Consider the following 121,896-nt stretch of genomic DNA (forward strand, 5'->3'; position numbering starts at 1 on the left):
TCGAAGAAGTTAAATGCCAAAATATCAACTCAAATCAAGTCAACCTTATCTGAATCACCACAGTTTCAAAGAGCTTCACAGGTAAAAAAAAAAAGAAAAGAAAAAAAAAAGTCATACAGAACATCACAAATACACAACGGCATCCCCTGAACAACAGTCCCAGAAGGGGAAAGAAACTTACAAACTCTATCTGGGGAAAATGAGAAACCTTCAGAAGGGACCGCAGGTGGGAGGAGCCCCTTTCCAGCCTCAACAGGTTGCACAAGATGCAGTGAGCTAAAAATAACACATTGCGCTATATTAAGCACTAAGTGTCCAATGCAAAGATGCCTTGACGGCGGGCGATGCCATCGGGTAAGATCCCCCTCACAAGTCAAAATATGGCGGTATAAAAAGATATCATGAGAAAGCGGATATACTGAGAATGTGGTTGTTGTTTTGCAGGTGTCAGGCGGGCACAGGCATGTGTCCAGTGGACAAAGCTCATCGCAACCAGTGCCAGGCGTGCCGGCTGAAGAAGTGCCTGCAGGCGGGCATGAACAAAGACGGTAAATGAGTGGGGAACTGGCACTTAAGGGCGAACGAAATTTCTGACGACTTTTGTTGTGATCCCAGCTGTGCAAAATGAGCGGCAGCCCCGCAGCACAGCTCAGGTGCGTCTGGACGCCATCGACGTGGACCATGAGAAGGAGCACCTGGCCACCACGCGGGAGCCGACCTCTTCCTCGTCATCTTCCTCGTCTTCCTCGTCCAGTGGCTCGGTCATCACGTGGCCCCACATCACCTCGTCCGTAGCCATCACCTCGTCCGCGCCCCCCCAGCGCTGCGTGAGCCCCCAGAACAACCACCGCTTCATGGCGAGCCTCATGACGGCCGAGACCTGCGCCAAGCTGGAGCCTGAGGATGGTGAGGAGAATTTTGTCCCCAACCCGTATTGATATCAACCCGGTATCAGCCAAAAATACAAAATGTCATATTAACCCCTGGATTTTTAACTCGTTATCACCCAATTTGGGCTGATTTTGTAAGGGGCATAACATTGTCAAATATAAATATATATTGACGTTCAACCCCTCAAATGTTCAGTGGCATCAACCCTATCAATGCATATACACGTTTGGGGGGGGACCCCCATGATGTACAAAAATTGTAAAAATGCAATAATAGCAAAAGTAACTATGTTGTATTTTTACGAAATTGAAATCGGAATATTTATTTTGTCATAATTAGAGTATTATGACTTTTGAATACTTTTGCATTATGGGAGTGCAGGCTAAGCCAACCATTGAAGTCAATGAAAGGCTTGCAAATGTTGTTGGCCGCTAGCGCCACCCGGTGGTCTTGGGAGTGTCAACACAAAACTTTCTTTTGCCCCCCGTTCGCGAGTTGCCGTTGAAAGGATTCATCGGGAGAAATGCATGCTAAAACATCGGGTTTTTACAGACACAAAAAATTTAAAGGAGGTATCATTCCTGCTGATATCATATCAGTTCGATACCGGTATCAGACAGTACTCCAGGCTGCAATATTGGTATCATTTCAGGAGTGAAACAGTCATATTGACACACCCCCACGTCATGCACCGAAACCTATGTCGACAGCCGTTCGGGGAACTCCCAAATGACCCGATTGCCACCGCAGCCTTGAATGCGAGTCCATAACCATGTACCAAAACGTGTGTTCCAGTTGACGAAAACATCGACGTGACCGGCAACGAGCCGGAGCGAGCGTCTTCGGAATACCACATGGCACTTTACCCGTCCGCCTCGGAAAACGTGTACGAGACCTCGGCCAGGCTCCTCTTTATGTCGGTCAAGTGGGCCAAGAACTTGCCGGTATTTTCCAATCTGCCCTTCAGGGACCAGGTAACACTTCCTCCTGCTCAGTGACACATTGTGTAAATATTTGATGTTTGGGGATGCATCACCGTGTGTGTCTTTTTTTTTATTGGCGTACCCGCAGGTGATTCTTCTGGAGGAGGCATGGAGCGAACTTTTCCTCTTGTGCGCCATCCAGTGGTCACTCCCGTTGGACAGCTGCCCGCTGCTCTCCCTGCCGGATCTGTGCCCGGGCATGCAGGGCAAGACCAGCTACACCAGCTTGGACCTGAGACTCCTTCAGGAGGTCTTCAGCCGATTTAAGGCTCTCGCCGTAGACCCCACTGAGTTCGCCTGCCTCAAGGCCATCGTGCTGTTTAAACCCGGTGAGCAGACGAGGCCCTTTATATGTTTATACTTTTATAAAATAAATAAAATAAAAGTACTTTATAAAATGATAATTTTTTACTGTGGCTTGTTGTTGTTAGAGACCCGAGGTCTAAAAGATCCCGATCAAGTGGAGAACCTTCAGGATCAGTCACATGTGATGCTGGGACAACATATCCGCTCGCACTACCCCAGTCAGGCGGCCAGGTCTCGTCATCGTTCCTTATGAGAGACATAACATGTTAGGAAAATGAAGCGTCACGAAGCACGTGATATTATTTTAATCCTCTAGATCACAGGTGTCGAACTCCGGGCCTCGAGGGCCGATATCCTACATGTTTTCGAACCTTTTCCCTCAAAAACACCTGATTCAAATGATTGGGATCATTTTGAAGCTCCTGCAGAGTTTGCTAATGAGCTAATCATTTGAATCAGGTGTGTTGGGGAAAGAAAACCGGAAAACATGCAGGATGCCGGCCCTCCAGGACTGGAGTTCCACACCTATGCTCTAGATGGTGCTCATGGTGCATCTTAAAACAAAGTGTCATCTAGAGGGGTAAAATAATGTCACAAGTGCTTCACGAGGCTTCATTTTCCCATCACTAATTTTTGGATGTTTTTATATTTTACGGTGGGTTTTTAAAATGAATGATTTCTTTGTTCACCACTAGATGTCACTAAATCTTACACAACGTGCTTTCAAAATTGGCTTACTAAATCCACATCCAAATACACAGATGTATCAATAACATCGCTTTGTTTTGTTTGTTTGTTTTTTATTTTTTTTTTAGGTTTGGAAAGCTGCTGCTGCTTTTGCCGTCATTACGTTTCGTGAACTCCGAACGCATCGAGCTGCTGTTCTTCCACAGAACCATCGGAAACACTCCCATGGAGAAACTACTGTGCGACATGTTTAAGAACTGACTCCGCTACTTCAAAACTCTTCAGTCTAAAATTTATGGAGGAAGGGCCGCTGCTTCGTTAACTCTTATGGTTAATGGTAAAGTCACTTTTTTCGTTTGCCACACAGCTAATTCTGTATATTGCTTATGCTTGTATATTATTCTTGATTAGATTTTTTTTTTTAAATCAGCTCAGTATTACGGTTGTCTGCAAGTGTTTCTCTGGTGTCTTCGTCTTCTGAATATTAAATTGTACGCGGCTTGATGGGATGTACTGTCTTCGGGGTGATTGTGTATTGATGTTGTCATGTCTTAATAAAGAAATACATTTTCGATTTGGTTCCTCATTTTTTGGGTTTGTGATATTGGCACAGGCTGTCATCGTGAGTTCGATACATTGAAATAAGACTGAGTATCGGCCCAGTACTGGTAACAAAATGTAGCAGTGAGTAACGTCTTGTTCCAATTCATTTGTCCTTAAATTGAAAAGTAAAGTAACGTCACCGAAAGTAAAGTAAAAGTAAATTGCTAAATGAATGCATGAAATCAATATTTTTTTTGTCTGGTCCAACTCAGAAGGAGGAAGTAAAACATAAAATAAAATTAAGAAATAAGGTAAACCTACAATAAAATAAATAAATAAATAAATAAATAAATATATATATATATATATATATATATATATATATATATATATATATATGCAGTTTTAGGTAGACAAAGGACTTTTTCACAAAAAATAATACCATGGGAAATGTTGTTTTTTCTTCATGGCAGCTGCAAACAAAAGTTTCCCTTGTTTCGACCCGAGATTTTCATCTCATTATGAGATTAGTCTTTTCAAGTAACAGGCAGAGCGAGGCATGAAGGTTCATTCCACATTGCAGCATGAAAATGACATTTTCCCTCCAAATAGCTTAGGGCGTATTTCAAGGTATTTTATTGAATGTATGTGTGCTGTCATTGTATAATATGGAACGGTTTTATAGCAATATGGACACTGTTGGAATAGTAATCAGAAAGGTTATATTTAAAAAAGGAATGAACATCATGAGTAATTGTCCAGAAAATGCCAGCAAAATGCAACATGAAGCTTTTTAACTCACTTCTACACAGTTCCTTGGCGCTGGGATAGTACAATTTTTTATTTTTTTTGTGTGAATTTAAGTGTGATTTCATGAAATAACATTCAGAAAGTGTTTATAAATCAACAAAACAATATATTTTAAGATTTGTGGTCGCAATTTGATTCAAGATTTAAAGTTTAACATTTAATTGAATCACTAAATTCTTTTGAACTTTTGTTTCGTCTTGGCATCAATCTGAACAGTCTTTTAATGTGATCAAGAGGTATTTTTCCCCCCATTCTTCAGATTTCCACAGATCATCTTTATTCTTCATGTTTGACTGACTTATCTGAATGTTTTGTTGACATTCCCATTAGCGCAGCTCCATCTAGTGGAAGTGGAACGCAAATGTATTGAATTTCCAAAGCATCTTTAAACCAAGAGTGGAATCTCGCGGCGCAAAAACAATATCAAAAGTGCTTCATGAGGCTTCATTTTCCCATCAATACTGTCCAGCATTCCGCCACTTTTGCAAAACATCCATTTCACGATTTAGCTCATTTTCACATTTTTGATTTTAAAAATTAAGCACAAAAACAGCCGAGGGGGGTTTTCAAACAATAAAGGAAAATAAGAATCAGAGGACAAAGATGGTCTATGTGAACTCGCTAATTCCAATGACTAGCCTAGCTTAGCAATTCGCAAATTGGAGCATGAGTACCCCAGTGAGACTGTAACAGGATCTCTGCAGGTATCAGCAAATCTGATTTCATGCTTTGAATGCCGTGACGGGAGCGGTACTTTTTTTCTTTTCAAATTAAGAGCAAATTAATTGGAACATGAGTCAACTCATTTGCGAATTGACATATACAGATAGCGCTAGTCTTTTTTTTCATCCCAAAAATGTGCTGGCACTTGTCTGAAAAATACAAATTTACATCACTATAAAAAAAGTTGGGAGGCACTGGTCCAGTTAATCTTCACCGGGGTTCACCTTAGGTCAAAATGTTCTACCACGCCCCCATGCGCAACAGCTAATCTACTGCGTTTAATTCTTAACGCCGACTGGAATGCATTGTGCGCTTTGGTCCCAACATCGGACCGGCACCGACGGATCTGACTCCCGCTAACGGAATTGAACGCGTCCCGCTCGGCAGACACGATGAACCACAGCAAGGATGAATTTGAACCTTCTGAATATTCCTACTATGATTATTCAGACTGGTACTCCAATAATCCGGAACCGACCAAACCCCCCAAAGAGTGAGTATTCTGTCTGCCTCGAGCGGAAAGTCAGGAAGAATAATCGAGTTTGATCTATTTACGATTTTGGATGATTGATTTGGATTTCTTCTGCAGAGTCATTTTACCGTGTGAGCCGACTGCCAGTGATGCAATCTTTCACATATGCATACTGTCTATATCTGTAAGTACACATTGAGAAAGAAAGAATCGTTTTCGATTCGTGTCAAAAGTCTGTTCATGCGTCCACGCTAGTGGACGATTGATTTTTTTTGTCTTCGATCTAGCCTGCTAAGTCCTGATGTGCTCAGTGGAGGACAGTCTGGCGTTTCTGATAATGTATCATTTTTTTAGAGCTGTTAAAATTAATCGATTGATCGTCAGGTAATCGATGATCAGATTAACGAGAATTTTAATAAACGAGTAATAGTTTAGAGCAGGGGTGGCAAACTCGTTTTTGGGATGCATGAGGGGAAATCTATTACCAAGCGGGCCGGACCAATCGAATCATAGTATAGATTTAATGTCATATATAATATAATAATATAACTTTAAAACAACAGTTGCAAATTTACTATTCTTTTTTTTTTAATACTATCTAATATTGTACGAGTACAAAAATCACTATTAATCATAAAACATTGAATTTAATCATTTAACATTTCAAGTTTTTCATTTATTGATAACAATTTAGCAATTTTTTATACTTCACGTTACATAATAATCTCGTGGGTTCCACTAAACCTGTTTGCGGAGCAGAACCATAATAATGCGGATTCAAACGTGCTGTTTGAACTGGCAAATTTAAATTTAGATTTATGGGGAGGGGTTTTCCAATTATGTATATAATATTTCTAGTGTGGATATTTGTGTGCTGGTAAGCACAGTCATAATGAAAAGATTAAAAAAAAGAAAATTAAAAAAAAAAAAAAAGGTAATTCATAATCAAATGGAAAGATTTTATTAGGTCTTTTGCGTATATAACATTTTTTTCACCAAGCAATATCTAAACTTACCCTTTCTCTCGAAATATTCCTCAAAACTCCACAAATCAACGCATTCTTGAAGTTCCTCACATGCCTCCATTTTTTTTCTTCCTGCTTATTCTTCTTTGAGTACTTGCGTTGTGCCTTGTTTGATCCCTGCTTAAGTGCACTTCTGCCACCCAGTGGTCGTTTTTTAATAGCATGGACTGACTTTTAAACCCCCTGCTTTGCGAACCCTCGATAACCCTTGTGCAAAAAACAAAAAACAAAAACAACAACAACAAAAAGGTTTTGGGGATTTTAAACACAGAAATTTCAAAGAAACTTTACGACGTTTTGGTAAACAATGAGTTCATATGTCCCACTAACTCTAAATTGAAGTGAGCAGAAGACTTTGTTTTTTTGTTCTAGATGGTGTTTTTGCTAATTCTAGCAGCTCTGAGCAGGAGAAATAAACTCTGCCAAGGATTTGCCCGAAGTTCTTCCAGTATTTTTAGGTGGGTTCCAGAGTCTATCGGCACTTGATTTCCGTTTACCGTTTATGTGTGTATGCGCCCTGTAGTCCAACCAACTTCCTGGATCAGACACAAAGCAAAGGTGTGTCCATGGCCGTGTTTGGTCTGCTGTTCAGCAAATTGGCCACGCTGGTGATTGCGCCGGATCCCCTGCCTTTCTCCAAGGACACTCCAGCTGAAATCAAAGGTGCACATTTGGAGTGCAAATAGTTTCAACACATACTCTATGGAAGTGTTTTTCAAACTTTTTGGAAGCAAGGCAGACTTTGTCTTTGTAAAATGTCAAAATTTGAAACTCTTTAGCCGATGTTAACCATATAAAGTCATTCTAATTATACGAAACGATGTCCAAAGAAATTTTTGACCCATAATATGAAAAAAATACATACATTTCATCCATCAACATCTCATTCTTTCACCGAACGCCATCCCATTCTCTATCCCGAACTTAAAGAAGCTAGAAGAATATATAAAAAAAAAGAATATAGCAACATTTTCTGTGTTTCAATTCAAATCGTTTTCTTCTGTTTGCTCTTCTATCCTTTGTTAATCCTTCCAGATGTTAACTCACTCCAAAGGTAACGTTTCACATTTTTGTACTTGTTTTTTTGGCATGAATTCGATCGAGCGAGATATGAAAAAAACTCTCAATTAAAAAAAAAAAAAAGCCATCCTGGAACGATAGCAGCGATGTACCTCAAGCCACCACAATAAACAACGCTCCTCAAGAGCTTGTCTCAAAGTAATGTGCTGCCACCTATTGGCGAAGTCTATTTATTACATGATTAAGCTGTGACACGCTACTCTCAGAGCTGGCAATGGCACATTGTTTCCAAAAATTGCCCCCAAAAAAGTAAAATTTGATGATTTTCCACCCCACACTTGACTATATCTCATGGAACACTAATGATTTATTCCATCTCTCTATATATCTCCATATTTGTTTAGAGTTCATGAAGATAACGGCCATTTTCTACTATCCAGTTCTCTACTACCCTTTGATGGTTTGTAGCACGTTGCAGCACAAGGTCGGCTATGTTTTGGGCACGCTGCTCTCCGTCAGTCATTTTGGGGTGCAGCTGTGGCAGAAGGTGGACTGTCCAAAAACTCCCGAGGTAATTTAATGCTTATTGGCTTTTCCGATTATATTCAGGATCTTAACTTAGCACGTCTGTTCTTTGATTTCACAGCTGTACAAGTTCTACTCTTTGCTCGCAAGTTTGCCGCAGCTGGCCTGCCTGGCGTATCTTTGCGTCCAGTTTGCTTTGTTGTTTTTCAGGGGAACAAAGAATGAAGAGGTGAGCAACGTTCTTCGCTGACGTTGTTTTCTGTTTGCGTGATAGAAAATAGTGGTTTTCGAATGGGGGTATGTGAAGGCACCTCATTTTAGAAGGGTTCAAATCAGTTTCCAATGCCTAAATAGTCACAGTGCGGGGTTCTTTTCAAACTAAGAGCAAATTAATTGGAACACGAAGCAGCTTTTTTATGCCTTTGCAAAACATTTGCCTTTACTGTATTTTGTTCATTTTTACACAGATATGCATTGTCATTAATGATAATCGAGTCTTACGGAATTGCTGAATAAAGAGATACCACGACAACAATATTTCCCAAGTTGAATAAATGAAACATGGATAGCACAACTATCGATTTTAAGCCTTTTTTTTCTTTTAAATCTTCTTTTCAAAATGCTTCTTCGTTTAATCGCCTGACTGAAGAAGTCCAGTTTTATTTTCAAATTAAGAGCAAATTAATTGCAACATGAAGGAGCTCATGATTATAATAAAGAGCTTTTTGAAAGCAGAGTTGACATAACAGCGTCTTTAAGAGGATTATTTAGGACCAGCGACATTTTTTTTTCTACTTCACATGTACTAAGGATACAAATACAAGATTTTGTTACAACATCCAATCCCTGTAAGACATAATAGTGGGAACAATTTTAGAAAACAGAATGCTTTGTCCGTATTTCTTTGCAAAACATTTGGCTAAAGTTTGAATGATTTGTCTCCCAGGATGTGGACAGCTCCTACTACAGCGACTATGTAAAATGTCTCCTCAAAAAGAAGAGTCCTCCAGCAGTCAGGTGACTTTGCTAGTTTGGTATTTTAGTACGGTGGTTCAGAATACCCCTGGGGGTACGTGATGGCATTTCACGTTAGTGATGGGAAAATGAAGCCTCATGAAACACTTGTGAAATGATGTCGCTTCTCTAGATGCTGCTTGTGGTTTGAAGATAAAATCTACTATCATGGGAATGTTTTAAATTTCAATCTTTGAACAAACACTGCCATGTAGAGAAAAAAAAATCCTAAGTGCTTCACGAGGCTTCATTTCCTCATTAATACGTCAGGGTAAATGAGATTCTGTTTTGTTTTTTACACATTTTTGCAGCTCTTCTTCATCTGACAAAGCAACGCTTGGGGAGAGACTACGAGAAGTGGCTAAGGGTTATATCTATATTCCAGAAAAAGGTGTGTGCATTTGACTTAAAAAAAAAAAAAAAATATATATATATATATATATATATATATATATATATATATATATATCAATAATTGTAAACTCTCTCTTTTTTCTTTCAGTGTTTCGTTTCCCTTTAAAATTGGCCGTATCAGTATTTGTGGCTTTGGTGGCTATTTTCCATGTAAGTGAGCTTCAACGCCACATCATGACACGTCATTTATTTTACTGACGGTGGATTAGAAAAATAAAGCCTAGCAGATGATGGTCAGTTATTTTTTTAATTGATTAACTGCGGCTTGTATTTATGGGCGGTATTTACCTCTTTCGGGGCACAAAGTTCATATTCTTTTACAACACACAACATACAGCGCATCACAGCGTGGCCGCTAACTCTCCCTGCGCCCGGGAGCACCCCTCCTGAACTACAACTCCCATTTTCTTCAGTGAAACGTTTTTGGAAAGGACAGTCTTGGCATGCGTTGTCCATTCCTGTTCCTGTCCCCGACCAGAATCGGGAGACGAAGGGACAAAGTTGCCCTTGGTGTAGCGGCCGTCGCACGTTGACCAAACCTGACCCCATAGTGTAAATTTGCGACTGAGCAAGATCGAATATTAACAGGCTGTTAGACTGCTTCAGACTCTACGTTAGAGCGAGCGTGGGAGGGTTCTTGCAGTACATCGGGTAGACGCTGCCATAAAGCGGTGACGTAAAGTGTGGTAAACACTGCATCTACGGTAGTATCATTATACGACGGTCGGCGTATATATTTTTGAAAATTCTGCGATTTAGTGAAGCAGTGAAACTTGGAACGCGATATAGCGAGGGATCACTGTACTTCGGTTTTATCCTTTTGACTCGCAGTTTAGTGAACATTTATTTTCGGAGCAATAACAGTTCTTCTCTCGTGAAGACAAAATTGGGAATGCGACGAAACGTGTTTTTTTAAAATATATTATTTATTATATTTATTGATTAGTTTCCATTTTGTCTTTCAGACAGCCCTATTGTTAGTTGTCTTGGTCGTACCGACTCTCCATATTGTCCGTGCCGGTATTGATGAGAACATCGCCTTTCTCCTACTGGGATTCGGGATCGTCCTCTCCGATGATAGAATGGAGGTTGTCAAAATTGTCACTTTCTACACTTGGCTGCTGGAAGGTTTGTGACAGTCTAATAAAGATACATTATAATTGATCGAGATATTATGTTTTGGACACCTTCCTTTTTTTTTTTAGTCTGCTACCTCTGCGCTATGACTTTATCCTGTTTGATCAGTCTGCTCATGCTCATGAGGACCATGGTACTTCACAGGTACTGAAACCGCCGTATTTTTCGTAATATAAGCCGCGACTTTTTTCTCGTGATTTGAGCCCTGCAGCTCATAGTCTAGTTCAGTTTATCTGCAGTTTCTTCGACTAGCCACCAGGGGGCAATCCATCGATTTGCCTTGTGCTTCAGGTCAAATTTGAAGAGGTTGTACAAGGGAGAAATTTATAATCTCTACAACAGCCAGAAGAGCCTTCGTCCTTCTAAATCTGGCGTTGTGTGTTGGATGGGCTTGACTGGATATCAAGCTGCAATCGTCTGTCTGGGTAAAGTTCAAGCCGGCTATGATTTTGGGACGTGTAGTGTAATTGCACATGTATGTCACCAGGCGGTGCTGTGATGCTCTCACAATCAAAGTGTGAGGGGTTTAGAAAATGGCATTTTTTTTCATGAATGATTAATGTGATTTGGAAAATAATCAGCACGATGTTTTATAACTTTTTCTTCCGGTTAAAATATTTAAGATATGTTGTTGTCAACGTTTGACATTAAGTCAGTACAGTTCGATACAAACAGTTCAGTTGGGTCAAAAATGTTTCTAGTTTGAATAAGGATTGACCAATATTTTTATTTCAGGCACTTTGATGCAATTTAAGATGTTTTTTTCAGATTCAGATTAAGCTGTAAACCTTTTTGGGTTAAAATTAGCTGAAAGTTGATTTAAAAGTCTTTTCTTTTGGTAATGTTATAAAGGAAACCATTTTAATAGATAATTATCTCATTTATAGTCACTGCAACGAGTGGGGGGGGCGAAATACTTTTTCTTTCTATGGGGGGGCTTTGCAAAAAATAATTGAGAAGCACCGCTTTATACTCAAACGTGCTTTACATTAGCGATGAAAAAAAATGAAGCCTCATGAAGCATGTGATATTATTTTATTCCTCTAGATGGTGCTCTTGTTTTAAAGAGAAAGTGCAGTGGAGATGCATTAGGTTTCCGATGCATCGGTAAGCAAAGAGTGCCATCTAGTGGAGAAAAAGGGTTCTTCGTGAAGCTTCATGTTCCTCTCACTACTTTTCGTACTTAAGTTACAACATTAAAACATTTTTTTTTTCTGCGGTATCTTGACAGGTATGGTGATCCAGACTGTGGTGTTTTTCATCTGCTTCTTGTTTCTGGTCTTCCTTATCATCATCCCTATTTTTCACGGCCGTAATCTCATGGTTTTTGAAATTGCTGGCAAGGCTTGGTAGGTCTGCAAATTCTTTTGAGTTATTTTAATTCTCATTGGACGAACATTGAACATGTTTTCATTTGTGTGTGTGACGCCTCAGGCCCGCGTGGGTTACCGTGATCCTCATCACGGCGCTTCAGCATGTTGCTGCCAAATTTGCCTTTGTCAAAAAAGACGCTGGCACCAGAGACTTGAAGAACAGGTACAACAATGTGTCATTAGTGCTCTATATAGGCTGGCGAGATTGATATAAATGACTCCTAGTGGTTTTGCTTATTATTAGATATTTCTAGTTCACAGGCCCAAATTGGTCCAAATAGACACCAAGGGTGGAAAAAAAGTCTCCTAGTATTTTTGCTTCTTTTTTTAGATGTGTTTAGTTCACCGGCCCAAATTGGTCGAAATTGACACAGAGGGTGGAAAAAAAAAATCCTCAAAACTTTATAAAAGTTGGACATTCATATAATTAAGTGGCAATGTGTTATTTGGTCTTCTGTGTTGATGTTCATCAAGCAATTTTTAAAAAAAATTTGAATGCTCGATATTTGTTTTGGATTTTCTGTACTTGTTAGCTGCCGCCACTGCTAGGGTTACCGGATGTAACGTTATTAAAGCTAGAAAACTGACAACACCACAGAGATACTACACAATTTCATGTGCGCTACACGGAATACCCAATGTCCTGTATTTGAATTCCAAATTATGACAAACCTTCACCAACAGAGGCCGCTAACACGCTGCGAAACAACCGTGAAATCACCGCGGTTCGGAAATACCCAAAGACGCGACAGCGCATGATTCAAAACGCACAATACCTCTTCGGAATCGGATTACGTGATTAAACCGCTGTATAGCAACTCTATAATCACTTTTTAATGACTATTCTAAAGGGTGTCACGAAAAATATTTCAATATTCAACCCCTAACTTTTAAGTTTATAATAAAGGGAAAGTAGAGAAAGTTTTTAATTGTATGTCGGATTTTCAGGGAGAGTTTGTTCCTTCTGACCTATCTGCTGTTTCTCATCAACACCGCGGTGGGGGTCATAGTGGCAATATGGAGAATGCTCATCACAGCGTTGTACAATATTGTGCATCTGGGCCGAGTGGATATCAGTTTGCTGCACCGCACCGCGGAAGCCTACGACCCAGGTAGAGCCATGAATGTTCTTTGTAAAAGTTTGAAAATATTTTTGAAATATTCATTTGTGCAATTCCAGCATACCACTACTACACACACTTTTTGAAAGTGGAAGTGAGCCAGTCGCACCCGGTGATGAAAGCTTTCTGCGGGTTGCTGCTGGACGAAACGCTTGAAGGCGGACGAGTAGGTCAGAAAATTCGTGATGCGGAGGAAGGTATGAAGATAACCGCGGAAGCGCGAGGTCGCCAATGTGAAGTAAACATCTCGTTCGAGCATAATTCCACCTATGTTCAAATGTAATTACAAGTAGGTTTGAACATATTTGAAAATATTTTCTAACCTTTTTAGAAATGAGTTGCCAGCACTGTACGTCCGAATGCTAACACATAGCATTTGTTCCCATAATGCAACAGAGTATTGACAAGCATACTCCATAGATTAATGGGAAGAATTTTTTATTTTTTTTGCATTTGCTTTCAGGTACATTCTAACTTAGAACACGTTTGTATGTACTTATAGGCTAAATGCTAAAAACATTGAATTTTTCCCCACAATGCAATGGGGTGTTGACACGTATACCCAATTGTATTATGTGAAAAAAAAGCTTCTTTTTGTAACTCTTAGCTCACGATTGTTTTTTAATAAAATATGTTTGAACATATTTGCAAATACATTCCAAAGTACTTGTATGCTAAATGCTAACAACATAGCATTTGTTTCTATGATGCAAAGCATAACCTGAGCATTTAGCCCACAACTTCTTTCCAACCTATCTAAAAATACGTTTGAACGTACTTGTAGGCTAAATGCTAACAATATAGCATTTGTTTTTATGATGCCAAGGGGATGTTGACAAATATAACCTGTTGCATTATGAGAAAAAAATGCTGTTGTTAGCATTTAGCTCACAAGTACTTTCCAATGCATCTAAAAAATATGTTTGAGTGTACTTGTATGCTAAATGCTAACAATATAGCATTTGTTTTTATGATGCCAAGGGGATGTTGACAAGTATAACCTGTTGCATTATGGGAAAAAATGTTGTTCTAGCTCACAAATACGTTCAGACATGATGTTTCTATGATGCAAAGCATAACCTGCTGTATTATGGGAAAAAAATTGAGAGCATTTAGCCCACAACTTCTTTCCAATCTATCTAAAAAATATGTTTGAGTGTTCTTGTAGGCTAAATGCTAACAATATAGCATTTGTTTTTATGATGCTAAGGGGATGTTGACAAGTATAACCTGTTGCATTATGGGAAAAAAACGCTGTTGTTAGCATTTAGCTCACAAGTACTTTCCAATCTATCTAAAATAAATGTTTGAGTGTACTTGTATGCTAAATGCTAACAATATAGCATTTGTTTTTATGATGCTAAGGGGATGTTGACAAGTATAACCTGTTGCATTATGGGAAAAAAACGCTGTTGTTAGCATTTAGCTCACAAGTACTTTCCAATGCATCTAAAAAATATGTTTGAGTGTACTTGTATGCTAGATGCTAACAATATAGCATTTGTTTTTATGATGCCAAGGGGATGATGACAAGTATAACCTGTTGCATTATGGGAAAAAATGTTGTTCTAGATCACGAATACGTTCAGACATCTAAAAATATGTTTGATTGTACTTGCATGCTAAATGCTAACAAGATAGCATTTATTCTTATAATGCAATGGGTTGTCGGGAAGCATACACCATAGCATTATGTGGAAAAATGTTTTAGCGTTTACCTCACAAGTACATTCAAATATACTTTCAAATATGTTCAAACAAGTCAAAAATGTTTACCGCACATTGGCATGTATATAAATACACACACACCTGCATTCTTTAGTTTTATCGCTAAATATTTTTCCTCAAGAATTTTTTGTTTACTTTTAGGAGGAAATTGATCATTTTTCCTACAATATATTTTTAAGCAAGTATCTGTATGAGTTTCTTCATGTTCCAATGAATTTTCCTTTAATTTGAAAAGAAAGCAGTACTATTTCCTACAACCAACATATGCATCTGCTGTCAGACTCGGGAATGAAATCAATTTTAAGTTGCATCCTAAAAAGCATTGAAATCCATTTGCATTTACCTGCATAAACCCGTCTTAAAACGCTGAGTCATGTTTGCAGGGATCCAGGAGGGCTCGCGGAGCAGATCCGCCGGCGGTCGTAGGATCCGCTCTCGCTGGCGGCTGCTATACACGCTGGTCAACAACCCCACCCTCCTGGGATGCAGGAAGCACTTCCAGACGTCGCAGAGCTTGGAGAGCATCCTCAACGGCAGCCAAAAACGCAGCAAGCGGGAAGCGGGCAAGGCGCCGTCCGCTGAGCCTGCGCCGTCCACCGAGAGCCAAGATAAAAGCGATTGACAACATAAGCTTACGGACTGGAAAATGAAGCCTCATGAAGCATTTGACAACAAGTTTTACTCCTCTAGATGGTGTTCTTTGTTCAAAGAAAATAGGCTAGTGCAATGGAAATATAGTAGAGTTACGATGCATCGTTAATTGTAGTGTGAGGAGCAAAAAAAAAAAAAAATCAAAAGTGCTTCATGAGGCTTCATTTTCCCCATCACCATGATTGTACCTTATCAACTTTTAAAGGGGCAGTCAACCCGAAAGTATTCTGTTCAATATGTTGTATTCCAGTGGATTTCAATCTTTTATAGTGACGTCCCCCCCGATTAAATATTTTTTCAGCCGGTTTACATTAATGGCAATTTGTATCTGTATAAAGCAAAAATAAAGTCATACAATGTTTTGCAAAGACGCCACTATAAAAGCAATCGAGCAATAAGTTTGTTCGTATTCCAATTAATTTGCTCTTAATCTGAAAAGAACAAATCTTGTTCCTTTTACATTAAAAAAAAAAAAAAATATATATATATTTCTAAATGGGTTGACTTCCCCTTTAACACACACAAATATGTTCTTGAGCCAATATTAAATAATTTAGATGAAATGTATTGATGTACAGCACTCGGTGTTTGTTGTCTGTCAATCTAAACAGTAAAATATTGCTGTCAAATTCGTATTCTGTTTCTCTTGCACTAATGCACTAATACGTCAAGATCATTCCCATTCTATTTTTAGAATTATGAAGAATTATCGACACCCGATTCAACAGCTACAATTCCGCCGATTCTATCAGCCTGATAGATTTGTTTATCAGCCCTGCAGCGCAGTTGGTTTTGTAACCGCAAAAAAAAAAAAAAAAAATCCTCTGTAAAGTGCACAAGTCATCAGTCGCTTTGTTGCTCCATTTTGATACGCACGCATATTGATCCGGACTGATCAATTGCAGCACGACAACAGGACGGATGAGGTCAGAATTCCACTTTGGCATGAAAAAATAAGTGGTTCAAAGTACAGTAGAACAACCGTTCCATTCCGTACATTATTTGAGCAACACAATTGCTCGTTGAGTCAAGTTATTATTGTTATATTTATGGGTCGTTGAGTATAAACGACAACGAAAAATAATGCCAGGAAAAAAATCTTCTTGGCCTGGAATACACGATTTTTAGTATTTTCATAAAATCTAAGTGTGGTAAAAACAATTGCACCAAATGAGCCACTTTTTTCCATATGTAAGGGATCATAATTTGAACAGCCACTGAGTTCAACAAAGTACAATATAGAAACTCGACATTGAGGTCACGGTACATTTCGTCACAATGAAAAAAAAAATACAGTTGAGGATAATCACAGTGTGTCAAAATGTAACTTAACCCTCCTGTTATGTCTGTTTGCAAGGAACAGCAATAAAGTCACTGGGTCACTTTGACCCGGCCGTGTTTATGTCTCAAAATGAGGCAGAAATGCAAGAAATCGAAATTTTATATTTTGTTTTAATCGGTGTGTTCTGTTAATTCTTCAGAAACAACAATAATGTATCTGGGTCAATTTGACCCGGAGGTGTTTTTAATTGTCAGAAATTTGGGAGGGGAGTGTGTGTGTGTGTGTGTAAATCCTACTAACAAAACTTATGAATCATTTTTTTCCCTCAGGAAAAGAAACAATATTTCCGGGTCATTTTGACCCGTGTTCAGCTTAGTTAAGAAATTAAAATGCACTGACAAAAACGTGCATTTTTATTGGATATGTTAATTGTACATAGAAAGCAGAGGTCTTGTATTAAAATTTAAAAAAAAAACAAACATACATTCCACATTCACTGTCACATTTAAATGGGTCAATGTGACCCACAACATAAGAGGAGGGTTCAAGCTTTTCTATTTGATGGCACAGTATGCAAGTTATTGATTTTTATGGTCCTGAAAAAAAACATAAAAAGCTATTTGAAGGATCTTCCTCCATATTTTAAACTCTTTTAACACCAGCCTTTTTTTTAAATAAAAAAAACATTCTAACTGACCAGTGTTTGTTTTTTTTTTCATAATTTTTTCCCTTCTTCCTAATAAAAAAAAAAAAATCAACGTAGCTGACGTCAAATGACGTCGATGGCGCTCCTCGTCAGGGTTCCCGTTGACGTCTTTTCACGTCTCCGGCGCACAAAGTGTTCAGCGCGCACATGACTATGTTTTTGAAGCCACACACAAACAATGCGCCACGATGGTATGCGCAGTAGAAGACGTGTACCCTGATATGAGCATACATAAATTACTTGTAGTATCCTTTACTGTTATCTAATTATTTGCTACATTCACTGAACACGTGATTGTCTAATTAGCGAGTTTGTTTGTTAGCTAGTTTCTACGGACGGGGGGCTGTCATCGTGGTTTTAACATTTTAGGCAAACTTACGTTCGAATGTACGTGCAAAAGCATTTAAATATATTTGCGATTATAGTTTGGAATGTATTTGGAAGCTGAATGCTAAAAATGTAGCATTTTTTTTAGCATTAGGCCAACATTATACAACGGCGTATAAGGGTCACCTAGAGGAAAAAAAAAATAAAAGATGACAAGGTTTACGAACGATGACGAGATGAAGTCGTGCAGTATTTTGATCGTTTTTGGGTCATTTTCTTCCAAATCATTCACGTAAGTGTTTTAGCCAATGATAGCGCACTTCTGGTGGTTGCGTTATGTTGAACTTTGACAAGTTGTCACCATATGGGTGAAATTTCAGCTCCCTGATGTCTTATCTCAATGCCTTCCCTTTGATGTGAAATATATAGGGGAATAAAACGAAAAATTAATCTAATTGGTCGATGTTTGACGGGCCACAATTGTAAGATTAATTGTTATCGGTCTAGCCTCAATTAAAAGGTGTTTACGAATACGTTCGAACGTTTGCCAGCAAAAAAAGTTTCGCCCACATTAGCAGCTCCATATTTGCATAAATTGCTTGGTACGTTTACGAGTGTCTTGGTCCCTTCGATGAAACTTGAGCACATTCAGATATCACAATGCACGAACATGGTGATGGGGAAAATGAAGCCTCATGAAGCTCTTGCGAATTTTTTTTACTCCTCTAGATGGTGCTATTGGTTTAAAGATAAAGGCTCGTGCAGTGGAAACATCAAATTTTCAATGCATCTTTCAGTGCCATCTAAAGCAGCAAAAACGGTCGAAAGTGCTTTATGATGCTTCATTTAACCTTCGCTAGATTAGTGATGGGAAAATGAAGCCCCATGAAACACTTGTGGTATTATTTTACGACACCCTTGATTTAAAGCCCATTGCAATGGAAATGCATTGTATTTTCGTATTAAACTTCCAACGGATCAAAAAAATATGACAAGTGCTACACGGGGCTTCATTTTCCCATCCCACACCAACATGGCTAACATCACTGGCACGACGTGAAACTACAGCAGCATTTTAATTGACCAAGTGCACTTTTTATAAACAGCCCGCTAAGCTGTTAGTTGTTCTTCGCTGTCGGGATGGGAAAAATGAAGCCTCATGAAGCACTTGTGATATTTTACTCCTCAAGATGGTTCTCTCGGTTTAAAGATAAAGGCTAGTGTAACGGAAATGTATGCGATTTCCAGAGCGCCATCTAGAGGAGGGAAAAAAGTATCGACGGGGCTTCGTGAGGCTTCGTTTCGCCACCGCGGCTTCTAAGTGTTTCTAATTGCTTGCGATGAGGTTGACAGCTTCGGCCCCCAACGGAAGCTTATCGCTGAGGTCCGATCCGAGCTCGCAGTCAACCAAATTCCCCCTCGACTGAGACAAAGTGAGGGTCTCCGTCATGACACTTTCTTCCGTATCCGCCTCCTTCTCTCCGTCCAGACTATCTGCAGCCCCGTCGTCTTCATCTAGCCGATCCGCGTTGATGTTCCTCTGAGACTCAGCTTGCGGTGTGACGTTGGTTCCCCGGCTCCTCTCCATTTGGTACTGGTCTCTGGCCTTCAGGATCAACTTGTAGGTCTTGCTTTGGTATTTGTAAACCAAGTGGAAGCACATGGCTCCTAGAAGAGGAACGGTGGACACGGTCAGAAGACAGATGCTGACTGAGATGATGACGATCAGATTAGGGACCTTCTTTTTGGTGGTGAAGAGAACTTGAACCTCACAGTCTTCGCCCTTGTAGGTCAAACACAAGGAGTAGTTGGTACCTGGGCGCAAATCACTCAGTAGGTAAGTGCTGAGACCTTCTTTGACCTGAGACCACAGCACCGGCGAATGTTTGCGATCAGTGGTCACACACAGATAGAGTCTTCGTGAAGTCATTTCCCCAACGTGATTTTCGGTGGCGTTGCGCGAGTTTTCCAAAGTCCGGTTTGCCTGCTTGTTTCTGGGTATGAGAAGCGGGTTGAGTCGTATGGTGGCCTCCGTTTCGGAAACCCAAAGGGCGATTACGCCGAAGTCGAAGATGTAGTGGTTGGTGTCATCCATGCTCTGGTTTAAGACCTTGCTTGAGATGTGTATTTTTTTAGCGTTCAGCCCGCATTTAGAGGCTCCTTTTAATTCTTCAAAGAACTGAGGGGTGGTCGTCGTGGGCGCGTCCGGGTCGGATACGGAATCCAGAACGGATATTCCGCTTCTTGGCCCGATTGGTCGTTTTGTGGGACCGCCGAGAGCCGTCGTGATCTCGTCCTCTGCGGACGTTTCTTCTGATAACGGGACCACGTTGACAAAAAGCCAGTCCGCCGCCGAGCCAAATTCGTTGGAGGCGGAGCAGCTGTAGTTGCCTACGAGTTCCGAACCGAGCCGGCGGATCATAAGGGTTCCGTTATTAAAGATCCGGAAAGACTTTTCACTCCATTGAGCGGACCCGTCCTCCGTCAAAGTCACGTTCAGTTCTTGCGCTCGATTGCGAACGCTCCATGTGACCGTCGGCTTGGGATTTCCTTCAAACTCGCAATTTAAGACCAAAGCGTCGCCCTCGTACAAAGCGGTGTCACCCAGATTGGGTTCGGACCAGATTATGACATTTGGGCGAGTGCATTTGATCTCAGGTAAATCCCGAATCGTTTCTCCTCGAAGGCTCACCGGAGTAGCGCAGGTGATCAAGTTCTGTTCCGGGACGGAGACGGTTGTGCTCGATAGCCAATCTCGAAACCAGTTCGTGGAACAAGTACAAGCAAAAGGATTGCTGAAGATCTGTAAATGGGACAAGGAGACCAGAGCATCAAACGTCCCCTCAGATAAAGTTAAGAACTTGTTATTGTTAAGACGGAGGGATCTCAGGTTTTTGAGATTCCTCAAGGCGTCTCGGGGCAGACCGAGCAACTCGTTGTGGTTCATCTTCAGCATCTGCAGCTCAGTGAGATTCTGCAGATCCTCCCATGGAAAGTCAACTAGTTTATTATGACTGACGTCCAAGTTTCGCAGGAGAACCAACGGCGCGAGGCTCCCCGGCTCGACGGAGACGATTTCATTGTGGGCCATCCATAGAGAAATCATCTGGGTGATGTTGCTGAAAACGCCTGGCGGGACCAAACTGATCTTGTTTCCCGAGAAACTCACAACGTTAAGATTACCGAGCAAGCCCGTGGGGATTGCGGCCAAGTTTCTGTAGGTGCATTCCGCAAAACGATGTCCGTATTTGATTGAGCAGGTACAAACTGTCGGACATCCAAGTAAGGCACTGAAGAGCGAGGAGAGCAGCAAAACGAGGTACAACAATCTGGCAGCCATTTTTAGCTCCTGTAAAAGAATGATAAGATTTCAGTTCAGATTCTGTAGTTTAACATTAAAAAGTGCCTCATTGCCAGCTTTCATTTCATGTGATTAAAAAAAAAAAAAGGTAAATTTGTTCAAGCTTTAGCATAAGAGGAAGCCGTCTTTAACACTTTAATTTGTCGACGTAATCATTTGTCGAAATAACACCAGCAATCGTATAGATTTGAAAATATTTACCTGTCTATAAAATTCACCAAAATGTGCTAATCAATAACGTGAAAAGCAATGGGGAAAGAAACCGAAATAACTGCTTTATTCAATCCCAAAACATTTGTTTTAATCTAGATTTTTAATCCTGGCAGTGTATTTTATTCTAGATTTACAATCCAAGCAATTTTTGTTTATTCAACATTTTGCTGTAAAATGAGAACGAAGGTTTTCTGTTGGAAGGAACTGTCAGAAACATCTCAATACATTTTTTTTTTGTTCCGAGAACAGCCCTATTTCTCAATCTATGGCACACGAAAATTATCCCTAAAACAAGAAAGTGCCCTAAAAATCTGCCCTAAAATGATTGATTGTGGGGTTGTTTTATTGCATGCTTGAAAAAGTGTCATCGGTTCCTCAGTTAAGGAATCACCAATTTAGGTTTTGAGGACGAGTTGAATAGCCCGTGACGTCACTCTAATAAGACTAAAAGGATAACCGCACAGCGACTGGTGTCCCTGTCGTCCGCGGGTATATATAGAACAGCTGATTCTGTCCATAGAAGGTTTTGAAGGACATCCAACAAAGCTTCCGATGTATGCAGAATAGTCAACATTGTGGCGTGTCCGTCAAACACAAGAAAAGTCCAAAATAGTCTCACTGGACAACAATATGGAACTACTGTATTAGGAAGGGGTGTCAGATATTTCTACTGCGGCCATGCGTGCTACATGCGTCGTTGTTATGTCCACAACAACGACGCGGCGGCAGCCTGCGTGTCCTTGGTGCAGGACCAGCTGCACGCCAGATGTTTTTGCAAACAAGCCACATAGCATCAACGTCCGCTAGCTTTGCATCTTCAAAACCTCGGCATTCCGACACGCTCGCGGGGATAATGACGGTGATTTATTCTAAAAGATTGACGATGGCGTCAGGGAAGGCGAGTTCGCACGCGTTCTTACCTGCTTTCGCTTGTTGAGGACGTGAGAGGACGTTTTTTTTTTTTTTTTTTTTTTAAATCAAGTCCAAATAGCACCTGGCGATTGCGAATTGGGAAGCTGACGAGCAAAACGCGTCTTGTCCCCCAACCCCCGAGACTTATGCATTGACGTATGCCCCCCCCCCCCCTCACTCCCCCATCGAAAAAAAAAAAAAAACTTCTTAAAGAGAAATCGGTCCCATCACCAAAAGCACTTTTTAATTCGGTAACAATGAGCTCGAAAAGTAGTTCGGTATTTCTTAAAATAATATTGGTAATAATATTTAACACCGTTTAGGTCGCAGTGTTCCCTCGTTTTTCGCGGGAGTTACGGTCCTAAAAATAACCGCAGTAATCGAAATCCGCAGTGTTTTTCGGTGGGCTTTTGTCCGCCTCCCTGCCATTTATTGTTTTCTTCTTTTGTTCAAAAATAAATATATAAGATCCATATTATTTTATTTTTTGTCTAGTTCGACTTAGAAAAATATAAAATAAATATAGTTTTTGCTTTCACCCCCGCTCCTTTGTTTCTTTTGTTAAAAAAAAAACATATACATATATATATATATATATAATAAAATTAAAATACATCTTTTTTTTATCTGGTCCGACATGGGAGCAGGCAAAATATCAAGAAAGATATTGCAATAAATTTAAGGTCGTAAATGAAAATTTGCAAGATCTTCTTTTTTACTGTTTATTTATTTATTTATTTTTGCTTTTGTTCCTTGTTTTAAGTTCGTTTCTTTTATTGAAAAAATAAATACAAAAAATCTGTATTTTTGTGTCTGGTTCGACAGGAGGAAAATATCATAATACATAGTGAGGAGAACCTGCAATAAAGTTATGATCAGAAATGAAAATTCAAGAAAAGGAGTAGGAATTTGCCTTTTTTTTTGTTTTGTTCCTTTTGTTGAAAAGATAAATCTAAAAAATCAATAATCAAAGTCAACTGATCAAAGTAAAGCTTTAATAAAGTTATGGTTTATAAATAAAAATCCCCCCAAAATGATTTTGAATTGTTTTTGTGTCTGATATGATTTCTATAGTTTGTGTCTATAGTTGGGGGAAAAAAGAATACATTCAACTTCTGTTTAAAAAATGTTGGAATTAAATTGTGTTCAAATGTACAAAATGTTTAAATTGATCTTGCCCTGTTGGAATCTCAGCACGCCTAAACTTTTAATCCTAGAACCACAAGTGGTGTAAACAGACAACGCTTGCTGATAAATATTACAAATACCACATTTATTTTAAGAATAAAAAAACCTCATATTCTTTTCTGTTAAAAATACGTTTCTTTTTCATTGCAATTGTTTAGTATTTTTTAGAATGAAAGTTGATAAATGGATACTTCGCTCCTACATGGCCAATAGTGACCTCCATAGACAACAATAAGTATTACAGCTTCTTCTGCCTTCAAATGTAATGAGCATAAATTTCCACTAGATGTCAGTAAAATCGTTGTCTTCAAGATAAGTTGATTTAGAAAACCTTATTCATAATTCTGCGTTGATCTCGCACCTTTTTGTTAGCTCATTTGGAGTCTTCTACAAAATGTTGTTTTACTCACTGCCAATACATTTTCAAGATTTGATATTTGATCTATTTGAGGCAGTATGCCACCTAGAGAAGCAAAATAAAAGAAAGAAAGAAAAAACGAAAATCCAAACGTGCTTCATTTTTCTAAAATACTTTAATGTATTGTTACAGCAAAATAACACTTAAGACCACTAATGTTAAGTTAGTGTGGTTGAGAGAGCATTATTGTTTTAAGTGATGGGTTCAATTTCCAGATGACAAATAACAATTTAAAACGCATAAATATAGCACTTTATTTTTACTTATGCAGTATTTGCAAAAATAAATATGGGAAAATGAATCCTGATGAAGCACATTTGACATTTTGTTGTCCTCTAGATGGCACGCTATTGAGATTACACAACCCTTTAACTTCAAATCTAGACGAGTAAAATAATATTACAAGTGCTTCACGAAGCTTCATTTTCCCATTATCTGCAAACTGGAAATTTAATGCATTTAGATTGCACCAGCCTTGATATTTAAACCAAGGGCTCCATCTAGGGGAGTAAAATAATTTTACAAGTGCTTCACAAAGCTTATTTTGCCATAGTGTAAAAACGAAGCTTTGTGAAGCACCTTCGATATTATTTTTCTCCTCCAGATGCCACTCTTTGTTTAAGAATCATTGGAAATGATCGCACAAGCCTTTTGTATGTTTAACCAGAGTCCCACTTCGAGGAGCAAGACGATATCCCAAATGCTTCATGAGGCTTCATGTTCTCATCACTAGTTACACTTATCGCTTCATTTCATTCTGTGTATTTTACTGCTTGGCCTTTCTGACCACTTGATGGCAGCATCGAGCAAATGAAGCAACATGAAGCCTTGAGCGCTGCAAAGATTCAGCACATGAAGCTTCATGACGCTTCATAAAGCTTAACGAGACCGACATGAAACAACAAAAAGCAGGATTAAGATAAAAACACAAATCATGACAGTGAGTTGGCAATCTTACCAAATCGTCAGGGGATGAAATAATTATTTCCCCCGCTGGCAGTCAAAAGAGTGATGTCATGTCGGCGCTGATGAAAGCTGGCTTCTTCTGACACGGGCCCTGCGTGACACAACACTGAATGATTGATGAGCTACAGCGCTTTTGCGGGATCTAAGGAGGACTTTCCCTCTTTTTACACTTGCGACAAAAGCATCTCAAAAGTGCAGTCATGTGCCACTTTGCATCAGAATCCGGCCGTGGAGCAATTTAATCAAGTCATCTTCCATTTTTCAACCATCTGGAAAATTAAAGAGCTCACGTGTGTCAATGGAAATTGCAAGGAGGCGTCTCCGTATTCCCAGCAGCTCGCCTCCCGTGTGCTCCGTCCATTTCCCCGGTAACTTACACCCCTCGCTGGAGGACCGCAATGTGATTTTGGCGGCTCTATTGCTACTCCTGCGATGCCCTGCGGTATCGCTGACTATCGCCGTGCATTATGGAGAGCTCGGAGGGCTTTGGAGAGCCTCATTTACCTCCGTAATCTCCCCCAGTCATTGACAGTGCTGGCATATCGGAACACACTCACGAACGCGACGTACGGCGACGGAAACAGGACCCGTCCAAACAGTCCTCGCAGACGGCCGAGTGCAGGCGGAATTAACATAGTGAAGACACTGCATTATGCAAATGTGCGATGGCCAAGATGGTAAATTGGATGATGCTTTACGATGAAGCGCGGGAGAGTTAAAGCTCGGCGGATCAGTGCTTTTAATACCTCTCTGATAGACGCCCCCCTCTTGGAATACGGCTCGGCCCGCATACTCAACTCCTTAGCTTGCGTTCCACGTGTCAGGTTGATTGTCATCATTCGGGCCGGGAGACAATAGGACTCTCAAACGGCGTCGGATTAGCCAATTACGATGGCGAGGCGAAATAAAAATGGTCTACTTGTCCATTTTGCTTTCTACCTGCCTATCTGGCTGTCCGCTTGCCGATCTGGCTGTCCACCCCACTATCTGGCTCTCCATTTGCCGATCTGGCTGTCCACCTGCCTATCTGGCTGTCCATTTGCCGATCTGGCTGTCCATTTGCCGATCTGGCTGTCCACCTGCCTATCTGGCTTTCCATTAGCCGATCTGCCTGTCCATTTGCCGATCTGCCTGTCCACCTGCCTATCTGGCTGTCCATTTGTCGATCTGGCTGTCCACCTGCCTATCTGGCTGTCTATTTGCCGATCTGCCTGTCCATTTGTCGATATGGCCGTCCACCTGCATATCTGGCTATCCATTTGCCGATCTGGCTGTCCACCTGCCTATCTGGCTTTCCATTAGCCGATCTGCCAGTCCATTTGCCGATCTGGCTGCCCACCTGCCTATCTGGCTGTCCATTTGCCGATCTGCCTGTCCATTTGTCGATTTGGCTGTCCGCCTGCATATCTGGCTATCCATTTGCCGATCTGGCTGTCCACCTGCCTATCTGGTTTTCCATTAGCCGATCTGGCTGTCCATTTGTCGATCTGGCTGTCCACCTGCCTATCTGGCTTTCCATTTGCCGATCTGCCTGTCCATTTGCCGATCTGGCTGTCCACCTGACTGACTATCGAGCTGTCCAGGTACCGATCTGGCTTTCCACTTGTTTATCTGGCTATCCACTTGCCTATCTGGCATTCCACCTACCTATCTCGCTAACTAGCGGTCCGCCTACCTATCCCAGTACCTAGCTGTGTTCCCCCATCCATCCATCCATGGATCAGTGCTTTTAATACCTCTCTGATAGGTGCCCCCTCTTGAAATATGGTTTAGCCCGGATGCTCAACTCCTTAGCTTGCGTTCCACATATCAGGACGATTTTCATCATTCAGGCCGGGAGACAATAGGACACCCAAACGACGTCGGATTAGCCAATTACGAAGGGGAAGCGAAATAAAAATTGGCCAAGTGCCCGTTGAGTGGTTCCCCCTGCTAAAGAATTTCATTTCGAATCAAAAGTGATCTTTTTGAGGAGGTCCGTCTTCTTGCGGGGAAATAACGAGCGTCAGCAAGGTCGGATGTTGGAAATCAACAAGAATAAATCCTGTTACGTGGGATGAGGTTGACTGAAATAGGGCTGTCTAGCGATAACGCACACGCACACACACAGTCACACACAAAACAACGGCCTTGGCTTTGTTCTAAAGCTTTTTTTTAAGAGTTACACAGGCTCCATTTACTCCTGATTGCCTGTGACTGGTGACCTATGAACCCAATCCACACAGGTACAGCGGGAGGACCCATCAATGCCTGGCAGCAGTTTTTTTTTTTTTTTTTTAATACCTTAGCCTGCTGGATAAATGATGCCCTTGGTGGACACACAAGTGCAAAGTGAAACACAAACACTCGAGACAAGACAGAGCGAGACCAAATTCAATCTTTTTTTACGGGCCCATTCGTGACCAACTGATTACACTTTTGAAATGATCTTTTTGCCTTTGTGTTTTAGTCCAACTAAAAGCGTAGTTTGGAGACCTACATCCATGCCATGTTTGCCATGATTATGGAATTCATTAGGACGATAAAAGTAGGTCGCTAGCAAGCCGTCTTTCTACCCATCTAGCAATTCATCTATCTACCTATTTAGCTAGCAAGCTGTCTATCTGTTGGGAAAGCTAGTCAGGTGTCTATTCTGGATGGCCTATCTATTTTGCTAATTATCTGTGCGCCTATCCAGCTAGCTTGCTGTCCACCTGCATATCTTGCTATCTATCTACCCATTTAGCTAGGAAGCTGTCTATTTGTTGCGATATCTATCCAACTCTCTATCCTAGCTAGCCTACCTATCTTGTTAGCTAGCTGTACATCTACCTAGCTGGCTAGCTAGCTGTCCAGCTGTCTATCTGGTTAGCCTGCTGCGTACCTATCTATCTGGCTAGCCTGCTGTCCAGTTCGCTATCTGACTAGCCTGCTGTCCAGCTACTAATCTGGCTAGCCTGCTGTCCAGTTTGCTATCTGACTAGCCTGCTGTCCAGCTACCAATCTGGCTAGCCTGCTGTCCAGTTCGCTATCTGACTAGCCTGCTGTTCAGCTACCAATCTGACTAGCCTGCTGTCCAGCTACCAATCTGGCTAGCTAGCTGTACATCTACCTAGCTGGCTAGCTAGCTGTCCAGCTGTCTATCTGGTTAGCCTGCTGCGTACCTATCTATCTGGCTAGCCTGCTGTCCAGTTTGCTATCTGACTAGCCTGCTGTCCAGCTACCAATCTGGCTAGCCTGCTGTCCAGTTCGCTATCTGACTAGCCTGCTGTCCAGCTACCAATCTGGCTAGCTTGCTGTCCAGCTGCCTGGCTAGCTAGCTAGCTGTCCATCTGGTTAGCCTGCTGCGTACCTATCTATCTGGCTAGCCTGCTGTCCAGTTTGCTATCTGACTAGCCTGCTGTCCAGCTACCAATCTGGCTAGTCTGCTGTCCAGTTCGCTATCTGACTAGCCTGCTGTCCAGCTACCAATCTGGCTAGCTTGCTGTCCAGCTGCCTGGCTAGCTTGCTATCCACCTAACTATCTAGCTGTCCACTTGCCTATCTGGCCGTCCACTTAGCTTTCTGGCTTGCTAGCTGTCCATCCATCCATCCATCCATCCATCCATCCATCCATCCATCCATCCATCCATCCATCCATCCATCCATCCATCAATACCCAGCTGATGAGGCTAAATGAGTTACATTATGCGCACTGCAACCCTACTTATAATGATGTCTTAGCTGTTTGATTCTTTAGCATAAATGTTTGCAAAAACTCTTGCATTGGAGTTGAATACACAGAGTAAACGTACCTGTTAAAGGTCAGTGGCCTACACTATATCCATCGTATTTATTCAGTATGAAGTAATTACGCATCTTGGCTTTCATGTTGAAAATGTTCCTTTTATCCACCTCATCTCTTGTTAGAGATACAGGCGGTTTGGCTGAGCTTTCCAGCACCTGGGACAGCACCGGCTGACCCCCGGCACAACCTCCCGTCTCACATAAATGCATTCATCTCATCCTCTCCGGCCAGAGAGGTCATAGCCTTATCGTGTCCTGTGCTGTTGCTGTCAGCTCAGCAGCCACAAACCATAACTTGTAAGCGCTAGCAGGAGCGCAGAGCGGTCAGAGGACGAGGGAACAAGAGAACAGAGGGGAAGATGAAAGAGGATGGGTGTCAAGGGGGAATGGAGAAGGTTAGATGGGTGGAAAGGTGAAAAGAATGGCGCAGAAGCTGCAGGAAGATTCTGCAAGAGGCAATCGAAGAACTTAATTCTTCATAAATCCATTACAAATTCAATGATTGTTCGGTAGATTTAACATTTTAGCCTCATTTTAAGGTATCGAGTAACGCGAAGGCTGCCAATACAACTCGCCGATACTTGAGGGAATATTTATTGATTTAGTCGTGCCGTGATGCGTTTTCACAAAAGCAGACTCGTGTCGTGGAGGCTATTTTTGAGTTATTGAGGGAAACAAGAATTTTTAACAATGATGTTCATTTTGGGGCGTCTCCAAAAATCAACCTCTTTAAAGTCTTGACTTTCGTTCGAATTGTAATCAAAGTGTATGAAAATAAGCAATGATGAATGTGGCAAAACTTTAACAAGAGATTTCAACTTCAACACATTTTTGGAGCTAAAGTTCCAAAACACCCCAATTTTTTCATGAGCCCCCTGCAGTCAGACCCTTCAGAGGGTCCCCAGCACCTACGTTGAAAACCACCTGTAATTTCCTGCAGTTCACACTAGATGTAAACAAAGAACCTACAGGAAATGGAATAACGCCACATTTGCCAGAAAATCACAAAACATGTAACGACAAAATAGATTTACTTTGTCCCGGAATGGAAAGGCGCTTATGAAATATGAAAATGGGGGTGGGAGGGGGGTGCAATATAACGGCTTTTCCTGCCACGGGAAGTGTTTTACATTGCGTCCGTCGCATGCTTGCACCGGAGTCCGCTTAATTAAGCACATCAGTTTCTTAATGCGATCACTTTTAATTAAAAGGGAATTTAATAGGGAGCGGTAACAGGAGGCTAGTCGCCATATCAGTCGGGGGAGGGATGTGAGGAGGTCACGCCACAGCAGGCAGGTGTGTGTGTGTGTGTGCGTGTGTGTGTGTACACGCCCCAAGCTGTAGCAGCCCGGTTTCCCTCACTTCAGATTTGTGGGTGCGTCTAATTAATATGGATGAAGCATTAAGCCTTTTGGACTTTGGTGCCTCTCATTTCATGACTATTAATGATTTTAATGAACTGGGCTAATAAGGCCGTTTTTCTTGGTCGAGCCGGAGACGGGCTGTCCAACGCGCGCCAGGGTCACGAGGACGGGCTCTCCCCGCCTTCGCTTGGGAAATTAAAAGAGCGCTCACAAAGCCATTAACGTCATTGTGTCTCATCGGCTGGGAGCGCCGCGCGCTGGTGTTCGGAATGCAACGCTGGCTATTCCGGGCCGCGACTCACGTGGGCTCGCGGGGACCGGAATAGACGTTTTTAATGTGAATCTAAAGCCCCGCCCGCCATTTAATTCTGGGTTAAGCGATGCGATTTGAGGTTATTGATTTTTTTTTAGGCCGTGGCGATTGCTTACGCTTGCTAACATTTGATGGGGACAAATTATGGACACATTTTTGGGACGATTTAGAGCATAGGTGTGGAACTCCAGTCCTCGAGGGCCGGCATCCTGCATGTTTTCCGGTTTTCTTTCCCCAACACACCTGATTCACATAATTAGCTCATTAGCAAGCTTTGCGGGAGCTTCGAAATGATCCCAATCATTTGAATCAGGTGTTTTTGAGAGAAAAGGTTTGAAAACATGTAGGATACCGGCCCTCGAGGACTGGAGTTCCACACCTGTGATTTAGAGAATGCCCACCCGTCAAGCGCGGCATTAAACCGCAATGTATTTTTTCTTTAATTCTTTTAAGTTATAAAATTTTGGAACGACATTGCACTGCATCGGCGAACAAATCGCGTTATAAGAGCTGCCCCCTCTGCGTTAAAAATTTTTTTTTACATAAGAGCGAACCATGATAAACCAATCAGAGAACAACACGCGATACGTACAGTACGTACGCTGGGAGAGATTAACCAATCAGAGAACATTACATATTAGGTGCAATAAGTACACTGGAAGTGATAAACCAATCAGCTAACATTACATATTTCGTATAGTACGTACACTGGGAGCGGTAAACCAATTAGAGAGCCTTAATACGTGCAGTATACGTGGAGGTGATAAACCAATCAGAGAACATTTCATATTACGTACAGAACATACGCTGGAAGCGATAAACCAATGAGTAAACATAACATATGACGTAAAGTGCGTATGTTGGAAGCGATAAACCAATAAACCGATAAACCAATCAGAGAACATTTCGTATTACGTACAGAACATACGCTGGAAGCGATAAACCAATGAGTAAACATAATATATGACGTAAAATGCGTATGCTGGAAGCGATAAACCAATATGAGAACCTTTCGTAATACGTACAGTACGTACGCTGGAACCGATAAACCGTTCAAAGAACATTATGTTACGCGTGCAGCACGTATGCTGCCTGCGATAAACCAATCAGAGAAAATTACATTATACATACCGTATGTTTGCTAGGAGAGATGAACCAATCCGAGAACGTTATGTAATATGTACAGTACATACGCTGGCAGCAATAAACTGATCAGGGAACAGTACGTATTTCGTACAATACGTACGCTGGAAGTGAAAAACCAATCAGAGAACATTACATGAAATGTACAGTACATATGCCGGTAGCAATAAATAACCCACAGAACATTACGTATTATGTAGAGTGCGTACGCAGGGAGCGATAAATCATTCAGAGGAAATTACGTACGTTCCCTTGTATTTCCAACCTTATATTTTAATACGGTGAACCCATAGGGTAAAATATGGGTAAATATGGGTAAAATACAGAAATAGACCCCATCATTGAAAGTGCGCTTAATAATATGGTGTGTCGTATCGCGGAGAAAATACGGGAAGTTTAAAAGAATAAAAAAGAAAATATTTAACTCCGATGTAAACATTGTTTGTTTTAACGCCGGGCGGCCAGCTGGTGTATTGCAATTAGGTCCCTCAATGCAATACAATATAATTCCAAAGATTAATAAATCAGATAGAGCATCCCATCTTAAATCGTTTATCTTACCCCAAAATACTTAGCCTTGGTTAGGCAGTACTTGGCTGAAAAAAATATCTCACAGGGGGTATATTGTTAAAAAAAAATAATGTTTAGAACCACTGCGTTGAATGACCTCGGACATGAGACATCACATCCGTCGATTGTCATCTTCAAAGTTTTGCTCTTATTGATTGCGAAGCAACTCTCATAGAGTGAAGCCTGTGACCTTTGCCGCCATTTCAAACTGAAGGCAGCAGCAGTGAGGGATGGTGTTGATCCCCACGGGAGGCTTCTGTATACTCCGCCTCACACCGATAGGAAGGCATTGATTATGACTAACGCGCGGCGACAAATAAGTCCGCCGAAGCCCGCCGATCCACCTATCGCAGATCCACGCTCATCCTTGACTCTCATATCATCCCTCTCTATTTTCCTGACCGGCCGGGTCACACGGTAGCAGAGTTGGCGGCCTCGAGTGTGGGAGATTTACAACGGCGTGCGGCCATCTGTTATGCGGCGAGAGACTATGTCACCTTCTTCGTCTTGTTGCTTTGTATTGTAAATGTGCCATTTGCATTCATGAAGGTATTTACATGCATTGGCAAGCTAGCGACTCTGTATGCTACTCGCGTCGCATTGTACACGCGGCCGCGACTTTCATTTAACTCGTTCAATCCCGAAGACATCGTTTTTCATCGAGTTTCAGATATTCAATCCCGTTTTTTCAAGTTTACTTCCTTTAGGTAATTACTGACTTTAGAAGCTAAAGCAAGGGTCAGCAATCTTAAACATTCAAAGAGCCATTTTGACCGAGTTTTCATGGAAAATACAACGTTTTTTTATTTTTATTCATCTAAAATTAAAACAAGTATACCACATTATTTTCATCAAAAGAAGCAAGCAGTCCGAACCAACGTCCGAATCCATCCGTGTTCGCAACCGCGGGCATTAAGATGAGATTACTTCTGTGTTAAGAATTCTTCAAGTGCTCCAGTTCGTAGCTACGTTATCTTATTTTGAAATATCAGCTTTTAATCTGGAAGATTAGTATTTCCTGTTTACGCTCTTCGTTCGTCATTTAGCTCTTAGCGGTTTTCGTGTTCAGAAAGGTTGGTGCTTTTTTGCTTTCAAGAAAAGAACTTGCATACTGGCCCAACGTTTGAGTCCATCCTTGCTCACAAGCAGGGGCTTTAAGATGACATTTATTTCGTGTAAAGAATTCTTCAAGCGCTTTAGTTTTTAATGTTTTATCTTACTCTGGAAATGTGTGCTTTTAATGTGGAAGGCTGTCCTATATTTCCATTTCCTGTTTTTACCTCCCTGAAACTGACTGGCTGTCTCGCGCCGACATATTTTCAACGTAAAACTGATACCCTCGGATTGTTAGAATACTGCACCAACACAACAATAACAGTCCTGTTTGGGTCTACTAGTTGAGAGTGTCCCCTAGTGGCAAGTAAAAAAAAACAAAAAAATGTTGATAGTCTTCCCAGATATTGCCCTCTGGTGGCTGCTAAAAAGACTGCGGATAAATCACATGGGACTATAAGACACCGTATTCAAAGCAAAAAAAAACAAAACAAAACGTAAAAATATATCTTTGGAGTTGAATGAGTTAAGCCAGAGCTCACCTCAAAACCCTTTTTTTGTTTTTCATCCATAACTCACGTTAACTGTCTTTGTTTTGTCATGAAAGCTTGACAGAAAAGAATGACTACCTGAACTGAAAACCGAACTCAAAAAGTTGATGCCTTTTTTTCCTACTTTCAGGAAATCTAAATTAATACAGCGGAACCTGTGGGTGAAGAGGATAAATCGAGTAGATATCGTAAATAATTCAACAGAGGGGATCGTAAGGCTGCCTAGAAGCGGAGTAGCCACTTGTAAAAGAGACAGACTGGGAAGCGACCATTCATCATCAGGTCTGTGAAAGACACTTCCTCACAGGTTTGTCTCGGAACGCTCCGACTTTCGACTTGCCCCAACGAGCTTTGACACAAGTCTTCGAAAAATTCTGTTATACTGTAAATGAAACCTTCTTAACCGTTGTGTGTGTGTGTTTTTTTTTTATCCGATTCTTGGATCTTTACATCAAAGGTATTTCACATCAATGGGAAAGCAATGAAAGAAGGCACTAGGGAGCTGAAATTTCACCCAGATGGTGACAACATGGCAACGTTCAACATCGCATGACCACTTAGTTATCGCACTACCAGGAGTACGCCATCATTTGGCTAAAATTTTGCCAGACAGATGTTGGAGAAAATGACCCAAAAATCGAAATCCTGCGCAAGGGTTTTAAAATCCGGCAACCTTGTGCTGCGTTGACACTTGTTTCAGTCTGGTGACTTGTTGCCTACACACTCACAAACACTTCCCGCTTTTCACACCGCAGTTTCACAAGCTAACTATCATAGCATAACAGCTACGTCTCAAAGTTATTAGGCTATTAAGACGTACAGGACCGGCACCTTTTCGAACACATACTTGTAGATTAAATTCTAAAAACATAGCAATTGTTTCCACAGGTGTGAGCTTACCCCATAACAATTTTTTAGCATGCATACAAGTGTGTTCAAACTTGATTTGGAAGCGCATTAGATCCTATTTTCAAAACCACAGCACGGTGTTGACATCCTCCCGAGACGAGACGGTTTGACACTCCGACTGAGTGAGATTAGAGTCCATTCAAAGTCAGTCATTAAAATATCTTTTCTAAGGCCTTTTAAATGTCTTGTCAGCTTTAGAGGAGCCGAGGTTAAATGTTTGGCAATTAGCATCAAAAATTTCAACACTTAACGCTGTTAAGCGCACCTGACACCGCTGAAACGGCAGCTCTGCACTTCGCAGTCAGGGAATGAGCGTAATAGCGCCGTTGAAACATTACGGGGGGATAAATGTCTGCGGCCCGCTGGCATTTAGCGGCGGGCTCCTCTGTATGCCGGAGACGCGTCGGCTCTCCTCGGGATTTTCGGCTGCTCGTACTCTTCGTTTTAACGCCTGGAACGGTTAAGCCGATACGGGGCAGCTAGCTTTTTACGGCTATGTTCTTTACAGCGACTAACAGCGATAGGACGAGCGCTTGACTTGTTTCCTGGAAGAATTTCAAAATAAGGGTTTCTGTGTCCAAATGTTATGCTAGGTTTTATTTAGAAAAACTGGGGGCCTTCACACCACATTAAGCAGCATGTTTTACTGTCATGAAGCGCATTCTGTTTCGGTAAATGTCTCCGGTTTGCCCTAACTGCAATTTGTGCTGTTTTTTTTTTCCTCATGAAAACCAAAGGTCTCAAAAACTCAAAACTCAAAAATCGCATTTCCGTGTAGCAAGCATAAACCGGAGATTTATGTCACCACTCGACTCTTTTGCCCGCCAAAGACGCTGACGCTGGTGACGGTAAGAGACGAAAGTGCTTGCGACGCTACTGCCACCTAGTGGCTTGGCATGCTTGTAAATAAATAAAACCGCACTATGCGGATTCATGTAGCAGCGATTTTTTTCAATAAAAAAAAGCTATGTGGATGGATTTTGTTTTTGCACATAAAGGGGTGAGGTATATGCTAGTTTAAATAGGCCACTTAAGGACTTAAACTTACTTATCCAATCCTTAGTTACTAATTTGTCCTTCGGACCCCATGAAAATATGTGAGCAACTCAGGTGTCCGCAGGTCTACTGGGGACAGAACGGCTCCAGTATTTTATTTGGACTTTATTGGCTTCCGCAGTGACACACTCATTATTTTTCTATGCTTGTGAAGACTGATTGCCGCTTTTTTAATTAAGCAAGATTGTTAATTAGGTTTTGGGTGTACAAACAGCCTGTCGAGGTAATAAAGTAAAGGAATTGGTTTGAGGAGAAAATGTGTGTGTGTGTGTGTGTGCTTCTGCCGCAGAGCGATGGTATTTGTTAGCCTATTGTTACTCAGCTCAAGACGAATAGAACGGAAAGGAAAAGCTTTGCCGCGAGGCAAATACTTTGTTCATATTAGTCACCGCTGACATCCTATTTTGGCGTTGTCGCCACTGTCGGACTGTCAAACATTAGCCTCATCTCTGCATCCAATCGCACGGCGCCTCACAACGAGGACGTGCCCTGAACGGCAACAGAGTGCCGTCAAGCAAATGGAAGGACAGAAGCTATCCATTTCGGCGTGATGCTTTGTGCGCTTGCATCTTTTAGCAGGGTAATTTGCAGCCCGCGCGTCAATACATCATAGGCCCCTCTAAATTGAGCTTTGAAGCACAAAAGGAAGGGCAAACAAGATGGACACAGAAATCAATCTCCCCGCTGATAACGCAAAGTGAACGCACACGCCGCCACTCGGGGAATTGACGAGGAGACGGCAAGGGGCGATGTCTGCCTATCTGCCTGCCATGTGAAAACAATCATCTCTGACGTGTCGTACATAAGGTAGCGGGCGCGCGCAGATAAGGCTACTTAGTTCTGACCCGCCTCCAAAAAGTCCACGAAAATGAAAGCGCAAATGCAAAATGTGACAATCAATGAGACTATGCGAGTAAAAAGGCTCCCATATATATATATATATATATATATATATATATATATATATATATATATATATATATATATATATATATATATATATATATATATAGAGAGAGAGAGAGAGAGAGAGAGAGAGAGAGAGAGAGAGAGAGAGAGAACTAGCTAGCTACTCGCTATCTAGCAAACTATATATCCAGCTAGCTAGCTAAATGAGATAGATAGATAGATAGATAGATAGATAGATAGATAGATAGATAGATAGATAGATAGATAGATAGATAGATAGATAGATAGATAGATAGATAGATAGATAGATAACTAGCTAGCTATTCGCTATCTAGCAAACTATCTATCCAGCTGGCTAGCTAGCTAAATGGCATAGATAGATAGATAGATAGATAGATAGATAGATAGATAGATAGATAGATAGATAGATAGATAGATAGATAGATAGATAGATAGATAGATAGATAGATAGATAGATAGATAGATAGATAGATAGATAGATAGATAGATAGATAGATAGAAAGAAAGATAGACAGATAGATAGATAGATAGATCGAGAACTAGCTAGCTACTTGCTATCTAGCAAACTACCTATCCAGCTAGCTAGCTAGCTAGCTAAATGAGATAGATAGATAGATAGATAGATAGATAGATAGATAGATAGATAGATAGATAGATAGATAGACAGACAGACAGACAGACAGACAGACAGACAGACAGACAGACAGACAGACAGACAGACAGACAGACAGACGGATTGATTTTGCCCAAAGTCATACCTAATGGGGACAAGGGCTATAGAAAATGGAAGAATGCATTTTGAACATTGTCATTGCATGAGGAATTGGAGTCACTTAAGAGTGAAAGTACTGTACTTTTCCCAGTATGAAGCTCACCTAAGTGGCTCGTGCCCCACTTCTTTTTTTTTTTTTTCCATTTGAAATTGGCACAGTGAGGATGAGTGGTTGAGAATGCACTCTGCGACCCGATGCGTCCAATGTTTGATTCCCTTTGCAAAGGTAAAGGGTGAGATGCCCTTGAGCAAGCCGCTGTGTGCAACTCATGGGACATCGCAATGTGTATGTTGGCGATGACATTTTTTTTCAAAAACTATCATAGTTAATTGGATGTACATTGATCTTAAATTGATAATTATTTTTGATTGTATATCTATCTATCTATCTATCTATCTATCTATCTATCTATCTATCTATCTATCTAGCTATCTAGCTATCTAGCTATCTATCTCAGTGCATGTACTGTATGTCTGAACAATAATAGGAGGAGCTTAACTTAACTTTGTGGAGAAAAGTGAAGCTAAAATTGATGTCAGAAAAAGAGCAGAGCAGCCACATTTCTCTTGTTGTTGCGCACATATCAGCCCTGCCTGTGAGCTATATTGATCTGAAGCACATTAGTTCCGCACTGGGGGATTGAACACGGAGTTCTGCCACACTCATACAGCTGGTTAAAGATGAACATTTGACCAATGACCTCAGCAGAAATGACAAAGAATGTTGACTTTTTTTTCGGTTCTTTAAAGAACGTATTGTATTGATATTTTGTATCATTCTTCGCTGGATGCTGTTGTGCAGAAGGCAAAGGTTTATATAGGTGAGGACAATCAATATTCAAATCAAGGGTACACAAACTTTTTTGGCCCAGGTTTGACCAAAAATAAAATTACAATAAGGAAACGTGCTTTGCTTTATCACTGTGTAGTGTAGTTGCATATATACGGCACCAGGTGGTGCTGTAGCACTCTCTTTTTAAAAGTCTGTGCAGGCAGGGGTTGAAAACGTTTTAAATTACATTTTTAAATTGCTGTCAACATTGTTTTGTAAATCACATTAATGATTGGTGTTATTCAGGGAAAAAATCAGGAAAGTTTTCTTCTGGTTGAAATGTTTAAGATAATTGGTGTTAATGCTCCAGATCAATGTACATTTGTTATTATTTATTCATTCTATTTTTGTCAGCATCAAATGGTTCAGTTGGTCAAAAACGTTTCTAGTCGGAAAAGGATTGACCTTTTTTTTAATTTCAGGTACTTTGATCCGTTTTAAGGTTTTTTTTTTCAGATTCGGAATAAACTGTAACCTGTACAAGGTCGACATTTGCGAAGTTTATTTCAATGGCTTTTATTTTTGTTAAGGTTAAAAGGATACACATTTTGGTATTCTCATGCAAATTTTCTAGAAATTGATCTCATTTACAGTCACCGCAGCGAGTGGGAGGGGCCTGAAAATTTTCTTTGGGGTCTACAGTATTTGCCACATCCTCTTTTATGGGCTGTGGACTAAATATAAGCGCAGCTGTTTCAGGTTGGATGCTCAAAACTCTGTTTTTCAGCGTACGCACGCCTCCCCGAGCCACACAGCCCGTCCCCGGAGAGAGACCTGACAGAGAACAGCCATAAGACAAGCTTCAAAGGACACACACAGATTGCCTGCCGCGTCTTCCTCATTCCCTCGGCCCCTCCCCCTTCCTCTATCCACCGCAAGCGGCAAACTACTCGGCTTCACGGGTGCATGAGATGGATGCGCACCGGTAGTGAGGAGAGAGCGGGTTTACATTTGCAAAACATTCCCTGGAGGAGTTGGGAGATTGCCTTCATTTGGATGGACTGTAATTGGCCGGAGGGGGGGGGGGCTCTTCTCCAGACAGCCCCGACACCACGCGCGCATCTCTCTGATATGGCGCAGAGGCTCGAGCCCGGGGCCTCCAGCCTCACTAGGTGCCATCTGTGCCCACAACAAGCACGGGCTGCAGCTTTGCCTCTTTGAGGAAGCTCTTGCTGGAGCTCCTTTTGATCAGCGTCGATACACCATCCCGCGGTAGAAACCCCTTCCATTTCAAAAGTCGGCAACTACACACCACGTCTCATTTTGGGGGAAATGGGAGACATCAATCTTTCATAGCAGATGTCATTTGCCTGCCATAAAAAGTCAACTTTTTGGAGCTTATTGATTTCTCACCCTAAGCATCCCCAAAGTGTGATTTTCATTCACTCGAGCATTTCTACGTACAGTGGAAACCCGGGTTACGGCGTCAATGGCTTACGTTTTTTTCACGTTACAAATTGGAATACTAAATTTTTTCGTCCCCTCTTTACGGCATTTTTCCCACTTTACGGCATCGACAACACTTGTCCTGTGTTGCCAAGTCCATATACACCAGTGCTTCTCAAATAGTGGGGCGGGTCCCCCTGGGGGGGCGCATGATCCCCGGAAAAAGGCTTTGTTTTTGTCCTGTGGAATATATTTGCAATAATGTAATAATTTTCATCATTTCCTTTTAGTTTCAGGCACTTTGGTGCACTTGCTTCATTTTTTTCCGTTTTAGACTAAGCTATAACCCGTATAAACACGATCAAAATAATTAACAGTTGTTGAAAGTTGATTTATATTGCGTTTTTCTGTTGTTAATGTTAATAAGGATACATGTGTAGGTATACTTAAAACAATTTTCATCAATAATAATCTTATTTATATTCAGTGCATCGACTGGGGGGGGGGGGGGGGGGGGGGGGTCTCTTTTCTAGGGCGGCAAAATATAGTTGAGAAACACTGTCCCATCTTCTCGTTATAATTAATTTTCCAAAACCTCCGCTGCTTATGGGGCATCATTCATACGTATACAATTAGATGACAAACAATGGCCTTTTTATTATTATTATTATTATTATTATTATTTTAATCTTTATTTATCTTGGTCGGATGGGACCAATCGACAGCTCCTGACCAGCTGGTGAACATTTGTGTTTGAGGAGAAAGCAAAATTTCAACAAAGATTCAGCAAAAGGTCCACAGAGAAGAATCTTTTGAACGGATCGATGAATCCAACAAGTGAATGCTCAGTAGGCGCCAAGACCACCTGGAGTCTGTTGAGGCTTAAGATTTGGGGTTCGATAAATCAGTCTATTATTGTCACATATTTTCGTGAAGATTTTAACCTTGTTTTTCCAGTATCAGTCTTACATTGATTTTTTTTAAAATGGATTTGTCTATTGCAATTTTTCGCTCCAAGACTCAAACTTTAAAACAGTCCCTTTTTCTTCCCTCTGTGATTTTTTTTTTTCAATCAAGTACCTCGTACCCATCACAACTATTTTTTGGTCGGGAAGAAAAAGACTTAAAACAAAGAGCCGCAATTACCGCAATTTCCCAAATATAGGATGCACTTGGGTATTTATATTATTTTTGGGGTACTTTCTTTGTCAGATCATAGAAAACATAACATTACAAGAAAACAAAAACAAAACATTTCAATTTTTTATCAAATATTGAAAGAAAAATCAGCTCAATTTTATACTTTCCAAAATCATCTTGCAGGCCTGATCAAACTCACTTGCGGGCCAGAATCAGCCCGCCGGCCATATGTTTGACACCCCTGATTTACGCATTATTTTTGCTATTTTGAATTCAACCAAGTCAAACAAAAATAAAGCCCCAACGCTAACTTTTTTCTACTTTTCTACTACAGGACCAATACCGACTTTGTTGCTATCAAGTGAGGACCAACCGCAACGTTTTTGGAGAACACAATTCACCGCTATTCGGGTTCTACTGCCAAGCAGCGCCACGGCGAGCTCCCTCCAATCACTGCGATGAGATGATAATAAAGCGCAAACTAAATTGAATAATCGGCTATTAGTCCGACATTCATTTGTTTTGATGCGTTTCTCCCTTCCCTCGATAAATGCAATGATCATAACTCTCCTTTGTGTTCTGTCAGCGGACAGCAAACCGATGTATTCTCCCGCAACCTCCACGCGTTCTGCTCCGTACCGTTTTCTTTCATAATATTTGGGTGAATGCTCAGCCAAATAAACAGGCTCATATTTACACTCAGCAACTATACTTCCTCTTGTCTGCCGACTTGTCTCTCTAGCCCTCGGCTCTCTTTCCAAGGAGGGCTTAATGAATATTTCCCTTTGAGAGGCAGAGTGTAAAACAAACACAAGCCCGCGTCCCTTTCCCCCCTCAGCCCCGGTTCCTCGGAGGGAAGATGCGAGACACATGAAAGGCTTGAGATACCAGAGAGCAAATACAGTATTTTGGCATCTGCACCGAATGCGTTCCCGCCACAAAATCATCTCCGGTCCTCTGATCATCTCCTCCGTATTCGGCAAACAGTGATGGTAAAGGCTACTAGGCAGGCATGCTGTGTGAGAGAGGCTATAAAATCGGGTTGAAAATATTAGAAAATAAAAATAACACTGTACAATCGCATTAGCTTCCTGATCACAAGCGTTAGCGCATGCACGCCGCAGTTACCGATATTGCACGCCAAATTATGCTAAAAAAACAGGTAACCTCGTGCAGTCGCTACGTGATTATTGATTATCAGTAAAGAAAATGTGTTGTTTTTTAATTATCGTATTTTTCGGACTGTGAGACGCATCGGTTCACGAGCTGCAGCATCAAAAATTGAGCAAAAAACAATTTTGTTCGCTTTTTTTTACATTACTTGCTTACCGCAATATCATATCTTCAACAGACTGAAAGTGCTTGCATGTTAAATGGACAGATGGATGAATATTTTCAACATAACAGACAGAATATTGCAGAGGTAAACATTTATATTTCAATAGCATCCTTTTCTGTCTCCCTTTGTTTATCTTTTATCTTAGTGAACATATAAACACAATGTGCATAATTCACCTGATTTGTGCAATAATCTAATCTAATCTACGGTAATCTAATCTAATTATGTCAACAAACAGAACATTCTTTGTTGACTCGTGTTTCACTTCATGACACTAGGTGGCGGTAGGGACCAGTTAATGGCTATGTCTTGGCATCATCACTACGTCACAGAGTATAAAGATAGACCATACCATTTTTCCATTTTTTGTGGGTGTTAATAAATTCAATTTACTGGTGAGAACTGATGCCACGGAACAATTTGAGTGGTTGAAAATCATTTTAATGCTTATAAAGCATTTTCAAAATTAGCGAAAATAAATGCAATGGGTATAGCTTGCAAAGTATGCGCACAAGGGTTAAGCATCCTTAATTAGCATAATTAGCAAATGAAACTTGATTTCAGGACAACATAGCGTTGTCTACCTCGCACCGCACTGCAGGTATTTGCTGTAAAATTCAAGTGTACCAAGGCATGGATGTCTATGCGGTATTTGGGAAGCTAAAGATTATTTTAAAATTGGCCTTCACAAGGTACTCAATTACTCAAAGGCTCATTTCAGTCCTGAACATAAGATCTTTTGTCTTACTTCTTGAGGAACAAACGCAACGCTTTCAGATTGGATCGGTCATGACAGAAAATGACACTGTTCATTCCTCTGATAAAGTCAGACTGCCATGACCCCCAAAAGTCTCAGGAGACAACTTGGCCGCCTCTGGGATTTGCTCGTAATTCTGTTTGGGCTCCAAGCTGTCGTCCCCCGTCTCTGAGATCCCTCCCACGTCATCCTTCAATCTTCATCCTCGTGCTCTTGCGGAATATCGATTTTCCATTTTCTCTTTTGTCCCCTCCCTTTTCGGACTCTGTGACAAAGTTCTCATGGTCTCCCTCTCTCATCCTTCCTCTCGCTGGTCGGAGTTTCTCCTCTTTGACAAGGTCGAGGGCCTAACCATGCTCGGAGCTGCTTAAGGTTGGTAAATGGAGACGTAATGTAATAGAGTGCGGGGTAATAGAATCTATGAGGGCTTGGTCTGATCTCGTTAGAATGGGTCGGGCTGGATTGGCTCAGTTGGGATCTCCAGGTATCCACGGTGTGGATGGAGGCCCTGTTTAATATTGTTAGCATGCTCGAAAAACAGCTGGGTAAAAAAAACTCAATTACGGGCCCAAAAAGAACCAACCTAATATTTGGGTCAATCTTGACTAACTTTCTGCATTGTTTTGCACACCAAAAAATGAGTCAAGGAACTAGATGACCTTAAAAATTGGTTATGAATGGTAAATGAAGCTTCATGAACCAGCTTTGATATTTTTAAGTTAACGTTTATAGGATGCACACATACTTTTGTTTTTTGGTCATTTTGGGGAAAAAAGTGTGTCTTAGATTCGTTGGATATTAAATAAATAATAAATGTAAGTTGATCTGGAACATCAACGCGGTTGCATCAATATTTTTAACCCTTTAAATGGAGGAAAGTGGTATAATTTTTTGAATGACATTAATCATGAATGTCATCTAGAATAAAACATATTAAAAATTTTCTGTATTTGTATTTTGTACACTCAGCATCCACTTCAACCTGCTGCGCCTGGAAGGGGGCTCCTCCCACCTGTGGTCCCTTGTGAAGGTTTCTTATTTTCCCCAAATTGAGGTTTTTGAATTTTTCCTTCCCCTTCTGGAAGCTTTGATCAGGGGATGCTGCTGTGTATTTATGATGAAAAGAAGTTTCTGTATGACTTCTTTTCACCTGTGAAGCCCTTTGAGACTTTGTGATTCAGGGCTATACAAATAAACTTGATTTATAAAGTTCAAGTTCAAGGCTTGGACTGAAAAGTCAGTTCCTTCTGTCCAAAGTCAATTTAAGCTGCGGGTTCCTTACGGTTGAGCCATCCCCAAACCTGTTAAGTGGTTGTCCCGCCGCTGGATGGATCGCCGCTGGTTCCTTCGTCCCATCAGCGATGACCTTCAGAGAGATTCTGATGCAGTAGGATGTCACCCGGGCTTGGCAGCAGCAGACGGACGGCTGCAAAGGCAAGGACGAGAAAATGACAAATACATCAGTGCCGATGTCAAATGGGAATACATCAAATGCTCGGTGATCCCTTGCACATGGACCACTGCTATTTTCGTTAAATTTAGATGCTGATGAGCGTATGTACAGAAAGTCATCCCAAATGCGTGGAAGAAAGAAGAAAATCTGTGCAATCGTGTGAAATGTAATGGCCGTTCTCAAGAGAAGTGTAATCGGGAAGCAATAAAGGAAAGCTACCAATGAGGCTTTACGACTTCTATCGCAGCCCCGAATTAACGTTTTGAAGTTTCACCGCCTCACAAACTATTTCCTCACTTTGCATCACGGGATTTTCTTTCAATGTTTTGACACATTCGGTACCACTACCAGCCATTCTTAGAACACATTTGAAAAAAAAAAAAAAAATACAAGTGCAGTGGGCCGCCAATTTACGAGGATAATCCGTACCGTGGTTGGGCTCAAAAGGGGAATTGACGGTATGGAGGGTAATCCAAACCTATGTTAAATAGATAATGCGTTTAAAACCCCAGGTAAAAACATCAACATTGTATACACATAATAAAAATTGGTATCAAAATAGTATAGTAGGTGATGCCGACCAATAGCAGAGCACTATTGTAGTGACGTAAAAGGTGACGTGTGTGTAGACGTATGAGCGCAGACACATCCAACATGGCGGTCACGCACGCACACTAGCCGCCATGTTGGATGTGTCGCAAGATGAAAGAAATGGCATAAAGAGGGGACAAAAAAAATGTTGCGTAAGTTGAAACAACCATAAGGCAGGGACGTTGTAGACCGGGGGTCCACTGTACGTGTGATTTATTGTCCGGATTCTTAAGTGAGTTAATGACGATGATCAACCAAACAGAATTCATTTTTAAAAGGCGGCTGACTGAAAAGAAGTAAGCAAGTACGGTAAATAAGCTCTTCAAAAGAAATATAAGGCGGCCCCTCCCCTACGCCCTCCCTGCCATGCCGAGTAATTACTTGCCCCGGCCCACTGTAATAATTCCTATTACAAGCAGAACGGAAGAGTCAGTAATTCAGCGTTCGGGACAAGGTGAAGGCAAGGCCACGGAAGTCTGGATCAATATTTCATTTACTCAACCTGCTTCACCATCCCGGGCCAGGATCAAATTCACCAACAGGAGGCAGAAAAAGGCAGAAAAAAAAGTCCACTAAAAACAATGGCGCAAGCCCCTTTAATTTCCTTTGGGTTTAGTGGGGAGCAACGTTTGAAGCTCGCGCTCTGAAGATGGGGCTTGTGGAGGTCAAATGTGAGCGTAAACGTTAGATGAAATACTTTAAATTCATTCTCTTCAAATCTCGCATAGGTTCCGGTATACAAAAGCTTTGGCCCATTAGCTTTTTTGTGACCCCTTGTGCGGTATTTTGACCATTTTTGGCTCATTTTCTTCCACATCATTCTGGCGGTATTTTAGAAAAGTACTGGTACATTCCTGCTAGTGTGATAAATCAGTGATCACGTCATGTTGAAAATTGACATGTTGTCTCCCTCTGGGTTAAATTTCAGCTCCCTACTGTCTTCTTTCAGTGTTTCCCTTTAGATTACCGTATTTAGTAATTATTGATCTAGACCAGGGGTGTCAAGCTCATTTTTATAGTGGGCCACATTGTAGTTATAGTTTCTGTCAGAATGACTGTAAATAATTGACATTTTTATTTAATAATTAATACACCGGTATGTCACCGGTATGTGCATTTTTTTTAAAGGTTTAATGCCCAATTATATTGACTACCGTATTTTCCGCACTATAAGGCGCACCTAAAAGCCTTAACTTTAAAACAAAAAAGCTGATGGTGCGCCTTATAATCAGGTGCGCCTTATATATGGATCAAAATTGAGATTGGGATTCGTAGATGGGAAATGAACTCATAAAGGAAGCTTTACTTGTTTACAGTTAAACAAGGTCAGTTATTATGCTATTGAGAGTTTAGAGTTATTATTTGAGTTATTATTATCACTTTGAGTATTGCTATATTGTGACTGAAAAAGTTTTAAAATATGTCATTAATTGAGGGTGCGCCTTATCATCCGGTGCGCCTTATATATGGAAAAAGTTTTAGAATATGCCATTAATTGAGGGTGCGCCTTATCATCCGGTGCGCCTTATATATGGAAAAAGTTTTAGAATATGCCATTAATCGAGGGTGCGCCTTATAATCTGGTGTGCCTTATAGTGCGGAAAATACATGTAAATGTGCTTTTTTTATATAGCGCTTTACAATTACCTATAGGTGGACCAAAGTGCTTCACAGGAGAACACAGAGAATAACACATACAATTTAAGACACAGAATATGCAATTCATTAGACAAAGCATTAAAAAAAAACTAACTAACTATAGTTATGTACCTCAATAAATGTTCTTTGTGCTCATCTTCAAAATGACACAACACTGAAAGCTCCCCGAGATAGAGGGCATCTAAACCTCATGACAATGGATTGTCTCTTCTCATTTCTATGATGTTAGTTCAATAAATGCATCTATGGTATGCATTTTCCCATATGTAGTGACCCCAGACCTTTGCACAGTAACGTTTACCTGTTAAACTTCTTTCCCGCCCGCAGTGAAATCAAGCTCAGTTTTTTTTCTACCTGCGGCAGCGCAGCATCAATAATGCTAAGCATCGCCATGGCAGCCTGTTTGCAGACTTCAATTCAGAGTCAGGGAGCGTATTTTCGCTACTACTGGAGCAGCTCTTTGGACCGCATTGATTATTACTATGCGAAGGAGTGAGGGGTCACTCTCGACAAATCTTTTTAGTGCGTCAGATTAACCTGCTGTTAAACCTTAAACAAGCTGGAGCCCACAGCTGACAAATGAAAAAATTTGGACGCATTCCATTTCGTGGAAATTTGGAAGCAGGGCAGTAGTATGACAGGTTTATTTTTTACCTCAAAACGAGGTTTTCAATCCCAACCAATCTTGACCACTTGTGCAGTATTTGAAATTTGGTTGAAATTTCAGCTCCCTAGTGTCTTCTTTAAATGCTTTACCTTTAAGATGGTTGAATTTTGTTTCGCTTCACAAACTTACAAGCAAACCATCCATATATTTCCCATGCACAATCCTTATCTTTTACCCACTGCTTATGCGCACACATGGTAGTAATAAATCTAATTATCTAGAATCAAATTATTCCGTCCTTGACCTGAACAGGCGCCGTTTGCACTATTGAGTAGCACTCTATGTCTGATAGCAAATTTTGGCCAGAATGCAGGATCATTTTCAAGTGGGGAGCACTGATTAATTTGACTGTTAAACTGTTGAGTAGGTGTTGAAGTCGCACTAAATCTTCATCACGCTCGTCGCTGGAGTTGCTTCCTCGCCAGTTCATCACTGTCTTAACCCTTTAAGTGCCAAAACAAACAAAAAAATGCCTCAAGCATTATTTAAACAGAATGTCCTTTTCGCTAATCATTATGAAGATAAAACGTTTTCAAATTGAGATCGAAAAAAAAAGTATTTTCTGGACTATGAGCTAAAACTTTTTTCTCGCATTGCAGGTTATAGTCTGATGCGGCTTATTGATTAAATAAATAAATACCACAAGTTGCGCACCATCCATATTCCACCAAGTTTATGATTGTGTGTATATGGCAAAAGACCGCAATTAAGAAATGAGTCAAATAAAATACCTTTCCGTGTTCTCAAAACGATGTACTCTTAATAGAATCTTCTAAAGACATCATAACCTTTACATGATCCTCTCCGTTTTAGTAATATGTGTGTGAACAAGGATGGACTTGGATGTTGGTTCAGTCTGCTCGCTTCTTTTATTGAAACTGATGGCGTAACAACCTCAGCTCACACGAGCTGCTGTCAGCTGCAACATGCACTGGCTGCTAACAGCCAACTGACGTTCAACCTTTAGCTCGTCCCGTTACGGTAATGATTGTAAATAAGAAACCGGCCGATATGTCAAAACTCGGCGGATGTGGCTGACGGATCAATCTTCTTTGAGTGGTGTCAAATGAAACATAAAAAATCAAATCTTTAAGTTACCGTTATAAGACATACCCATACTTTTGGCGTTTGTTTTCGTGGAAAAAAAATATTGTGTCTTCTATTTGGGAAATAACGCTAATTAGTCGACTTCGATTACCGTGTTTTCCGCACTATAAGGCGCAGCGGATTATAAGGCGCACTCTCAATTAATGACATATTTTAAAATTTTGTCCATGTATAAGGCGCACCGGCTTATAAGGCGCACCCTCAATTAATGACATATTTGAAAACTTTTTCAATCACAATATAGTAATACTCAAAGTAATAACAATAATCAATCAAATAATAACTCTAAACTCTCAATAGCACAATAACTCAATGTCAATATGACCAACCTTGTTCAACTGTAAACAGGTAAAGATTACTTTATCAGTTTATTCCCCTTCTACGAATCCCAATCTCAGTATTGATCCATATATAAGGCGTACCTGATTATAAGGCGCACCATCAGCTTTTAAAAAAAAAATCAAGGCTTTTAGGTGCGCCTTACAGTGCGGATAAGTACGGTAGTCTGTTATTTTTGACATCTCTCGCACTACCACGTCCAGCGCAAATTCATCTTTTGAAGTCGTGTTTCAACACATCCAAGGTCGACGAGAATACTTCAGGAACTGGCAGGCTTATGAACGCGGACCGGCTGAGAAGTGACTGACCTTTTCTTTCAGACAACCAGCACTTGTATTGCCTAGGTGCCAGGTCTCAGATCAATAGGTGAGAACATCGGCGACTTCCTCGGTCGGCTCTCTCATCGGCTGTGGCCTTCCCTGAGCCACGGAGGTCATATCACTTGAAAAGAGGGCAGCGGAGAAAGAGAGCGAGAGAAAGCACATGCATTAAAAGTGACACAAGTTACAAGGTTTGAGGCAGAGGAGGAGTGAATTTAATAAATAACAAATTCTCTTCAAATCCACCGCAGCAGGATTTGTTTTTAATTGCGCAATATTGATTTTTTTCCCTGCTTCTATCTTTTTATTCTTGAGCATTGCTCCCATTTAGGAACAATCAGGTTACCGAGATGGGGCACCAAGTCTGATGGCATTTATTCCCTTTCCTCTTCATCCTCCTACGTCCCTACTCTCCTCTTTTTACTTTATGTGCCTCGCATCGTATTTGGTGCTTTTTTTCTGGCTTCTTAGCTGTCAAGGTTATCTTCACATGACTTTGACGACTTCCCATCTGTTCGTCAGGGAGATTGATAAATAGAAAAGATAGGGCATACGGCGGTAAATGCTCTTTTTTTTTTTTGCTAACAAGCATCTCATGTTACAGATGCGAGGACTTGAATCCACGTAATTCAAAATGCAAAGCTTGCAGACTTTCAGTTGCGTGAAGATTGTGTGAGGTTCTACTGTTTGCTAGCTAATTTTTCAAAAAAATTAAGGCTTTTAGGTGCGCCTTATAGTGCGGAAAATACGGTACTCCCTTTAAAAGCATTTACAAAATTAGGGAAAAAATTTGCAAAGTGCGTGCGCAAGTGTTATAGGAAAGTATTGAATTCGAAATGCAGCTTTAAAAATAATGCTTCATGAGGCTTCATTTTCTCATCATTATACTCAGGAAATCATATCTCAGGAAAAGATGTCTCGTGTGTTTGGGTAGCAAGTAATTAACTTTGTTTGCAGAACAAAATGGACACAGCAGTGGAAACAAATGGATTTCCCAGGAGGATACGTCATCAACATCTGCGTCCGCCATATTTAATAAAAGGTTGCCAAGTTTGCCAAAGTTTTCTACCGGCATCTTTTCTCCCAGAGGGAGTGTGAGGGCAATGATGTGTGTTTTGAGGCGCTGCGAGTTCACGTTAAATGTCACGGACAATGCAACAGTAGCTTAACCTCATCAGGTTTCAAATCATACATGTCAACAGTGGCGGCACATTGCTCACAGCCGCGTCTCGGGACGCAGGTGTATATTTTCATGGAAAAAGCAAAGCAATTTGGAGGGATCCTCCCCTTTAAATGCCGACTTGACATTTGCTGCCATTATGAGCACACTGTGCTCTTTTGCACGACGAATAGCAATTAGCACACAGGGAAATGTCAGGTGAATTAGAGCCGGCTGCACCGAGTGATGTGGTCAACTCTTCGCCATATAATCACATCCTAAACTATCTGAGAAAGTAAACTTTCGGTACCAAAAGTGGTTTACCGTACATTTGTGCATCCACCTGTGACCCAGCTTATTCGTTTTTTTCACAAGTAGGAGGTGCAGGGATGGTAATGCAACAAAACCGGTTTGCCATTCGGCAAAAGCAAGTAGAAAAATTGCAGGGGAGCGGTATCGTTCCTATTTTCACGCTGTCTCCACTATAATGAGACACAAAGAAAAGAAAATACATTCTGGACATAAACTAACAGCCCCATGGTAGGGTTTAAGTCTCCAAAATAAAATTGTGACTTTAATATGTTTCCGTGAAAAGTGACAACACGAGCGTTTCCTTCTAAATTTAAATTTGAGAGTGCGGACATCATGTACAGTATATCAATGAGCAAATGTGACACCATTTGCTATCAACCCCTATAGAGGTTTTTTTTTTAAAATCAATAAGGCTCATTTGCATAGAGGACGTCAATTTTTCCGCTAAATATATGCTTGGCATCTCAGTTGGTGACGCATTTCACCATCTGCGTGCTTTGTGCCTTTGACGCTCTCTGCTCCATTTTTACTGGTTAGCGCCAACCTATTCCTTAATGAATTTGGCCCTGTATTTACTTTAAATAAGTGCGCTCCGTGTATCAAAGGGTTTTCACTATTGAATATCTTTAATATACATTATCCTTTTATTTCACTGAATAATCGAGTAACTGCCCTCCTATTACCTATTTTATATATATATATATATATATATATATATATATATATATATATATATATATATATATGACTCAATATCCTATTATATTTCTTCTTCTTGACAAACTTTGGGTATATTTTGTGCTTGACTGCCCCCTACTGGTTATAGGTCGAAGCTCCACTTGCTAATATTGTACACAAATTACATCAGCTATTCGGCCACAAGGTGGTGCATCAAGAAAAGCAATGGAACAGTACTGTATGTCAAGATGGTCTTTGCATATGTTTTTTTTTTTATAATAAAAAATGGTATAAATCTTACACACTATCCCTTTAAATTGGTAAATTACAGGTATTCATTGGTATTGTCTTGTGTATACGTATATCTCTATCTATCTATCTATCTATCTATCTATCTATCTATCTATCTATCTATATATATATATATACATATGTGTGTGTGCGTGTGTGTGTGTATATAGAGCACATGTGTGTAGCAGAGGAACTAGACAATAAATATATTCATACTTGAGGCAAAATCATTGCTTTCTGTCATCAATAGAGAATATGCTCGATATGCCCCGAGGCTGATATAACGAGAGTAAGAGGTGACAAAACTACAGGAGTGCGAAGAAGCTGAGGTAACAACATGCATGAATGGAATATAGTAATTTTCTACAGATGGCAAGGGGGTGAGCAAAAATGTTTCAAGCCAGGCTTACACAAAATATTAAGACTAAATGGAATTTCAGAGTCCTTGCACACACAGGAACAAGCGACTACATGGACGAGAAGTGTAGAAATGATTAAAGACGATGAACAGAATAAGGATTTCATTGTGTAGTATTACTACGCATATGACAATAAAACTCTTGAATCCCGACTCTTAATTCATTTGAGCAAGTCAATGGCAAAGAGTCCAAAATTTACGGGGCAAACAGTGATACATTTTGCTTATTTTGAGCCTCGCATTCAAACAAACAAACAAAAACAAAACATTGACGATAACGTCTAAGTATTACGAAGCAATCGCGCATTCCAAATATACGTAAATTGAGCCCTGTTGAAAATAATAAATGCCTTCATGGATGCCCTCTTACCTAAAACCAACTTCCTAATCATCAATGACACATTTCCAATCCAATCTTCCCGAGGTCACAACTCTTTAATTATCCAAACAGGTCAGAGGTCGCAGACACTTATCATGCGGCGTGGGTCAAAGGCCAGCCGGCGAGGTCAAGGCAGTAGCAGGGCATACGGGTAATACGGTTGCAGATTTTACCGCTCGCTAACCAGACGTGATTAGCGTCAGCCGTCGGGGAGTTGATCACAAGCAGACACGAGACGCGCAATTAAAGGCGGGTGCAGAGTGTACAGTAGAAAACTTAAGAAATGCTCAATGAAATGGAATCCTCATTTCTTAGGACATGTTTAAATTCATGCATCCCCTATATGCATACAATGAATAATAATGGAAGAATAATGCATGTCAAATCAGAGCGGTTTCCCATATCATCGTTTCGTTCAATTCCTCTGATCCTCATTTTTACATTGACTGCTTTTGGACATTTTTATGGCTGTGCAGATTTCAAATGTTGCCATTTTGTATTTCTTATTAGAGATAGATTAGGGCTGATACCAAGAGGCCGGTAACATATTCATATTTGTATTTTATATAGGTAATACATTATAGTAGGAGTAGATATTCATTTTTGGTCAAAGAAAACAGGCATGGAAAAAACAACTGTTAACTTTTAAAAATGCTTTTAAGCATATATATATAACTTTTTGGGGTTATATTTTATTTTATTTTATTATTTATTTATTTACTTTTTGAAAGTATCTTTGTTGTAAAATTCTCACAAGTTCATGAGCGTGTCTTAAAAAGTAAAAAGTAAACTGAACCCGGTATGGTGTCCAATCTTATGATCTTTACATCATGGTAGGCATTTAAGCAATTTGTTGAAACTGTTAACGCTGTAGTAACATAGCAGTTAAAAAAAACAAAAAAACAACAACATCCATTTATCCATATTCTCTTACGCTCTGTTCAACTTGAATGCCCGCTATGCTAATAGTAACGACCAGAAGAGCGGGTGATCGTCATTGAACTACAAATTTAGAAAGACCACGAACCCAGCTGTGAAGCCTTATTCTGCCAGATGCGGAAGAAGATCTCATCTCTCAGAAGACCTACTTTTACTCTGCCTCGTTCAGATTAACATATTAAATGCGATGAACTAACTAGTCGTAGTCAAAACATTTTTTAATCTCTAACTTTTTGCTTTCTGTATGCTAATTACTTCTCGTGCTTGATTTGTTAAGGGTTGGAAAACAAGGGTAAATCCCACCCTAAATTGGGCACTGCGTTTGACGTGACCTAATAGGCTCCCATTGTGGCCAGTCGGAAGTCGTGAAAACGGACGAGCATTTGAGATTTGTGAATGGTAGATTCAACTTAAAAAAAAGTGACAAAACGACTGAAAATTCTGAATGTGAATCACTAACACAGTTTGCCCCCTAGGGTGAACAGAGAAAACTGAAACACGCACACACACATGCACACACTGGGAGCTCTAATGATTACCAAAGCATTTAATAGTATCTGAGCAGCGGGACTGTTTAACAAAGCAGATATGTGTAGGATGTGGCCTTTGTACAATAGCTTGACTCCCCTGGGTAATGAGGACCCCATCTTTGCTCCGACTCACATTAATTCCATTATTCCCGTAGTCTCTCGGATGGCAGGCAGAACAGAGAAACAATAATAATTGCCTGATTACATTTGGGCCCCTTTGGTCCTGTTGACTCCAAATGAGTGAGTGAACGAGCCAATCTTTTCTACTCTGACTGAAAAAATATACTTTTTTCTATAAAGCGTACCTCTGTGTGTGTGTATATGTCTTTTTCACACACACACACACATTATGTCCTAATGCGTGCAGCCACCAAGGTCACCGCCGCTATTTCGCACATGTTTATGCAGGCACGACTTGCTTTCCAATCAGGCTGGACATGCTCCTACAATGATGTTATGAATACAATCTCCAACCACTAAACATTGCAAATATTGTGTAAACATCCTTTCGAATCAGGCATAATTCTGTTGCACCGATTCAATACCGAGCACGGGTGACAAGAAGATCTCACCACCGCGTGCGAACCTTATTTTTTAATTGAGAAAAGCTACATTCTGCAACTGTACTAATCAAAGAAATGCGCAGAACACAAAGATTCCTTGCAGCTCAGGATATCCATCTCCCAGAGCGCAGATATAAATGATGGGAGCGGCGCTGTCCAGTGTGATCCCGGCTCTGCTGACTGGGCTGCCAGCGGCTCAGCAGCTGCAAGCAGGCAGCCTGCCTCCGACTACATGGACAATTTATCTTTGTGGCTTGGATTACTGTGCTACATTTCCTGTTCTTTGATAGTGCTACGCTTTCAGCACATATCTCGGGCCAAGGGATGCCACAATAGGCAACTTAAGAGCCTCACGGGTAAGAATGAGAATGTCCTAACAAAGCCCAACTGGTTTCGGAGCAAGGGGCCTCCGTGCATGGTGGTTTTAGTTCAAGGTAAAATAGCTTAGACTGCTTTTTCCAGGGGACGATTGAATTTGTGATCCTTTATTCGGGACTTTGTGACTCTTCTTAGGACTTCTTTTGTCTTTTATTTATAAATGAGGGTGGAATGTTTAGACCTGATTTATCCGTGATTAGAAATATTTCATGAATGCAATCCCTACTTGTCAGACATTTCATGTATTTTCTTGTGTGATTGATCACTTAAATGCTCACTTTTTCCTTCTTTCTTAATAAAACCTTAACCCTAACCCTAACCTTAACCCTAATCCTAACCACATATGGATTGCTTCAAAAAAGGAGATATATAGAGAATCAGAAATAGGGTGTTATAAAAAATTTTTTAAAAAATATAACAATAACTTAAATGCAGAGGTAAAACTTCAAGAATTTACATGGCAAGTAGACTATTTTATTTTTCATTATATATATATATATATATATATATATATATATATATATATATATATATATATATATATATATATATATATATATATATATATATATATATACATACACACATACATATATATTTTTTTTTTATGGTGCAAAATTAAAGGGTTTTAGGAGCGGAAAATACAGTAGTGCTACTGCATCTTTCAAAAATACCGCAACAGAGTATCCACAGTATGACAATAACCTCCAAATGTCACCGTGTATACATTAACTAATCACGTTTTGTGTTTTCCCCAGGTCAAAGGTCGGCAGTATAGTGAAGTCCACTTAAAATAGTTGCCTCTTTACAATACATTGACATGTCTTGGTGATGTCATCTGGCCTAGCGCTGACCTTTTGACCTGCTCTGTGTTTTAGAGCTCTAATGGGCCATTGACCTCATCTCCTCCCACATCACCCTTTACACCCAGTTTGACCTCGCCTGACCCCTCTGGTGAGGTCACAAGCCTGTTGAAGTCCAATCACTGTTTTTTTTTCTAATTTGTGCGTCTATGATTTGCTAACACAAGTATTGACACCTATTTAGAAAAATCATTGGAAGTTCTTTGAAGATTGCTCCAGTTTATTAGTGCCACTAAAATTAGGCTAATTGCAAAAGCAAGGATGCACTTTTTGAAAACAGCTATAGATCAGAGGCTCACTTACTTTAAGTACATTGCAGGAACCTTCTGCATGATATTTTGAAAACAAATATGACTATGACATTTACATTGTTAAAAAAAAATCTAGAAATCAATACTAAATGAATTAAATCAATTGTGAATAACAGTAGATGAGTGAAGAGTTATTTTTGGGAGCTGGAATAAGAAGAGAGATGCCTCATGCATTAATATAATTCTCACGTAAAGAAAAGTTGAAAAGGATAAAGGATCAAGAGTGGAAAGGATAAATATTCTTGTTATCTAAGAGGCATTCATACCATGACAACATCTTGCAGGGCTTTGTCACAGATGGACTGACCCAGTGGGTCATAAGGTATCACTGTTGAAACCACAGAAGCAATAACAGATGTGTACTGCACATTCCCCTCCTTTCCCTCTGTCACTCTTTTTGTCCTTTTGACAACAATGAAACACATTCAGTATAGATGTCCAGGAAACTGGATGGATGGATGGATGATTACAATAATTGATAACTACTACACAATTGGATTGATGGATGGATGGATGCTAGTTATCTTAGCATGCTTGTTTGTTGAATAGATGCTAGTTAGCTCAGCTAGCTAGATGGATGGATGGATTGATGGGAGGATGGATGATGGATGATAGATGATGGATTGATGGGAGGATGGATGGATGATAGTTAGCCAAGCATGCTGGATAGATGGATGGATGGATGCTAGTTATCTTAGCATGCTTGCTTGTTGAATGCATGCTAGTTAGCTCAGCTTGCTAGGTGATTGGCTGGATGGATGGATGCTAGTTATCTTGGCATGCTTGCTGGTTGGATGGATGGTAGATAGCTCAGCATACTAGCTATTGGATAGATGTATGGATGGATGGATGGATGCCAGTTAGGTCAGCATGCTAGCTGGATGGATGCTAGTTATCCTAGCATGCTTGCTTATTGAATGTATGCCAGTTAGCTCAGCTTGCTAGGAGATTTGCTGGATGGATAGATGGATGGATGCTAGTTCGGTCAGCATACTAGCTGGTTGGATGGATGGATGCTAGTTATCTTAGCATACTTGCTGGTTGGATAGATGCTAGATAGCGCAGATTACTAGCTGTTGGATTGATGGATGGCTTTTGATGGGTTTTCAATTTGAGTGATGAGGCATGGATGGTTGGATGAATGGACGCACAGATGTTTTGTAGATAACATTTCTATTTGGTCTAAGGGTGTCTGTGACTATATTTTAGTGAATTTACATCAGAAGAGTATAAATACAGTTATGCATCTTAGCATAACATGTTGTGCAATTACACACCACCATGGAAACACAAGAATAAACAAATTATTTTTGTTGGATTTTAATAAAAAATGCCCACATACCGGTATTATCTCTGCAGATGCGTCAAATAATGTAAACATCATTGATATTAGCGATTTGTTTAAGTATTTCAAATCGTGCTTTATGAGCAAAAAATATGCAAGCAAATCCAATAAATTCAGTCGTGACTGAGTCAAATTTGATGAACACCATGACAGCGGTGGTGCCAGCTTGTGCCTCATCATCATACAGGTTATGCACACAAATTGGGTCCAACATTTGGCAAAATCTACATTTTCAAAAGGAATAATAAATTGAAACTGCACAGTATTGTGTTTTGCTGGCAGATTTTTGTTTGTTTGTTCAAATAGCTCTTCTATTGTCAAATTAGATCAGTGGTTTTCAGTTTTGTTTTTTTCAATGGTCTACCCCGATTGAAACTTTTTTTTTCAGCCAAGTACCACCTAACATGGGTGCACCAGTTTTGGATGAAAAAAAAAAAAAGACTTAAAACAGGATTGTGCAGTGTGTGGCCGGTTTAATAAACCTTGCAAATTCCATTTGTAGCCTTATTTACCAGCCACATTTCTTGGACCGGCTTTTTCAGTAACTCCAAAAGACAGATCATGAATCATCAAATATATATCGCTGAAAACTGTACATAATTGTACACAACAGTACATTAGTAAAAAAAATTAACAAAATAAAAACATTCAATGTTGTGTAAAGGACTCACTCAAACATAAGTTGTTTCATGTTCCAATTCATTTGCTCTCAAAAGAAAAATGTAATGTTCCCCAGAATTGAAAAGCATTAGAAGGATCTTCACGTACCCCCAGGGAGCCCCAGTTTCGGAACCACTGCATTAGATTATTAGGAGAGTGGTTCTAATGTGGTGAGCAATGGCATAAGGCCAGGTACGTAACAAGTGGCTGGCAACCAGACCATGTTGTGCCCCACCCACCTCTTAGCCAATTTCATCTTGGACAGACTCCATCTAATCTGCAACCTTAATGAGGAAAACTGCTATGAAGTTAAATGAAATAGAAAATACACAATTACAATATAGGGTACCAATATTGATGCAAAACCACTCTGCAATGAAATCGCTTGGGCCCATGGGCGTAAGCGTGTGTGTGTTTGTTGGAACAGGGGGTTCGCTGAGCTTTACTATCAGGGTCACCTCTGCAATGTCTGCCGAACACCCCGTACAATGCGCCACCTTGAGGAAACAATGGCTCTATTGTTAATCCAGACAATGCTGTCTGAAGGGTAGGGTTAAGCGCGGTGAAAAGGAGAAGAGGGTTGGAGGAGTTTCGGGGGGGGGGCAGCATGGCTTCAGCACCTGGTAGCACTGTATGGACCAGAGGTGGACGTGGGAGGATTGGGGGTCACAGTCCATCAGTTGCCAATGGCATCTGATTATCTGAGAAGGAAAATCACTGACCTGAGGAAGCATTTCTCACATAGTCCAAGAAACAGCAGGTGTCCTTGGGGGCGCACTTCCTGTGTATAAAAAAAAAAAAAGTCAGTCTAAAATAAGTGATGAGTCTCTTTCAACTCGCTTAAGTCCTTGATATGGAATGTCTGGCAGCCCGACCTTGCAATTTCATAGAGAAATGTTCTTCTATTTTGGCCTATCAAGAGTTCTGTTCCAAATGTGAGCTGGTGATTTTGTGGGAAAATAATCAATGACAAAACCGTCTAAAACAGTGGAACTGTACTTTGTTTGAGGCACGGATCGATTGAGACAGGGTACATTCTTTGTTGGGGGGGGGGTTGAACATGGCACAATCAACTACATATTATTGCTTAAACTGTCAGGTTTAATGTGCTAGTACTGCAAAAAAAACAACATTTTAATAACAATGTATGTGATGTGTTTTCACAAAACCAGGTTTTTGTCGATGGAAATAAAAATATTTTGAAATAAGAAATTTACACTTAATTCTCTTTTAAAATATATATAAATATATACCGTATTTTCAGCACTATAAGGTGCACCGGATTATAAGGTGCACCCTCAATTCATTACATATTTTAAAACCTTTTCCATATATAAGGCGCACCCGATTATAAGGCGCATCCTCAATTAATGACATATTTTAAAACTTTTTCAATCACAATATAGTGATACTCAAAGTATTAACAATAATAACTCAAATAATAACTCTAAACTTAGCATAATAAATCAACGTCAATATGAACAACTTTGTTCAACTGTAAACACACAAAAGAAACAGGCAAAACTTACTTTATCACTTCATTCCCACTCTACGAATCCCAATCTCAATATCGATCCATATATAAGACGCACCTGATTATAAGGCGCACCATCAGCTTTTTAAAAAAATTAAGGCTTTCAGGTGCGCCTTATACTCCGGAAAATACGGTGCAACACATGGAGACAGCTCAAAAATTGACACAGTTCAAGCAAATTTTATGTTGCCATGTTGACATGCCTATTTTGGGTTTAAAGTTTAAAAATCAAACCAAACAAAAGATTATAGCTACTACATGGACAGTGACACAACAAGAAACAAACCAGTCACCACAAGTTACAATATATAAAGTACATTAATGTGTGTTTTCATAAATATTAGTAATATTTATAACATATAAGTTGTATTTTTTTAGGTCACTGATCATGTAGGTAGTATCCTATCTTTTTTCATCATTTTCCACAGATAAACATACAACTGAAGTTAGAGAGAAACTTAATACGTAAAACTGCATCAGGAAAAAGTCAACCTGTTACTATTCAGTGGTCATGGATTGATTTTTCAACCAATTTACATTGTGAGGGCGCACCGCGTATCCTCGGTGTTCGGGTTGCAGTGAAGGCCATATAGGAGATAAAATGAGCTCAAATATGTTGCTGCTTTTATCCCCAGATAAAGAACTTCCACTTGTACACACACTCGGTATCTCACCATTTGAACACAAAAGCACACAATGCCTTTTTTTTTTTCCACTGAACACAAGTCCGAGTGCTTAAAAGCTGGCGCTAAACATAAACCCAAGGCCAAACAACGAGCGCTTCTTTCCTCAGTGGAGTTTCTCTTGTCAGTTCTGTTATCAGAAAAATTCTGGCATTCCAGATTTTTGCATCACTCTATTGGTTGGGGGGGGCAAGGTAAGATCTATGTGAATGTGAGGATTACTACAGATGTCAGGATCTCTCACTTTCTCTCGCTCCCTTCGACTTGTCAGCGCACTTGTAAAAAAAAAAAAAAAAAAAAAGGGGGGAAAAAAAGCCCTTTGTTGTGCACTGCAGTATAAATCATTTACAGGCTTTGCATAAATTTGTGTAATCTTCTCGGGGGCTGGGCTGCCTATCTGATTCAGTGGACACCAGGGAGGAAGAGTTGCCTTTGTATGCCAAACATAGGTTGATATCGTGTGTGGGTGAGAGGAAACCTGGACGCGGTTATACATCATCATCATCATCATCATCTTCATCATCACAAGCTGGATTTGCATTCGGTGTGCAGTAGTCATACGGGAGGTATATCTTTAATGTAAGAAGATTTAAAATGTTTGAGCAAGCATTTTCTAAAATGTTCCATTTTAGGGTTGACCGTTTGAATGTGATGATTCAATTTACTTGTACCTCAAGCATAAAGACTAGTGGGGTTGTCGCAAATAAATCTTTGAAAAATTGATTATCCTATAGATTATTCGAATGAGTAATTGGCTCCCTATTCCCCAGATTTTTTTTCCTTTTGATAATCTACAAGGATTGAAGCTGATTTGAAGTGAGTGGCTATACCGTAATTCCCCAAATAGAAGAAACACTTGTTTTTCCCCAAAATGAAGGCCAAATCCATCCTATAAATGGTAATTTAAGAATTGCATGTTTTTTTGTTTTTTTTTTTTTACCCTAGTTTTGAGTTTTGACGCACAGATGTGCATTTTCATATCGGCCGTACTTCAAATACTTATAATAATTACTGTAACGGGACGAGCTAGAGGGCAAACGCCAGTTGGCTGTTAGCAGCAAGTTCCTGTTGCAGCTAACAGCAACTCGTGTTAGTTGAGGCTGTTACGGCAATATATTAGATAAAAGAAGCAAGCAGGCTGAACCGACATCCGAGTCAATCCTTGTTCACACACAGGAATATTATGAAAATGGAGAGGATCATGTAAAGGACCTGTAAAAATCCGCCTATGCTAACCGGTTAACAATCAGGACTAGTATTATTGCGCTACAGATTAAATAAAATAAACAGACCCGACTTGGTCAACTTTTTCCCAGTCCTAGTCTCACGACCGATTCCTCAAAACAGGTGAGCTGTCATTGGTCGTTATTTGAGTCCTGAACAACTGTGCTGTCATTTTCAGGCAACAGTCAGTGACAAAATGACTGCCAGCTGAGGTTGGTAAAAGTGGGTGGATTTTACCGCAAAATTCATATTCCGTAAAAGGAATATTAATCCGATGTTGCGTTTGGATGATGAGAAGCAAATAGAACATTATTATAAAGAACTTTTGACTTGACTTCCCCTTTAATGAATTCTACAGAAACACATGTTTATGTTTTGAGCTCAGAGGCCTTTTTGTCCCTTGGCACGCAAATCTTAATTTTGCGTCGACTGCGGGTTGAAGAAAATAAGACATGACGATAATGTAACCAGGCTATTTGAATAATCTGAATATTCTGAAATGTGTTGACACCACTGGCACGTTTCAACAAGCTTCGCCCTGACGAACGTCCCAATGAAGCAAAGGAATTGAAGTTGTGACCGTTGAATTTTTAATAGGAATGTTTTCCCCGCCAAACTTTAACTTTGATTACTGTGTATACAGGATGACCATGAATATTTCATGGTCGGGAAACACTTAACATTCCAAAACGGGGTTTCAGGCCCTTCCTCTTCTGCATCTATTATTTCTGCTGCGACTTTACCAACAATCAAGTGGATTAGGATAAAACTACTCTCGTTCGTCGCAATATTTCTTCACGGTGACAATATGTACAATTTTCTTTGAAACCAAATTTGTCTAGTTATCTTCCCTACAAGGGGATGAAATTGTGTTGGGGAAATTGGAAGATATTAAAATGGCTCACACTGTCAGTGAGTGAAATGGGTTCGAAGACAGTTTGGAGGCAAAACAACAGCCGCAGCGTGAGATCCTGTCGCTTGGGTTTTCAATCAGAATCACTTCCTCCCTCACCTGTTCGAGCGCTCCTGCAACACACACACACAACAGACACACAATGTCAGATCGCGCGGCCGATTCGACTTCTATTTCATACACGTACTTGCAAATCGCTTGCCAGGATCATTTGGCACGTCCTCTGTGGGAAAACCCATCAACTTTCACAGCAGGCAATAGAATAACGAAACACATCCTAGATTGTAGTTCTACCCTTGCAATCACACACACACACACACACTTATTTACTCGGAGCGGTAGTGGGTGATCATCAGCCAACATGGAAACGCACAATGGCAAATACACACTACACCACACAGTGATAGGAGGTGCATGGGGCAAAGCATTTCACACTCGTATCTTGTAGCATTTTTGTATATATAATCGGTAGACTATAGGAGTTTTAGTGAGTCTTTTTTCAGTAAGGGGAAAAAATATATATTTGGAGTACGATAGTACTACAGCTCAAAATGTCTTCATGGATGTCCAATTGGAGAAGGGAAAAAAAATGTTGTGATATCACAAAATTAATCACAGAAAAATAATTTGTATTATTCTCATTGCTCTAAAGCAGTGCTTGTTGATTATATTTTGCAAAGCCCCCCCTAGGAAAGAGAAAACTTTTCGCGGCCCCCTCCACCTAGACGCACTGACTATAAATAATATTATGATCTATAAAAATTGTATAAGGATACAAAAGCCTGTATCCTTTTTATCATTAACAAAAGAAAAAAGCAGTATAAATCAACTTTCAACAACTGTTTATTTTTTACAGCGTTTATACGGGTTACGGCTTAATGTAAAACTGAAAAAAATAACCAACTGCACAAAGTGCCTGAAACTAAAAAAAAAAAAAGGAAAATTCTTATTTTATTGTAATTACACTTCACATGACAAAAGGATTTAAAGGATAAAATAAAACACTTTTTGTTATTATGATTGTTGTAGTTGAAAGCAAACACTGGCCACTACCTACTCTATACAAAATTGTCCTCTTAGAGACGTACTGTAAGACACATTTAAATATTGATAAATTTCCTAAAATTTTCACCAAAAAACCCCCAAGAAAAATACTTTTTTTTTTTTCTATTGTGGTCATTGTAGTACAACCCAAGGATATGCCACTATTTAGTACATTAGTACATTTAGTACATTTATTATGTCTTCATATTTCTCTTACTGGAGATGTAAGACATTTAAGGGATAAAATTGTAAGAGTTAAAAAAGACAATAAGCAAAATACTTCTTTTAATCGTAATCATTTGGCAAATATGCACATAAAGCTCACATTTTTTTCATGTTCTTTTGGAGAAGTAAAGACACATTTAAGGGAATCCCCCAAAATTCACAAGGAAAGATGCAAAAATCCACACTGAAAACAACTCTTCTCCTGTGATGTCAACTTCGACTGTGCAAAAATCATATCTAGAAAACGTAGCAAAACAACTTTAATCTTCCTTAAGTCAAGTACGACAGTTGAACTTTTCTGTTTTTCCGTATTTCCCTTTTCCAACCTCCTTTGCTTTTCACTCAAAGTCTCACCGGGCCGTCTCCCTCCTCTCACGGCGCTTGTCGAGTTCATTTCTTTTGATCCTGTGTCTGCGCCCTCTTTCTGTCACTCTCTTTCCCTGAGTGTGTTTCAGTGATTGGAAGTTCACTCCTTGTTGCCCTGCCAGCTGACCTGCTGACATGCTTTTGTGCCATTGTTTTAACTTGTCTCTTGCTCTCAAGCCGCCGTCGGAGCGATACGGGCAACAACGCACGGGCCGAGTCGCCACGACTAAAAACCGACTCAATTCGAATGCAACAACTTTTATGAAAACGTCCACTGCATAATGAGTTTGGGACTGGCTGCCATGCATGTTGATTGCTATTTGAGAGGTGGGCATGTTGTTTAGTGGTTTTCAGACTTTTTGGGATGATATACATCTTTTTTTTTTTTTTTTTTAGCCAAATAACCACCACCTAAAGCGTGCAATGCATCCTGGGAAGTGGGGAAAAAATGGCCTCTGATTCGATCAACTTTGGAATGACATTTGTAATGGTATTTCTTGACATCATTCATTCAGCAAGTTAGATTTAGCGACATCATCTGTTTTGTTTTTGGCTCGGCTGCTAATGTTAAGGCGCATCCGTATAAAATGTAAAAAAAACACAGTGTAGCAATGAGGTGCTTCATGTTCCAGTTAATTTGCTCTTCATTTGAAAAGGATCGTGCACGGTTCCTGTCCTAGCAACATTAGATTTGCTGATACATGCAGAAACCCTGTTAAAATCTCACATAGCCCATGACGTGCCTTCACGTAAGGCACCTCGAATCATTAAATTTCATTAAGTTCTAATTTATTTTGCTCTTAACCCGAAAAGAAAAATGTACTGTTCCTGTCACAGTAGTAAATTACATTTGAGGATACCTGCAGAAACCCTGTTAAAGTACACCTGAGGAGCCTACATGGAAAAAAAAAATAAATGCATAGAACATTTTGCAAAGGAGTCACTAAAACTCAACTGAAAAACTGCTTGCTTTGTGTTCCAATTAATTTGCTCTTAATCTGAAACTAAAAATGTACCGTTTCCGTTACGGCACTAAAAAACATCAAATTAGGTTTGCCGTTATCTGCAGCAATCCGGTAAAAATCTCACGTGAAGTGCCTTCACATAAGCCCAGGGGTAATCGTACTTCCATTTGAAAAACCACTGCAGATCATCATTTATTTGAAATCTGGAAGAGCTCGTAATTTTTGGTGAAAAGGAGTGCTTGTGTTACAAAAATGATCCTTGCATTTTGAATAAAGTAAATCAAGTTGAATCATTGAAAACTCAAAAATAATGTAACTTAACAGGGTAACAAGAAATTAAATTAGCAATGAAGTAAAATAAGTTGATACTAACAGCAATTAAAGGGGAAAAAAATCAAGTCCAAAATGTTCTTAGTGTATATATGTGAACCCACTAGTCTAAACACAGCAACCTGATCAAAATTGAGTTTGTGAAACATGAATGAAGCAGCAAAATTCATAGTCACCTGCTATCGACTGAAAATAACATCACAGACACTCAGATGACCTATCACAACTCAGCTTGTGAGCGTCATATGATAAACACAGAAAATAGGTGAGCTTTTCCCTCACGGGAACCACCAACACATTTTAAGAACGTCACTATAAATGTACTTCAAATTCAGCACACAAATTGTGATCGCCTCTTGTTCTTCCGTGTGCCAAAATCTAATTTGTTGGGTCAAAACAATCAACCCGACCTCCGTAGGTTACAACCCATCGTTGTTTAGTGCGTATATTTTCTGAAGACAGTGCACAACAGTAATAACCAAGCGAGGAGGCGAGGTTGTCCCTAACAGCGAGGAGGAGGAGGCGCCGAACGGAGCCGCTGAGGACTCACTGCATTTCCAGTGTTGTCCTCCAGTGAACTTCAGCCAATCAATTGGTGTGATTTAATACACAGTCACTCCGCATGGAAACCGGCGAGGCTCAGTGTTGGACTAATTTATACGCTATCGATCGTTTCGCGCAAACGCACAAAGAGAGAGGGAGCAAGGCCAGGCGGATTGTTTGTAACGTTTGAGGCAAAATCTCCATCTCTTGGGTAATAAGGTGGATATATTGTTGTCTTTATACACTGCTCCATTTAAAAGGGTCGCAAAGCGTGAGGGGGGGAGAAAGTGCTTCGGAGAAGGACTTGTCTCTTGTGAGCCTTGTTCTCGCCTTTGGCATAGAAAGTGAGCCCGCATATTAGTCTGTCTATCACAACCCAGCAGGAGAATGGGAAAAGAAGGAATACTCTTGGCTATCAGAGGGCTCTCTCACTCTTCTTTTCTTTTCTTCTCTCAAATGCTCTTTTTTCTCCACTAGACAAAAACACTTTGAGTGCTAATAAAATTAACTTCTAAGCTATGTTTTTTCACCTTGCCCATTACGTGGAGTATTGACTATTGAATTTTCAGCTCATTTCTTAACCCGCGGCTAGTGCCAGGAAGCAGATTGGGGCTTTGAGTGCGGCGAAGGCACAGGAGCAAACACGGGAGAAAAGAAAAAAACAGTACCTCGCTCTGCATACCCTGAGTGGCCATCTATTCGCCTACCGTAAATCTTAATGGCATTAACATTTAAAAACCAAAACTCCTGCCCAACTATCGCAGACGGACAGGCCTCTAGTCGACTTTATACTGTATGTCTATATCGGGGATATTCGATGCGTCAAACCTGATGGACCGATTTCGTAGCTAGCATTGCAAGATTGCGTGACGTTGCAAAAAACGTACACACATTTAACAGGTTATGTATATTTAATTAGCCGATTCATGTCAATTTCGACCCGATTTGGGCCATTAATCAAGAAACATCTAACAAGAAGCATTAAAAAACATTAAGATGCTAAAAATGTGTATATATTGACAATACAAACAAAATTTCATCATAAGTTCATTCCTAAATGCTTGCAGATGTACCGTATTTTCCGCACTATAAGGCGCACTGGATTATAAGGCACCCTTAATCAATGACACATTTTAAAACTTTTTCAATCACAATATAGTAACACTCAAAGTAATAACAATAATAACCAAAATAAAAACTCTAAACTCTCAATAGCATAATAACTCAATGTCAATATGACCAACCTTGTTCGACTGTAAACACACAAAAGAATCATGTAAAACTTTATCAGTTCATTCCCCATCTACCAATCCCAATCTCAATATTGATCCATATATAAGGCGCACCTGATTACAAGGCGCACCATCTTCTTTTTAAAGAAAATTAAGGCTTTTAGATGCGCCTTATATGTATACCTTATATTAACCCAGTAAAGGGTTAATATAAATGCTCATTAGCTGGCTAAAACATGGCTAAACACTTAATCCCTGATAACAATAAACTATGATGCATTTGACTCGACTGATTCATTCCATTCGCTCATTTATCAATTCTTGAAATCTTGTTGTGCTTGGAACTCGAGCATTGATGCCCCCGTTGCTCTCAATATTGTTGCTGTGAAGAATTCTGGGTAATATACAGTATTTTCAGAAAGATTGGAGTAACTTTTTTAACTTTTACTGTCGGCGATTTACAAGTTGCATTTGAAAAACCTCGAGGACGCTTTTCTGCAAGCACTTCCGGTTCGTCTCGCTCGATAGTATACGAAAGAGAATTTCGCAGCCCTTGTTGCCGTTCAATGACATAGTGGGTTAAGTGAATCTCACCCTTCTATTTCCCACTCCCATTAAATATTTGTTCCATTCACTTGATTTGGATGGAAAGTAATCTCACCATCTTTGATAAGGTCATAAAATATATAGTGTTTTTTTTCGGCACTCGGCATAACATTTACATTTTGTATTGTATTAATGTGATCAAAGCGACAGAGGACTGAATAAAACATTCATGGCAAAAGCCATTTCTTGCGTGACATTTGGTCACCCTATCTATCATCAGTTTTCTATATGCAGGGGGTGAGGGGAGCTGGTCAAATGTTTAAATGTAGCCTCGCTACATAAAATTTCAAACCCGTTTTCACATTAACACCCGCTGGCTAGTTGATGGAAATGCTTTTTTTTGTGTGTGTGCAGATAAGAGAAAAGTCAAATGGAAATGACTAGCGGCTCCGTTGCGGCAGCGCGGAGTGTGCAGACGGGTCGGGGAAATTGAAGCTTGTCAGTAAAATTACAAAAACGCAGCTCTGCTTGAACCGGCGGACATGTAAATGTGGCAGACCCCCGAGATGAGTCCATTATGGATTGTCCTGGGCAGCCTCTTTTCATCAAAAATCCCATCAGTGTATTACAAAAAAATAGTATAGCCTCGGTACAGACAAATTAAATCTTTCATTTTTTTTCCTTGCTGATGTGAATCGCTGTTGAACCCTGTGATGGCTAGCAATTCAATTAAACTGTCCCCTTGGAAGAAAATATACAAAACAGTACATCGTTCGTTTTGACACTTCATTTTGCATCAAACATAAGTCATTATTTCGGACAAAATGATCTTCGGAGCCGATTCAATAATACATCTGACAAGCTGCCGCCCTAAAATATGCAGCATTAAAACGACATTTCATCACATTAACGCAGCTAACAATTAGCCAAGCTTCATTTAAAAAAAAAATAAGGTCAAAATGAGAGAACAAAATGAGGTCAGATCTCGAAGAATATATATATATATATATATATATATATATATATATATATATATATATATATATATATATATATATAATTGAATGATTGATAATTAACCATTTAAAGCCCGTGGAGCAGCCTTCCTGCGTCTAGCCCAATTCTAGTGGCAGTCTTCTCCCAGTCTACAGTTGGCCCATTTCATGTTATGTGAAGGACTCCCACAGGTGCTCATTAGTATTGTTTACTTGTGAACCCACTGGAGCCATGTTCTCTTCTAATCATAGATCTGATAACACCTTCTATGCTTTGGCAGAACTTTCCCACATGCGCTATCTATGATCTCATGAAGAAATCTTCCTCGTCCACGTTTGCACTGAGGGAAATGTCGAATCTCCCTGTGCCTGGTTGTCGTTGAAAAATAAACAATGTTCGGCGCCCCACAGACTCCAAAAAAAAAAGCAAAACCAAAACAAAACATTTAATTTTTTTTTTTTTTTTTACTCTAGGTGTCTTCACTGACCATGAAGCCAAAAGATCTCACCGTCCCCGCTAAGCGCAAACGTGTTTAAGCAACTAAAATAATTGAATACAGCACAAGATTAGATGTGATAAAAATCAATAGCCTGCTTAATAAGCCATGTCATAAAGTTTTACAACCTTGTGGAGGCCTATCACATTTAAACACCCCTTGTCAAGACTCACAGGAGCAGACAGGGGCAAGGGGATTGGCTATTTTCGCCATTAAAAAAAAACGTGATCAAGTAAAACAATTCAATACGTCACTGAGAAACCGATCAGAACGCATGCATCACATGGTAACAGTTTTTGTTCTCAAGCCAGCGCTCTCTTTCACAGACGATTTGCATGATCTATATCCCGATTGGCAGTTATGTGGACTTGTAATGTGGTCTGAGACCATAGTGCCCCAGGTTTGATTTCCCTGACTGGTTTGAGGGAGGAAATGTCCTTTCTCCTCCGGGATGTCCGCAATGTCACAGCTGAGGTGCCCTTGAGCAAGGCTTAACTTTTTCTGGGCCACTGAGAAAACTGCTCACAGCTTCAGTAAGTCACTCACCAATAACCTTATTAAATGGATACTAAATTTAGCCATTTCAGCGATAAAAAGTTCATATTTTGCAGAGACTTTGGGCTGATCTGATCGGATGATATTTTATGCAACATTTGCCAAGCTATCAATTATGTCATTGATCAATTCTGCAAATATATTGTCTGAATGTTTTGAGGGGCAACATTAAGCTTTTTATTTGCAGTAGTGTTCATTTTCTAAAGTTATAGGAATGTTTACAGCTGGGGGAATGTTGCATTAATTACATGGTGCTGCAAACTAATCTAATTGTAAAATAATAATTGAATTACAGTGAATAGTCACATCCATTATTTCCTCTGTTTTTTTTTTGTTTTTTTTTTAATCTGGCTGAACTTTCATTTTGTGCAAAGCCAGTTTGAATGTCTCCTACAGGCCAATCAGGAATAATGCCTTAATTCATAAATATTACAGTATAAAGTATATGCAGTAAATAAACAAATTATTTAAATGGACATTTTGCGCCATCGTGATCAGTTATCAGTTGGTTTTAAACTTGAAAAAATTGTGATCGGACTCAAAAATCTAAATAGTTTAAAATCAATTATTGTTTATAATTTGATAACTAAATTACAAGTTCACGTAAAATCAAAACCTTTGAAAACGCATGCCTTGAGCGTGTGGTTAGTCAATCTCAGTCAACAGCAAGTGGGGAACGTGTTTTATTATTCTATATATACATATAGATTATTTTTTATTATAAATAATTGAGCGTGAAAAACAATTCAGGTATAGAATATAACCATACCATGAATTCCAGACAATATTAACTATTTAATGATGAAAATGATTATTTATTCTCCCTTTAAAAATAAGTGGTGTAGAAAATTGATATTCTATCTATCTATCTATCTATCTATCTATCTATCTATCTATCTATCTATCTATCTATCTATCTATCTATCTATCTATCTGTCTGTCTGTCTGTCTATCTGATTGTCTGTCTGTCTAGCTAACCTAATCTAATCTATTTGACCAGAGAAATATAAATTCCGACTGCAAGTGAAGGCGGCACACGCGGAGCGCGGAACTCGCTCGCCCTCGTTCTCGCTCTCCCTCCCGTCCGCGCAAGTGCGGGCGTGTGCCCGCCGGTGGGGGCGCGCGCACGGGAGGTGGCTGGGGGTTGTGCTCGCTTCTGCTCTCTGACCCCAGTGGCAACTCGGATTCACTACACTCTGCGCCGTCGGTGGGAGGCTGACGCCGCTGCTCGTTCCGACTCCCTCTCCCCTCCCGCTCGTCTGTCAGCGTCTCTCGCCCGCCTCCCCCTCGCTCTCTTGTCTGGTTTCTTTGCACAGAAGCCAGCCGAGGTCCCACCGGGTCGAAGGTTCTGCCCTACCTGCCCGCAAGACTACCTCTGCCAGCCCGGACCGCCGCCGTGCTCTACCCCGCCTGCTCTCCTTCTGCTGCCGCATGGACCCTTGTCTCTCCGCCGCGTAGAGGGCGACCCCGACCCGACGCTCTTCCTCCGGCTTGACACAAAAACCCCGCACGACGAAGGTAGAGGATCCTTCCCGCTCGCCCGCGAAAGCAACCAAAGAGGGGAGGAAGGGCAGAAAGCCGAAAGAAACGACATCGTTCGCTGTTAGCGTTTACAAAGGCGTCGTTATGAGGTGGCTTGTCGTTTCCGCCGAGGAACAAGAGGTTAGCGCGGGGCTGTCTTGACACTCACCACCTTCGGGTGCTTTTTTTTTTTTTTTTCCCCGAGACCCGAGTTCGGGACTACTCGGACCTTTCTGTGTGTGTAGCGGGCGGTAGTGTGTAGCCGCGCACACTCGCACACGTCGCGATGGGTGTACCGCGCGGTGCCTGACTCAAAAGGTCAATTCATTCTTTATTTTTTTCTTTATTTTTATTTTTTAATTATTATTTCCAACCGGAAAGTTGAAGCCTATGCGGTTTGCGGTACACGGACGACAAATGTGTGCGCACCGGCGTCACAGTCAAACGGTGTGAGAGAGGAGCTCCGAGGCAACAGAATTGAGATTTTTTTTAAGGCATTGGTTTAGCACGCTAGGCTAGAGGGGTAGCTGTTTGCTATAGCAGCCTTATCATGAGAGATATTTAGAGCATCTAGGCACATGCATGAAAACAAAGACACACGTAAGACACAAATCATTTGCTTGGCTTACATTTGCAAACAAAAAAAAGTGATTTTTTTAAATTGAGGTTTTTATTATGGATAAGAATGCAAACTGAGACACATGCCTTTCTTTGTATTGCAATTACATTCTTTTGCACTTAAAAATATTTTTGAAACAATTTTGGCCACCTGCTGTGACTGAAAATGACATCACGTGCTGGAAGGCTAAGGTAATGACCAATCACAGCTCAGTTTATGAACGTCACATGACCAGCAGGTGAGCTGTAATTGGTCGTTAAGCGACCCTTGAGCGCAGGTGGTCGTTTTCAATCTGCAGCGTGTGGAAAATCGTGTTCCCATGTTGCTAATTGTTAAAGAAAATTAATTATAGGCTAAAAAAGACTTTCTTTAAATGGCTAAAGGACTTTTCTCTCAATTTCAGATGCGCTTCAGGGAATAATGCTGATGCGTTTAAAATGAAATTACGTTTACTATTTCTATTAAGTTAATTTCCACATTTTGTTTTTGGCTATGAAATTAATGCACGAAAAATCCACTGAAAAAGTTGTGATTTTTCTTTTATATTTTACAGAGCTGGGTTTTACATCAGAAACTTTAAATGTATAAAACGCATCCTCGGCTGACCCCGAATTAATAGCATGCATTGATGTTTATTGTGGACTGAGGACAGTTTTTTTGGTTGTTGAAATTGGCATGCAGTTTTTGTTAACATATTCACTTAAATCAGCTCGTTCAGCTGTTGATTTCCCTCCAAAAAGATGACAGACTATAAATTGAGGGCAGCCTTCTTTTTATATTTTCCCAACCCCTCTAATAGTGATGTGTATGCATCATTGGCTGTAGTATAAAACACGTGTCAAAGCCTGAAGCGACCGCTTTACGACCAGTCAGGGAGGTCAGATAGGAGGGAGGCTCACGGTCCAAGCAGACACAACAGTCGCGGTGAGTGAGTGCTGAAGATGCACGGACACGCTTCTTTTAGCTGATTTTCTTCGTACTCGTTAATAATTGATTTTGGCTTCTTTAGAAACGGTTTACTGTTATGCAAAAAAAAGATTTAAAAGGTTCCCACTGGGTAATATTAAAAGGAAGGGAAAACAAGTTTATTTTGTGCATCTCCTGCAAATTCGGCTGCTGTGTGGATGTTTCTTCGTTTTTATTTTTATGAACGCTTTGGCAACTGCAGTTGCTGTATCTTTTATTAAATGTCAACAGGCTGAATTCTGAACACAAGACATCTTTATATTTCCTTCCGCTTTAAAAAAAAACAGGTTTCTCATAAGCAATGATGTGTCCTTTTGTATCTTTTTACATGCTTTCACTTTGTTTTATTGTTTGAAAGTGTGTTCATTAGCTTTTCACTGTGTTTGTGTTGATGAAGAATTATTGATAATTAGATGTGGACTTTCAGAATTTTACTTTTAACTTTCTTTGAAGTTGTGTTTTCTGAAACAATACAAGAAAAAAATGCACCGATTGGTGCATATTAAAACATTAAGAACGATACATACAAAGAAAACAAAGTTGACACTAATTACTATTTCAATAATTGATTATTTTGTTGGTGAATCAGATTAAAAACAAACAGAACTTTATTTGCAATTGACAGTGCAATAACAAAGGTAAACTATGTACACTAATTAATAAGTGTGGTTCTAAACATCAGCAAAAAGGAGAGAGCATTTATACATTTGTTTGCAAAATAATTCTTCTTACATGTATGTCTACAGAAAATATTTACTAGCGAAGGATTTGGATCCTTTTGAATTAATTTGATCGCAATTATCACAAATGGTTGTCGATTAATTTGATCATCAATTACTGGTCATTTAATAGAGCGATCGTTGCGGCTCTATATTTATTTTCCTTTGCCTGTGACACGCCACTGACGTCTTTTTCTTCTTCTTGGCACAGCCGGCAGAGTGCTGGGAAGGTGAGCCGGGTGTTTTCCGTCGCTGCCGCTTCGAGTGACTTCCTGGGCTTTTTGCGAGCCGCTCCAAAGGATGTCCGCTGCACGCGTCGCTGCTGAATCCCGGTGAACGAACGGCGTCTCATGTCCACTCGTCGGAAGGATGGCTCATGGCAAAGTGACCATCACGGTGGATGAGTACAGCTCCAACCCGACGCAGGCCTTCACGCACTACAACATCAACCAGAGCCGCTTCCAACCGCCACACGTCCACATGTAAGTGCAAATGTGACACGCACACCGTGACACACTTGTCAAGACCTTAAAATAAACAAGACTTGTTTGATATTTAATAGAATAAACCCGGTCAGGTGCATTTATTAATGTGACTCTAACAGCAGCCAATTAGAGTTTCAGAAGCTTTTCTTATTTCAGATGCATCGAAAATTCAGTAAGCAAAATTTTATGATCTCGATTCCCTAGTTTTCTTTAACATTTTACACAAAAAGGTGATGCCCTTAAGATGTATTTGTTACTGTTTATGTCTCGATTCCATAGTGTCATATTTTACAAAAAAGTACATTTCAACAGCGTAGTATTTTGTTGCACTTAAGATACATTTGGAGTTCGATAGATCTGCAATGATTAATCAACTAATGGATTATCGAATTATCGACAGCCATTTTGGATATTCATAAACTTTTTTGAGATTTAGTTCCTTTAAAGTTTGTCTAAATCCTTGCAATTATAGTCTCTCTTCATTAAATATTCTCTTATTTCTATAGTCCCTCCTGCAAGCGTACCTATTATATTTGTATTGAGTCAAAATAAAAGATTTGCAAATTTTTACTTTAAAATGCTCGACATTTTTGTCTGACGTTGCGGAACAAACCAGTAATTTAATTATAATTTACGAATGTTATTGCACCGTTCTGTTTTTTGATACAAGAGGTGAAATCAAAATATTTGCTTAAAAATATTTACTTAAGTGCATTTTTTTTGTGAACAGAGCTTGAATCTATAATAGCTATTTTTTATTCATGTGATATTTATTATTCTACTTTTTAAGGCCAATGTTCACTATTCTTGAGAATATGAAATGATTTGCTTTTTAAAAAGCAGCATAAAAAAATGATATTCACAGGTCATGACCAAACAATGATTTAAATAAAGAGCTTTATGATGGCCAAATTGTGAGTTAAAAATGTATCAGTCAATATCACCCAAAAAGGCAAAACATTTGTTTTTTTTTAAAAAAAAAAGGACAGATCCTATGAAATTGTGGGATTGAATATGATACAGTAGTGCATTTGTTACATCCAAAGCAAAACAATCGGGAACAGCAGTATAAAGTCAATTTAGAGTGGTGGTGCTATATGTGAGATTTTCAGATTTTTTTTATTGTGAGTTTCAGCAGGTATAAGCACATTTAATGTACTGCTTTGAAATACCATAGTCAAAACAGTCCATTTTTCTTTTCAAATTCAGATCAAATTGATTGGAACTTGATGCGACTTATTGGTTGATGCACCTAATTAAAATACAGTATAACTTCAAAGCTTGTAAGAAATGTAAAATGGGTATCTTAGCTCGGTCTAGGTGTTTTGTTTTTTTTTTTTTTTATATATATTTTTTTAAACTTGTTGTTAGCAATGTTGACATCCCGCTCCCACTGTATTGTTTTGGAATTCCTGTGAGCTGTGAGAAGGGTCTGCGGCACAGCAAGTGTGTCTCCCTCCAATGTAAAAAAAAAAAAAAAAAAGGAGACAAGGTCACCTAGCAGTTTATGTTATGTCACTTTATTTTAATGGTTGGCACAGGCCGCAATAAATCAGGCCAAATACCTCAATTTGAATTAAGGGTAACAGTGCCGGACAGCGCAGGACACATTCTGGTGGGATGTCAGAGCTGACTCCCACAATTTATCCCCTTCGAGAGTTTAGTTTCATACCTTGGTGATTAAAAGTGACAGGGTTTGTGGCAGTTTCTTTACGGTGGCGCGCTGGGTTTCATCTCAGCCTTCTAATGGCGGTCTTGCACCAATTGACCGTACGCATTACGAGAAATACTATGGCGAACGGTAAAGACTCAAATGAAAGTGGAAAGTGCGGGTAATGTTTTCTTTGTGGATGAGAGGAAAAGACACGCTTGTTTGTTGCGTCCACTGTCCATCGCGTATTACTTTGATGCTTTTAAACGCTTTCGAAATGTGGCCCAAGCGAGCGCCGTTTGCATTAGGTGACATGTTTATCGTCCTTTTTATGTTTCGTTTTGCAAAGGGGAAGCTCGCCTTTAGGAAGGGACGTGATGAGGCAAGGGGGCCTCTCTCCTGATATGTGTTTGGATAAATGCATTAGGCTGTTTCCTGGCTTCCACAGAGCCAGTAGTGTTTTACGCTGTCATTCGAAAAACTCAGACTAGGAACCCCGGGGTTCCTCAAACACACGCAGCCCATCCCCCAGCCATGATCCAATGCTTATAGAATACGCACTCTGCTCCGGAAGAGTAAAGACTCGTTTATACGGGAGATAATGATCCGACTTTCTCGGGGTTCCTCTCTCGGCGCATCCCAAGTATTTATGGATAAAGTTGTGGCTCAAAGAAAAAAGAAACTCAAGCGAGACGATTGCTTGTCTTTTGAAATACAATCTCCTCTTATGCCCCCCGCTTTCTTTCCTAGAGGGAGTATTTTGATTTTGTGATGGGAGTACAGCAGCGCCTTTTGTTCGGTGCTCAAGGTATCACTCTACAAACTGCTTAGGAAAATGTGCATGTCACAGTGGCAAAAACGCTTTGTAATGTGACCCCGAAGTTCATGGTCATTCCTGGCATCATGGGACGTCTGTCTGCGTCTGGAAGGGAGCGAGCGACAGACTGAGTCCAGGTCTGGTTTATTTTTCTGTGCAGACTCAGTGTGTGTGTGTGCGTGCGCGCGCGCGTGTTTTCTTCTTGCTTCAGCCCCCTCGCCATCGTCTCGTGAAATGAAATGCTCAACAACTTGGAACATATGCTTCGAGTTGGGACGCTAATGGCTTCCAATCCAATTTGAGTAGAATGTGGGCCAGACTGCAAGCACAAAATACAAACAGACACCCCCAAAAACGCAAAGGAACTTAATGTGACACAAAAAGTAGCAAAGGTCTTCGTGTCTGATGTTTTTTTTTTTTTTCTTTTTCTTGGAATTTGTACAATTAACGTGTAGTCAAGTTCAATATTGTAAATTGTAAGGGACGTCCCAATACCAATCACATCATTCTCCAGCTGTTTTTTTTTTTTCTTTTTTTAAATAGTACTTCAAAGCAACAAAAACATCTTTAGGTACAAAGTATCGCTTAGAGGAAAATATATATTTGTGTTTTACACTACACAGACAGAAACAGCAAAAAACTCGCTGGGACGATTGTTTGGGTATTAATGGCAAAGGTAGCAGATATTACTCACTTGTTAGGTTTGGTTCAAGGTTGCAAATGTTCACCTGCGCTGTTCTTTTCGCAAGGAAATTTGGAATATGAACGTTTTGAACATGAAAACTTGTTGAACAGGTTCATTGCAAATAGTCGAGTGCCTTAATTGGGTGCAAAAGGGGCATTTGGAAAGGCTCGGTTTTTCACCGCTTTGTGAACAACAAAAAGTTCAAACTCTGCCATGCAAAGCAAAGTCCATCTCAACAAAACATCACATTTGCACAATGTTTTTTTTTTTCCTTTAGTGGCTCTGTTGTAACGGCAAAATCGTCCTTGTAAAAAGAGAATATTTGATACGGCTTTGATGTTAGATTGCGCAGCTGTATCTAATTTTGTGACCACTTACATGAAGGTCTCCCAGGCACAGCAATGGCCAGCCACTATGTTCTTGACCCACTTAGACATGTCTATGTTTCATTTTTTGATTTGCCCGCAAGAGAGAGAGAGAGAATGGCGCATTCTGTGATTGTTTAACTAATGGACAATCTCTCCTCGCTCACGTTTTGATTATCTACTGACAATGGAGGAGGAAAAGACAATGAAAAGGCAAAAATGGCTCTCCGTGTAAGTGATTAAGAAGACAATTATTTGTGCTCTTTTAGACCAAGTAACAGACACAGCAGAATTATAACAGGCGGCGATGCATCGCATTGATCCAATCAGCCAATCTGCGCCTCACTCGAATTAGAACAATACCGACGCAAGCTTATCAGCGCCGGTCAGCTTGTTAAAATATTTGCACGTCAACCGACATCCCGACCCTGCCGTGACGCATGGCTAAATTCTATCCTGACTTTACCTTCATCCGACACTATTTTGTCCATTTTTGCAAATCTTTGAAAGTATAACACTAGTCACTATGCGCTACTGTATTCACATTCCACGCATTTATAAAGAATAGGTGATGTTAACTTGATTCCACGCACATTTACAAAAGGGCTTAAAAGAGATGAGTTTTCGCTTGAATCTTTTCTTCTAATGGAAATATTCTTCTCTGCATGTCTATGAGAAACATACACTGTATTAAAAGTGTCATTGTTAATACCACAGCGCTCTGGCGAAACCCTTCCGAGTAAATAGGTTTGAACCAATTTCATTTTGTATTTTTCATCCTTCTGTAAAGTGATTTGCAATAATATGTTGAAACGATAGCCCTTGAATAAACTCCGCTTGTGGAAAAGTTATTTTCACTCTTCGGTTATCTATACATATCATCTTTCTTGTGCCCTCTGGCAATGAGAAATGGAAATGATGTCATCATATATTTCATAGCTTGCGTTTGATGCTTCCCTTGTGCATCCCCCTGATAAAATCCAACTCCAATGATTGCATCATTGAGGAGTGCACCTTACATCAATTCTTTCAGCAAAAAAGTTCCGCATCACCTTTTGTGTTTCTGTGTATATATATTCAGGCTAAAGATTTTGACATGCAAGCATCGCTTAGCACAAAAAAAGCTAAATAAAACAAATATTAACATAAAAAATTGACAATTTCTTGCTGAGAACCCACAATAAAAATACAGGCTATTATTAACCCATTCACTGGTTAGAATGAATTTTTGACTGTCCAACTTGTCAATGGCAACGAATGAGCGGAAGAATATGTGTCATGCAAATTCCGCTTTTTGGTCATTTTTAATCATCTTAGAGTGCCCTTTCCTCACCACAAACAGCCCTGAAGTAGGGCTGCATGGTTATGGCCGAAATAATCGCGATTATTTTGGTCACTACTGAAATCACAATTATTTATCACGATTTTTCACCATGGTCAAATGTCTATTTATTGCCCTTTTTTTTAAACAAGCAGTATAAAAACAAGGCTTCAAGGCTTGACACTTACAAATAATAATAATAACAAACTAAGATAAATAAAGTAAATAATTTAGCGAAATTCACCCAAGACATGGCAAAAACTTTGCACACAGGGCAATACAGCTAACTTACTTGCTGAATGCAAACCAATGAAAAAAATGAAGCCTACTTCGAACCAAGCACGCTATTTACTTTTGAGTCAAATGAATCAGAAGAAACGCCATCAGCACACCGTGTAGCTAGCAAGGCTTTAAGTTGCCTCAATGACGTCATTTCTGTTCGACCGTAATGGCGGGTAATATTGTCGAAGCAGAATTCAAAATCTGTGTTCATGTGGGTTGACTGGGGGGAAAAAACTGCCATGACATGATTCTGATCATTTTGATGCACCAAAATGTCAAAACATTGGGAAAGTACAGTCAGACATTTGTGTTTTATGACCGTTTGTTTATGTAGGATGTTGCTGCTTGTAGTGTCTGGACTGTGGAAGGTCTTTTGTAACCGGAGAACCCTTGATTAGGCCCCCGCCCCTACACACACACACACACACACCTGCTTCGGTAGCCCATCAAAATGGCTTTAAAATTGGAGATGATGGCGGTGGGTGAGGTTAAGTGACAGTTGACATTGTACAGATCTGGGTTTTGTGAGAGTAAAAAAAAATCCCTTTGGATATTTTCATTGGATACTGGCATTACTGGGCACCATTTCGAAATGCAGTGATGTGGTCCAAGCCAGCAACGTCTCCTCATGTAATGTCCATGGCTTTTAAGCATTTTCAAGTACAGTACTGTATTGTTCATTTGTACTCGTATAATAGCAATACATTTTAACTTAAAATACAACTTGAAATATGCTTGTATTTTACCTTCACAAATGACAAATCCTTGAGTCAAAGCGCCTGCAATTTTACTCTTTCACACATTTGTATTATTTTGACCTCCAGGATGCAATGAGCTATCACTGATTGCTCTTGCTGGCCTTAAAGGGACAGTGTGTGTCTAGTTATATGTCTAGTCATATGTCTAGTTATCATTAAATTATATTACATAGGGGTTGGCACTTCTCTGGAGGCGGCCATGTTTGTTATAGCTACAGACAATGGTAAATGCAGCACCTGCAGCCCCTCCTGCTGTCCGTAATGAAAAACCATCTAAATCTTACACACTGCCCCTTTAAAGGGCATTTGAGTGCTGCTAGCTGCCAATGCTGCTAGCATCTTGTGCCTGTAGATGCTAATGTTGCAGCTGCCATTGATTCCTGGCAACAAGTGACGTGCAATAAATTGTCAGCGTGTTATTATTTTAAGGGACCTTAATTAGCACAACTAGCAATTGTACATAATTTCAGGACAACGTAGTGCTGTTGACATCGGTGACACGCTGTCAGAATCTACTTTAGTTTATCAAGGCATTAACATCTGTATGTCATTTGAAAAGCTAAAGTTTATTTTAAAGTTGAGTTGGCGGCATGTTGCTATTATGCATAGCATGCACACTTGTTGCTGCAGGCAATTTTTTTTTAAGATTTAAGAGATGAATAAAAATGGGTGGATTTTGCTGGGTAATTCATATTCCACAACTCCCAACTTTATTATTTTGACTTTTTCATATTTTTGTTGATCAATACTGTATATCACTAGTTTCTTTTTGCTAGTCTGTATCTTGGTGCTCAACCTTGGCTTTCATGTCATGCTTGTCTTCACAACATTCCACACAGCAGCCCTGCAGACTGTCAGCAGCACAATTAAGGCCGGTGCCGTAATGAAAGGAGCATTAGCCGAAGCAATTTATTTCCCGACGTAGTGCCGCAAGGTTTTCCCATTGCCGATTTTCCAATCTGGGTTGCTTTGTGTGCCACGCTTGCTCGTAATAGCAAGAGGAACGTATTTGTGAGGACAAGACATGCTGACTGAACAAATGCAGAATAAGATGGGGGTCTCAAGACACAGTGGCATCATTCTCCCGAAATCATACTTTTTTCGCAATTTGCTTTTGTGTGTATCGTGCTATTTTGTAATTGCTATGCGGATACTTTTTCCCCCGTCTTTTCGTGAGTTCTCGTTTTTACTTGTTGGTGTTTCTCACCTTTGCCGGCTTCCGTTCCCTTTCGCACATCCGCCCCCAGTCGCCATCCCCCCTATCCGTTATTCCTCTGTTCATTTTGTTCCCCTGAAGTTTATTGAATTAGCTCAGACAGCTGAAACGCAGAAGATAAGAGAGGCGTGCTCTGTGCTTCTCTCTGAGAAATGGTATTGCGCCGTGGATGAGTGAGCGGCATGTTTGGGAATGAGTGGATTGGAGGGGGAGGGGAACTGATGCAGTGGTTAGAGATGCTGGAAATGGGGAACATTGTGCTTTGACGTTGCCTCTGTTAAACATGTGAACAAGGAAGTGAAGAGTGAAAAACTATTAGCGGACCCCCACATACTCGAGATTAATCTAAAGTTGTTGTTTTTTTCCTAAACATGTGGTTTATGGTTATTGCGTGAAACTCTTCTGTATCATCAGAAAAGTGAAAAGGACCAAAATTCCACATTCTCACCAAGCGATTTGATGTCTATTTTTCATGTCTAATTCATGCATTTTAAACTGTATTTTTGGACTGAAAATGCCAATTGTACGTGACAAACAAGGTAGTTATCATTCTTTGACAAAATATGAGCTTTTTACTGCAAAAAAATGGCTCAGTAAGTGTAGTATTCCTTTAGCATTTGAAATTAAAGTTTAGCATCTGAATTGACCTGCACCTCACGTTTAGTCACTCGGTTACTAGACATTTCTTTTGTAGTATTTAAGAAGTGAGGATTCTTCTCAGACACACCAACAATGCCTGTGTAAAAAGATGACCTGTGATCCAGCCAATATGCACGCCTTGATCTATTTATCATGTATAAAAGGGTCAGCTTTAGTTGATTAGCAGTCTATTTTCACATGCCCCCTTTGACCCCAGAGGTTTTATGGCTCTGGTTGGCTTATTGATGAGAAATCATTATCAGAATGACTCCATTAGCATGAAGGGACTCCGTTTTTGAAGATCACAGGTGCAAGAGACGTATCTCATCGTAGTGAACGGCAGCTGGTAGAGAAGGAAACATGGACATGGCAGGTGCTCTTGAGACTTTGTTCAGGAGTAAGCGGGCGCTAAGTGACGCCATCAACGCGGACTCTACCAATGGGAGATTGGTTTTTGATTGTACTGTAAATGTCTTAATTGGGCATTATTTTACATGATGTAAAACACCCCTTTATTGAGACTTACCGACCATGGATGATAAAATGGTGACTTCTGCTTGGCAGAGTATCTACACAATTTTGTGTATGCGCAGGAATATTATTGCTTTGTTTAGAGAGAAAAATGCATCACGACTTTTGGCTTTATGGCCTCGGGTCAAATTGACGCAGGATGTTATTACTATTGTACAGAAATAAATTTAGCACACAGGTATAAATCAGTTTTGCATTGTTACTTTGTGAGTGAGTTTTCTAACAAAGTAAAGATTTTTTTTAAAATATACCTTTGGATAATTAAACAGGCCTCTGGGTCATGTTGACCCAAAGACAATATTAGTGTTGTTGAAAAATGACCATTTCCGACACATTTTGGTGACTGAATACACCCTGGGTTAAAGTTTTGCTGGTCTTTGCAAAGAAACATATCAGGAGGGTTCAAGTATTTCTAAATATACTACCAGTGGAAGTCCTAGATAAAAATAAAAATATATGCACAATATGCAGTCAATGAGCTAGTAGCAACTGACTAGTCAGAGCCGCACGAAGACTCTGGAGACTTATCGGCATGGCAAAGCAGCGCAATCAATCATCGTGCTTATGTGGCTTCTGTATTGAGCTCAGCAACTCGGAGAGTGACAGAGATGGCGACCTCCTTATCTGCTGCCAGTTTAATGTCACATTTTAAGGAGCGAGCTCATGCTGAACTTTGACTTTGTTTGCTTGTGTGTTTTTCGAAAGGCCAGGAGCCAAGTGTGCTCAGTCAAATTAAATATCCTCCTACAGACAGCAGAAAGCTCCGCTCCCAACCTCCTCCTCCTTGGCTTTATGCCTGTACTACTGGCTGATACAAAGAACCAACACGATCTATCGTAGCCAAATATTTGTTTTATAGTTTGAAATTGGCACCCTTTCACTAGCGGGTTCCACTATTAAAAACAATGAACAACATCACACTGTGTAGTTGCCAAGACCAAACCAAGAACTAGACATCCAGACTAGGGACTGTTGAGACTGAGATAAGAGCAAAACTATACAGTATATCCATCCATCCATCCAGCCATCCATCCAGCCATCCATCCATCCATCCATCCATCCATCCATCCATTCATCCATCCAAGTGCCTGTTGCAGCTAACAGAAGTTCATGTTAGCGGCGTTTTTTTTCATTAAAAAAAAAAGAAGCAAGCAGACTGAACAACTGTCCAAGTCCATCCTTGTTCACACACAGTTAACATTACTAAAAAGAAGAAGAGCAAAGTCTCCAGTTCATTCAATTAAAAGTACACAGGGTAGAGAACACGGAAAGGTATTAAACTTGACTCGTTTATTAATTGCGGTGTTTTGATATACACTAAGAAACTCTGTGAAACACGGATGCTGTGCAACTTTGGGTATTCATGGTAAAACGAAAGCGTCGCGATAAAAAGGTAAAACAACTGCTTGTTACGCTGGCGAGGCATTCACTCACTGCTCACAATGCAGGAAATCTCAAACACACAACGCGCAACAAATATTTAACACAAGAATATATGAAGTTTAGGTAGATTAGATTTATTCTGTTTCGCTATAGTTTTTACATCGTTGCCAAAGTGTTGGTACGTCTTACACATGGTAACATAGAAAATACCCGAATTTGACCCCAAAGTTATACACAGGTGCGTTATTTGTGGGGGGAAAACGGTAGTTATGATTCTTCTTTATCCAATTCTCATTGTAATGTTTTTACTCTAGGTTTCGTCAGTAAAGCCTCTCAGACATTTCCTCATTGTGGAGGCATTTGTGGAGCCGCAGACCTTTTAGGTTTTTGTCAGCTCCAATGTCATGCTGCATTTGAGTGTGCTGCTGCCCTCCTCGAAAGTATTTGCATTTCTCCCCTCCCCTGCTCTTTCCCCTCCGCAGGGTTTTTTTTTTTTTTCTGGTGTCAGGCTGAAGTACAAGACATGTTAACACAAACCTTCATGCTAACCTGAGAAATTCTTTTACCTGCTGCTTGAGAGCTGCAACACCTCATTTTGTCTCAGTTCATGTTAGATCACTCGTTTGTTCTCCGCTGTTCAGAGCTAAATATTGATTATGAACCTCTGGATTGTTATTTTGCAATCTATTAAACTCTCCCTTTGTGTGACTGAAACAACTGCAACACTATTATGGAGCTTTCTTGGCACAGGCCTGCTTTAATTGATAGGGGCTGCTTGGTATTTACTTACATTCGCAAGATGGGTTGTTTATCAAAGGAAAGGGGAACAAGAACATGGCTATTTTTTTTTTTTTCACCCAGTGTTTTTCCATGCACATAAATGGACGTCTACAGTACGTGTGGGTTTCGTCATCCCGTGCTTTTTTGCATTTGTCTTTCTTCCATGACGAGCAGTGGTGAATCCTGTAAAACTGCATGACGTTCAAGCAGCACCGAGCACCGAATCTAATCAGCAGTTCCACTCCAATATGATTGGCTGCTCTGCTTGCTTGGCATGTCTTGAAGTGTGTATTTTTGAGTACAATTTAAGCGTGCAAAGTCAAGTGAAAATATCATTACTTTCAAATCCCCTTTTTCATGGATTTCATGTTCTTGTTCCATATGTTCAATATCAAATACACCTACTGAGAGCGTAATTGTGTTGCGATGTTTCAAAGGCCGAGCCGTAGCGAAAACTGTATTGTGTGTATTAGTTCATGTTAAAAACTGTGCGTGCAAGCTGCCATTGCTTTTGCAAATCTGTAGATTTAAAGCCCTTTGAATTTGGCTTAACCTCATGCAAACAGACTTTAATTTAAAATGCTGTGAATAGATTTGCATCCACCAAATGCAAACAATGCAACAGTTTAAAATTCGAATGACCCCTAATAAACATATTTTGTTCATTGGTTTTATAGAGCAACTGGTTAGTGCGCATGAAATGTTCATTCCTAAAGTAAATAATTCACTATGGATTCACATTTTCCTCACATCTGGAGTTTAGGTTTCCATTTAACTCTTTCAATCCTAAAGACATAATTTGACATTTTTTAAGAGTCCAAACATGTATTATTTCATTTATTATTGCTCTATTATTTTTTTAATATTTGGCTAAAGGAGAGTCTAAAATGACTGGTACAAAAGGAATGAAGTAATAAAGGTAAGTAGCCAGTTTCTTTGGGGAATGAAGGACTAAAATAATTGATTAATTGAATACCCTAAAGTAATCAATCACTAATACTTTAGTACCTAAAGAGTATTTTAGTATGCATACCTTTAGTATGCAAAATGAAATTTTATCTTTTCATCAATCGATGCCATAATCAACAGAATCATCCGTTTTAAAAAAATTTGCAAGTGACATCCCTAAAATGAAATCCGCCACCTCATTTCAATCAATAATAATCGAAAGCCAATATCAAAAAGCAAATTGTTTGAGCTCAGCAAAAACTATGCAATTGATGCATAGTTTTTCATGTGAGACTTTGAAACCCATAACTCGCTTTTTATTTATTTATTTTTTTTACCTTATCAGCAAACAAGCTAGCGCTGACGATGCGGTTTATGCATCGAAACAAGCAGGACCATCACAGATGGTGACTACAGACTGCACGTTTGCTTCACACTACAGACGATGGCCAGTTTGTCCTCTGTTGCACTACTATGAACGTGACCTAGCAGATGACTGTTCAGCTGAAAAACAGAACAACAACAGATTCCAGGCAATTTGTGATGCCCTTCAACATGTCGTACTCCGCTCCACACAAAACAGAATCTCTGATTAGACCCTTACGAATGCCGCCGCCTCTCGACTGCAAAAAAATTCTTTTGTGCGGCGTTTGTTTGCTTTCCATCTGCGCTAATCACGTCTACTCCAGCCTTTTGATTCCATCAGCCCCCCTTGCCGATTTTCATGCCATGTTTGTGCTCACATGCATGTTAACTGCCTGTATGCACACACATGCGCTTGTCAGCTTGAAGATTGCGGCGTTGATTATGTGTCTGATGTTGTCAACAGAGTGACATCCCTTCTAATGAAATAATGGTCTAGTGGCAGAGTGCTAGAGCATTGCACATTGCAGACGTCAATTACACTCGCTGTGATTTTCTTTCCATTTATTAAGAGGGGAAAAAAGGCCTTTTCCCCCTCTTTTTAAAGGACGTGCCCATGTTGAACAAAAAAAAAAATCTGAATAAAAGGATTTTTTTTTCCCCAAGCACACTTCAGACTAAGTGTTTTTTTTTTTTTTCTTAGAAAATGGATAGAAAGGACATTAATGCACCAGCACTTTAGCCATCCTACAACAAAGCAGCCATAGCCCTCCTTTTGTGCGCCAATCAACAAAACGGTTGTTTGTCTTCCAGGGCAAATGACACATTTTCACTGTTGTAATCTCACTTTTCTTTGAGATACTTCTTTTTGCTTGGTCTCACATATTATTTTGGAGCACAGTGGTTTTCAAATGAGAGTACAAGTACCCCTTGGGGGCTGTGAAGGCACCTCAGGGGGTACGTAAAAGAGTTTTTCCATGTATCTGCAAATCAAGTTGAATGTATTTTAAGAGAATACATTTTTTTCAAACAAAAAGCAAATTCATAAACTGTGTAATAGTGACCTGTTTTGTTATTCAGAAATTTCCAATTTAGGGTACTAACAAACGATTTAATATTATTTGACATTTACATACATCTGTTGCCAGTGGTTATGGGCGACTCCGACTCAGTTATAGCGGTGTCTAGCACAAATTAGCCACTAGCTAACAGCGCTCGAGTGCTACCTATATGCTGCCGTGATAAATGACTCAGCACCGTTTGACGCTCACACCCTCTTTCAGTTGCCATTCCTACTGATCACTTTTTGACACACCATGCTGAATTAAATGCGTTAGCAAATTTGTCTCATAGGCCAAAATGTACAGGGAGAGAATTGTCTAAAATCTAAATCATAAACAATTTGAATGTCCGTTTTCGACCCTGAGAACTTTAAATAGTGTCCTACTTTTCAATAAAATGTTGGATATTAAAAGATGTTTTTAATTAGATTTACAGACTATATGAAAAAATTATCGACAGATTAATCAATTATTAAAATAATCATGAGTTGTGCAGCCCTTTTAATTATGGCGAGACTAAATAACCTTTGCCAAATGACAGCACGTATACAACTAAGTGTCACATTTTTAAGAGATACATCCTTCACTTTTCTCCGCCGAGATTGATTTGTTACAGGACCTGTTCAAGGGACACTCTTGAACATTCCCAACTCTGTGTGTTTTCAGGGTGGATCCAATTCCCTACGACACTCCAAAACCAGCCGGCCACACCAGATTTGTGTGCGTATCAGACACACACTCTCGCACAGACGGCATCCAGATGCCCTACGGCGATGTGCTTCTTCACATGGGGGACTTCACCGAGCTGGGCCTGCCCTCCGAAGTCAAGAAGTTCAACGACTGGCTAGGTATGAAGATTCTTAAATACTCTTAATTTAAATATATGTATTGTTTCAACCTGGATTGTCTGCTCTCATGTAGTTGTTTTTTTTCCCAATGAGTTTAAGATTTCGAAATGGTTTTGCATACACATAACAAGAATGGACCACACAATAAACCTCCACCCCTCCTGCTTGACCTCACAACTGCTGTGCATAAGTGCCTAGTTTAACCTTTGCGACCTAACACCCTGGATCAGTTAACATTTGACCTTTCTCTCAGACCACATGCTGCGAAAGGAAATGTGTGTGTGTTTGAACGCCCTCCATGTTTGATCATGCGTGCATATAGAAAGTATTTCTCTTGGGCTTTTTGTTTCGTTCACAATTTGGGGCAAAAAATCCAAGGCACATCATGAAATATTTAGATTTTCATTTAAGAATACAGTATAAACAGGGTACATGAAAGATGACACACAACTGTTTTTGCACATGCAAAAAAGTCATATTTACAATGCTAATGCATTTCACTTTAACTTTTGTTGAACCCTAAATAATTCTAAATCCTAATTACAACAAAGAAATCCAAAAGCTATCTCAAGCAGTCCCGCCGACCCCCAAATAAACAATAGATTTAACTTTTAAAAACTGTATACAGTATATTTTTATCTTAAGTGGAGCAGTGAAATTTACTACCTCTGTATTGTATATGGTACTACTTTTTTTTTTTTTTTTTTTTTTCATAAATCTTAGTTTAATAGGGAAGAATAAAATATAAATCTGGGAGTACCACTACTTACACTTAGTAAGATATATTATGGTAGCAATAAAAAGCAGAGCCAATTCCCAGTTGTGTTGGGGAGTTCTTTGATGGTAATTATGTTTCCCCACCTTTTCCCGTGTGGCAGCCAGGGAATCTAGTGCGGAGACAAGATTTGCTTGTGTATTTGTGTATTTTTAAGTGGACGTGTGATCCATTTGGAGAGTTGGGAGCCTTGGAAGATGGAGTTCACAGACAGTAAAAGTTTAGACAGGATTTTATGATGCTAAGATGTGAGGAGGGCTTATTAAGAACAGCCGGGAATAAAAATTCCGAATAGGAAACTAGGGTTCTTCAAATTTTACAAAACCCATCGCGTGTACTTAGTCGAGGCAGCTTCAAAGCCTGGATGTGTTGGGTTTTGTGTGTTGCTAATTGGTTTTTAGACTATACGTGTTATTTCAGATATAATCACGATTGCCAAAGCTACTTTTTTTTATTTATTTATTTTGTCCGCGCAAAAGTGATGTGCTATTCATGGACCTGCAAAAATACACATTTTTCAAACTTTTCAGTAGAATAGAAAAACAGCCCTCAGACTCCCCCTTTATACTGTAATGTTTTGTAAAATAACTATGTTTCTGTTGAAGCTTGTAACACGTAACTTGCACGCTTTGCATTTGAACCTATTTGCAGAGGAAGCGATAAAACACGGGCGGAAGAAAAGAAAAAAAAAAAGAGTCTGCTGGAGAAGAAATGTAGAGAGGGAAAACAGAGGGGTGATAAAGGCCAGCCCCTTTGGTTGAGTGCTCAATCGGCTAGAATAAAGTAGTAAGTTAGTTTTGTGCTGCCGAGAGGGAGCAAGGACAAATCACCCAGACAGAGAAGCACAAAAAGGTCACTGGAGACATTGAATGATGAGGGGATGGGAATAGTAATAGATGTTCATCGCTACGAAGTTCAGGTTCACGCGTTTCCAGCCGCCCGGTGTCTGCTGAGATGGATAGTGGTGTTCTGTGGTCAAGCAGAACAATCAGACGTGCTCGTAACCTCTGTGACTCTGCATCGTGTTAACAGCGGCAGACAGAGTATTCACAAAGAAGTCATACAGCCTATGTGGACTGCCTTTCGTACCGACTATTGTTTTTCTTTCAATCTCAATGCTAAAATAATTCGTACTATATTAGTTCCCCTTAATTGCAGCCTGTATCACTACACAATGCGAGAAACAACATGCATATAGTTAATCAACTTTCACTTATCTAATGTCTCGGAGTGCCCTGTTATTGTTTATGCGTGTCTCTGTTCGAGCCTGTTTAACTGAATTTTGTTGCCTTGTGCTTGTGCAGGTGTAACGATACGAAAGATATATCCCATCCTATACTTTTTTTTAACTGATCGGTAAAAATAAATGTTTAAGATCTGGGGCTGCAGCTCATAAATCTCTCGTTCTTCTTGTCCCAGGTGGCCTACCCTACGAGTTTAAGGTGGTAATCGCCGGGAACCACGAGCTGACCTTTGATAAGGACTTTATGGCTGAGCTGGTCAAGCAGGATTACTACCGTTTCCCCTCAGTCTCCAAACTCAAACCAGAGGACTTTGACAATGTCCAGTCGCTCCTTACAAACTGTGTGTACCTGCAGGACTCGGACGTCACCATAAAGGGATTCCGGATATACGGCACACCATGGTAAGACCTAAGACTCTAAACCTTTTATTAATGGCCCAAAGCCATCCTCGCCGCGTCTTCCCTTCATCTTCGCCGAGTCACATTTACTTCCCGTAGTGTTCTAAATCCCTAAAGTGGAGGGGTGACCTCCCTTCTGTCAGTTTTTGGCCGTGTTCCAGCTCCCCTCCCTTCAGCTCACTTCTGTACGCTCTGTCAGGGGCCTCGCTTACATGCTAGATGCTATTCCCAGCTTGCGCATTCCTTTATGAGCGCGGGACCTTCCGCCCGCACTCGGGGCTTACGTTACACCTGTGTTTTGACACGGGGTTAAGTGATACGCATGGTCCTGGGACCCGCTGTCAATCGGCTCTCATGTGGAAAGAACGTGCGGCGGGTGGTGTGATTATCGGAGGCTGCATTCAGGATACGGAGGCTATTGGAGAGTGTGTTCAAATGGAGGGAAAGTGTTTACTATCCTCAGGGATGAGATCACTGCTACATTGAGGGAGGTATGGCAATATAACTAAACTACAACAGACCCGTTGCCCAGCAAAAACAAAATGTCATTGCGCTAATGTTACTCAGCTCATTTGACTCAACTCAAATGGGGCAAATAATTTTCTCTCATTGTAATGATATCCCAATTTTACAGTAAACTGCAGGTGGCGGTAAACGGCAACTTTATAAAACATGCATTTCTCACAAAAGCAATACATTCTGATTAACACAAATGGATGCAACACCTCCAGAGAGCTTGACAATCGCACGGTTGCGTTTGCGTCTCGGTGTTTGTAACTAATGTTTACACGCGGTCCACTTGTTCATTATTACAATGAAACAAACTTGAATTTACACCTGCGGTGCTGCTGTGTTGCGTTCAAGGCTCGGCACTGTCTGCTTAGTGGTTCTCACGAGTCTGGTCCAGGCTTAAAATAATCATGTAGGTCATCCCTTTGCAGTTATAATTAGCAGGGTTGGAGCCTCGCCTGAGAAATAATGGAGTATTTAGTTGAGGAGTGGGTCATATCCTAGCGTTTCACTCACATCACAGCAACAGGAAGAAGAGACTTAGACTCCTCTTGTCCTCTCGCTCTGTCCTTCCTTCCACCTTTCTTTACTTGCGTTTGGGAGGAAGGATGCTGCCTTTCCTCCCCGGTGGGTGTTTAGTGTGAGGGCTGGTAAGTGTCTGTTGTGACAGCCGGGGTCTCGTGAGAGGCGTCGTGGACAGCTTGGCCACCCCCTGCTTACCCCTCCTCGCCCTCCGCGCCTCCTTCACACCCATATGCCACCGTGGCCCGAGGTCTGGCCTGCTTGTCCGCTGTGAGATCTCACTTAGCCACGTCGTGACCCTTCACTTCATCAGCAGCTCAACATATCGCCGCCTGGGTGGCCCAGCAGCGCCGTGTCCTCTCAGGTTCTCTGCTGCCAGACGAGCTCATTTGGAAAGTCTTGTGTCCGGCCCTTGTCGATATTTTTTTATTGTAGCGTTACCGGTTTGCAATGCTGTGTACATTTTGGACTTTGCGCCTCATGTAAACACAGGGACTTGCTAAACTGAGAGTCGAGCGCCTGTCGTTGGTCCCCAAAAGGTTTTTGAACCACAGTTTGAGTCAGAAAAATCGCAGTACAATTTTTTTCCTAAAGGTTTTCAGTCTCTGAGCTGAATGTAAGCCTACACTTTGTTGAAATTAAAATAACCGTGGCATTCTTTGATACAATAGAATAGAACACTCCCAACATACTATTGTGTGCTTGTTTCTAGGCAATGGTTCTGTACCTGTGACTTGATTAGGGTCATCTGTTGGGGGCGCATTGTGTTTACCACACTTGATTCTCTTTTTATTGTTAGCCATTCATCAGTCTATTTTCTATTCTGTTGATTTTGATCAGTTAACGCTGAATAAGAGTTGGGGAAGATTAATTTAATCAACAAATGAATCATACAAAATACTGTATATTCACAGTATATTACTCAGCAAAATATGCTTGAGTACACAGTTAGGTTAGTTTATTTTCAATACACATGACCACCTCTGGCAAACATGCAAAAAGAACCAATTCTTGTCTTTGTCAGTAGTTTTCCAATCCTACGTAATTGCTGTATTTTTAGCACTTGAAATTATTATGTAGTTTGAGTGCAAACCATTATAAAAGATTAAAATTGCCCATTAGTAGCAGCAAAACAGAATCAAATCATTTATTGCACAATAGACCAGCACTATTGTTAAAAAAAATTGCAACACAATACTTGGCGTGACATGCTTCTTTACTTTTCTTTCTTTAATAATTTTATAATATAATCCTTGCACAGCAGGATAGTCACAGGAATGTGAGGAATCCTGCTCGTTCTGTTGACTGATTACAAGCTTACAAGTAATAGGGAGACTGCTTCCTTTTTCTCTGTAGAGATTAGCTATTGTCTGATTCTGGCCTTGACCACAATTCGACTCTCAGATCCAAGATCAAACCGTTACCGGTGCCCCCTCCTGATCCCACATCCTCGTCTTTCCTCATCAGCATCATCCAAAGTCCATAAGGGAGCCTCACTCTTTAATGCTGCTTTAAAGCTTCTTCTAATACAATCACTCTAAATCTGCAACAAATATGGCTTGAGAGGGGGGGGGGGGGGGGGGGGGGGGGTCCATTCATATACATATGTATATATAAATGTAGTTTTCAATTCTGTTTCATTTCAATATTACTGCTATATACAATGCCAGTAAGTACTCAGAACACTAAAAAGAAACTTCATAATCATTAAGGTTAAAAAAAGATAATTGAAGAACTTGTACTTTTTTTATTATCCGACATGATGTAGATTGGAAGTTCTCTGACATCATTGAAAAAAATAGTACATGGTTTGTGTATCTGTGTGTGTGTGTGTGTCAGTACATTTATGTTTGTGTGTCTCCCAGAGGGAGCAGATTAAACCGAACTGCCCTCATTTGCTCTCCGAAGCTCACCTCGGGGGATACTGGAGGGGCAAATGCAGATTTGTCATTTGCAGATTTTAGTGTTATTCATGTATTCATTTTTTGCTGTAAAGGTCAGCTGTGCATGTGCGCGTGCGTGCGTGCGTGTGTGTGTGTGTGAAAGGGTGCTTATGAGAGGAGACTTGAGAAATAGGCAAGAAAAGCAGGTATTCTTAGCGCATCTTTTGTATCACACAATAATTGTGCTCAAAAAGCACAGCTGGTCCTTAGGTCACGATTGCGAAATATTTTCGGACTAGAAGCCGCACTGGCATATAAACCGCAGCAGCAAAAATTGAGCAAAATGTTATTGTCATGGATGAGCCGCACTGGACTCAATGCCACAGGTCGTAACTTCACGTTTATGCAGAAAGGTGGTATATGGAAGTTTTTAAAAATGTATATTTTTAGTTTCAATATTTTCAACATAACACTAATAGAATACTGCTGAGTTAAATAGCAGTTCAAACTCAAAATAAAATAAGAAAAATAAAGCAAAATAAAAAATAACGGCAGATAAGCCGCGCTGGACTATAAGCCGCAGGGCTCAAATAATAAGAAAAGTTTGTGGCTAATGGTCCGAAAAATACAGTCCCTGTAAGACTATTTTCATGTTGTTCAGAGTTTTTTTTTTTACATTTTTTTCCGCATTTGTGGTCAACATTAAAAGTTTTGCTGGCTCTCTTAACTTTGCGTGGGCTTTCGTGTGCGTCCATAAAGAGACATTAGTTGCAGACGTTTAATCTATATGTGAGTATCCCTCCAAGAGAAATGTAGTGCTGCGCTGCAGCCAAGGTACTGTTGCTGCAGTTTCCTGAACTTTTCTGAAATTAATTTCCCATTGACAGCAGCGTCATGTTAATTTTAGTAGTATTTCAGAATTAATGAGATAATGATTTATTGACGCTGAATACGAATGTATATTTAATGGAGCATAAAATCGCGAAACAACTGTTGACAAGGATGGATTGCGGTGGAAGTTGCTGCTGCTTCAATATGCTTGGATGCTTCTATTTCGCTCCGTTGCCGTGCACGCGCACATGTGCGCCGGTTCTCTCACAGTGCGGCTGTAAACATGGAGAGGCCGCTTTTGCCGCTTTAGTGTGAGCGTTTGTGTGAGTGTGCATCGGTATAAGCTTTTTGCCTGTGTGTCAGCTGAGTGAATGAGAGGGTTAAGTGATGGATTTGTGATGGCGCCCTGGCTTTTTGCCGTATTTTGAGCATTCCCCGCTGAATGACTCACCCTACACCCTCGGTTGCACATATACAAGCCGACCTGTTCCTCACTGTGCCCCGTACGGCCTGTTTCACATCTCGCCGAGTGCTCGGTGAATGCCCCCACCCCCACGCCAAGGTAAGCCCCAAATATGTCAAAGAAAGAGTGATGAGTCCTCGGCAGCGCCTAATAAAGCTCTCCTCAGTGGCCTTGTGCACATCAGTCACCAAGCAGCGAGGCAGAGGTCTGCCGCACGACACGGGCGACAGCTCCATCACATATTTGAACATGGAAAAGGGCTGACACAGCCAAACCCCTCTAAAAGCCTTGAATATGCATTGTATGCAAGGAACGGGTGATAACATTGAAACGCAATTAATTGATTTTTTTTTTTTTTTTTTAACCAGAGCTGCTTGACCCTCACCAGTATCAATATTAATAACTCAGGTCAACTTGACAGCCTCTCTCGAGTTTTCCGACGGTCTCGCAAAATCGCGTTCAATCTCGCACAAGCCATAATTAGAGCTAACAAAAATCTAGCAATTAATCGACAATCAATAATCAAATTAATCGACAACCAATTCAGTCGCCGGGTGTCAGTGGTCATACGGGTCCCTGATGTAAACTTTGCCATCAAATAAATTGCATTTGCAAGCATTAAGGGATGATTGCATGGTTGCTGTTTTGAAGCACTGCCTGTTATAACAATCGATTAGTAAATTAAGCGATGAATCAACAACTAATCGATCACCAAATTAATCGACAATCGGTTCAACCCCAGGGTGTCGACGATCGTACGGGTCCCTAATGTAAAGTTTGCCTTTAAATAAATTGTGTTTGCAAGCATTTAGAAAATAAACGCATGCTGTCGTTTTGACCCTCTACCTGTTTTAACAATCTGTAGTAAATTAAGTGATTAATCGAAAACTAAGTTGGCTTAGCCTGGACTCCCATAATGCAAAACTCTTCATGATGTCATAATAAATATTCAATTTTCTAAACATTTTCTGTAAATATTCAGCAGAGTTACTTTTGCTATTATTGCATTTTTACAATTTTTGGACATAAAGGGGACGTCATCCCAAGTTGTGCAGGCTCATGAAAAATCCCTGGACACCCAGGGGTTAAGTATGCAAGCAATCACTAAAACAAACATCGCCTTTCTGGAGTGAATGTCACGAAAAATAGCATGGAAAAAATGACCTCTGCAAAGTTCCGGGGCTTAGCTGTCAATGTTTTGCAGTCTGGACATCATGACATCTAAATCATGCTTCACTTTCAGCAGCCTTGGTTTCCCCATCCCTCGTTTTTGAGTGTAATGAATGGCTTTATTCAGTGCAAGTTGTCGCTTTAGAGCAAAACCATCATCCTTGACGGCTTTTATTTCAACTAAAAAAAAAAAAAGTCTCAGTGCCTTTTGCTCTAAAAGACCAGCTGACAAACAAAGGTCAATGATGTGCCTTTTGTCCTGGTGATGCAAAAGGAAGTTCACTTCTCGTTCCCCAGTATTTATTTTTTCCTGTGTCACATTTGACCTCTGACTGGCCTAACCATTCACAGTGGGGCGATACAACTTTATAATGGTGTTCAAAGGTTTCACAAGCGTGAGCCTTTTGTAGATGATGTGCGACCAAGCTGTCCCGGGTTCCCATCATGTTTAGTGGGTAAATGTGATAAAGCATTTGATTTATTAAAAAAACAAAAGTATCTGCTTTTGTCAGTACGGGCAATTTCTAATGTAATGTATTTCTTGCAGATTCCTGAGGTTAGCAGATTAGAAAAAAACAAATAAATGCATTATACAGAGTTTCTTAAAAAATAATAATTATAATTATGTATGTTCCCCCCTTGTAATCTGCAACATTTAAAAAAAAAAATCTCATCTTTTCGAAAGTATTTGTATAAAGAACTTATTGATGTTGATGTTGTTTTAGAACTCTAAGTAGGTAGATAGTGTTGGCTTAATACTACATGTGTTCATATTGATTAATGGATCAACAAAAACAACAAAAGCAAATAAGAACCCACTATTGTGGAAAATCGTTCTTTTTTTATTTATTCTTTTTTAATATTGTACTGTTACATTTCCTCAAGCGGCTTTTCTTGCCCTTCAAAGTGCCTCAGCCTTTGCAAAAAGATTAATTTGATTTTTGTTGCTTAAATGGTTTGCTTTCTCCTGTAGGACTTTTGTTTCTTTGTGGAACAATAAAAGAACGTGCACCTTTGACAGCCTTTTGGATTGAGACTAGAACAAGGTGGCAGCTAATGAAGGACAACAAAATACAAAAGGTAGCAAAGGAACTTTTTTTTGAAAAGAAAAATCAATACTTAATAATGTATGACAATTTTTAATGTATGACTGCGGTCTGTTTGGTCATTTTATCAGCTTGTGTTCTGTTTTTTTTTTTTCCCACCCTAATGAGTGTTCTTGCTATTTATTTTATCTTTCGATTATTTTGCTGTTGGATGTCTAAACTTTGTACCACCGGGCGACTGTTTGTTCAAAGCCAAAGCGGAATTAAGCCTGAAAAGCCATTAGCTACTTCCAATTAATATCGCAAAAGGCGCCACAGGAGCACAATTGCCATAAGCTGCATTCAGAAGAACAATGCTTTTCAAATGTGCATTTTGACTTCAATGTGTCAACATTCTTCCACACTTCACCATCTGTCCAGGAATTGGATGAAAAATAACGCGGGCTCTTGTGTGCGGCGTGAATTAAAAGTGTGCGGCGGACCTGGAGCCGCTGCAGCAATTCTTTTAATTAAAACGGGAAATAATTGTTGTCAAGCAAATGTACTGAGACATGTGAGAGCCAGAGACGAAAAGAAAGCCAGCAGGAGGAATACAGTGGGGGATTAAAGACAGTGAGCGAGTGTTACGGACTCCTGGCCAGCTTGCTGCTGTAATGAACATTAGGGCTGCGGCATAAATTTAATGACCTGTGAAACAAACAGCGTGGCTGAGACCAATGCCTCTGAATGCTAAGTGGCTCTATCATTAATACTAGTTCAGAGATGCCACTGTGTAAACACACAGTAAGTCTCTTTTGCCTGTAAAGCCCGTAAAACATACGGTGGGTGCGTGATGATGATGATGATGGTGATGCGCCACCTCTGCAGCTCTTTTGTAAAAGGGTCACGCCTTTTTGTGTACCTTCGCTATTAATGGTTTGCTGCCCGTTAACCGGATTGCCTGTACTAACTAAAAGGAAATTTACTGCTAATGAGAATCTTGATTATTCAGTCATGGCTGGTTCTGATTTAGTTTTGCGTTGGGTCCTTGATGTTGGCAGACCCTTTGGTCCTTTAGTTCCTCGTAGAGGTTTGGGCATGGCCTGATGCTTCTTGGTATTTTAGTTCAGGTTGCTGTTTTTAATTTGGATTGTCCTGTCAATCCAGTTATATTTTTTTCTGCATCCAGCCTCAGTCTTTGGTGTTACGTTGTATAAATATTATGTAACTAAAATACATAAAGTAAATAACTTTTGCTGAGTTCAAACCAATAAAAATAAATGAAGCTTAAGCCTACTTGAAACCAAGCATATTGTGTATCTTCAAGCAAATTTTTATCAATTAGCAGTCCAAATGTCAGTTTCGGTCATTTCAAGCTGAATTTATTCCAATTGTTTGCCAATTCTTCAAAATGGGTCTCGATTGACAGCTGGCACTGTATATATTAGGAATCAGGTGAGAAACTCAATGCCATTTCACACTGCTAAATAATACATTAGGGCAAAAAAAGCTGCTAACTTAGTTGTGAAGGGTATGCTAATCAGATGGACAAACATGTCCACTAGCCTTTTCCTTTCAGGTCAAACTTTGCATAGTTTGGCCAAGTGTGTAAAATAAAGTAATCTGGATGAATTTTCGAAATGATCTCTCCTATACTCATACTTTAGCTACTATTTTGTATCCCTGCTCTGTATGTAAGTGCAGGTATTTTGTCTGAAAGAGGAGCTCTGGTTGTGATTATAAGCAATGCAGGCATAATCAAAATATGGAGCACTGTGGGGAACAGGGAGGAAACAAAACGACGGTAGCCCAGAGCTAGCCAGATGTCCTCAACATGAGGACGGATGAATACATGGCATGGGCAGGCTGCTCCAGGCGATAAAAAGCAATCACAATCCCCTGGAAGTCAGCCCAAGACGGCTCAGTTACCAGCCGGGGACGACATGGCAATGAGTCCCAGCTCTCACCCAGAACCTGACCTCGGGCGAGCGACTGGAGAAAAAATACTCCCCACTATCAATATGGTTTCAGGAGAGACGGTGTTTATGTGTGCGACATCGGAATCTGTCCATCTGTTTGGTCGTGATGGGCGCTGGCAAATCCTGGGCTCAATAGGGCGCCATCTTGTTTTATGTCCCACGCTGCGTCTCCAGCTTTGAGTGGATAAATATTTGAACAGCAGAGGAAACCCTGCGTCTCTGACTGTTCTGGCCTGAGGTGTGGTGGTCGTGCATAAACCTTAATTGTTGCGACTTTTTGATGTTAAGTGGTATCTCACCGTATAGGGCATTATTCTCTTTGTTGCTATGAAAGGTTAGCGATCGAGTGCTGGCTCTTTTGTTTTTCCGCGCAAGTGAAAGGCTCAGATAAATAAGTAATGCATTCAGCGACAACAAGGCTGAACACAGACATCTAGTTCCACATAGAGGAACTGATGGAAGGTTTTTAGTGTGCAAAACATAAACATTTAAGGTGAAAATGAGCAAATGCTCAGTGCAAAAACGCTATCTTGCTGACTTAAAGTAGCTTCATCATGTGTTTTTCGTCTTCTTTAATTAGATATTTTGACAAATTGAAAATGGTTTCATTGGTTCAATGGTTTCCCTTGTTTGTCGTATTGCTTCATCAGCGAATATTTCACGTGTGTATCATTTTGTAAAGGTTAGTGGGGAAAGAATATAAAATAGGTTTTACGTTTACGTACTGGCCCAAGATAAGGAAACCAGGTCGTTTTGCCCCATTCTGTGTCACATCAATAGTATCCATATTTCTTTCACTAACTTCCCTTCAAGTTGTGTGGCCAAAAAAGATGGATGTGGATTGTATGTGGTGAGCAATCAATCACAGCAGTTAACAAAGAGGCGTTCGAACCTACAACTTTCTGCTCGGTTGTGATACCGTTAACGTCATCCTGCCGCACTTCCTTCCTTTGGACCCCCCTCCCCTGTAGCTTTTGGTGGGGCATTGCTTATCTCAATTTGCCTAGATTTGGACCCCCATCATGGGTGGCAGGCACATTCAGGTGTCAATCACTCGACTTGTTCATTCTTTAGGCAGCAAGTAACAATTTCATTTGTGTTTTTCATTATCTTTTTGCATAATTATTGCTTTTCGTACAAATAACAAAACATATGGCAGTAGAATACTGGATATACATATGTATATCACAAATAGGTGAATTTCCCATGAATAATGGAAGATAAAAACCTCGATTTTACAAGTCATCAAATTTCAATTTTTAGAATATCAAATTATTGCATTAATTGGATTTATTGCCCAGCCCTAGCTGTACTACATGTGTTTTTTTTCATGTCACATATAGGGTTAAAAAAATTGTAAGGTTTGCTTTGTACCGTTTCTTGGCAACAGCAGTAAGTAATATTCATGGGGAACTAAGAGGTCTAGTCCAAGTTGTGAGTAATTAAAGAAGTAACATTGCTAGTTGTCTCAATACTTGTCTCATTATTGTGCATTTGTACATGCCGCTTTGTGTAATCTGCGCGGCAGCTTGTTGTATCCAAACCCTAGAGACCAACAATACCCGTTTGTTTGCTTTCCTGTGCCTATTTTGGCTGCCGAGTCTCAGTGCCCTCACTAACATCCACTCGTTGTGAGGTCAAGACAATAGCCGCGGACAGAGTGGCATGTATCTGCACTATTTTGACCCGGCAAGCCTTCCTGTTGCCTTTAACACCCCCCCTTCGCTCCCTACTCCCTCGATCTTTGACCTCAACCGCAAAGACTGTCAGCCCGTTATGCCGGTACAAAGCGGGGTGTGCTCTCAGCACTTTGACAGGTCTGTTTTAGAATCCGCGGCTTTCGTGTCCTATCTTTCTCAGGAGGAAGGTTGTGTGCAATGCAGAGAAGAATAGGTGTGTACAATTGCGCTGTAGCTTTATTTGTCCTTGACGGAAAAGTAAAAGCTTCTAGAAGCCAAACTTAGCGGGTCATACAGTAAAAAGCAGTTATTGTTTGTATTTAATGAAGTTAGTCATAGTTAACATAGGGTGTTGTTTTTGGTTTTGTTTAGATTGAAGCCAATCGATTACCGTATTTCCCCAGATATGACAGTTTTTTTCCCCCAAAAGTGAACGGTAAATTGAAGATTAGATTTTTTTTCCCGACACTATTCGAGGAAGATAACACAAGCAGAGTTTCGACGCACAGGTAGCAAAGAAAACATTTGAAATGATATATTTTTGAGGCGTAATTTCAATACGGTGATATTTTTGCTCAAGGTTATCATACCATCAGATTGTGATATCGCTGCACGTCGTGTTCAGTTAATTGTTTACCATCATTGTTCACAGTTTCTTTCATTTTCTTTCCATTTCATTTCAATAGTGGTAAGCCTGCTGAGAAGGAAGCTTAACAATTATTAAAATTGAAATTGCTCTGAGTAAAAGGCTTCAATGTGGTCCTCAGAGGCAAGCCGGGAATGAAACGTGGCCTGTCAGTTTTTGTCAGCGAATTTCCCTGCTCCCTCATTTCCCAGATATATTATCCTCAGTGCCTCCCTTCACTCCACTTGCCCCCGCCACCCGCCCCTGTCCCGCATTGTTCTCCTGGATCAAGTTCACGGAGGTCGGGGCTGGGGAAGGGTAATGGGACCCATGGCCCTGTGTCTCAGGGCAGGTTGAATAGGTCTCTGCCCCTGCCCCCCCTTAGCCCCCATACGGGCTCTGTGAATAGGACCCAGATTCCTCCTCTTTTTATTAGTTTGGTTTCTTGTTGCCGTAGACCTGCCCAGCCTTCTAGACTTCCATGTTCATATCCGTGTTCCCACAACACCTCACTGCGCTTGCTGAGCTCCACCTGTCACATTCGCAAGCAGCTCTGCTCCGCACGCACGGATTTTACGAGCTGGGTTCACAAGCCTCCAGACACAAATATTTCACATAAATAGTTTTCTGCTATCAGTGAGTCTTCTGCTGAACCGGCCCCGAGCCCCACCTAGATTTTATAGCAACGCCGCTCTCCGTTTTCGCTTCTGTTGGGTCGCTTGATTGCGGCACAATTCGCCATATAGTCTGTCACTTGCTTTCAGTGGCACGTTTTTATGCCGTTGTTGTCAATCAACGCGGCGAAGAGGAAATTGTGTTTTAATGGCGTCCCATTAACTTGACCAGCTCACTGTTATACTGCCTTACACAATCACCACAAATCAGACTTGGTAAGAGATTTATGGCTGTCATCTTAACTATCGCGAGATGCAAGCGAAGGCTTTAAATTAGCCAGATGGCATAGTTGGATGTACGTGAGCTGGGCAGTAATGTGTTCTTTAAATTGCTATTTTTACGTCAAGTGACATGTAATGTTTGCGTCGAAGGCCAAAAAAAAAAAAAAAAGACAAACTGTCTGATTTTTAGGGTACCATGTTCCTTATACAATTTGCCAAGCACCATTTTATCAATGAAGGTCTGAAACATTGATAATAACTCTGCATTTAGTGACATAACATCAGATGATCGTTGAAAATATTGATAATTGATTTCCAATCTAAAACTAGACATTTACAAATACTTTATTTCAATGCAGCACAATGCCAATCACTCTACTTTTATAGAAACTAAATGAATCTGAGAATATTTCCTGTTGAAATTCAGAGCATTTTAGGTCACTTAAAGGGACAATGTGTAAGATTTAGACTGGTTTTCTTTTAAAAGGAATAAATGAAACGATTATGAATTTAAAAAGCTTGCAAATAAATGTGTTAATGACCAACAGTATGTTTTAAATATCATCACAGGTCTAGTTATCATTCAATTATATTACATGGAGGGGTGGCACTTCTATGGAGGCGGCCATGTTTGTTATAGCTACGGACAATGGTAAATACAGCACCTGCAGCGCCTCCTGTTGTCCGTAATGACAAACGGTCTAAATCTTACACACTTATCAAAAATAATTCTAGATTAATTTGGTAATCGATCAGTTGTCGTTTAATCGCTGCAGCTCAGAACATGCCTTATTGCGGTTTGTAGTTCCCCACCAGAACATCGGACACCCAACGCTCCATACACAACACACACAAACACACACAGGAGGACAGATGAGTGCGTCGTGAATAGCTGGAAGCTGGCAGGTCAGTGAGAGCAGCTGCGTTTGCTACGAAGCATCTGCTGGCGAAGACAGCGGTTGTTTTACGTTACTGGTCTGCAGGTCAAACTGCAGCTGGCTGCATCTCAGCGTGGAGACAAACCCCGGCGAGAGCGCTTGTGGATGTGTGTACACATGTGTGTACGTGCGCGTCAACATGTCCCTATGGTTGTACCCTTTTCCTAAGCGGGCTAAGTCCAATGGCCAACCCTTAGCGTCTTGGCTTTGGCAGCGAGATTAATCCATTCCACACTCCATCAGTCACTAGGCGCAGGTTATTAGTGGTGGGACCGAGTGCGCACACACACACAACACACACGCTAACCCTTCACCCCCATGACTTCACTTTCCACCTTGTCCCCAAAGTTTGCAGAGGTGGCCTTGGTGTTGAGAGGCCATTTGTCAAAAGCCTCCACTTGCCTCCTTTTAATAAGGCTACCTGGGTTCTGGGATTACACACACAAACACACACGCACACACACATTGGACTGCTTTGCGCATACAACTGAGTGTCAGGTAGCGCACCCCATGAGGCTTATAAAAGTCCCATTAACATGACCCTCCTCATTGGTTCTGACAGCTTGATCAATTAGACCCCACCCTCCTCTGACCTCAGGGCCTCACTTTGACTCAAGAGGCCCGACACGATGGATCGCTGGTCCGACCCTCTCACACACACAGACTCACCTCTCCCTTGTTATCTGGTTACGCATCACTTCCTTCCTGTGTCCAGCACCACTGTGATAGCTGAGGGTGCAGCAGGTCTGACTCTAAAGGTGGTGGATCACAGTGCATCTGACACTTGTTTTGATCTTATCTCTGTTCTGTTTTGACCCAAGCATGCACACGCACACACACACACACACACACACACACACACACACACACACACACACACTTCGGGATTTTTTTTTTCCTCATGAAACTTTATCCGCCTGTGTGTGGAAGACAGGCACAGAGAATGTGCATGAAAGCGAAATTAAAAAAAAAAAAGCTCGCTTTGTGTTTGGGTCTGAATGTACCCATACAGTTTACAGTGCAGGTTGAGGTTCTATCGTAATTGTAGACGAAATATTCACTTTTTTTACTGCTAAAAGTGGTAAAATACCAAGATTATCCCTTTTAAGGTTACCTGAAAGGCACACTGTGTAAGATTTAGATGGCAATTGTATTTATCATTGTCCGTTGCTATAACAAATATGGCCGCCTCTGGAGACGTGCCACCCCCCATGTAATATAATTTCATGATGATAGACCTATGAGTATTTTAAAACATACTGATGGTCATTAAGAACACATTCATTAGCAAGTTTTTGAAATTTACAATCATTTAATTTATTCATTTTTAATGAAAATCAGTCCCTTTAAAGCTAATTTTAAATTAAATTGTGAATCATTTTTGTCCAAATATTTTCTGCAGGATTTTTTTCTCAATAAATTAGACCTTTAAATAATTGCTTGCTCGGTTTATTTTTTCCATTAAAATATATGAAAATCGGAATCCTCCCAAGTGATTGAAGAAAATGGAGATTTTAATTTTGGGCTGTATCATCTAGCCATTTTTATACATTTATAATCAATCGTACTTGATGCTGTGAGCAAATTTCCAGGCAGGCATCTTAAACTGCATTTGTTGTCAGGATTTCCCTGACTATAACGTCACCTTTTCCGACTGTTTTTTAATGGCGCCTCAGGCAATAAACTTTGAATTGTTTACTAGCCTTGTCATCTTGGCCTCATGTTGGTGAATATCTTGTTTCCAAAAGACTGAGACTTTCGGGCTCTTTTCAGCTGCCTTCTGCAAGAAAGTGAAGAGAAAATTCTCTTGGGAGCATCTGGGCTTTTCTATGATTATTATTGTTCTTATGATGCTTTTCAATTACAATTCATTGTGGCCTTGTCGCCCCATTTTGATCAAACAGTACGGCGCCGGGGTGCCGCGCGTTGGGAGGTATTGTTGCTTTGCCTGGGGACCGAGAAAGAGGTTAACAGCCGAGCCGTGCCCTGAGAGAGCCGCCGCGTCCTAATGATGTCCAACAGCTTAATTGAATATCGGCGTTCTGCACACGAGGACTAAATTGCTTCTGTCTGCGTCACCTCCGCTGCAGGCTGATTTTTAACCCATTTCCACCATTTGATTCCCCGGGGGATCATTAAATGTGCCTGTTACCACGGTTACCGGCCTTTTGTGCTCGTCACGCTTTTTGTGTGTCGGAGCCAAATACTGTTATTTCAGTTCGGGAAGATCCTCTTTTATTTGTCTGTTACTTTGACTTTTTTTTTTTTTGGTGGCGGAGGGGGTTAATGTATTTTTTATCATACTGTGCCTGCAGACGCTTCTGCTTTGTTTCCATGGCAACAAGCTCCAGATGGCAAGTGTCAATAAGACATGACAGAGCTCTAAATATTCTCTCAGATATGGGCTTAGACTCTTTTCACTATACCAAAATGTATCAGGGCGGCAGTTAGCGATTTGTTTCGATCATCATTCCGCGCGTTGTCAAATAATCGATTAATCGGATTTTTTACCTTTCGGAATGTCCCCATCAGATTTTTAAAAAAAAAATTTTGCACATGAGTATATGGGTAAATCAGTGGTTTAAACCAAATTGCATGAAACATTTCAATATTTCCCCACTGTGTTGTGTACAGCATAAAACACAACCATTTTTTGTTCAGGCAATACCAGTCTACTTTGGATTAGACTATTGCTTTGTAGACGTTAAAAATGGAAATAACATTAAAAAATCTTAAACTCAGTCTTATTTTTGCCTATTCCATTGAGCTGTAAATCATGTGTCGTGCCTAATTTCCAGTCACATGATTCCTACTGACAACTTGAAGCAAGCTCTTTAGCAGTGGTTGAGATAGGCCAACAGATAGAAATTTCTCGAATGACTTGTAACACTTTAAGACAGTAGTTGGCGCCAAAGACCACTTGATGGTTATTTTTTTTGTCCTCGCGTCAACTCCTACAGGAAAACACCAACTTGCTTCAAACCAGTGCAAATGCACTTGGAATTACTCTGTATGAGTGGGGGGGAAAGCGGTGAGCTTGACTCACTTTTTCAAATTGTGTATTTTGCCTTGTATTTCATGAAAACTACAAATGTATGGATAGAGCTCATGCCACTGAACATTGAGTAATTTAAATAAAAAAAATATTCATTAAAAGTGTTAGTAATCCCGCCCACAAAAGCAGGTACCACGATGGTACAAAAAAACGCGAGAGTAGTCTTTTTAAAATGAATGCACAAGGGTTAAAAGACATTAAATTGGATTTGTGGAGACCTGCGCCATTTGCATTGCTGGACTGCGCTGTTATCTTTCATATTTACGTATATGCAATACCAGACGAGTTAACGACTGTGGTGCTTATATGATAAAGGCTATGACCGCGCTGCGCGGGGAACCATCTCCCCTTTATTTGACTGCGATGCCATTAATCTTGGCGGGGGGTGAACAAATGCACTCGCATGGAAGGTATATTTCACATGCAGACGTACTGACAATGAGGCCATTGTGGCAGCGGCGGCTGCAGCGCCCTGCTCTGCATTCAGTCGGGACCTTTGGCTTGGCTCCGGATCCACGGCTCATGTCGGGGGGTTTAGATTTCATCTCCCAGATGAATGCGTTTATACACAGCAGAGCATGTGAAAGACCCAGCAAATATCCAACTCCTTGTGGGGTTTTCTTAGATAATAGCATGTTTTTCTTCTAAAAGGGGAGGCTAAATAAATGTTTTTTATCGTTTTTTAAGTTTGGCCTCAGACAAAGGTTCCGCCGGTGTATCGCGAGCACACAAGCTCGGCTCTGATTCGCGGCTTTCTAAGATTCTTTCCGCCACGACGGCAGCGGCCGCCCCATTTCCCCGGCAGAAGTGCTTAGTCCTCCCAGTAATCCATTAGACTTCCATTAGCTCTGATTTGTGTGATTAGTTCTAATTAATCAGTCGAGTCTGTGGCCTTCGCTCCCCTTGCTCCCCGCGTTTAATTTTTAACCTCATTTCTCAGCTCTTCTCTGAGCGAACCAATCGAAGCGCGGGCTTCCAAGCTGCCTTTGTCTCGCGGCGCACGCACGCACGCTTCTTCCCGATCCCGGGCTGTGACGTGCGCCTTTCTCAACCACCGAGAAGACGTCTAAATAATTTAGTGCGTTCGTTTAAATTTAGGAGCTGCATTGAGAGGCCGATTTTACGTTTTACTAGCTTTACAGTTTGTCCGCTTGGATTCCCTCTATGCTGCAGTAATTATTGATCAGCCAGGTGACCCATCTATCATTGTAACTGAACTTATTGACGCTTTACAAGCCCTCATTTCCCCGTGTAAGCAAAACATAGTGGTATCTTTTAAGTATCTGTACCAGACAAGTCAAATAATAGCAGAGTCCAAATTATGATGTCCTCAGCATATGCGTACGAGCCAATAGAAGGGGCGAGAAATGGTCACGGCCACGGGGACCCACCAAGAAGCGACGCCCAAGACAGTCGGTTCATTTTTTAAAAGTTCTTTTATCTCTATGCAGCACGTAAACTCGGTGCGGCTTCCCCCTGCACCAGCTGATATTCTCCCATACTCTAGGTGGCAGTAAATGGAGTATACAGCATACAAACAACACTACTACATAACAGAGGTATAGAATATTAAAGGGACCCAAGTTCAAGTCCACCAGTGTGGAGTTTGCATGTTCTCCCCGAGCCCTAACCCTCCTCCCACACTCCAAAACCATGCACAGCAGGTGTATTGGACATACTAAATCTTCCTTAGGTGTGATTGGCTGCATGAATAGTTGTTGGTCTCTGTATGCCCTGTGATTGGCTCGCACCCAGTTCAGGGTGTCCCCCGCCTACTGCCTGAAGCCAGCTGGGATAGGCACCAGCAAGCCTGCGACCCTTGTGAGGATAAGCGCCTCTAGAAAATGTATGGATGCGGAATTTTCAGAAAATAAAATTCTTTCAAGTGTGCCTTATAGAAAGATACGGTATTCCTTCGTTGTGGCTTTGGTGCAGGCTTTTCTTTTATTATTATTATCGGATCGCACGGTTATAATTTATCTTCCTTAGGCCTCCTGTCGGCCCTCTATTGCCATTACCACTATTATGATAAATGAAGGCTCAATTGATCAAGCCCCTTCTACTCAGTTACTCTTTATCTTCCCGCCCGTCGCTAGAACGTCTGCACTCTTCCTTTCGTTGATCCGTTTTCACTCATCCCACATTCCCACTCAGCCACATGGAGTCTCTCTTTGTGTCTGCCAGGAAAGCCACAGCTTGTCACCCCGGAGCTCGCGCGCTCTGATCCAAGCCGCCGGAGGTGGCCCGGCTGCTGTCAATCAATGCGGGAACGGGTTTCCGAGGGTGTGATGTCGACGCGTGACAAGCGCCACCCCCGTCGTTTCGATATTCCCTCTTTATTTTGGGAACGCGGCCGCGCGTCCTTGAATCGAAAGCGCCCCGCGGGATGGAAACGCGCTCGAATTTGGTCCCGCCGAAAGATCACCAGCCTCTTATATATTACGCGTAATGATGTTGATGCAAAGTCTCTCCGTGCGCCTCCCGCAGGTCTCCGTGGTTCAACGGCTGGGGCTTCAATCTGCCTCGGGGTCAGTCTCTGCTAGATAAATGGAACCTGGTCCCGGAAGGCATCGACATCCTCATGACCCACGGCCCTCCGCTGGGTGAGTCCAATTAACCAATCACAGCACCCCTCCCAACGCCGCATCTAATGGGTTTGTACCTCATTGTTCCGCATTTGCATGGACGTATACGGAAAGCGGCGCAGCTGGTGCAACGGGTGCAAAGCAGTCAACCCTGAACGCACTTCATGCTTCAATATTTGTTTGACTTTATGAAGGGAACAAATATGAATTGTTGATTTTATCACCACAGACTGATTGTGTTTTCTGTCTGGGTGTTTAGGCTCACTTGTTCTCACCCCCTCTCCCTTTCTTTTTTCTTGTGTTCTCCATCTGGTTTTATTGAGTGATTTCCTTCCCCCTCGCCTCCAAAGGGGCTGCCGCCGCCGCTTCTGGCTTTGATTGCATGGAAAGTCCATTTTGTACCACTGTGACAGATGCCGCAAACAAACTCCGGCATCAGATTGTGCTTGGAGGATGGCAAGAAAAATCGAGATATCCGTACTGTATGACAGAAGGAAATATTTTCATGATGTATAGAAGTCGTTAAAATTAGGGTCCGACTGATTCATTGCTCGGCCGATTATGGTCCTTCAAATATCCGCCAAAAATAAGTCGAATGGCCATTGTTTGCTGATTATATCAACTTTTTACCCTTGTGTACTCTGTTCATTTACATCGATTGTGTACAATTTTTTTCTTTGTTTTAACCTCAATTTAAAGTTAATTCATTTCCTCTCTATAAAGATATTCAACAAATACCTTCCCGTTTGCTTTCATCTAAACCGCTGTGGCTTTTTTGCTAGCCAAAACCACACATTTGCATGAGCCTGTTGTTTTAAAAAGTGATCAGTAGGAACGGCAACTAGGTCAGTTGAGTTTCCTACGTCTATTAGACAGTCTTTGAAAAATAATCCGCCCGCTCTTGGCAGTCATAAGGAGCAGTTGAGCGCTACGAGCTGCGAACGCTGCGAGCATCTAGCGCTGCGAGCATCTAGCGCTGCTTGCTAGCCGCTAACGCCGGAGCTGCCGCTTATCGCAGGCAACCGGCGCCATATAATACACTCAGCCTAATTTAGACTTTATTAAGCATCCTTAATTAGCATAATGATGAGAGTCCGAAGTTTCTTGCGCGCTTGCCATTGCCATCAATAGCCATCGATTGCTATCTCTTATGTCGGTTTCCGAAACAGTTGTGTCAGTTGGTGTTTCTGCGTACATGTGCAGGTTTTCGCGACTGGGTTCCTAAGGAGCTGCAGAGAGTCGGCTGTGTGGAGCTGCTCAACACGGTCCAGAAGAGGGTGCGACCCAAACTCCATGCCTTCGGAGGCATACATGAAGGTAAAGCTGCCATTTTGTTTTTCACAAACATGTTGCAATTCTGCAATTCATGTTGCCGCCGTTTACGACGTTTTTGTTTTTGCAGGCTACGGCATCATGACGGACGGCTACACGACGTTCATCAACGCGTCAACCTGCACCGTCAGTTTCCAGCCCACCAACCCTCCCATCGTGTTCGACCTGCCCAACCCTTCCAGCTCCTGAGACCGCCACAAAAGGGGGGTAGGCGCTGTTCAGAAATAACATTTTTTTTCTACAAATATGTCAAATTAAAATAAAATTAAAAAAAAAAAAAAGAAAAGAATGTGTCTTTGCAAATTGTCGATCTTCTCCAAAATGTCGGGAATGCGGTGATTGGAAAATGAAGCCCCATGAAGCACTTTTGATATTTTTGCTTCTCTCGATGGCACTACTTTGAAGATGATTTGGAAATTTTCACTAGCCTTTAAAGCAAGAGCGCCATCTAAAGGAGTAAAAAAGTTTCACAAGTGCTTCATGAGGCTTCATTTTTTCCATCATTATAAGAATGTTTGGAGATATTTGGGGATAGATTAAAAGGAGAATATTGGTGTCTTTTTTATATATATTAATCAGTGATTCTACTTGCAAGGCACATTTTTTTTTTTCGATGATGATCCACTTTTTTTTTGTCATCATGCAGACTTCAGTTTACATCTCAGAACTGCAGCTTGTTGATTTTTATGACAAGAAGAGAAATCCATTGCCTGGATAAATTCAGAATGAATTTTGGGAGGCGGACACCAGTGTTCTCCTTTTCCAGGGGGATTTTGTGAGTAAACAATCTTGCTCTTGATAAATATTGGTCAGACCTGTAAGATAAACAATGTTTTGTGGATTTGTACAATTTCTTTGTTTGGTTTACATTGACCAGACAATGGATGCCATCTATGTTTAACTTGTTGTTGTATCATCTATTTTGGGTTTAGTTTTTTTTTTTTTTTTTCTCGTCAGTTGCGCTTTTCTTATTGGCTGACAGGGACGCTGCCTTAAACTAGCTTTAATGTTCTCAGCTAGAGCTCCACTCTTTCCCTCTGCGAGATCAGAGAGAAAAAAAAAGTCCTTATTTATTGTCCAACTTTCCCGCTAGACAACAGCGAACTCACGCAGGGACCGAAAGCTATCGAATTACAGCCCAAACGTTTACTTTATATTCCATCCCATTCAATGACTCCTGTTCTAATTTGGAAAGTTTATGTACAAAAAAAATATATTATATATTCATGTTGTAAAATTTCTGTATTAAAATGTGTTTAACGGGGTGGGGGGGTTGCTTTCATATTTTCTTTGGCAATCTTTCTTTGACAGGGTTTTTTTTTTCACCTTGTTTGTTTTGGATGAGAGGGGAAGTAGAAGTTTCAGAACCACAATCCATCAGGTGCTGTTTATTCCCAGCAACGCGCCTGCCTAAACATACCTAAGTTGTCCATTCTAGTGTCAAATTGAATAGGTTTTTCTTTGTTGTTTTCTTGCTTTGTTTTCTTTCTAATTTTGCACTGTGTGTAAATGCAATCTTGCTAGCACAAAAAAAAAATGTTGCCAATAGTAGTTTCAACTTTGCTGCTGTAAATGCTTTTTTCGTGCTCTCTCGCTCTCTCTCTTTGATTGTATGGAAATGTTAGTCCTCTCTTTTCAGTTCATTGTGATATATTTAGCTGCCTTTATATGCAAATAAAATTGCAGATTTTTACTTATGGGGACATGTCGACTTTTAATGGTGCCGCCTTTCTCGATAGTGGCCCTGTTGATGTGCAGCGCTGGCGTCATAAAGGTCTTAAAGATATATTTCTAAATGCCACTCACATTGGATTGTCGGGGGGGCGGCCGTACTTGGAAAAACCACTCTGCAGTAAAAAAAAAAAGTTTGCTAAATGCCAACATTTTGACAGTTTTATTGTATATGCCATTTTATATGAATCATAGTCTATTATCAATCAACAAACTTGTGGCGATGCTGGTTACGGTGAGTCAATCGAATTAATTCGATTCTTTTTTTTTTTTTTAATTAAAATTTGAAAATGAGCTAAATAGTGATTTGACGTTTTCATGGGTGAGTGGTTTGCAAGACTTATAATCTTTACTAAATACTTAACTCATGCATTGTAAGCCATCTTCTGGCCCTCTCTTACCATAACACTTGAAAATCAATAAATAAATACCTAGGATTAAATGCCAAGACTTATTAAAGATACGTAACAAGCAGTGTTTGGGATTGAATAAGTTAAATGTGACATTTAAGCAAAGTACGCCAAGCTATGTATGTTAAATTTACAATAAAACAGATTTAGCATTATCGATGTCAAAATAGTTTTCACAGGATTTATTTACTATGTAATGTTGTTTTGGGTGACTTAATTCGATTATAATTGATTTGAGTAAAAAAATTGTTTCATTCTTTTAGATAGTTTTATCCTTCCTTTTATCCACTGCTAAGAAGCTTCTTCCTGTCTTTTTTTTTCACTTTTTTTTTATACTGTTTTTTTGTTTTTGTTTTGTTTTTGTGACTGGACTGTAGTTCCAAATACTTATATTCAGTATATAAATCCTCTCTACTGCCCCCTAGCGGCTTGGCATGATTATAAATAAATTTCAGGATGCACTCATGCGTTTGTGTGTAGAGGCCATTTTTTTTAACAATCAAAGCTGTGTGAAGGATGATTTTGTTTTTCTTTTTTTTTGCACACGAAGCGGGGGACGATTTTGCGGTTTTCAGAACCCTAAAAAAAATGACGCGTTGGCAGTCAACAAATGGAGCTTTCACTTGATGACTCAATGCTGCTTGGAATGTTGCATTTCACGTTGCACTCACCAACACTGTTCAGCCTCTGGAGATTCTCATTTGGGGGGAAGAAAGAAAAACAACAAAACACAAACCAGAGCGCGGCCATGAGGCCCAGATGAAATCACCTTAGCTCATTCCTCACATGATTTCATCAGGTTTCCTTCCTTTCCACCTCTCGCCAACATATCCAGCGTAGTCCAAAAATAAAACGGGCTTGACTTGTACGGCGCCTCTGCCAGCCTTTTTTCCCACCGACCCCCTTCTCTCGTCACCGCGACATCAAAGCAGTCGGAGCAATTAGCTATTCTCCGAAACAAGAGCGGCAAAGCATGGCCCCGCACCCACCAGATCCCCTCGCACATTACCATAATCCAGTCTAATCATATTAACACGGGCCGCAGATGAGCACGGGGAGACATGGCTGCGTACCGTCTGCAATGAGAGCCTGTCTCTGTAGGCTCGGGGATGTAATAAATACTCGCATGTATGCCGTGATCCTTTAACGGAATGCGCCGCTTGTCTCTCGCTAGACCGTGTACGTTCAACAGAAAAAAATATAAAATAACAGCTTTTGGAATTCTCTTTCACATAGAAATAGCTTGAAAATCATTCTGGGAGAACGGACTCGGTTACATTGACGTGGCAGTTATGAGTTGTTTACTTGAGAAGCTATATTCAAATTAGAGCTGTCAAAAGATTTCAAAAATTGAGAGAATCATTCATTTGGGTCTAATTAATTGAGTTAATCAATCTCGTTTTGATCTTAGCTAATCATTTCGGATAAAAACCTGCAACTTGTTTTGTTTCCTTTGTTACCTTTGTTACCTGCTGCATTTGAGCCGAGCCCCAAGTGCTGGTTGCAGCCTTTAGTTTCAATCAAGATAACTGATGCTGTGTTCTTTTGTCAATTGCCAAATCATTAGAAAATGACATAAAATAAAACATGTCCATCGTGTCCATCGCAGATTGGCTCAAATACGGGGGGTTCTCGAGTGTAATTTGGCAAAGAGATTTTTTCTGGCTCGCTACATTAGCTACATTGGTTACAGATGCAGCTAGGTGCTTTGCATTGATGTGGTAGGCTGAACTTGAACCAAGCTACTTCTTATGAACAATGCATCATCACCATAAAAGGTACAGTACACTTGATGTTTTTTTTTAGGTTCTAAAGTTCATCAGACCAATTGAAAGTTAAATAAATGTGATTTAAAAAAAAAAAAAAACATAACTATGACTAATTGATCATAAATTTGTTTTTTGACACCACTAATTAAAACTACTCATTCAAAAACATTCATCTCTAAATTGTCCTTAAGTCATAATGCATTAAAAGTCAGGCCTTAACTTCAGAATTAAAAAATGGACATGCTAGCAAACGTCAACAAGTAAGCCGACAGGAAGTGAGTATTTGCAAACAGGAACTGAAACGGTGTAGTTCCAGACTGAGGTTTGGCAATGGGGGCTCTTCGCCCACAATGGATGATCACATCATGAGCAGAAAATTGGTATAGGGCAACTATAGAAAAATGAAGCCTCATGAAGCACTTGTGAGGCACACAAGATTTACGTGGTTGTTAAATTTCCCGGTTGATAGGGGGGGCAGGCGCGTCTTCATATCGAGGATTTAGTTTGACTTCTTTAGCTGCATTAATATGACAACAAATGCTGACTTTACATAAGCTTACATGCTAATTTGTGCATACTGTGCATCTTCTTGGCAAGTGTCTCTTTGGAGAGTAAAAAAATAAAAAAAAAAAACATCTGTACAAAGTACTTAACCGAAGTTTGAAGGTCACTCCTCTTTGGTAATGAAGTAAAGCATACATTTAAAACCTACATATTTGTCATGTGTATATACGCATGCAGATCAGATCAAACGTTGGTAGATTCGATCAACAAGTTAAAAAAAAAAATACTTGCAGAACATAGATCTGGTCATAATAAAGAAAATCAACTGTGCATCTATTTAGGAACAGACTACATTCCAAACAAGTGGTTCTCAACATTTTTTTACTAATATACCCACTTTTAAAAAGCATCAAATTAGAAAATCTCACAGCACACTCCTGGTACTGTAATAACTTGGTTGATGTTGGCACCATCTGGGTGAAATTTCAGCTTCCTATGCAGTCTTCTTTCGAAGCTTTCCCTTTGATGTGAAATAAAAAGAATTGGACAAAATCCCACTCAGCGGTTAAATATGAGTCTTATGGTTTTAACCAGGAAGTGAAACGTCTTGTTTACCGAAGCCGCACCTCTCACTGTGTGGCTCACTAAGAGCTTTCCTCCTATCAAATCGGACATGTAAGAAACCAGTTTTCCTAAGAACAGTTCCGGATGAATTATTTACTCCTGATTTTGATTGTTCGGCTGTGTGCTCCCAAACATATTTTCGCCACTTTGGCATTCTCAACGACAAACATAGTTAAAAAAAAAAAGACAAATGTTGTTTACATTTTTTTTTAAACTTTCGTTTCACGGAAGGCATTGTGTGGCAATTACATATACATTTCAATATTTATATACATTTAATTATTGTATATATTTGTGTTACTATTGGTTGGATAGGTGTCATAATTACCGATTAATGATATATTTTTTGGAATATTCCCACGTGCAAGGTTATGGTATGGATTTATTTGTAGTAACAAATGCTAGTGTAACGTATAAAACAGGTTTAAGTTTAAATACTGTTTAAAAGTTGAAATAATAATCGGATTAATCTGTAGCAATTTATCTCTAAATTTTGTTACAGCGACAGAATCTAATCTCGTTTGATTGTTCGGTATCAATTATGCGGCATCCAAAAGAAGTTAACATTGTCAAATTGAACACACGCACGCACACATAAATGTGAATTTACAGCGCACATAAAGACATGTGTAAATCAGTGAGGCGTTGGCTTTTAATGTAGTCACTCGCCTGCGTAAAACCTAATTTAATTAAATGGAAAGTTCAGCGGCTAATGATGCAGCTTTGCTAATTATTTTCCGAATTAATTATTCCTCCGCCGAATGAATTGATGCCGTCACCTCTGCTTCGCGTTTACGACTTGTAAAGGAGCGCTGATTGAACTTGGAGTGAATTGACCCCTTAACCCCTGCAACAATATGTGATTATCACAAGTGGAAGGCTTGAATAGCGACAATACTTCCCCGGGTGTCTTTACATCAGCGCCTCTTTGACATTGACTTCCTTCCGCGTTCTTGCGCTCTCTATTTACTCGGCATTTGGAAAATAACCGTAATTACCATTAATGGGTCCCGCTGACTTATTATTCACTCATTTGGAACATTGTTTACATGACTATTTCCATTCCCAAGTCAGACTAATACGTTTCCATTTGGTTTTGTTTTTTATTAACTTCCTGTTCGCTTTATGACAGAAGAGCAGGTAGCTAAAGAAATTCATCGGTGATCATCTGATAAAATAAATATTGTTTATTTATAAATACATATATATCATTCAGTTCAATTTAGATTCTGTAATTCCCTCCAAATAAGACGCACATGTGTATAAGACGCACCCTTAATTTTGGGGGCAAGTTCTGGGATTTTCTATCTTACTGTGTAAAAGATGCGACGCGTCAGCAAAAATGTAATTTCTAAAGTAATGTAAAAAATAAACCATATTCCTACACTCTTAAAGTGTTTGTAGTGGTCTAAAACTGTACTTGACACGAGCAAGTTATAATTTAATATATATATATATATATAAGGAAAAAAAATGGCTCGTTTTTTCTTTAAGGTGGTCAAAATTTAACCCAGTAACAAATGATTCTCACAAAAATAATCTCAAATTCTTGTGGCCCTGTGTTGTAAAACGTGTGAAGATTGTTTGACATCTCGAACAGCCCCATTGTGGCACAAATAATGGCTTCTACTCCCGTTCCTTTTTTTCCCCACAGCATTTTCTTATTGTATGAAAAAAATATTGCCTTCCAACTACTTGCTTTATCCCACTAACTTTATAACGCTAACAGGTATTAAATTGATTTATTGACTAAATGGTAAGTATGCATTCATTTTCTCACAATATGGTTTCTTGTAGGGTTTTGCCCGCTTTGGGCCATTGATCTTGATACACCTTAAAACAAGCGTTACAAACACTCGGAGGCTAAAAATGAATATAGATTGTTTAAACAGTTAGAGGTTCAAACCGGCACCATGCGTTCATTCCTAAAAGCTTGCAAATGGGACTTATTTGAAGTTTCACAAGGGACCCGTATGACCATGTGGTCAAGATTAAAATCAATTATCCTATTGATTATTCCATCGTACCCTTACGAAAAACAACATCTTGTCCCCCACTGTCATATAAAGAGCTTCAGACATCTATCAGCATCTGATAATTAAAAATAGGCGGGAAAAAGAAAAAACGAATCCGCCTGTTGATCAGCGTTTGTACACGTGCGGGCGAACAGACTGCGGCGACAGAAGCGTGGATCAGAGGTCAATTCTTCATTAATGTCTCATTAATGTCTTCAAGCGGATTCATTGAGTGGAGTCTTTTTTTCGCACAAGGCATGTATTAATAGGAGGCGAGGAGGGAGTGTCTCAGCAGGACACGCCAGATGGAGGACGCGTCACGGCGGATAGTTGTTGGCTAGGCGCAGCTCAGCCATCGTTGGTGATGACAACCGCACGCCCGGGATTGGTCAAGAGGTCACTGGGAGAGACGTGGAGGGATTGTGTGTAGGCTGAAGGCACCTTTAACGTTGTTATTCTTTTTGTAGCTTGCGCTTTTTCGACACGCTACTCCTTCAACATTTTCCGACCGAGTCTCAAAATTCCAACGTCGACTTATTGCAGAAATTCACCACATGTGTGCTTCTATTTTTCCTGTTTCAAAAATTCACCGTTTTCCCCAAATTAGAAGGTTGTCACCCCAAAATTCACCATTCATTTCTCATGGAGCTCAATTTCCCTATTAGTTATTAACCAATTATTTCAAAGCCTCATTGACCTAGGGCTGTAATGAGTCCTCAAAATATTTTCACCCAAAACAAATTCACCCAAGACCTGGCAAAAACTTGGCACGCAGGGCAGCACAGCTTGCTTACTTGTTTACTGCAAACTAAAAAAATTTCACGCTGGTATATTCGGGTGAGAAAATCAGAGGCTTTTGACATGCAAACATGTGGGAAACATTGCCCTCTGGTGGTAGGACGACAAAGTCCTTAATTTGACATGTATTTCTACATGTTAATATCCCCGAGGATCAGCTCAATCATGTCAGCCAATATCGTGAATGCGATTAAAATTCGATTAATTGTGCAGCCCTACTATTTGGTTCTGTATGGCTTTAAAAAAATCAAATATTTCCGTTTAGACACCTCTGCAATCATCACACTTTTTGTTACAAACTGACCCTGGCCTCCATCACAGAAGGGAAAAGTTATTTATCCCTCATGAGAACAAGTTTAGGGACCCCTGCCATATTTTTTGTCATGGATAGCAACTGCGTTGACACAAACTGGAGCAGCCGCTCATGACAGTAAATCCGCAAAGATCTAACAGTGAAAGAGTATCTGTGCAGGCCTTTGCGTTTAATCCTGAGGAATTCCTGGGAATCGCTCATTTGGCGCCAGTCTTTCTGTCCAGTGACTCAAACCCCCTCCGGCACACTCAGAACAAGCGGCTCACCCCGACACACTCCACCTGTTGGCTTTGGCACGCACGTCACAGTGTTTGCCCCGCCGGTTTGGCCTCGTCTCACTCGCCGCCTTCAGGTGACGGACCGCGCGCTTCCATCTCACCGATAGCGACTTAATTGAGTATGATAACCCCCGTGGCACCGCTGTTTATCCAGACACCCTTCTCTGGACACTTCCCGCCCTGAATTTCAATGCGAATGACCGGAGTCTCGTATACGGGAATAAAGTCAAAGATTTTCAATAATAGATGGTGATATTTTGTTCAAAAAAAAAAAAAAACGTTGATCATTACCCGGGGTGCAGCTATTTCATATTCTTGGTATTCGGACAGCCTCCAGAGAATTTGGAGTATTTGGATGAAAATATATCAAATCAGGCTTCTGTATCCGAAAATGAAAAGTGAGATGTCGATTTATTCGAATTCTACATTTGATTTTCCTTAAAATTGTATCTAATATACAAAGTAGCTCAAAAAATGAAGTTACGGCAATTTGAATGTCCTCAAGTTGGAATTGCTAGTTTTAAGAGAAATGCCTTTCAATTTTTTTGATTTGTTTACATTCATCGTTCAATTGTGCGCATCATCTTCTAATCCTTTTTTGTATACACTTTGATTCAAATTTAATCTTTCGGCTGAGATGAGACCTTAAGGGGTTGCTTTCGTATGTTTTTGTATAAGGTATAATTTGTCAAATTAATTTAAAAAGAACTTTGAAATATATATATATATATATATATATATATATATATATATATATATATATATATATATATATATTTCAAAGTTCTTTTTAAATTAATTTGACAAATGACATATGTCCACTTCATTATTAATACATTTTTTTCCATAAATTCTGCAGCATACTACTTTCCAATCCAGATTGTCTTTCATAAATTGTGTTCACGAAACAGCACATTTGAGTGAGCATGCTTGGTAGAAAAGTGATCAGTAGGAACGGCAACTGTGTCAGGCTGTCAACATCCAAGTGTGCAAAATTAGTTGAAAATATGGATACAATTGATGCCTGTTGAAATACACAAAGGCTATGTTATTTTGTCATTTTTCACGTAACCGGTAATCAGTATGTTTTCCTGCCAAAAATTGGCATTTGCCGAAAAAGAATCTTTTCGGTCATGCCCTAGTCGATAATACGGATGCAGCTATCCAGTATTATCGGCATCATAAAGTCATAATTTCATTCCAGTTGACATTCTTGGTGCCATTGTCACTTCCCAAACTTAACTGTCCTTGCTCCAGCTGTTTTCGTTTCCATTCCTGTCAATATTTATGGCTGCGTTTGTCTCTATCAGCTGCACTGAAACCTTGACGCTCGATTTTAAACGGCGAAGTCCTCTTGCCGTCAAAAGTATTTACATGGCCTTCATAGGGAAAACACTTCTCGATTCTTTTCATAATCGTATTAATCTCCCGGCACGCGCATTTGACTCCTCCAATGCGTCTGAATTAGGCTCATTAAAAAACATCTCTAAACATAAGGCGAGAAAACGCCGTATTAATTGGCTTCTATGTTTTATTTACCTGAGAGATGGAGCCGGCCCGCGGCGTTTCCTCCCTCGGGGGTTGAACCGAGCGTGGCCTTGAGACCCCCGTTGAATCATTTAATTAACCGGGCTTTTTCTTTTTTTTTTGTTTTTTCAAGCCGTGTAGGTGCGCGACCTCTTTTAATTGAATGTCCGCGTGTGTGATTATTGTCCATGTTGGGACAAAGGAGATGGCGGGGATATCCGCGTCTCTATTGAGCCCGGACGCAAAGGGAAAAATACCGCCGCGGGCTTCTCCGGGTTCCGAACGGACGCCGTGCGGCTTTGCGTTCAGGAGTTCGCGCCGGAAAAAGAAGACAAACGCGGAAGACTATGCGAACGATGCGCGGCAATTCCGAATGTGCGGCAAAGGTCAAGTTGACTTTGCGCGCTGGATAATTAAATCTGTGATAATTGAGATGTGGGTGAAAAGCGCAGGAGAAAGATTGAGGTGCGGTCGACAGCCGTATGAGGAATTAATTGCATATTTTGGGAGATGTAAATGGTTAAAGTGGCTCTTGTTATTGTTCTTGTTGCTTCGCAACACTCGTTTATACGTGAATGGGGAAAGGAGGAAGTCGGCTAATAACTCCTTCCTTCCCTCCATCTATCATCCAAAATATTTTTGGGTTCATCATGTTCAACACAATATTTCTGACACTAGGCTGAAAACTCAAAAAAAAAAAAAAACATCAACTCAGGCAGTCAGGAGTTGCTAATCCTTGAAAGAAACCAAGTGTGGATCATCAAACATAATCTACTTACTTCATATTTTCCGCAGCTTAGTTCACATGCCCAAGAGAGAAAAGCCAATCAAGCGCTAAATTTCTCTAAAGGCATACAAGAAGTTCCAAAAGTGCCCCAAAAATTGAAGATATATATATTTTTTTTTTAACGATAACAAGCGCGGATACCACCTATACTTACATAAACTATACACAAAGTATAAATGCATACCATACAAAATATATATATATTTTACTTTTTTGTATAGTTTATGTAAAGTTCAAAACATTGCTCGTTTTTGAATGGAAAATTTTGTGTATAAAAAATATCATTGGTATCCGTGCTCTGATATCGGGGACTTCTCATGGTTTGAAAATTTCTTCAAAACGTTGCTGGTTTTTGAAAAGAAATTTTGTGTGTAAAAAGTATCATTGTTATCGGTGCTTCATATCGGGGACCTCTCATGGTTTGAAACTTTCTTCGAAACGTCGCTGTTTTTGAATGGAAATTTTGTGTTTAAGAAGTATGATTGGTATCGGAGACTTCTCATGGTGTTAGACTTTCTTCAAAACAAACTGGTTTTTGAATGGAAATTTCGTGTTTAAGAAGTATCATTGGTATCGGAGACTTCTCATGGTTTGAGACTTTCTTCAAAACGTTGCTGGTTTTTGAATGGAAATTCCGTGCATAAAAAGTATAATTGGTATCGGTGCATGATATTGGGGACTTCTCATGGTTTGAAACTTTCTTCAAAACGTTGCTGGTTTTTGAATAGAAATTGTGTGTATAAAAAGTATCATTGCAGTGCTTCGTATCGGTGACTACTTGTGTACTCTTGACTTCGTTCCACTTTGTGTATCTAAAGCATAGGTAGTATCGGAGCTTGGTTATCGGTATCGGTGACCATTCTAGAGTCGGGTTCTTGTACTTGTATTGGTCTGAAATCAAAAACAATTTCGAACATCCCGAGTAAAAACCATTGAGATTTGCGCACGTTGAGGATTTTTCGAGGTTCTAATAAAGTTCGTGGCATTGACGAGAAGGCCGTGGGAGGCGCGGGGGAATTCGGGTACGCCGGGCGGGCATGTTAAACGTCTACTTCCTGCGCGTATTGATTTAAATAATTTGTCCAAACAGGAAGGTGCGCACGCACATAGCCAGCAGCTCCTCTGGAACAATTTGACACATGCTTTCATTGAAGTGAGCAGCTGCTCGATAGCGCTAAGGAGGAACGGGGATTGACTCTGGCATAATTACACAAACCCCTGCATGAATTTGGTCCCAATTAAAGCTCAACACTTAACCCATGCTAAAGCTAAACGCGGAAGGGCAGATCGATGCTGCGAGGCTTTTTTTCCTCCCTTGAGCGGTCGCCGTGTAGTCTTGTGCAAAACAGGGCCATTACATACGCCGTGCGGCTCCTTGAAGATAATTACAGTGAGAGGGGAGCCTCGCCGCCGCGGGACTTGTCAGGTGCCGCTTTCCTAACTCGAGCCGTTTTACGAGTGAAGATGCCAAACCCTCTAGAGAAATAGACTCAATATTCATACGCTGAGGCATGCGCGAGTACAAATACAATATATTATAAAATATCCGGACTACTTGACCTTTTTTCGATGATGTAGAATCCCGTGAAATGTTTTTTTTGGCCATGCACCCCCTAAAGCGGGTATGGGCCATAGGCGGTCCGTTAAGATTTTTAATCCAGCCGAATTTGAAAATGCAAAGGTTTTATTGTCATATCCATTGTAATGATACACAATGAAATTCTTATTCTGTTCACTTCCCACAATCAAGCAAATAATAAAGTAGGCAATAAAACAAAAACAAACAGTCAGGGAGCGATAAGGGCAGTAATAACGAACTACTAATAAATTAAATGACTTACATTCTAAGCATATTATGGAGTAGATCGAGTGGAAGAAATGTATACAAAATATCATGTAGTGCAAAATATGATGTATTTAGCAGCGTTCCTGTGCAGGACAGCATAACTGTTAGCAAGTTTTTAAAAAAAATCTATTTTGAC

At 40.4% G+C, this 121,896-nt stretch overlaps 4 protein-coding genes and 1 long non-coding RNA gene across 8 annotated transcripts in view; 3 read left to right on the forward strand and 2 right to left on the reverse strand.

Moving 5' to 3' along the window:
* Positions 1-3,441, forward strand: part of nr2e3 (nuclear receptor subfamily 2, group E, member 3) — a 6,456-nt gene extending 3,015 nt beyond the window's left edge. Inside the window, exons 3-8 of one of the 2 annotated variants that reach the window (XM_088412532.1) lie at positions 445-548; positions 616-906; positions 1,687-1,865; positions 1,963-2,203; positions 2,306-2,411; positions 2,996-3,441. In XM_088412532.1, the coding sequence (XP_088268658.1) occupies positions 445-548; positions 616-906; positions 1,687-1,865; positions 1,963-2,203; positions 2,306-2,411; positions 2,996-3,128 (1,054 nt within the window). In that variant the 3' untranslated portion in view covers positions 3,129-3,441. Of the gene's footprint in view, positions 1-444; positions 549-615; positions 907-1,686; positions 1,866-1,962; positions 2,412-2,995 lie in introns of both variants that reach the window. The other variant, XM_088412530.1, reaches the window with a different exon arrangement.
* Positions 3,442-5,240: 1,799 nt separating this feature from the next.
* Positions 5,241-16,052, forward strand: LOC148424307 (receptor for retinol uptake stra6-like). Its single transcript, XM_088412527.1, has 17 exons — positions 5,241-5,436; positions 5,533-5,599; positions 6,813-6,898; positions 6,964-7,103; positions 7,865-8,031; positions 8,107-8,214; positions 8,932-9,002; positions 9,311-9,390; positions 9,502-9,563; positions 10,379-10,541; positions 10,619-10,694; positions 10,842-10,975; positions 11,782-11,899; positions 11,985-12,086; positions 12,872-13,035; positions 13,104-13,241; positions 15,156-16,052. The coding sequence occupies exons 1-17, from the start codon at positions 5,336-5,338 to the stop codon at positions 15,392-15,394; spliced, it is 2,016 nt and encodes a 671-aa protein (XP_088268653.1). The 5' UTR covers positions 5,241-5,335; the 3' UTR covers positions 15,395-16,052.
* A 398-nt stretch (positions 16,053-16,450) lies between these two features.
* LOC148424308 (immunoglobulin superfamily containing leucine-rich repeat protein 2-like) lies at positions 16,451-22,354 on the reverse strand. 2 transcript variants are annotated; one of them, XM_088412529.1, is made up of 3 exons: positions 22,233-22,354; positions 19,477-21,087; positions 19,193-19,406 (listed from the first exon to the last, which is right to left on the reverse strand). In XM_088412529.1, exons 2-3 carry the CDS (start codon positions 21,076-21,078, stop codon positions 19,353-19,355), a joined length of 1,656 nt encoding a protein of 551 aa, XP_088268655.1. In that variant the 5' UTR covers positions 21,079-21,087; positions 22,233-22,354; the 3' UTR covers positions 19,193-19,352. The 2 variants fall into 2 exon arrangements, with proteins under 2 accessions (XP_088268654.1, XP_088268655.1); XM_088412528.1 differs by having other exon boundaries at positions 16,451-21,087.
* Positions 22,355-57,816: 35,462 nt separating this feature from the next.
* LOC148424309 (uncharacterized) lies at positions 57,817-71,041 on the reverse strand. The gene is made up of 4 exons (XR_015865449.1): positions 70,981-71,041; positions 61,985-62,105; positions 58,361-58,419; positions 57,817-58,135 (listed from the first exon to the last, which is right to left on the reverse strand). It is a non-coding gene; the product is annotated as an uncharacterized LOC148424309 (long non-coding RNA).
* On the forward strand, positions 68,709-110,855 carry mpped2a (metallophosphoesterase domain containing 2a). Of its 2 annotated transcripts, none has more exons than XM_088413639.1 (7): positions 68,709-70,808; positions 73,327-73,597; positions 87,067-87,248; positions 89,443-89,668; positions 107,729-107,844; positions 109,030-109,143; positions 109,229-110,855. In XM_088413639.1, exons 2-7 carry the CDS (start codon positions 73,485-73,487, stop codon positions 109,345-109,347), a joined length of 870 nt encoding a protein of 289 aa, XP_088269765.1. In that variant the 5' UTR covers positions 68,709-70,808; positions 73,327-73,484; the 3' UTR covers positions 109,348-110,855. The 2 variants fall into 2 exon arrangements, with proteins under 2 accessions (XP_088269765.1, XP_088269766.1); XM_088413640.1 differs by lacking the exon at positions 68,709-70,808 and adding an exon at positions 70,817-70,952.
* Positions 110,856-121,896: the final 11,041 nt, after the last annotated feature.

This window comes from Hippichthys cyanospilos, chromosome 4 (genome assembly GCF_059441005.1).
Source record: "Hippichthys cyanospilos isolate Australia breed blue-spotted pipefish chromosome 4, RoL_Hcya_1.0, whole genome shotgun sequence".
NCBI lineage: Eukaryota > Metazoa > Chordata > Actinopteri > Syngnathiformes > Syngnathidae > Hippichthys > Hippichthys cyanospilos.

What these genes read in the sequence shown, in the direction of transcription:
- LOC148424307 (XM_088412527.1), top strand. Translation starts at nt 5,336, where the DNA reads ATGAACCACAGCAAGGATGAATTTGAACCTTCTGAATATTCCTACTAT. An exon ending in GAAATTGCTGGCAAGGCTTG is followed by an intron (nt 11,900 to 11,984) that starts GTAGGTCTGCAA and finishes GTGACGCCTCAG; the next exon opens with GCCCGCGTGGGTTACCGTGA. An exon ending in AATTCGTGATGCGGAGGAAG is followed by an intron (nt 13,242 to 15,155) that starts GTATGAAGATAA and finishes TCATGTTTGCAG; the next exon opens with GGATCCAGGAGGGCTCGCGG.
- LOC148424308 (XM_088412528.1), bottom strand. Translation starts at nt 21,078, where the DNA reads ATGGCTGCCAGATTGTTGTACCTCGTTTTGCTGCTCTCCTCGCTCTTC.
- mpped2a (XM_088413639.1), top strand. Translation starts at nt 73,485, where the DNA reads ATGGCTCATGGCAAAGTGACCATCACGGTGGATGAGTACAGCTCCAAC. An exon ending in CAACCGCCACACGTCCACAT is followed by an intron (nt 73,598 to 87,066) that starts GTAAGTGCAAAT and finishes GTGTGTTTTCAG; the next exon opens with GGTGGATCCAATTCCCTACG. An exon ending in GAAGTTCAACGACTGGCTAG is followed by an intron (nt 87,249 to 89,442) that starts GTATGAAGATTC and finishes TTCTTGTCCCAG; the next exon opens with GTGGCCTACCCTACGAGTTT.